This window comes from Ylistrum balloti, unplaced genomic scaffold (assembly GCF_031769215.1).
Source record: "Ylistrum balloti isolate Yb309-2 unplaced genomic scaffold, AGI_CSIRO_Ybal_v1 Utg369778, whole genome shotgun sequence".
Lineage (NCBI taxonomy): Eukaryota > Metazoa > Mollusca > Bivalvia > Pectinida > Pectinidae > Ylistrum > Ylistrum balloti.
Genome location: NW_026781968.1, coordinates 211011 through 355189, shown reverse-complemented (window position 1 = coordinate 355189; position 144179 = coordinate 211011). Strand labels below are relative to the sequence as shown.

Sequence of the window (144179 nt, the reverse complement as noted above, 5' to 3'; positions counted from 1 at the left end):
CCAGATAATGGCCACGTTTGTCTGATACAGATTTTCGCCACGTTTGTCTGATACAGATTTTCGCCACGTTTGTCTGATACAGATTTTCGCCATGTTTGTCTGATACAGATTTTCGCCGCCTTTGTCTGATACAGATTTTCGCCATGTTTGTCTGATACAGATTTTCGCCGCCTTTGTCCGATTACGATTTTCGCCGCCTTTGTCTGGAGCCAGATAATGGCCACGTTTGTCTGATACAGATTTTCGCCGCCTTTGTCTGGAGCCAGATGATGGCCACGTTTGTCTGATACAGATTTTCGCCGCCTTTGTCTGATACAGATTTTCGCCGCCTTTGTCTGATACAGATTTTCGCCACGTTTGTCTGATACAGATTTTCGCCATGTTTGATACAGATTTTCGCCGCCTTTGTCTGATACAGATTTTCGCCGCCTTTGTCTGATATAGATTTTCGCCGCCTTTGTCTGAAGCCAGATAATGGGCACGTTTTCTGATACAGATTTTCGCCACGTTTGTCTGAAGCAAGATCATGGCCACGTTTGTCTGATAAAGATTTTGGTGGCCTTTGTCTGATAACAATTTTCACCGCCTTTGTCTGGAGCCAGATAATGGCCACGTTTGTCTGATACAGATTTTCGCCACGTTTGTCTGATACAGATTTTCGCTGCGTTTGTTGATTGAGTGAAATTGGACAACATCTTTTTAACAAATGCCAGTCCTGTTCTTACTATATATACTAACTCATACATGTTTACATTATATTATTCATACATATGTTTACATTATAATATTCATACGTATGTTTATATTATAATATTCATACATATGTTTACATAATAATATCTATACATATGTTTACATTATAATATTCATTCGTATGTTTACATTATATTATTCATACATATGTTTACATTATAATATTCATACGTATGTTAACATTATAATATTCATACATATGTTTACATAATAATATTCATACATGTGTTTACGTTGTAAAAGTCATGCATGTGTTTGCATTGTAATAGTCATACAATGTATTCAATTATACAGGTAACATGTTAAAAACTGTTTAACGATTTGGTTACCATGATGTTCATCCATACCATTCTTGATTCAAATTGTTATTTAAAGACTAACTTTCCAAACATTCTTCTCAAAAGCTCTTTGTTCAGGGTTCCTGGTTGAAAAGACATGTTTCTCTTTTGCACGTCTTTCGATTTTTCGCCCGATTTCTTCATTGTTCGAAGACTTTCTAGCAATTTGGCACCGTGTTCTACAATAACTGTATCGTCTGCTTGATCTATCATTTGAGACGCCAAGAAATAAACATCTGCAAACGATTTGAACTTTTCATCGTTTTGTCGTTTATCGTCCTTCTTTTCTTCATTTTCACCTTCTTTTGAACTTTCAGTTTCCGTGTCATCATCATCATCTACAAATTGCTGCATGAGCTCGAGCCGTATCGTTTCCAAGTATTTCTGAAGATCTCTCTTTTGTTTATCAAGCAGTGCTATCGCTTTTTCTTTGTCTGCTTGTATTTCCTTGTTACCTTCTGACAGTTCTTTTAAGTGACTTTTATACTCATCTTTCATTAATTCATCTGCCAGTTCTTGTCGATAAGTCAGAGCAGCCTCACTTACTTCTTTGGATGTGTGAAGTTTGTGTGACGTCATATTACAGTCCAGACAAATCAGTTCCTTACATTCCTCACAATAATACTGCATGTCTGCCTTGTGAATGAAGCAGCGCACAATGCGTCGATCTCTAGGACGATCGGGTTTGGCTATATCGCCTACTTTATGGTCTTTGGTGGATTCGACCTTGGCGTGATAGGTCACACACGACTCACACATATCCTGGTCACATTGGTAACAATGGGTCATTGTCGGCGTCCTCTGCTGACAAATATCACAATTGATGCCTGAATTCAATTCTGAGTTCTTAGATTCGGTGTAATAATTTTTCTCCAGACCCATAGCTCCAAGCAGAGGAACTTTCATTTCTACCTTACACAAAGGACATTTGTATAAACCCCCGCGGTTGTTGATGTCGATGTAAGTCTTAATACACCTGAAACAGAAAGTATGGTAGCATTCGAGAAGGCGTGGGTCCCGGAAGTCGTCCTGACACAGAAAGCATACAGACACGTGTTCAGTACCGTTGCTAAGGTCATCAGCCATATTTCTACAACATTACCTTTAGGTTACATGAGCAAACGCAACTCACTGGATCTAAATGGTGTTAATCACAGTTTTTACACAACAACGTCCGCCGCTGGTATTCAAGTTTGCTATACACTATTATATAGACAATACCAGAACAACATGTCCATTGTAGCAGCAATATTAGAAAGTAACTTCGATATCTTTACCCTGTTTTTAACTGGAAATAATGTACCGTTTAAGAAGACATCACAATTACATGTCAGTTTTATCCTCATTTCATGCTGCTGGGTGCCTATAAACACAGCCAGCCCACACCACCAATTAAATACATAATTCCTGTCGTGTTCTCCCTGGCTGTATGGAAGTAATGGGCCGATATGGTATACTTTACTGTTGTATTGATAACAGGAATCTATCTGCACATGTCATGCTTACCACTTCAGTGTTATTCATAGTCCAAGATCCTGAAAGTAGCTGCCGTCTGGAGAGTACTGATTCCGAAATATTTCCCATAGAAAATTACAACCTACTGCACATGTAGGTTAACACTATTTCCCTTGAGTATGTCTGGCTCATTTGTACAAAATCGATAGACATGATTATTGTTTCCAGATCGATCAGATACTCACCACTGCTGTCAGGATCAGTGTTTACAATCATTTTACTGCAAGTGGCTCATTCATTGAACCCATGCCTGGCCCACCCGGTGTACCGAGCCCGACATTCCTGTCACCATGGGCACAAATCACCACCTACACGTCCCGACAAGGAATCGATGTCTAGCTTTAAGTCTCAAAGACGATCGGATACATAATGTCTAGCGTCACTGTAGTGTGACAACTTTAATAACGATAATATAGGTGCTCACTTTAAAAAGCATATTCATTAAGCAAATTCTTCGAAAACTTCCTGTCAATTTCGGATTCTAATTAATAACTGGTATGTATTTTAATAATATGCCATAAACTATCCAATCCAAACCCGTTCACTTTATATCATTGTCAATAGAGGTAGCCTAACAAGGCGTGATTACGTATACACAGTGCTCTATTCAACATCCGTGTTGCTAAGATACTACAGATCCCAATGGAGATAACAGTTGTTAATCTGGATATGGAGGACTTGTTATACTTTCATTACGTGAATAAAATATGATTATTTATACACGACAACTTGATATATTTCACACCTGCTGCATTTTTTGTTTTAATTCGCTGAGCAGTATCGATATTATAAGAACTCGCTGTGAATCTATATCGATCTATAGATGGCTCTTTGATGTTGGCTGCTCTAGTCATGCCATCACGGTCACGTTAATTGTTTGAAGTATTTCAATATTTGAAGCAATAGATCGTTTTATTGATCAATAGGATCAAGAAGTTTCCATAAGCACAACAAATGGACGACATCGACACAATATATTTGTTTTCAATTGAATAACACAAGAAATGTACAGTGTACTCATATTACAATGGTTCATGGTTGGTAAGTACAAAAGGAATATATAAGAATGCAAATACTAACAACAAGCACTTTACAGCACAACAACATACAGAGAACCTTGTCTTGGAATAACTACTGTAGAAATTTAACAAAAAAAACATGACCGTCATACGCTATATATGACATAAATGAGCAGCACAACGCGCCCAATTCATTGACATACGTAACCGCGGAAACACTCAATGAACCAGGCCCGTCATCGATTAACTTTGTATTGTGAGTGCTGGTTTTCCCTTGAGTTCTGTTTTCATATATTTTTGTGGGATTCTATTTCTCACTTTCAGTATAGGATTCTATTTTTGTGAGGTTCTATTTTTCACTATTTTCGTTGTATTCTGGTTTTCACTATTTTCGTAAGGTTCTATTTTTTGCTATTTTCGGGAAAAAAGAATATACTGAAAGGCTGAATTAAAAATACAACGAATTCCAATGTTATATCTGCGATTTTGAGATATAAATTAGTTGAGATCGTGATTCGGTTAATTGCGTCAACAATTTCAACGTTTTCCCGTTGCTAGGATATTTCTCTTGCGGGAATTACTCTAGAAGTCTTGAATAGATTTCAATAAAACATTAATTATCACAATAATCACAGAGATTTGAGATATGCGAGTCCGCACTGGATGGATCCGATGAACATATCATTTAGCTTGGTTCTTGATCTTTCGATCACAATTTGGAGTTTCCGCATTCGCCTCTTAGGCTTCAAAATTTAGGCTCGTAGCATCACTGAGGAGTCATAGACGGACGAAACAACTGTATGATATAGCATCACTGAGGAGTCATAGAAGGACGGAAGAGCTGTATGATGTAACATCACTGACAAGTCCTAAAAGGACGAAAGAGCTGTATGATGTAGGTAACTTCATTGTTTAGCACTAGTGTATCTAACTCTGAATTATTAAAAGATGCTATTGACTTGTGTGTCTTTTGTACAATATTTATTGTCAAAGATTGCACAAGATTAAGAATAGCTAATCCAGGTTTTGATTATGTCCTTATGTTTCTCTTTCAAAGCAGAAAATCATTTAAGCAGAAATGTTTTTGATCTTTCTATATCCTTACTAAAGCAAACCATCCTCTGTTTCATGATGTATGTAGAAAGTAAAATAATGTCGTATAAATCTCTTGCGTCGTCGAAAATTTGATATAATGTGGAAAAAAGAACAACTTTGGCGTCAGGAACTTATGACGTCATAATTAAAAAATGGAAACCTTCGGTCAATTACAGCTCCACTAGGAGTTAACACGTGTGGTCATAACCCGATTTCAGCAATGGATGTTATCATAGCATATATTTTGATGCCACTTTATAAAACAAATATACTTATGATATATGTATCGATCTTACTTCACTGCAAAAATGAGATATAGCTTTATTTCAATTCACCAAACCAACTTCCAGAGATGTTTATCTATATTCTTATTTACATTAAATAAATGTTCTTTTATAATTTTAGTTCACCAAAATTACACTACATATACAGTTGCCATTTTGAATCATATATTTCTCCACACATTTAACCTTCACAATCTGACATTATAATTGTCATTTTTCAGCCAAGATAATTAATCCTTCTTGGTACAGGGTAATACATACACACATCGACAGAAATTATCTTATAGTGATTTAAACATTTCATTAATTTTCGTGACACGTTAAACTGTGGCGAAACTTTCCCCGCAATTCATATGTCTCTTCATCATTGAATAGTATTTTAGAAACTGGTGATGCCATTGAGATTACCTTGATCAATAGACAATGACCTCTCATTTTTCAAATCTTTCTCTTGAGGAGCAGGCATGAATGGAAGGAACCTTAGTATTTTGAAATGTTTTAGCTTGTCGAACAGTAGAGGTTCATATACCTCATACCCCTCCGAATATTTTGAGGATGGACTTTCTTCAATGGCTTCCCACGCCGCAATACCTCGTTCTTCCCTTGTGCCTGTAGTAGTATAAATGCTAACAACAGTCATTAACGGTCAAATTATGCTTTGTACAATATACCTTATTGTGTATTGCTCTGTTCTCGCAAGTAAAAATGTATCTGGCTTCAAATGACAAGAAAAGTTATTCATGAAATCGACCTCGGTATTCGGCAAGGAAACGGTATGAATATGAGGTCAATTAATCATTAGTGCGACTTGTTACTTTTAATGATATTATGGTTAATAGGAGTCAAGGGTTGTGACACATGATACTACTGTTATCTATATAATCAGTACGAACTTGTTGTTATTCGAAATCAGAATCCTTTAATTATTGTTCATTTTTAAGATATGGGACTAAGTTTTTTTGTAAACATTATAAGTCCCCAACATAAGTTTTCTAAAAGTTTTGCAACACAATCCAAAACATAACGTAACAAAACCAAAGCACACTGAATACAATATAGAATAGAAGGTGGCCGTGTGGTCATCGAAACGTCACACTCTAATCTTCTACTGTTTCTATTTTAAGAACTTCTATTCTAATAACATTACCAACCTGAAGAAAATGTTTTTTAGATAAGACACTAAATACTGGTAAAGTTTAGGAATAAATTACAAAACTGTGTACATAAATCATAAATCACTATTTAAAATATCACAGATGAATATTTAACGACTAATGTCAATATTTATGCATAGAGTGAAGCATAACGGTATACTTTTAACTAATATATTAGTGTTAAAGACTTTTAACGGTAAGGAAGTTAGTGATGGAATAATGATATTTTACCTGGAATAGTATTGTCGAGAAAGCAGGCCAGTAAACCACCCGTTAAGTTAGGGTTACCAAGCAACATTGTTATCACATCGTCTGCCTCCTTATTTCCTGTTTAAGTAATATACGTGTATTTGTTAATAATTCATCACAGTATAAATCTGACGGAGTTGCTTCCCTTTTGAAATGTATAGGATAGAAACAGATGGCGAAGAATATAACAATAAATGCAATAAACATAAATCTATATATTCATACATGTCTCTGGAGATTAGAGTTGAACAGCATTATGTTTTAAAACTAGAGGAAAACTGCAGTAATATTAGTTCTAGTATGTGCAATGAATGATACAAATTGAAGCCTCTACCAAACCCTACTTACTGTCCAATAATATTAACTGTTTAAATGAACTTCCTTGTTTTATAACATATGTGTAATGACATATGTAAACTTTAGCAATGGTCAGAATGGTTTATATCTTATATGCTATCTTAACAATGATTTGGAAAAAAACAAGAATATAACAACATGTAAACATAATCATAACCAAAATTAAAATTCAATCAAAGTGGGGCAAAATTTGAACAAAAGAGAGAATCCTGAAAAAAGCACAGGGAGAACAAAACCAGGGGTTTCGAAAGAGTAGGCGTCTTCTGCGTCAACTAACAAGCATCAAACACGCCCAGCTTCACATCGAAAAGAAAAGAATCGAATAGAACATTTCTCATTAGGATCAGATAATAAACTATAACTGTGTTACGTGCTTGTCTGTCAGTTGACCACTTTCTACACGAGAAACGAGACAATGGGAGCAGGACCTTGAATATGGAATCAACTGCGATATGTTAACACCATAGGTTGTGGACACATTGGTGTTGATAGATACACTTAAGTATTCATTCCAATAAGTAAACAGAGTACGGAATGCTACACAACGCATAAATAAGATTGTATCAAAAACAGGTAAAGAATATACACAAGCTTGTCTTCAATACGTGTACATTTGTACTATAAGGATAATAATTTGTCTTTATATACTAGTACATGTATCGTATACCGGTTACGTCAATATTTGTAACTTTATTACATATAGATGTGGCCTTGCCATTAATATCAATAATTTTACTATATAAACCTGTGTCAATTGGGTTGTCGTATTCTCGTATCCACTGTGGCACCATCAAGCCTACGATTAGAGATGTTCCGATGATAGTGAGGTTCCGAGTGGATGACATATTGACGCACTTTAGGTTGGATAAGACGACTCCATTGAAGGCACCGAACATAACGATTAGAACGCCTCCTAACACTGGATACGGAATTGTGATGAAAATGGCGGATACTTTTCCAATTAGGCCAAACACTACGTAGATCAGGGCTACTACCATGAACACATGACGACTGGCAACCTTCAACGAACAGTCAGCTATACTTGCATGCTTTAATACGGGGTTTTAATGAAAATAATATTTGTACAAAATTCTATACAAATGAAGGGCAGACGTGATATCTACAACCAGAAAGAAATTGTAGAATACCTTTTATATGGACACACCGTTCATTATCTAATAGTCATCGTGGCGTGATATATTGAATTGAATTAATCATACATCCTTTCAACCACAAACCTCTACAAACTAATGCATATCAAAAAACAAAATGTAAAAAAAAGTAAAATACAAGATACCAACCGCCGGAAAACAAAAAAAATAATGTAGCATCATCTAAACAACACAGACGAATCATGCTGAAGTTATACAGCGAAATAAGCCTTATATTACAAACACTCATCCGAGTCAGTCCTATAGCTCCTATAAAACCATGCATTACAAACACTCACCCGAGTCAGTCCTATATCGCCTATAAAACCATGCGTTACAAACACTCACCCGAGTCAGTCCTATATCGCCTATAAAACCATGCGTTACAAACACTCACCCGAGTCAGTCCTATAGCTCCTATATTTCCACCGTAGGTGGTGGTGGCATGTCCACATCCGACTATACCAGATAGTACTGAACAGAACCCCTCGATTGCAATACCACGGTTTACACCGTGTGTAGGAGGGGGAGGGACTTTACAGATTGAGGCGCATGCGTAATAGTCCCCAATAGAATCCAGGATAGAAACAATAGTTGCTACTATGAAACCAACAAAGACGGATACATCAAATCGCATCGGTCCAAACTGTCCTGAAAAGAAAAAAGACACAAAATATCATGATCTCTTGCAAACGATGTGTAATTTACATGGTCGGAAATCGTTCAAAGGTAGAAAATCAATCACTCTTTACATTCTTCAAATTTTAATGAATATTTCACCTAGAACTCCACTGAACGAAACCACCATTTATCATCATCAATGTAGTGCAATGCACAACCATTCATTTTAGCAAAACGGAAGTAAACTTCTTATTTTCAAATAATACCGGAAAGTACCGTTTAGGATAATGTAGGGAGTAGAACCATGATCAGGTGCGTGGACTCAAACGATTTTGATGTTAATGCTGATGGAAATGACTTGGGGTTCAAGGACAGTAGCCTTTTGCTCAGGGTCCATGGTCGTCATGAAATTATATATAAAGACAGCTAGACATAAGTTGAATGTTACATACCAGGATAAGGAAAGTAGAACCAGTTAGATTTATGAACAATATCCGTCCTAGCATCTGTTCGGGAGTAGAAGTCTCTGTGATTTCGGTCCGTATTAAACACACCTGCTGTCGTCAGAACTGCACACATCACCCAGCCTATCACCAAGGCTATCAGGATCTATTCGGTAAACGTCAATACAGAATTAAAGAATAATAAGGACAACGCGTACAAACCCGAGACGTCACTGGTAATGTGTTCCAAACATTGGTACATTGTATATGCATTTTGGAAAATCGATTATATCCATCTCCTGCAGTCAGGATTGCCTTAAGATTGATATCCTTTTTAATATGATCAGTTGTTCTGGACGAAGTATTCGGTAGATTGATAAGATAAATATGAGAACGAATGAAACAGGCCTCTAATTAACTATTACTGATATAACTTCGAACAATGACAACGACTGTCTACCGATGAATGAGTGCCAGATAAATAGGTGAAAAATATTGCCTAATATCTACAACGGAGACCTTTTATTGAGACATCACACTCAGGAAATGCTTACTGCGAACACCTGATGAAGTGGGTACCGAATAATATGCCAGGATTTCTTTCTAGACCATATCGGTACGGGCGTTTTCATCTCCGCCATGTATAGTGACAGTATTATGGCTAAAGCACATGTCCTGAAAAAAGCTATAGTTAAATCAGATCCTTCTCGGTAGGCTAACCCACAATGATTTTAAATGCCATAATCTGTTTTAAAATATCATAATAAGCAGGATAACTAACGGGAAAGGATGGTTTATATCTAATGTCAAGAAATATTAATAGGTTTTCATAATAATCTGTATTCATTTATAGTACGCCTTGAACACGACCAATACTAATACATCCTTTCAAATGATAAGTGTAATTAGATAATGTCTTTAAATGATATGTAACGTACATCAATGACAGTGGCCAGTTGACTTGAGCAAACTTTATCACTGCGTGTGTCATGTATATACCAATAAGAAGAATGGTTGGAACAATAGTTATCGGTCCTATAAACCGCAGCAAAACTCCAACCAATCCAGTCGCTCCTAATAGGAAATGGACAGCACCGGCGGCTAATAAACTTCCCTGTAACTAAAAAATATATATATCTTTTTCATCTCCGACATTGCTAGATGCCTTGACACGTATTACTAACTTTAACCCTTTTCTTGTTGTGAGAACTTTTCTTCACAAGAACAGCGGAACAGATAGATATGGTTGTGAACTATGCTGATGACGAAATCATAAAAGTGGTCGAGTTTCTAGTTGAAAATATCATTTTATACCATAATACTCCATTCTAAACTGAAAAGAACGCCTTCGTCAACAAAATCATAACCCAAACTCCAATTCCTTAGTTTACCGATTAATTCCAATGTTGTATACCAAGTTTTACATGCCGGGAGAGGTCGTTGTAGTAGAGACGTTTACTCTTCCGGAACACCTTTTGGATTAAGATTATTTCATGAGTTGGTGTTTGTCTTAAGCATGAACTTGTAGTCTTGTTTGTGTAAAGCATGAACTTGTAGTCTCATTTGTGTAAAGCATGAACTTGTAGTCTCATTTGTGTAAAGCATTAACTTGTAGTCTCATTTGTGTAAAGCATGAACTTGTAGTCTCATTTGTGTAAAGCATGGACTTGTAGTCTTGTTTGTGTAAAGCATTAACTTGTAGTCTTGTTTGTGTAAAGCATGAACTTGTAGTTCTGTTTGTGTAAAGCATGAACTTGTAGTCTTGTTTGTGTAAAGCATGAACTTGTAGTTCTGTTTGTGTAAAGCATGAACTTGTAGTCTTGTTTGTGTAAAGCATGAACTTGTAGTCTTGTTTGTGTAAAGCATTAACTTGTAGTTCTGTTTGTGTAAAGCATGAACTTGTAGTCTCATTTGTGTAAAGCATGAACTTGTAGTTCTGTTTGTGTAAAGCATGAACTTGTAGTTCTGTTTGTGTAAAGCATGAACTTGTAGTTCTGTTTTTGTAAAGCATGAACTTGTAGTTCTGTTTTTGTAAAGCATGAACTTGTAGTCTCATTTGTGTAAAGCATGAACTTGTAGTTCTGTTTGTGTAAAGCATGAACTTGTAGTTCTGTTTGTGTAAAGCATGAACTTGTAGTTCTGTTTGTGTAAAGCATGAACTTGTAGTCTCATTTGTGTAAAGCATGAACTTGTAGTCTTGTTTGTGTAAAGCATTAACTTGTAGTCTTGTTTGTGTAAAGCATGAACTTGTAGTTCTGTTTGTGTAAAGCATGAACTTGTAGTTCTGTTTGTGTAAAGCATGAACTTGTAGTTCTGTTTGTGTAAAGCATGAACTTGTAGTTCTGTTTGTGTAAAGCATGAACTTGTAGTTCTGTTTGTGTAAAGCATGAACTTGTAGTTCTGTTTGTGTAAAGCATGAACTTGTAGTTCTGTTTGTGTAAAGCATGAACTTGTAGTTCTGTTTGTGTAAAGCATGAACTTGTAGTTCTTTTTGTGTAAAGCATGTGTAAAGCATGGACTTGTAGTCTTGTTTGTGTAAAGCATGAACTTGTAGTCTCATTTGTGTAAAGCATGAACTTGTAGTCTCATTTGTGTAAAGCATGGACTTGTAGTCTTGTTTGTGTAAAGCATTAACTTGTAGTCTCATTTGTGTAAAGCATGAACTTGTAGATATGTTTATGTAAAGCATGTCCTACCACACATTGGTTTAATATGATAAACTTCTGGCTTGAATAAAACATAATGAATTTGCAAATATTAAATGACTCTGCAGTCTTGCTAGTGTTTAAAATTCAATATATTTGCAATCTATGGTATGATAGATGTGACGAACTGGCAGTTCGGGTTTGAATCAAGACTAATAACATTGTAATTTGACTAGTATTACAAAGCATAAACTTACAGACTTCAATCAATTATGAATGAAACTTACAGACTGTATTGAATGAAGTATGATTTCTTCGGAACCCTCTGGGAAGCTTCTCTCCGTTGTATTGGTGACGTTGTTGAAAACTACGTGTGAAAAAATGATTTTGTAAAATTACCAAGGTATTGGGTTATGCATGATAAAGAATGAGCGAATCTTTTAATGTGATTGTCTGAGGAACTACAAACGTGAGAAACGTGGGGAAACTGTCATAACCCATGCCAGCCATAATTATCTTGCACTGCTTTATATTTTCTGAGTGGGTTTAAATGATAGCATATTTACTAGATAATATGGCGATAAAGAGTGATTTTAAATTAGCTGTCTAACCGTATCAATGATAATTAACTAGCTGTATAACCTTATCAATGATAATAAACGCTGTATAACCTTATAATTTATAATAAACCAGCTGTATAACCTTATCAATGATAATAAACTAGCTGTATAACCTTATCAATGATAATAAACCAGCTGTATAACCTTATCAATGATAATACACTAGTTGTATAACCTGATCAATGATGATAAACTAGCTGTATAACCTTATCAATGATAATAAACTAGCTGTATAACCTTATCGATGATAATAAACTAGCTGTGTAACCTTATCAATGATAATACACTAGTTGTATAACCTGATCAATGATGATAAACTAGCTGTATAACCTTATCAATGATAATAAACCAGCTGTATAACCTTATCAATGATAATACACTAGTTGTATAACCTGATCAATGATGATAAACTAGCTGTATAACCTTATCAATGATAATACACTAGCTGTATAACCTTATCGAGGATAATAAACTAGCTGTGTAACCTTACCGCTGATCGGTCGTGTACCGTTGCATTTTCCTTTGTCTATCTGTGACATAGCCAGAAGTGGTGCCACATAATCAGGTGTAGCTCCCTGGTACAACGGTAATCTGTCATGGTCGCAGAATTGTATTAAAAAGAAACATGATGTACTTTCACTCTGACTAAGGATTTGCAATATGATGTTTTTGTGATGTTGGTGTTGTATGTCATAAAAATCATTAAAGGCGTAGATAAAATTTTTCGTCATAAGAATACTTCTATCATAAAAAAACAAAGCCGTACATAAAATGGTGAATTATTCGTCATTGAAATACTTCTATTATGAAATAACCATCAGGCGACATTTTTCTATATGTATTTCATTTTCATTAGGGTAAATGAAGTACAAAGTCTTAGTAAATCAATGAAGGTATTGATCAAGGTCACAAAAATAGAAAGACTACTGCTGTTTTCTGGTATACACGGAAAGTACAATGAAGTGTAACGCTAATATACCAAAAGGACTAAATCAGCGGATACAATCAATATCAAATAGACATGATCAATAAGAATAAATGCCAAAGTCATTTTTGAAGAGACTGACCTTATTCCAAGAGTGACCATGAAAAATGTAGTGACGCCATTCATGAACAGGGTAGAACTCAGGAGTTTGGCTTTGAATTCGTCGTTGTCCTCAGCACACACCACTTCTGCTACTAACAGGGATACGGCCAGAGAACCAGACAGGGATAACAGAGCTTGCTGTAAATAACAATATGCAATATTCTTGATTTCAAATTTAAACTTAATACTGAAATCGCTATTTTAACTCCAGATGGTCACCTAAATCAAAGTTTCCACAATAAAGTGACTACTTTTGTAATCAGATTACAGTCTGATCAAATCTAGCTTTTAGTCATCACTATTTGATATTATCTCAGTAACGAGTTTTATTGGTAAGCTCCTCTTTATTGCAATCGTGTACCGATCATAACACTTGCTATAGCCTTCGGTTTTGTTTGATTAGTTTTTTTTCGCCTTACAAAATATGTTTAAGTAAATGTCGACGTAGCAAATATGTTATTAAACGTCTCGGAGAAAGATCTTACCTGGAAGGCAAACATGAGAGTTAGATGTGGAGGAACATAGGAGCTAATCTTGTAGATAAGATCAGTTGTCATCTGCTTGACTTTTTCTTCCTCTTCTGGAATGGTAACACAACTACGCTGGACCTCGTCAGTCTTTACATTTGTTTCATTGGAAGGTCTTCGCTTTTCTACATTTGACGAAGTGATTCTTGTCCCGGGTACATCGAGGTACTATAGCGAAAAGCATATTCAATATAACAGTTTATTAGTTTTTGACAAAAACAACAAGGACAACATCAACATATCAACAGAATTCAAACTCCAATCCGATAAAACTAGGGCAACATATCAACCATATTCTGTTTCATCGACTGTACCCGCCATGTAAATCTTGGTCAATCCTAAATTCCTGAAAAAGAGCAAGGTAGATAACTATATCATCTTGAACTTCAAAATGACAGACGGGAAAAAAGGTATTCTAAACATGGACATTGGATGTATTTGATAATAAGGACATCTCTTTCCCTGTCAGCTTATTCAATCAGCCAAAATGAATTTTTGACGATATCAAATAAATATTTTTGTTATAGAAACCCTTATCTATGTGCATAAGTCAGAAAAACCTACATAGAAACACAATTACATTTTTTACAATTGTCTGTCATTACTATTGTCATCACTATTTTATCCTCTTGCTGTTGATGATTCTGGCAATCAAACAAATTAAAAGATGCCATCTGTTTTCCTATTTAAGATAAGAATTAAGCCGTATAAAATCCACAATAAAATCCAAACACTGCATTTCTTTATTTATTATGACATCGACGTTTTGTTTACGTATAAAAGTGTGTCGTATTTGAGTTGTCGCAACGTTGTTCTCACTTTGATGACATAACATTACTTGGATTTAATCACGAATTTTAGTTTCTATGTCATCCGTGGAGATTAAATCTAGACATAGGCAAGAATTACTAAACTGGTATTGACTACGTATTTTGCATTCAATTATTGTCTATCTCAATATTTTTCGATGTTCTTTGACTATTATTTATATATGAATTTTTTGTTTATTGAAGACCACATGTTTATTTGATAAACATACGACTCCTTTTTAATGAAAAGCTGTAAGATTTTACACAAGTTCTTTCGTTATCAGTAAGCTTTACCACTTTCGCTTTCTTATTGAACCAGTACATCTTTGCTTTAATAGCATTATTGTTTTATCTAAGATTTTAGAAAGTACATTATGTACTACATGGCAAACATTTTCTGGGGAAACATCGTTTCTACGTTTAATACAACATATATACAAGGACGAATTCACGACAAAATTCCCCGTACACCTTGATTGAACATAAATCACGCAGATATTTAATTTTTTTATCTAAGTAAATACTTCTCTGAACGGATAAAACGGATATGTCTAAAAACAGACAGTTGTTTGTTTGTCATCAGTATGGTTTACATCAGACATTATTCGTGATAAATAATATGTGTCTAGGCATGAAAAACTTTATGGATGTAGAACACAGCAATGTTAACGGACGGCAAATTGCAATGTTTAACATCTATTTTATTCAGGACTGTGTGAGGTCAGCGTGTGTGACCCGTTCCTGTGGTAGAACTCGATTACCTAGAGCTTGTTTATTTTGTTTTTAGAAAAATGACGTACTGGTCACAGATTATTCCCAACGCAGAAGTGTACCTTTCGTCAAGATATGTTTAATTCATTCGAATAAAAGTACTGCTCAGAATATACACATGTACTTGACCTTCGTTTGACAATAACAATTGTAGTAAAAACATTTTTGCGGTGAATTTTAAGGGTTCTAAAGTCGCCTCGAAAGTTAATTCTCAGTATCATACAATTTATCTCACGATTTGATTCTACTCTATCTAATTCTAGATTTGTATTGAAAAGTGTTTTCACAATTATGTAAAAGGACATGGTACCAGACAATTACATTTGTCGTTTAACTTAATAAAAACCGAGCTGAAATATGATTATTACAAAATAATTAAAATGATTAATGGCTGCGTCGTAAGCATCGGGAAGTATAAACATGTACTTAATATCGTTCTAAATATGATCATTTTTTACTTTTCTTATAATATTTAATGCAATTAATAAATTAAATACGAATAAGGTGTGTGGTCCAGATGGTATTTTGAATGAGTTTTTAATTTAAGACTGTTAATGCCTTGCTTTATCACTTTATTCAACATTATGCTTTAATATGGATATTTTCCAGAAAGTTGGGAAAAGGTCTCTTTTTTCAAAAAGGGGGGGGGGGTGCTAATGAACTAAATAACTACAGCGGGATTACTACTGTCAGTTGTCTAGGAAAACTTTTCACATCTATACTCAATAATAGACTGGTGATCTTTGACTTAAAATTTAGAAAAATATCTGATGTTCAATTTGACTGAAAACAAAATCATTCTACAACTGGCGCTATATTTGCACTAAAAGCACACAAACAATAATTAACCGTACTGTGAGAAATAGGAGAAGACTGTACTGCTGCATTGTTGATTGTACTGAGGCATTTGGTTTTGTAGTTTAAATCAATAAGGGAAGGTATTGATGGATAATTATTAAAGATAATCAGGTCGCGGTATAGTAGTGTTAAATGTTGTGTTAAGCATATTGGTTCATTATCTTGTTATTTTGACTATGAATACGAATTGTTCCAATGGGAAATTCTATCATCTAAAATGTTTTTTCTGTACGTTATTGAAATGCAATTTTTAATTGACAACTGTCCTTCGGTTGAAATTCAGACTCTAAACTTGTTCCTGTTAATGTACACAGATGACCTGAAGGCTTACGGGGTATGCTAAGTTCTTTAGTCTCATATATAAAAAATGGAATTTAACTATCAATACAAGTAAAACAAAAATTCAGGTTTTTCGAAATGGTGGCCTTTTGAAAAATGACGAAACCCGGAACTGTGACGGTTGCCAATTAGAAATTGTAAATTAATTGAACTATTTGGACATGCTACTCAACAAAAGGACAAAAATCGCAGAGAAACGACGAAAAGCTTTATTTTCCGTTTTAAGCGTTTGCGATAAAAATCATTTTTAATATTGAATCCCAATTATCGGTCTTTGACACATATGATAATAGCATTTTAAGTTATGAATGCGAAATATGGGGCTTTCATAAAGTACCTGAGGTTGAAAAAAATCACACGATGTTCTGGAAAATATTTTTGGGTTTTGGAAATATACGTGTAATGATATGGTTTATTTAGAACTTGGTAGGTTTCCACTGACATTTCTAAGAAAATTAAGAATATTTAAGTATTGGATGAAATATAAAAAGAAAAAAAATTGCATATTAAAATGATGACATGAAGATATGTTGGAGAATAATGATAAATAGGTTTTAAACATTTAGGTTATATTTGGGAAACAGAAAAAAATGTAAATTTATGTAATCAGGAAAAGAATTTATGATATATTTAGACAAGACTGTACAGAGAAAATTAGAACTTCACCGAAAGGACATATTTATACCCATTTTCATATTAAACTGAACAAATTAGACTGTATCTCATAATTTAAAAGTAGAAAAGATTCGATATCAAATATACCATGAAATTTACGAGTATGTACCATTTGTAATTTAGATGATACAGAAAACATTTTATATTGAAATGTCCTTGCTACACGGGCCTGAGGAAAATCATTTTGAAAAAGAACTATTATGAAATCAGAAATATGTTTAAACGAGTACAAATTTTAATGTAAAAAACAAATACAAAAAGAAATTACAAAATTGTCTAAATATATCAAGGTTGCTAACGTTTTAAGAGATCACTTGAGCTTATAGTTTGCTCTCTCCGGGTCTGGATTGTATCTGTAATCAAGTGTTTGTATATTGTTATAAATGTTTTATGTTGTTACTTTCTTGTATCCGATGAGTAAGTTGACTTTAGGTAATAAAGAACTTAAACTTGAACTCATCATTGCAATTAAGTAAAAATCTGTGTTGTTAATATATTGACAATTATATGAACATATGTGTTAATAATTACAATCATATCATTGTATGCTAATAATACCAATTGTATAAATATATGTTCATACTGACAGTTATGTAAATATGTGTTGATATTGACAATTATGTAAATATGTGTTAATATTGACAATTATGTATGTGTTAATATTGATAGTTATGTAAATATGTGTTAATATTGACAGTTACGAAAATATGTGTTAATATTGACAAATATGTAAATATGTGTTAATACTGACAATTATGTAAATATGTGTTAATATTGACAATTATATGTGTTAATATTGACAATTATGTATGTGTTAATATTGACAATTATGTAAATATGTGTTAATATTGACAATTATGTAAATATGTGTTAATATTGACAATTATGTAAATATGTGTTAATATTGACAATTACGAAAATATGTGTTAATATTGACAATTATGTAAATATGTGTTAATATTGACAATTATGTAAATATGTGTTAATATTGACAATTACGAAAATATGTGTTAATATTGACAGTTATGTAAATATGTGTTAATACTGACAATTACGTAAAATATGTGTTAATACTGACAATTATGTAAATATGTGTTAATATTGACAGTTATGTAAATATGTGTTAATACTGACAATTACGTAAAGTATGTGTTAATACTGACAATTATGTAAATATGTGTTAATACTGACAATTATGTAAATATGTGTTAATACTGACAATTATGTAAATATGTGTTAATATTGACAATTATGAAAATATGTGTTAATATTGACAGTTATGTAAATATGTGTTAATATTGACAATTACGAAAATATGTGTTAATATTGACAGTTATGTAAATATATGTTAATACTCACAATTACGTAAATGTGTGTTAAATGTTAAAATGTATGTGTTCATATTTACAATTATGTAAATATTAGTGTTTAAACTGATATTTATATAAATATATTTCTTCAAACTGACAATCATGTAAATTTTTGTATTTATAGTTAGAACTATATCATTTTCATGTTTGTATTCATACTGACTCCATGATATAAACGCTCGCGTTGTAACTGTTACATGTATTATTCTCCATGCAATTTAAGTGACATGTTTTATACCTAGCTCTAGATTCAGACACATCTCACTACAACTCATGAACTGGATATCAGATAAACCAAATTTTGATGATCACAGATTTTAGAAAATATTCATATATTTATACAACTCGTCTGGGTTATCATTATGGGTTTTATAAAGTCGTGACGATGAAATTATTTCAAAGTTTATGAGGACGTGGTAATCTGCTGACCTTATTTCCATAGAAAAAAAATGTACATATCACCAAAGACGCTTTTTTTCCTTTTTTTTAACGGATAAACTATAATTCAAATATTATTCAAAGTCTTTAGACTGTTGTACATTATATGGAACATCATCGGAAGAAAACACCTGGGCGAGAACATTATTAGATGTAAGATAAATAAAATAACATGTAAAACCGTTAAAAACCATCCTGCAGTAAGTACAAAGGTGCCTTTGATATACATATCATTTTTACCTTATTGTTTTCCGTTCGTTCCGACATGGTATATCCCTCGTTTATAGCACTGATCTCCATGACTACACTTCTAAATCACGTAATAATTCATCGATTAAGACCATAAATTGTCATAGAGATAGGCCTTAGTTTAAAATCACTGTACCTGAACGAAAAGTATGTAATCAAGTCACGTAGCGCCAGGTAAGGTCATGTTATGTTCAATGTTTTTTTCTGAACACACATACTACACGTGTGCTGCGACGAGATGATATTGAAGTAATTATAATTAAGAGGAACACCTTGACCTGAATTCATAGGTTACTTTAAAGTACGGCTTCTGATATGTCACATCTCTTGGCATGAAACCTGCTGTCAGAATTACAAGTGTTAAAGGTGATACGTATATGTACTAAGTACATTCCGATACAGGTGATAGATATATGTACTAAGTACATTCTGATACAGGTGATAGATATATGTACTAAGTACATAAGTACATTCTAAGTGATACAGGTGATAGATATATGTGATAGATATATGTACTAAGTACATTCTAAGTGATAGAAGTGATAAATATGTGTACTAAGTACATTCTAAGTGATACAGGTGATAGATATATGTACTAAGTACATTCCGATACAGGTGATAGATATATGTACTAAGTACATTCTAAGTGATAGAAGTGATAGATATGTGTACTAAGTACATTCTAAGTGATACAGGTGATAGATATATGTACTAAGTACATTCCGATACAGGTGATAGATATATGTACTAAGTACATTCTGATACAGGTGATAGATATATGTACTAAGTACATTCTGATACAGGTGATAGATATATGTACTAAGTACATTCTGATACAGGTGATAGATATATGTACTAAGTACATTCTGATACAGGTGACAGATATATGTACTAAGTACATTCTGATACAGGTGACAGATATATGTACTAAGTACATTCTGATACAGGTGACAGATATATGTACTAAACACATACTGTATCATGACGATGCATTTGGGTTTTTTTTATTTTTATTTTGATAACATACATATTTACAGTTACGACTGTCACATTTCCTTCTGTGTTGAAAACTTTGTTAACGCCCTACATTCACATTCTCGTTTGCATTAAATATCCGTTGTCTATTCATATAAGTTCCCGGATGTATGTACTCCATCATATGTAAATTACAGCTTTTTTCCAATCTAGCTACATTTCACCATTGTTAACACACTATTATGGTGATGTGTCCTTGCCGCCGGTGTTTCACCTTCAAATTCCTTACTTGTCGCATCATTTAATTCACGTAGACCTATACCAATGAGCTAAAGGATGTAGAAAAGGGTATTTCAAGTAGACATTTCTCGATTATAATGTAAACTTCGTAGTTAACGAAAGACTGCAACGAAAAGTATTCCACATTGACATTACTCGATTAACTTAAGAATGAAATCAATGAAAGAATTAATACTGTTTTACGTGGATCTTTCTCGATGACCTAGAAATGAGGGGAAAATTGTAGGTCACGTGGGCCTTTCTCGATGACCCAAAGAATGTAGAAAATTAGTATTTCACATGGACCTTTCTCGATGAACTAAAGAATGCAGAAAAAGACACTATATTTGGCGTATTACTGTTTGGATGAACTGAAGAATGCAGACTTGTAGATTTCGATGTTTACATTCATGTAGTCTTGTAAATAGTTAGGATTTCAGATTTGATACCAAGTGATGTTTATGTACCAAAATTGCACAAGTTTAAGTTTATACATATTAATCCACGCGTTATACATACTAATTCACACCTTATACTGTTTAAGTCAAACGTTTTACATGCTAATTCACACCTTATACTGTCTAATTCACACGTTTTACATGCTAATTCACACGTTATACTGCCCAATTCACACCTTATCCTGTCTAATTCACACGTTATACATACTAATTCACACCTTATACTGTCTAATTCAAATGTTTTACATGCTAATTCACACGTTATACATACTGATTCACACGCTATACTGTCTAATTCACACGTTATACTGTCTAATTCACGCGTTATACTGTCTAATTCACGCGTTATACATACTAATTCACACCTTATACTGTCTAATTCACACGTTATACTGTCTAATTCACACGTTATACATACTGATTCACACGCTATACTGTCTAATTCACACGTTATACTGTCTAATTCACACGGTATACTGTCTAACTCACGCGTTATACTGTCTAATTCAAATGTTTTACATGCTAATTCACACGTTATACTGTCTAATTCACACGTTATACATACTGATTCACACGCTATACTGTCTAATTCACACGTTATACTGTCTAATTCACGCGTTATACTGTCTAATTCACACGGTATACTGTCTAACTCACGCGTTATACTGTCTAATTCAAATGTTTTACATACTAATTCACACGTTATACTGTCTAATTCACACGTTATACATACTAATTCACACGTTATACTGTCTAATTCACACGTTATACATACTAATTCACACGTTATACTGTCTAATTCACACGTTATACTGTCTAATTCACGCGTTTTACTGTCTAATTCACACCTTATACTGTCTAATTTACGCGTTATACTGTCTAATTCACACATTATACTGTCTAATTCACACGTTACACTGTCTAATTCACACCTTATACTGTCTAATTCACACCTTATACTGTCTAATTCACACCTTATACATACTAATTCACACGTTATACTGTCTAATTCACATGTTATCCTTTCTAATTCACACGTTATACATACTAATTTACACGTTATACTGTCTAATTCACACGTTATACTGTCTAATTCACACGTTACACTGTCTAATTCACACCTTATACTGTCTAATTCACACCTTATACTGTCTAATTCACACCTTATACATACTAATTCACACGTTATACTGTCTAATTCACACGTTATACTGTCTAATTCACACAATATCCTGTCTAATTCACGCCTTATACATACTAATTCACACGTTATACTGTCTAATTCACACGTTATACTGTCTAATTCACGCGTTATACTGTCTAATTCACACCTTATCCTGTCTAATTCACACTTATACATACTAATTCACACGTTATACTGTCTAATTCACACGTTATACTGTCTAATTCACGCGTTATACTGACTAATTCACTAGTTATACATACTAATTCACACGTTATACTGTCTAATTTACACGTTATCCTGTCTACTTCACACGTTATACTGGCATATTCACGCGTTACATATGTTTATCCGCGCTTTCCAACAACCAGTTTGGGGAAAATTTTGTGTTTCTTCTTATGTAAATGTTGTAAAAAAAATTGAATATTATACCTAGAAAATGATTTCAGAGAAACGTAAGCAACCTTTCAAAGTTGTGCTGAGACATTGCTGTAGCTGAATATGTTTATAGGTGGGACAGGAGGTTGGAGATGTGGAGAAGGGGTATACGTTTATAGTAGGGACAGGAGGGTTGAGATGTGGAGAAGAGGTATACGTTTATAGTAGGGACAGGAGGGTGGAGATGTGGAGAAGGGGTATATGTTTATAGGAGGGACAGGAGGGTGGAGATGTGGAGAAGGGGTATACGTTTATAGTAGGGACAGGAGGGTTGGAGATGTGGAGAAGGGGTATACGTTTATAGTAGGGACAGGAGGGGTGGAGATGTGGAGAAGGGGTATATGTTTATAGGAGGGACAGGAGGTTGCAGATATGATATTCTAAAAGATGCTGCTGCGTTTTCATTCTGTAACCTACGTAGGTCCTAACACGTACATCAGATTTGGAAACACATTTAGGAAGTCCCCCTGTCTTCAGTTTAGTCACTTAGTCACTGGTCTTTCGATGCGTATTCGATTGCCTCTCCGACAAATGTAAATGTTCTAACTAAATTTAGAATAGCTTCAATGAACAATAACCTGTTTGAAGTGCAATAGGGTTTTTGAACATATCTTTCAGTTTGATAAAGAATGACACTTTACTGTCTAGTAATGGAACATGACAATATCTAGACAACAAGACCAGTGCAAATATATTCAAAGAACCCTATCATGTGAAAATGAAATAAAATATTTTGGTTCCAGTTCCGATTCACATCACATGTATTGACAATAATTTCCTTCCACATTAAAACAGGTCTGGTAACATCCCTTCATTATATACGCCCCCTCTTTTAAACCAATATAGCTATTGACAAATTATATACGTTTATATCACACTCTACACTTAAACTTGATAGCAATGTTGCTTCAGCGTAATGCAAGAGATGATGATGATGATGATGATGATGATGATGATGATGATGATGATGATGATGATGATGATGATGATATTAATGAAATTAATGTTTGGTCATACTCATTTTTTTTTTTTTTTTTTTACATAATCCTTTTCATCATCATGTTGTTTGGACAGCATATGTGTGTATAGAATGACATAACGACGTTTATGGATGACGATCTGCTATTTGTTACATGGGAAGCAACTCTTACTTGAATTGTGGGAATAGACTGTTGAAAACGTCTTTCACCTGTACAATCATTTTCATTTTTCTTCTAACCCGGGCAAAATTTAATTTGACGTATCCATTGTTGTAACACTCTAATGAACTGATGGAATTCATAGCATTTCATTAATTTCATGAATTTTCATGGCGTCTTCAAGACACTGTAATGACATTATGTAAGCTGACCGTCGAACAGGAGATAAGGGGCCGTTAAGAATGCAATAATAATAATAATAGGTTATAAGTAACAGCACTGGCGAATACATGTAGGATGTTACATGATTTTCACTTCTTATGAAATTAATGAATAAAGTCTTTCTTCTATTTATTTTCAAAGCAACCCTCTTCTAAAGCATAAAAACGAGACGAGTTCCTTAAATCACATATAAAAACATTTGGAAAGGAATTTGTATGGATCATTTGATCAATTATTTTGGACAAAATGTTCCTTTCTTTATTATTATTTTTTTAAAGGGGAGGTTACTTTCCCATGTCATGCTTTTACGTCCTCTCCGTTCTTTACCTGGTATCAATTGTGATGTCACGATGTAATCGATAAATGTGTCACGTCATTTCAGTCTAATCGTGACATCACAATAGGGTATTATTAGATGTATATTCAACGACTAAAACGGCAATCTTGTTATAGCATTCAATATTGAACTGACATGATATGTAAATAATTTCATAAGTTCATGTCCAGTATGAATGACACAGTTTCCAGACATGCAGTAGCTAGAGACTTGATAATTACATATTTTGAACTTCTTCTCAAGCTACTTTGGTCCCATCGAGTTGAAAATTGGTGGGGATGATAAGGAAAAGAAGTGTTCTTATTTTTCTGCATTGTCGTAAGTTGTATATGGCAACACCTATTTTAATTTTTTCACGTTCTTTAGTGGAATCCAGCTGAAATTGGCCTGAAATGATTCCGAGGTTGTCCTGACATAGTGTTGCTAATTTTCGATTCGGTCCGATATGCAATATGGCCGCCGTGGCCACTGTGTCGAAAAAAAAACATTCTAAAGTTATTTTCTGTAGCTGAAAATTGTTTAGGATGTTGAAGAGAGGAAGTCGACAAAGTGTTGATATATTTCGTCTTCGTCCAACGTCCATTTGTAACATTATTTCGTAACTATGGTTTTCCGGAACAACATCTGATTTAAACTTCTCAATTTCAAAAAGTGTTATTCATCTGAATTTGGCATGAAATGATCCTGAGATGATCTTGTCAATGTCTTATTTTTTTAGACGGTCTAGAATCTAAGATGGCCGACATGGCTGCTCAATATTACTGCTGCTTTTGTATTTGATTATGATCAGATGACCCATTCGTGTTTTGTCATATAAAACATAAAAACAAGCAATGGAGTCAAAATAGTTAACCCCGAAGCTCACATTCAAACAATTTTTGTGTTGTCGAAAGAACTCTCCTTTGCAAGAGGCGCAACGCTGAACAGTGGGACTCTCTACCTTATTCGTGCATTATATACTGGACACACTGGAGTGAAGTCAAACAATAAGAAAATAATTTGGAACCATTTTGAATCAATATCATTCAAGCGTGTCGTGATTAATTGCATCAAAAGTCCATAACCCTCTAAAACAAAGTTAAGGTCTCAATGGCGCTGAAAATTCAAAATACTTTGGCATGGGTTCGGTAACACTATCAATAGTGTGTCCTCCATTGGCCCCAAGAACGGCAGGACATCGGTTTGGTTTGCTGCGAATCAGGCGCCGTACAGTCGTTCATGGAATATGTTACCTTTCTTGATGAAATGCATCAGCAAGTTCCTGTCGGTCGACAGGAAGCCGCGGACGATCGGTAATGCGTTGTTGTAACATGGCCCATGCATGTTCGGTCGGGTGATCGATACGCTCGGAGTTACTCATTCAAGTAAAGAGCTCTCTATGTGTTCGGGTAGTGTCGTTCATCAGTACCAACTCGGGGCCGACATCATCTGCAAAGGGTCTTACAGTTGGATGACCTGTAAGGCTACCCCATCAATTACGTTCAGCTTGAGTCAATCCGACATTCGAACGTGATCCCTGCCCAATCCATTATCCAGCCCCCACCGAAACTGCCATGCTCAGAGACGCAGCAGTCAGCTTACCTCTGACCCACCCCACGCCAAACACCTGTCATCATGAAAGTCCAAACAAAACCTGGACTCATCCGTACAAAGCTGTGGTCAGCTAAGGTGACGGCGTGTGAGTCGAGGGCGTATAGCGAGTCTGTTCACGAGCGTGTAATCCAGAGATGTGAAGTCTAGTCTTCACTATTTATGCAGAAATTCTTACTCTAGTTGCTTGACGGAAGTCGTTACTTAAACCGATTTCGCCTTGTAAGAGCAGAGACGTGTGTTATACGTCTCGGATAAGAGTACCGTTAAATAACGACCCTGTCGTACACTGTGGTCTGCCCGATCGAGGTCTCCCGGTGACGTTTCCGTTCATCTTGAATCGATTCCATAATCGAGGAATGACACTGTGTGACATATTGAAGTGTGCAGACACAGTTCTTAATGATTGTCCTGCCTGTAGCATCCCGTTGGGACTGCTCGGTCAGTCTGTGCAGCTGTCGGGTGATGTCGCATGTTAACAAATATTCAAAACCGGATGCAAAATGACAGGACATTCAGAATAAAAAAACAAAATTTGTCATTTGATTTTTACGATGATTCCACACAGACTTGCAATAAAACCGCCATTGGCAATTTGATCTAACTCTGTGTTACCCGATATCTTGTCGCACGTTCATGGTTGGGAAGGCAAATCGTTACCGAAAAGTTATTGTGTATACATTGGTGATCAAACGATGGTCAAGGAGTGTCAAGCTGGTGGCAGACAAAAAACGCTTATATTTGTGATCCTTAATTTTTTTGTATCCAATTTACATGTATAAAGAATGTTCTGGCTCAGATATCGGTCTTCGGCTTAAGCAGGTCTTTAGAAGTGATGTCATCAAGTTTAATCTTTTTGTAAAGTCTAACAAGGGACGTCCCTGGTCTAACCAAATCAATTTTATTTAAAAGTCGCAACTCGATCCTACCGAAATAGAGCATGAAGCTTTTACAACCAATTATAAAAATTGATAACTATTGTATACTGTTCTGGCTGGTAAGAACCATACAACAAGCATACATAAAGACATTTGTTGTCACCACAGTCCTAGGTCCGTGACGACAGGAGTCTGTCACGTCAGGACTTAAGTACAGTAAACGTTTATGTGGCTTTTTTGGCAATGTCGATCGCTTTGTTTGTATGACCTTCACATTACGTTTGTTGTAAACACTTGGATAAAATTAGATCGTGAACGGATTGTTTACCACGTGTTCATCTTAACCAATCAAAACGACTGACTCTGATCACGTGTCATAACTTCATACCAAGGGAAAGAGGATTTCGCGCTGCAAGCTGTGGTCAAGAAAAATATTTTCAGTAGCACATTTTGCCTTCAAGGTAACTTGTGCATTTTGTGCAGGGTTGGGAACTCTGTACTTTGTAATCTGAGATAGTCTGTATTTGTAAATTTTGTAGCTTAAACGCCTGTCATGACCACCGAAGTCGAAGTGTCTAATGTTGATGAAAAATTCCAAAATGGCGACGGTGAAATATCAGAATTGAACGGGAATGGGTTTACTGAGGACTTAAATGGTACTGACAGTCAGTCTCCAGGTGGAAGAATTATCAGGAAAGCAAAACGATTTCATCGGCAGAATTCAGGACCTGACGCACTGGTTTTAAATGGGGAAACGAAGACTGCAGCTCAAGCAAAACAAGCACTCGCAGTAAACAAAAATAGCCGTAAATCCAGGGATGGCCGCGGCCGAGGCCTACCAAAGAAAGGTGAGCTACTTATTTAAATTTTGCTTATTTTTCATGGCCATTAATTTTTGTAGCATTCACTGGATGCCAATTTAAATGCTGTCATAGTTGAATTCTGGCATTCGACATCGATGTTTTGGATGAAAATGTCCGCGGAAGGATTTGTTTGTTTATCTGTTCCACGTACACCACGTGTTCCGTCAGCCATGTTTACAAACAACATTAGGTGTTGTGGGCCATTTTTTAAAGCAGCGATTTATGCTGATTTAATTTAAGTCTGGGGTTAATTAAGACAAAAACAGAAGTTTTAAATTGAACTATTAGTATAAATGATATTAACACTTTGTATGGGATAATATGACCTAGTGCGCTCATTTTGTGCAAGGTCACTTATGAATCACCCTAGGCTAATTATAAGCTGGTGAATCGGATGATTGAACCGCCTGACTTAGGAAAGCGTCTTCAAACAGTTTTAAGATTGCATCATCACTATACATACAATGTTAGAGATTTGTATAAACAAGGTGATGCAATATTTACATATGAAACCATTAATGATCTGTTACATATATTTTATAAAAAATAAAATTAAAAATATGGGTATAGTCTGTCTTACAAGTGAAACATTTATGACACTAAACAAAGGAACTGTTGATTTTCTTTTATAGTACATTTCTAATCAGGAAGAAGAAAAAGCTAATTCAAAAATAGATTAATAAATGTTAAAATGGATGGAAAATATATATCCTTTCACTTTCTAGAGATGAAAATCTTTGTCAATTGACTGGTTTCAGTCTTTTTCCTCTCTGAAACAAGATGATTCCACTTATAAAGTTTTCATTAAAGAAAATGATATATTGAAATAAATAGAACATAACCTTTGTTGAGATTTTTTGTTTTTCATCTTTTGATGTTCTGTGATGGCAGATAGTTTGATGTTACACTTAACAGAGTCACAACATTTTGAATGTGATATTCCAAGATAATATGCTGTTTTCAGGTAAAAACCACAAAACATATTTTGAATCAAATCTACAGGTGTTTATACCTACAGCCAGACAGAGAGATAATGTCTTGTTTTGCAGTTGTGTTAATTTAGGTTGAAATAGTTGAAAGGTTATGTTTCAACAAGTCTCAGGTAGTTGAAAGTTCAAATCAAAGATCAAAGTGAAAACCAAGCCTTTTTTTAACAAAGGTATTTAAAATAATGAATTATAAAATGAACAAAATTATAAAAATTGAATTTGGGGATATTAATAATATATATTTTCTAGCATTTGTGAGTAAATAACTTTACAGTGAGCATGGACCCTGTACCTGTATACAAGATTTATTGAAAGTGGGATAATTATGATTCACTAAAAAATGGGAACTTGCCATCAGTGATATGTCTTCTTTTATTAAATCAGCAAAATAATGAAAATGGTATTTTCATGTATGAAATATTCATCATTTTAGAGATGAGTTATTTCCTTTCATTCAGATCATGACCATGGCTATTTGACAGTTTAAAATAATCCTGCTGTCTCCCCAAACTTTTTTGCAATCAGACTGTTATACATCAAATGTACATCACTTTCAAGTTTTAATACAAAGAATCTTTTTAACAAACTTCTACATTTTTATGCAAACAGCATGCAAATAGGGAAAATAAAAGCTGAGCTAGGGAAACACAGGACAATTTTCAATTGGTAATGGGTCTCTTCATTGGACACTACAAACCCCAGAAAACCTGTCTCTGGGGATGGATAAAAAGGACACCTTATACAAGAACTAATTTTGAAACCCTGAGCACTACATCATAAAGGAAAGGGCACTTTGATTAGATAAAGCAGAACATGTTTATCTTGTAACAAACAGAACAACACATAGCACAAGAGCAATTTCTCTATATAAGTTTATCTGGATCAAAGACAGGAAAAGTGGATATCTAAACTGTCATTTCATATCAACTGGCTGAAGTCTTAACTAGTTATTATTATTGTTTTCACTGAATTAAGGTTATTTTGTGGTATGAACAGGTGGCGCAGGAGGCAAAGGAACGTGGGGAGCACCGGGAGATGAAATCCTAATGGAAGAGAGGTGCAAAGATGCAAATGACCCTAACTATGATTCTGAGAGCGAGGTAATAATCTTCAGCTGATGTATTTCCTCATACAATATGATAGAAACTTCCACAGTAATGATTGATCCTGATCTTTAATGACTAGCATTTCAATACTTGGCATGATTTTGCTTTAAGACCTTTACGACATGTGTATTGTAACTATATAAATGAAAATGCAGCTAAGCACACAACTGAAGATGTAACATTTCATGATAAAAAGAAAAAAACAACCAAACTTCTTCATAGTTTAATACCCTGGAGAAAAGCACGTTTTTCCAATTGGTTTTTATTCATATGAAATATATTTTTGATTTCAGGATGAATATTTTGTAGAAAAAATAGATCTAGAAGTTTCTCAGGAAGAACTTAAAAAGGTTCTCGAACCTGTGATTTCTGAATACTACAACCATGGTGATACGTCAGAAGTGCAGGTGAGACCTTGATAATTCTACACAGGAGATACAGTCAAACTTTGTAAACTCAAAGTCATTAGGGTTGTGAAAAAAATTGAGTTATCTGAGTTTTAGTAACCAGGTTTCAGCGTCTGCTCTAAGACTTTGTACAATGCAATATATAGCCTTTGGAAACAAAGAAAAATGAGGTTATTTGGGTCATTGATTAACCAACACATATGCCAGTTTCTAGCTAGGGAAAGACAAGAATAACACTACACAAAGGGAAAGACAAGAATAACACTACACAAAGGGAAAGACAAGAATAACACTACACAATTTCAGAAGCTTATTCTAATTGTATGATGTTATATTACACAAAATTATTACAACAACACTTTCATGCAAGTGAAAGCTCCAGACACTTGGTAAACAGATGGAAGTTTCAAACCGGAAGTAAAAGAGCACAAATACATGCACAACACAACATAAGTGCCTAGGAGTGTCCATATTAGTGCAAAATATATTGAGGACTATAAGTAATACAAAAGCAGTAGACATAATGTGATGTTGACTGCTTCAAAATCACCTTCACGATGGTAACTGACTTTCTTCAGCTTTCTCTATTAATGTCCAAGCCATATATGCTTGTGTGAAAACACTAGCCAATACCAGACCAAGATTATTGTTACAGTGCGGTGTGGCCCATATTTCTGTGTCACATTGTTGTGAGCTTTCAGTGTATATAAATGGCTTGCTCCAAGTACCACTGAACTTTCACTGTTAATTAAAGTTAATAAAATCATGGACCTGGTTTTATTGAAACAGTAGCCAACTGATTTTATTCTCACAATTTAAAGCGATACCGGGCGTAGGGCGACAAATGATAACAATATGTACTCGAGACACGGTCTGCCTTAACACTTTGTCATAATTTCAGTGGACCAATTTTTACTTCACATCAGAGTTTGTCCTAGTTTTTCAAGTCTTTATTATTAAGATAAAGAAGAATTTTGCTAGGACTGACAAAGTTAAGTGGGGTAATAAAGTTTTACAAATTCAAATTAAGTTTGACTGTTGTTTAGATATTGTAATATTCTGATTGATTATGAAATGCTAAAGTTCAGACAAGTATGTGTGAAAGTCTTTGGTTATAAAGTTATAATGTCAGTGAAGTACTGACACAAGTTACTTAACTGTTTCGGAAAATTTCACACTATTTGTACTAATACACTGAAGGGTCTTGTTTCTCTTTGGCAGAATGAGTTTGGTATGTGATCCTTGGATTTGTCTTTTTTCAGGAAACATTGCTGGACCTGAAATTATGCACCTTAAAACCTAAAGTTATAGAAACTATATTGAATATGGCACTAGACCACAAGTGTACACATCGTGAATTGAGTTCCATCCTTATTTCTGACCTGTATGGGAAAGTACTTACTTCCGATGACATTGCCAATGGCTTTGATGATGTATTGAACAGCCTGAGTGACTTGACCATAGACACACCTGATGCTCCTACGGTAATAGTCTTACATTTGTGTTTCATTTTTATCCCTTGTGAAATAGATTTCCCGGGGATATTAAATTTAGTCCATCCGTTCATCTGTTTTGCATAGTTTCCTGGACCAGAGCTAATTAACAACTTTGTAGAGTTATCAAACTAGGACACTATTAGGGCTTATTGCTATGAAGAAATTCTCCAAGTCAATACTTTCTGTGTTTCCATGATGGGCCAAATTTCAATTGTATGGAGCAAGACTCCATTCAAGGTAATTACCTGAAACTTTTATATAATTATCTAGTTAGCATTCTGGTTGAGCAACATTTGTTATGAATTTTCAATTTTTAGAAGTTCTTTTGGTACCATGGAAATGGGCAATTTTACAAATACTGTTTATGGAGTAAAATGTTCAAGTTGTTCAAGATAACTACCTGAAATGATGTCCACCTATCATCCTATCATAATAGTGGTGCCATTTGATGTGTAGAGTTTCTTCTCTTTTTCTTTTTTTTTTCTCTTTCTTTTTGTTGCTACCATATGCATGGAAACAGATAAGAAACAAACAGATTTACACATGTTCAAGGTTTCTAGAGCATGGCAACAAAATTAGTGAAGAACTACCATTAAAACACTTTGTACAAGCTAGCACGCTATTAGTGCATTTTGCTCTTGGAGGAGTTCTTGTAATGGATATTTTTTATTTTCCGGTTGTCTGTTAATATACAGCTACAACAATTGGCAAAGTTTTCCAATTTCATAATAACCCACATATTTATATACATCCCATAATAGATTATGTAGTAAAGTTCATTGAATATGTAACTCTATATGCTTTGCGAATGATGTCAAACCATATTCAAAAACAACCAGTAACAGTGGTGGAATTGAGTTAATATATTTTAATATTTACTTTTAATAATTTGTTTCTTCCTCTAATTAGTAGGATGTGGGGAATAACATTATGCTTTGTGTTATCTTGTTTCACACATGCATAGTCATCACAGGAGAGGAAAATGAAACAAGTGGAAAAAATACATGCTTGAAAAGATGATGACAACGACAATAATAATGATTGCATATGTTCATGGTTTTTAATTGATTTAACAGGTGATTGGTCAGTTCATTGCCAGAGCTGTTGCCGATGATTGTCTTCCTCCGAAGTATATGCGAAGTTACAAGGGTAACGTGGAATGTGCTCACACAGTTTCAGCTTTAGAGAAAGCAGAGCTCTTGTTGAGTAAGAAACATGGCATTGTTCGTCTCGACAACATTTGGGGAACTGGAGGAGGCATCCGACCAGTCAAATATCTTATCAAACAGGTGCTTAATTATTGATCTTGACCCAGTAACGTAAAGAGAGAAATGATTTTAAAGACCCAAAAAAATTAGTATTTGGATGTAAATCCTGGCTGCCATGATAGTATCTAGATATGATCGACATCGATTTTCTAATATAGTCAAAATAAAAGAAGACCTGTTATTTCATTGCCATAAATGACAGATAAGAAAAGGATAAATTGAATTATATTGTATTGGTCTTTGGTAAATGATGGTAGAAAGTAAGTGTTAAGATATACTTTCTGTTTTGGTTGTGTTGGAAGTCAGTATTTATTTCAATATTAAAAGCTTAAGGTTTGTTGTTATTAGCTAATACTGACCCCCATTAAAACAGTTTGGTATTTTGTCATTGTCTCTACATGTGGTAATAGAAGTTGTTTCCCTTCTCCTGTGTAGATGGTCATGCTGCTGAAAGAGTACTTGTCTTCAGGCGATATCCATGAAGCCACTCAATGTCTCCAAGAACTTGAGGTTCCACACTTCCATCATGAGGTTGTCTATGAGGTGAGTTAGTGAATTCAAGTTTGATCTGAAAGATACAGTATTTTATTGTATATGGTATGTCTCCTCCTGCAAATAAACCAATCTTATCTCCACTTAAGTTTGTCCACCAGGAAAAAGAGGGGAGGGTTACTAGCAATTCAGCCGCCGCTGCCGCCACCACCAAAAGTGAAGGGGAAAAAACATCCACGTGAGAAAAAGGAAATTCACAAATCAAAAATCATGTTTTTGTTGTTTTAAAAAAATGTTTAGACAACTCATACTGCAAAAAAGTATTCCTAAAACAAACATTATGGTGTAGACTATTGTATCAACAAAATCGTTATTTCAGGCAACTGTTTCTTCAACCATCCATTGAATGTATTATTTACCGCGACTATCAGCAATGTTGAAATTCCTGGGCCATCATCAGACTAAAAAAACCACTGGCCCTATCAGCTCACCTCAAAATCTGTCTGATAATTCAGTTTATGGCCTACCTGTGTAAGCTTGAAATGTCACATGCGCAAGGTCTTACCTGACATCCAGACCTCGCTGACATATAAGCCATTCCTTTATGACTTGTTTATTATGTTGCATCTCAATACTTCTTTATCAATGGTTGTAGACAAATTAAATCCTTTATTGTCATCAGAATTGCTAGTGAAAATAAACAGCATATCAACTGCCATTATTGTGAAGATTTATTTTCAAAAAAGTTCTCTTTCAATTTTATGAGGTTAACTGCAGAGAATATGAAATACAATGAAATAAAGAAGTAGTCAGAAGTGATCTACTGTCATTTTGTGACTAAAATATGGAAACAAGCAGATCTTTTACTTCCTAGCTACCAAACAAGATTATAAGTCTGGGAAGTTTTCACGTGTCATAGGATGAGGCCAACTTTATCTGTCGTAATTTTTCACCATTAGCAGTCAAATAGTCCATAAACTGGAGTATTATTTCTGTTTCCTGGTTATTGTGTCATAACTTAGTCAAAATAAATTACTGGTTAAAAGATCATAGCGTAATAGGGTGTATCTTTGGTCAGAGTAAGATGCAACAATAATCAAGGATGGCAGACACTAATGTCCAAGTGGATGCTCACAAGTAAATCACTCCCTACTTTTGGTCGATAGTTTTTCCACTCAAGGAGGGGTAGTATTTACAGTAAAACATGGTATTGTCTTTCCTAGGTACAAGGTGGGTCCATGGTGCTTATTTTGTGCAGTTTCAGCTTTAGAGCTGAGACAGTCCATTAATACTAATGCTGTAATGTAGAATGGTTGAATTTACCAAATTTGATACAGATGTCAATATACAATGACACTTAATACATACATTGACATAGATGATAACATACTAAAATGACCCATATTCAGGCCAACGGAAAATGGCTAATGTTATTAATTTTTCCAAAGCACAGTTTCAGAAGTATTTCGTACTCAATTCATTTTGAATCTAAGTTAGCATGATACATGATTTTGGTTGTAGAATATAGATCTACCTTATTAAGGGAAAATTAATTTTCTTAAGTGTGATAATATTCATTACATGTTTAATGTATGGTGGTTTAATGATAGCCATGAATTCCTTAACAGGCCACCGTAATAGTGCTTGAAGATGGAAGTCAGCGAGCAGCTGATATGATGTGTAGCTTATTGAAGTCATGGAGTGATACACTTGTTCTTACTCCAGAACAAGTTACTCAGGTTTGTACCTTCAGTCTTCATGAAATGATATATGCTTTTATTTGTTAATAGTTGGAGTTGACTTGATAAAAACTACAAAGGGTGCTTTTGTTGTGATGCTAATTCTTCGTTGTATGGATTTATTGATAAAATCAGCTCACTTGCTTTAAGAGTCCTCCAAAGAATTGTAAATTGTTCTAAAAAGTCATTGATTCAGTGGTAAATATTACTGTCAAATAAGCAGGAGAACCACACATGTTCGGGACCTTGAGCACGTTTTTTTATACATGCTGACCTTTTCTTCTTTGTTATTCATTTTACAGGGATTTAAACGGGTGTATGATGCATTACCAGATATTACTCTGGATGTTCCGGCAGCGTATACTCTGCTGGAGCGATTTGCCACTTTGTGCCACAAAGGAAGAGTGATGGGATCTGATCTCTTTCAAGAACTACCTCAGAGGTATGGCATTGTGTGTTTTCTGATTATATGGAACCAGTTGACTGCTTAATGTCTGTCAGAGATAGATAGTATGATATTGGCTAATTTTTACATGAATTAATTAATGAAGATTTTAAATTGTTCAGATTCTACTGATGACAGTATACATAGACCTGATAGCCATGGTCTTGTTTAATTTCTGGTGAAAGTAAGTGATGATTTTAGATACGACAAGCCATAAAAAACTGTTTTCAAGATGATTTGATATTGAAGATTACATTTTTGTTGCAGTATTGACTAGAGATTTTGTTTTGTTACAGGGGAAGGAAGCGTTTTGTGTCAGAGGGGGATGGTGGCCGCCTCAAGGAACAGATCATGTAGAAAATGGATGGAAAGCTGACAATGGTGTGCCGTCCTAATGAAAATGGTTACCATGGAATCAATTAAGTGCTTATATATTTGTTCACATGGAAACGTTTGAGGACAACGTGCTATACAAGTTTGTGTTGGAACGGTTGGCTGGCAGCAACTCTACAGTATTGACTATGTAGATTTCTTTTTCAAATTAGCATTGAGGCATTTAATCTTTGATTGTACCTTGTGTGATGTTATGTGTTCTGTGATAATCCAGGTCCTGTGTAATGTTATTACACAATGGTTGTATGTTCTTCTATCTTGTTAAATGGAATCTTTTGTATCAATCTTGGAACCACTGCCACTGTGTTGATTGAAGGTAGAAATCACCAACCCTTTTTCTGTGTGTTTATTAACTGATTGATGTGGAGACAAACATCACAATTTCATTTTACTCATTTTGCTTTAATTTGCTATTATTTGAAGTCCGATCATCTTTGCTTTTTTTTTTTTTTTTTTTTTCTTTTTTTAAGTTTGGTGCATGTAATATGACTTACATTAATTTTTGCCATGACACCATTTTGCTTTACTTAAGAATATAATGTTCTATATATTAAATTTAAAAAATTGCTTATTTCTAAGATTTTTTTATGATTTTGTATATATTGGCTTAATATGAAGCACCATAGGACATTAATATAATTTCACACAAAAGATTATATATACAGTATTGATAAAAAGATTGTCACTATCCACAACACTATCACAGTAAAGTATGCAATTTTAGTGGATTTCATCTAAAACCTGATCATAGCATGTACACTTGAAATGTCAGAAGTAGGCATTCCATTTGAGGGCTAATCAAATTATCTTTACCATATGATTCAATATTTCATAAGTTAATGATAGCATGTACATTTTATGCTTGTCAATTCGGGATTTATACTGAGGTATTTTGTCAAATGTGCATTGTAAACTGTTGAAATAAAAAGAAACTTGTACTGTAGGAGTTGAGGAATAAGTTATCAATTCATTGCTCATTCCAAAGTTTTTGAAGTTTTTTTTTTAAACTTAACTGACCTTTATAAACCTTCTTATGATAATGCTTAAAGGGCTTGCTATTGGCAACATGTGATTACTTTTTTCCTGGGATATATAATTGGATATTTTACATAATTGTATATTAAGTATATGATTCTGTATAATATGTTAACCATTGAGATTCTGTTTACATAATATTTTGACTGGGCTTGTGGGTGCCAAAGCAACTCATTAAGTTGGTCGAAAACTTTGATAACTTCCTGTAAAATATATGGTCAAACCGTATTGATTAAATTTTGGATCACCAAGTGGTGTAGAAAGATAATGGCAAGCCCTGATGTTCATGTAATATTTCTTAAGTTTTTTGAAGTAAAAGTTAAGAACAATTTTAATTCTTTTGTAAGATTTGAGGACATTTCCAATTTATTTGTTTTTGCTCCTTTTTAGTTACTTTATATTCATTTTGCATAAATTCTGTTGATAATTTAGAAGTGTTTGATATGCTGATTGTAAAGTTATAACGCACTTTTGTTAAAGACATAGGTTCACATGTGTATATCTTGATATATTTTACAGTATAGAATCTGAAAATTCTTTAAAAAAAATTGAATTTCTGTGTAAATTTTTCGAACTCCTTAATCGGTCATGTTACAGATTTTCCTTATTCAGGAGGAAAAAAAAGATAATGTTAAATGATGCAGCAGTATGTCCCTGGATAAAAGCGCAGGACAGATGTGCATGAAGAGGAGGGATGACCTTGACATAGAGAATTAAACAAATGGAAGGGCTGTTGCTCTTACCTTTGCTGTGCAATTGTATTTTGTCATATAAAATCATGCTCAGATTAACCAATAAAATGCTGGTTATAGTTACCCTAGCTGTATGCTTTGTATTTGTCCAAACTTAAGAAAATGGTTTTGCAGTGGGGACTGCCAGTAAGGAGATTTCTAGCCAACCATCATTAGAGGTCCAAAGTCCATTACCCATCTGTATGTGATTCTTGTTACCACTATTTAAGAATCCATGGTCCAGCGTAAGAAAAATAAAATGACATGCAGGCTGCCGTCGTCTTTAAAAGTTCCCTAGGAACTGTCCTAGTTTGACCATTTGAATTTGGCAATGGATAAAGTAATGGTAGACAGGTTGCCATCTTGGATTTTGACGATGAAAGTTGGCTATTTCTGAGAAGTATGAAATGCATCATCATGTAAGTTTCTGTTGGTCAATAGTAGTGCTCATCTAGATTTTGACAGTTTGTTATTGCTGAAGAAATCTGACAAAGCTCTGGGTGTAATAATGAAAATGTGATATCTTCACTGGTCAAAGGCGATCGGCATTACGACAGGATTAATAGATAAACTACTCGGGTTTTTTTTAAACTTATCAGAAACCATTCCATTCTTGGTCCGTGTTACAAACAGGTCCTTGATGATCTATATATGGAAGTGAGATTGACGACATGGGACAGTTGACTGTTTATACATAAGTCTTCCGTATACATCCGCGGAAACCTTTAACAGCATCAGTAATATTCTTCATCAGAAGTCCCACTACATAATGTTAACCCTGTCATATCTCGCAGTTTCTCCGAACCCATTGCTTCCAAGCTTCCCAATTACAAGCAAGCGCTACATAAATTGAACTTAAAGATGACATATCATATCTCCTTAGTTATTGGCAATTTATCCAAAATATAAAGCTTTTCATGAAGGGTCCAAACTATAGGAAAACTCGTCCATAAGATGACCTGTCGAGACATTTATGGATTCAATAGAAAACTGTCCGCAAACACCACAGTCTATTTAATTTAATGCATACAAAACGAACTAGATTTGCTCGAAAACCGAAGAAAACCTACCTCCACTTTGTCCAATATATCGATTGGATTACAGATTAATAATAAGTATAGGGACCTTCCTCGTTTACATTGGATTCATAAACTTCATAAAAGATCATACCAAACCCCTTTCCAATTTTCTTGCTGCCATCCTTTGTACTATCAGGTTACAGTAGATAGGAAATGGGTTATACTTTGTCCATTTTCAGTCTATTGTGAATCGGGAATGAGTCCGGTTGATTCTAATCGAGTGTGGTTGAAATCGAAACTGAGTCGCCTGCGTGAAATTGGGTAATCGTCTCGATGTATTTTACAGATATGAAACCTTGGTTATGATCAGGGATGTATCCAACCAAGAAATTTTGATCAGACCAATTTCAATCTAAGTCACTGACACGGATATGTATGCTCAGGGGATAAAGAAACGCAGGGTGACATTATTTGCAATATCTTGCGAACGCGTTGTTAAAAACCAATGAAAATCGCTCAAGCAACTCTAGATTACAATGCACATGGTCCTGTATCGAATGTTGTTTTATTGTATTGCATGACGATGTCTTCCGGGAAAATCACGTGCACAACAGTGTTGTGAGATTGAGTTACACTGCTCGTCATACTATTAGGTAGTCTTAATAATGGCACATTATTTTCGGATGTTTTTTTTTTAATTTCTGATCGCATTAAACTATGGCACGGCTGACGGAAGTTAAGAGGGCCAGGCAATTGTAATGATTATGCAAGGTTAAAGGCAAATACAGGTAGCCAGACATTTCGGTGTCCATATTAACACTATAGAACGTCTTGTTAGAAGACCTCTAAGGGAAACTGGGCGGGTTGCTGACAGACTCAGGTCTGGGCGTCCGCGCGTGACGTCATAACGTCAAGACAGATTTATTCGTCTCGCGCACCTGCGCAATCGGCAGTTTACTGCCATCGAATCTGTCCTTCATATTAAAGGTACTCATAACCGCCCTATCCATGCAAAAACTGTCGGGAAACGGTTGCGGAAAGTTCGTCTGTGGACACGTCACCCGTTTGTAGACCGCCTCTTACCGCTGCTCGTCGCCAGCGTCGTATAACTTTGGTGGCAAGACATGCCCCCAGAATATTCCCATTGAGGCAGTGCAGGCGGGTCTTGTTTACTGATGAGTTCCGGCTCAGCCTAATTGGAGCATACGGTCAACGTCGTGTATACCGACGTCGTGGAGAACGTTTGCCGACTGTTGCGTAGCAGAGACGGATAGGTTTTGGGGGGGGGGGTACCGGTTATGGTGTGGGGAGGAATCTCACATGGAGTTAAATCATCACTGGTTGTGGTAGCGGATAATTTAACTGCCACTAGGTATAGAGGCGAGATCCTCCGACCCCATGTTGTCCTATTATTGCAGCAAAACAACCTCATATTCCAGCAGGATAATGCTCGGCCCCATGTATCGTGGATCTGTCGCGACTTTCTCATTAACAACAATATCCACCCACTGGGTTGACAGTCATGCAGTCTCGACCTATCCATATTGAACACTTGTGGGACCGGCAGAATAGACAGGTTTGACAGCCTCTCCCTGTTACTCTGGCCCAACAGAGCAGCTCTCTTGGAAAGATGGGCCAACTTTCCAATGAGGTGTCAAACTCATTCATGAACCACTCCATGCATAGGAGAATCAGGGCTGTGGAGAGAGCGAATGAGGGACACACCCGGTATTGACTATCCAGCTCCCATTATCTGTCCATTTCGATATCAGATTACAAAGTTCTCTTTCAATTCCCTTCAATTACTCCTTAATCACTTGCCAGAAACAAATTGTTTATTTTGCGGTTTGTTCTGTATGGATTAATCTTCATTCTTACTTAAAAATATTGAACATTATACTCGACGTCTTGCCTAGAATCATCTTCAAAGTTTACCCTGCGTTTCATTTGTCCCTTGGGTATATATATATACATGACCTATAATGTCTAACTACACTGATTTATGTAAACATCTGGATCAGATTTTGTCACTAAATATTAAATCATTAATGCATTAGTTGATTAAACATATGGATTTAACACCACGCAGTTTAAACGGACGTCAATAATTTCTTTATGAATTGTTGAACTTATTTTAATGTTACGGTTTTAAATGGATTCATGACAAAATGTTGTAACCCACGACAAAGATAAAATCATCAATATTAATATTTCATTGTGTTGTCTCCTGTGTGTGCAGGTTTTGATACGTGGTGTTAAAGGTTCAATGAGTATATAGCATATGTAATGTAAACATTGATATTGAGGTAATTGCTTACCTCTGTTTGACAACTTTAAATGTATGTGAAGTACGTAGAATGAACGAGAACATCACAGTTTATGTCTATAGACGCCTTGTCTGCGAATTATTTATAGAGTTCCGTTTGTTTGATATATCCTGGAAATCGTTTAAATTACATCCTCGATACTTCAGGGGTTACAATCACTTTCGCTCTCTGCACCCCTGGAGTATCGAGGTTGTTTAAACTCAAAAACTCCGATAACATGACCAAGTCAATATTAGTACCCGTTTTAATTCTAATGCTTTGTCTAATGTCACGTCCTCAACGTGAGAACTATGTTAAATAAGAGTATCAGTGTTCTGAGGAATGTTTCCCGAAAACGACTTTGTTGGACAGAAAATTTGATCAAAGGGCAATAATTATGTGATTAAGAAGTTACAGGCCCTGAATTTGGTACACTGCATATTCTCTTAGTCTAACCGATGTACACACCAAAGTTCAATAACTTTTAAATTATGCAAAAGATAGTTATGGTTCTTGTTCACTTCTTATCGACACACGGACGGACAAATCGGTGGTTATATGCTCTCCCTTCAGGGATCATAAAAACGGAAAATCACAAAGCGTACCAAAGAACAAGACAATAGATCTAACTGTGGAAAAGAAATATTTCTACACATATATGTTCATTACAAATCAGTTATCATCGAGTGTCAATTTGTCGTGTAAGTAACATTTAAGAATAGCTTCACTTCATTTAAGCTCAAACACTTGCACAGAGTATCTTCTACAGAGATGGTAGACAGTTCGGATTCTGGACAAATTATGTCACTTGTTGTTATTTATTTCAATAAAATGCTTGTGTATTATCTGTGTATATAATGATGTATGCAATTTTAGTCTCGGCTGAGCTCACACGTTCAAGAAGACTAGAAGTCGTAGCTTAATATGTCTTCCGTAAGGAAATCACTTTCGAACAGACATGGACCATTTTATATTCTGATAAGCTTACTCTTTAAATGTAAAACGAGAATAAGACCAGGTGTTCCGTGAGGGTCAGCGGCAGTATATAGCAGTATTTGTACGCCATCACAAACTATACATGACCTTCACTAACACTAGTTAACGTTTCGAGTTTTATAACAAACTGACCAACATCATGAGCGGAAAAATCGTGGATTTATTAGCTCAGCCACTTAAACAAATCGATATAGGACGTGACACACGGTGTATCGACGTATTCTGTGGTTGACACTGTTGAAGAATACTGTTTAACACGAACGATGTCTCATTCTAACAAGGATTAGTAGCAGTATCTAACACAGGTATGTTAGTTACATATATATATATCATTTCCTTGTATCTTATGCCATGGACCTAGCTTACTCGTTATTCAAAGGCATGATAACATCAATATCTAAAACGATAGGACTAGGTCTTTGTTATCCGATTTGATATGTCCTTCAATATTCAGCCTCATACGGAAACAAAACCTCAAAAAAACTATAAAAAAGTTATAACAATGAATTTACCATACATAAATTCAAACATTCTGAATATTTCTTACAACAAAATATATACCGAATCCTTATAATGTCTTATGTAGCAGGCGATGAGGTGTGTGTTTACATACATCATATTTTTTTATTGATTTATGATTATATAGTATTTATTCAGTAATTATTACATATTTACTTATTCATTATAACATATTTATTACTATTAAATATAACTGTTATTCCTTATCTCATGTTCATTTCTTCATCATTTCTTCATCATAACATGTTTACTTATTCATTATTTCATGTTTATTTATTCAATATTCAAATTTATTTATTAATTTAGTATTTCACATTGATTAATACGTGTTTATTTATTCTTGGGTCAATATTCATTTATTCATTTTTTCATATCTATTCGTTATATCATGTTAACTATTTCCTATTTGTTAAATTTCTCATGTTCATTTATTCATTTCAAATTTATTCATCAATTCATTATTATTTATTTATTCGTTATAACATTGATAATTCCATGCTAGTTAATGCCTATTTATTATTTTGTTCATGTTAATTATTTCATGTATGTCTATTTATTACTTATTGTTTATTTTGTTTAATTTCCATTTATTGATTATTTCGTATTTGTTTCATGTTATCTATTCATGTCTCATGTTTATTATTTGGTTTTTATTTCTGCATTTTTTGTTTGTTATTTGGTATATTTTGATTGATTTTCGGATGTAACACTATATGTTTTCCAGTACAGTTGGTGCACTGGTACTAAAATGCCGCTGTATTATGTAGCTCTACAGTTGCTAGTATGGAAGATGTCTTACGCTACAGATGCAGGTAGGTTTCTGTTTACATCAAATAGATATTTTACTTTTTTTCAAGTATGTAATGAATGATTAAGAAGTCAAATAAACAAAAAATCAGGAGACTGTAAAGAATGTAAGGAAATGAAATGCAAAAAAAATCATATTATCCTACAAAAAGACGTTAAAATTGTGCAAAACCAGAGGTTAAACAAGTGTAAAAATCTATCACTTCTACACACTCTTCAGCCACTTAATTGGGTGAGTTCCATATGCAAAGACATCAAGTTGTTTGTCGCTGTCTCTATTGTTCCTTCATATTCAATATGGCTGGTTTGAGATATCATTAATATCCGTGTCAATGTCGTGTCGTTCCAGTCTCGTGCCCCTCAGACTGGTTCGGACCCAGCAGTCATGGTCTATGTTTTCATCGGAGTAGAAGCAGGAACTATGACGATTCTGTCGAGTTCTGTGATGGGTTAGGAGGTACTCTGTGGATGCCCAAAGTTATCGAGGATTTCATAGAGGTCAGGAATTTTCTAGACGGGTAAGTCAAAGACACAGGCCAGGAATCTTCTAAACGGGTAAGTCTAAGACACAGGCCAGGAATCTTCTAGACGGGTAAGTCAAAGACACAGAGACAGGGAATCCTTTAGACGGGTAAGTCAAAGACTCGGAGATCAGCAAGCCTCTGGACGGGTATGTCACTGTTGCGGCTGCCTGGAATCTTTTCCAACAGTGATGGTATTGCAGCATGTATATCTACATTACCATTAATATAAACTGTTGTATTCAGGTGCTGCCTTGGTGTTTGTTGTAATGTATTATATATCAATAATTCCGATGTACATAATAATTAGCATGGTGACTTCGTTGTTGTTATACTTTTGTCTCATTTGGGAACGCGACATCACTTAAATGGCATCGACCAAGATCTATACTGAAGCGCATGATGCTTTCCCTTCCACAACACCTGGTCTTATTCTCCTGTTACTTTGTGTTTATAATCTTTTATTAATATTTTGGCCTCCTTTCATCAATTTTTAGGTTAAATTGAGATTTACATGTCAGTACGTTGTCTACATGTAACCTGTACAAATATATAGCTACAGCGTAGTTCCACATATCCTGTGGCTTAGTGTGAATTAAACTTTATAAACATAGGTATCATTAATGAAAGTTGTCGTGATAAGAAGCTGATACTGTATCACTGTCGTTTACAGTCTGATACAAACGAAGAACGTGTGGATTGGTTTACATAGAGGTGAGGATGGAGTCTGGACTTGGCAGGATGGCACCACACTTACAGACACTGGCTATGCGCCATGGCGTTCAGGTTACATTTCTTTACATTACCCAGGTGTCATTGTTTCGATTACTAAATTGACCAGTTTTTCATATCATATATAGCGTTATTCCCAGCTGCCTTGCTTAAATTCCGTCACCCACCTGTTCACTTCAGCATATGAAGGAGCATCATTCCCTAGTGTTGTTACCATATCAGTATGGATATCCTTGGGTGCTCATTTTGCAAAAGTCACTTGCCTTGTTTACTTCAGAGTGCTACCTCTTCAACATAAACTAACCAAATGACACCAGTCTTCGGGTAGACAGCCTTCAATAATCAAGGAATAGTACAGCTCACAACCCTACTTAATCTCCTCAATACAAGGCTCACAACATGTCAATCAGTCCTCGTCTATCTATATATACATAATCTTAACAAATTTCAGGGTAAAACAAAAAAGTATACAAGATATTAAGTTGTATACACAATAACTTTTTTTAAAAAAGGTGAATTAATTTTATAATGGCCCTCAAAATGCCACCGTAAAAATGTTTTTATAGAAAATGAGGAATATCTATTGACAAAAGTTTCAAATATTTGCAAGAAGTTAACAGGTCGTATTTCTGTAAAATTATGTTTTTCCCACTATCAAGTTTCTTTTGCTCTACTGTAAGTCGTTACAAACTTCCCATTCGACATAATCCGAATAGCGAGTATCAAGTTTACACCCCTTCAGAAACCATAACATTCAATATGTATGCAATACAAATATTGTATGAAAGAAAACTTTGCCAATAGGTGACCCTGACGATAAAGATAATTGTGCAGCTACAAATGAGAATCTAGAATGGAAATCAAGGAAATGCAAAAACCAGGATGTTCTGTGTCAGCTGAAACTAGTCTTGTGGAGTAAGTATTTTTCTTATCAATAGAACATACAGCAGTAATGTAGTGTCAGTGACCACTGGTGTTGTGTAGTATCCAGTGACATCTGGTGTTGTGTAGCGTCAAGTCACATCTGGTGTTGTTTGGTGTCAGTGACCACTGGTGTTGTGTGGTGTCAGTGACCACTGGTATTGTGTGTTGTCAGTGACCACTGGTGTTGTGTGGTGTCCAGTGATTACTGGTGTTGTGCGTTGTCAGTGACGACAGGTTTTGTGTGGTGTCCAGTGATTACTGGTGTTGTGTGATGTCAGTGACTAGTGGTGTTGTGTGTTGTCAGTGACCACTGGTGTTGTGTGGTGTCCAGTGATTACTGGTGTTATGTGGTGTCAGTAAATACTGGGGTTGTGTAGTGTCCAATGACTACTGGTGTTGTGTGTTGTCCAGTGAATACTGATGTTTTGTAGTGTCCAGTGACCACTGGTGTTGTGTGGTGTCAGTGACTACTGGTGTTGTGTGTTGTCAATGACTACTGGTGTTGTGTGTTGTCAGTGATTACTGGTGTTGTGTAATCACTACTTTTTGATTGTTGAATTTCAGAATGTCCTAGAGGTTGGGTTCGAAACAAAAGTAGACGAGAATGCTATTTTTACGATGACAATGGAGCTCCAAAGACACAGGCTGATGCTGTAGCTCACTGTTACGACGTTAATGGAGAAATATTGATGCCCAAAACAAAAGTGGAAAATGCCTTCCTAGTATCCAGCATGTCAGTACTCAAAATGGAGCAGACAGGAACTTTGTTTTATAGGTGTCCCATATAGAGGGGAAACAATAATTGGGACAGGTTTCATTTTTAGAGTAGATAATGGACAACATGACAGGTGTCACAAATAGAGTAGATAACAGAGATTGTGAGTGGTATTACAGGTGTAACACAGTAAAAACAGTGACATTGTTGACACGTGTCACATATAGAGTAGATAACAGAGATTGTGAGTGGTATTACAGGTGTAACACAGTAAAAACAGTGACATTGTTGACACGTGTCACATATAGAGTAGATAACAGAGATTGTGAGTGGTATTACAGGTGTAACACAGTGAAAACAGTGACATTGTTGACACGTGTCACATATAGAGTAGATAACAGAGATTGTGAGTGGTATTACAGGTGTAACACAGTAAAAACAGTGACATTGTTGACACGTGTCACATAAAGAGTAGATAACAGAGATTGTGAGTGGTATTACAGGTTTAACACAGTGAAAACAGTGACATTGTTGACACGTGTCACATATAGAGTAGATAACAGAGATTGTGAGTGGTATTACAGGTGTAACACAGTGAAAACAGTGACATTGTTGACACGTGTCACATATAGAGTAGATAACAGAGATTGTGAGTGGTATTACAGGTGTAACACAGTAAAACAGTGACATTGTTGACACGTGTCACATATATAACAATGTGTCTTATAAAAAGTAAAACAATCATTGTAACAGTTGCCACACATCATTTATTGATTCATTTTAACCACATCTTGAGTGTTCGCTCCAGTGAACAGCGTTGTTAGTGAAGGCATGCGTTGCTATATAACGATAAACATATGATAGGTAGGCAGTCTATATATACTGGTCACAAAAAGTTAAAGATCATTAGTATATGTAATTTTGTCTGCAAGTAGAGTAAATTAAGCTTGACACTCTTTGACCACAATTTTATCACCAATGTATGCACAGTAACTTTTCGGTAACGATTTGTCCGTCCAACCTACAGTTAACGTGTGGTATGGCATCATATAACACAGGGTTAAAAACAAACTGTCACTTGTGATTTTATTGAAAGTCTGTGTGGACAAATTATTCATCAAATTTTGTGTTTCTTCTTAATGTTCTGTCATTTTGAATCCGGTTTTAGCATTTGTTACCACCAAACGCCACATGGCAGCTGCAGTGGCTGGCCCCGCAGTTGGGATGCTGCAAGCAGGACTATCACAATGAACAGTTGCAGAACACTTCGATGTGTCACAGAGTGTCATTCCTTGACTATGGAATGTATTCCAGATGACCGGAAACGTCACCGGAAGACCTCAATCGGGTAGACCACGGTGAACCTGTCAGGATAGTTATTTAAACACACCACGGAGACGATAGGCGAAATCAGGTTGATAACGACTTCCGTCAAGCAAGTGGAAGAAGAATGTCTGCACAAACAGTGAGGAATAGACTTCACATGCTGACAGACCTTTGTGCGCCCTTCGGCTCACACGCCATCACCGTATAGCTCAATAGCATTGGACAGCTGGTAAATTGACCACTGCGTTTGGCGTCGGGTGGTATGAGAGGTATGCTGACTACTGCAGCACTGAACATGGCCGTTTCGGATTGGGTTTGGGTATGGTTTGGGCAGGAAACAATTTTGACGGTCGGACTGACTTGTACGTGATTGAAGGTGATAGCCTTACAGGTTTATGGCATCGAGATGAAATCCTTCATCCAAATGTTAGACCCTTTGCGGGTGCTGTCAGCCCTGAATTCATACTAATGGATGACATTGGTCAACCACATAGAGCTAGACTTGCAAATGAGTACCTCCCAGCAGAAACTATCGAGTTGTGGACTGGTATGGACTTTCACCCGACCTTAACCTAATCGAACATGCATGGGCCATGTTACAACAACGCATTACCGATCGTCCGCGGCTTCCTGTCGACCGACAGGAACTTGCTGATGCATTTCGTCAAGAAAGGTAACATATTCCAGGAATGACTGTACGACGCCTGATTCGCAGCAAGCCAAACCGATGTCCTGCCGTTCTTGTGGCCAATGGAGGACACACTATTGATAGTGTTACCGAACCCATTGTCAAAGCATTTTGAATTTTCAGCGCCATCGAGACTTTGACTTTGTTTTAGAGGGTTATGAACTTTTGATGTACTTTATCACGACACGCTTGAATGAAATTGTGGGTCAAAATTGAATTCTTATTGTTAAAGCTGTCTTTCATATTCCAAAAGTTTCTGCCTTTTGATACAGATAAATGTATCTATAAAAAATGATCCCTAACTTTTTGTGCATGTGGTAGCAGTAAAGTACAGGGTACCATATTGGATATGTAGACTATTACTAACATGATTTACTTTAGAGAAAGATCTAATTATACAAATTTTCATTATATTGGGAAATTTTATACATGTTGAAACGTGTTCTACACCTGATAAAAAGTTTCCAGTATAGTTGTATAATACAGGATGTCTTCATGTTATCTATACTATTTTTTATACTCGTATGATCAATCTATTCCAGACATGTCAGTTTTGATGACTTTCATGAAATCATTTGTTTTGCAGTGTATTAAATTTTGAGGCATGGATTGGCCTTACAGACTCTGTCTATGAGACCTTCTGGCAGTGGAATGATGGGCACATTATGGCAGAAAACTTCTGGTCAACAGGTTGTACAAAAAATCATTTAACACAGATTGTGAGTGAAAGATTACGGATCTTTATCTTGGGATCCTTAAGCTTTCCTCCATTCTGGGAAAGATTAATATTTTACTTCTTTATTCCTCCTTTTTTACGAATAGTATGTTATTTTGTTTTTATTGAGAAACAGCCTATACTTGTCATCAGCATTAGTAAATAGATTTGGGATATACAGTCATGTGAGAAACAATGATATATCATGTATCGTGAACACACAAGTGAAATTCCATGCACTTTGTTAACTTGGTTATCTTTTCAGGACAACCTGACAACATTAGAGATTCCTCATTCACTGGTCAGGACTGTGCGGTCATCACAGCCAATAACTTAAGTGGTTACTGGAAAGACGAGGAATGTCAGGACAGGAAACGCGTCATATGTCAATGTACTCTCCCGACACCTAGTAAGTGATTTCTTTTTCTCCACTTCGATCATATCTGGTAAGTAAATCCCACCTCAAATGCATCCAATTAATAAAACCTATCTCAAACACACTGATTAGTGAGCCCTATCTCAAACACATAGATTAGTGAGCCCTATCTCCAACACATTTGGCTAGTGAGCCCTATCTCAAACACATTGGTTACTTTATGGGGCTAACTATGACATAAAATTGTGTTTTCTTAGATAACCTGTTCAAATCTTTCCATTCAATAATTTTTGAAGAGTTGTTGCCCTTTGTTTTTATCAGTATTGTAATATGGCACGGTGGTCTCATTACTCAGTTTTTCACCAATAGCTCTGAAACATGACACTTTATAACCATGACATGAAATTGTGTTTTCCTTAATGGCATCATCGTGATTTTATAATTTTGGGAAGATTCAATCCCCCTTTTTTGAGAATATTTACCTTGTCCAGAAGTCCTTGCGTTTGTTCTTTTCAAACTTGTCTAAAACTTTCCTTCAGTTTTCCATCCATTAATATGCGTTATGATTTGAAGATGTAGCACTGTTTTCACTCTTAACATTTTGGCTCATTATTACCATTTTCAGATTTGTATTATTCCTGATAAATTAAATTTTCAATGGAATGAGACAGGTGTATATTGTTCTGCCCCACGGTACTCTGTTTGCTAGACAACCCTGCACCAGTAGATTGGTTGTTTGTGTTCCCCATATTCTATGTAGTTACCTCAAATTCTGTACCTGCAGGGTGACCTTTATTGCCCAATAATCCATAACCTTTTGGACAAGATGATCCACCATCAGAAGATAGGGAATTCCCTCGTATTCCATTATCTTTAGGATAAGGTGATCCACCATCAGAAGATAGGGAATTCTCTCGTATTCCATTATCTTTAGGATAAGGTGATCCACCATCAGAAGATAGGGTATTCCCTCGTATTCCATTATCTTTAGGACAAGGTGATCCACCATCAGAAGATAGGGTATTCCCTCGTATTCCATTATCTTTAGGACAAGGTGATCCACCATCAGAAGATAGGGTATTCCCTCGTATTCCATTATCTTTAGAACAAGGTGATCCACCATCAGAAGAAAGGGTATTCCCTCGTATTCCATTATCTTTAGGACAAGGTGATCCACCATCAGAAGATAGGGTATTCCCTCGTATTCCATTATCTTTAGGACAAGGTGATCCACCATCAGAACTTACACCATTATAGACAAGGTGATCCACCATCAGTATTTTCCCTCGTATTCCATTATCTTTCCTAAAGGTGATCCACCATCAGAAGGGGTATTCCCTCGCCATTAGACCTGATGATCCATCAGAAGATATTCCCTACATTACATGAACAAGGTGATCCACCAGGTGATTCTCCACTAAAAGGCCCAGAAATGTTAATTTCTTTGTGTTCCATAATCTTTTCGTTAAGACGATCCTGTACCAACAGATTGGATAATTTGTGTTCAATAAACATTTTGTTACCATTATCTTTAGGACAAGGTGATCCACCATGGATAATTTGTGTTCCATTATCTTTAGGACAAGGTAAACATTTCGTTACAGGTGATCCTGATCCACCATCAGTAGAAAGGGTATTTGTATTCCATTATCTTTCAACAAGGTGATCCACCATCAGTAGATGGGTATCACCGATATTCCATTATCTTTAACCACTGATCCACCATCCCGGTAACATCAACCACCTCACTCCATTATCTTTAGGACAAGGTGATCCACCATTACCACAACCCCGTCCATCACTACCTACACACAGAGTAACATATGCCCATGTGCATCTTTAGGACAAGGTGATCCACCATCAGAAGATAGGGTATTCCCTCATATTCCATTATCTTTTCATTAAGCCAACTTACACCAATAGATCAGGTGATACGTATTTCCCGGTATTCCATTAACATTTCCTAAATGCGGGGAATCTGCCCGATCAGTCGGTTTTGTTGGAGTGATTTTGATGTCAACAGTTTTAGGAATCATGTTAATTTCTTTGTGTTCCATAATCTTTTGCCAAGGCAATGACTTCAATAAACATTTTGTTCAGGTTATCCTAGCAAACTCCTGATAATTTGTGTTCCATAATTTTCCAGGTGACAGTCTACTGGTTTTGTATTCCTTCATCTTTCACAGTGCAGACTACCGGTACCATGCTTGTCACCGATATTTCCACTTCAACCACTACAATCCCGGTAACATCAACCACCTCACTCATTACTTCTGCTTCTCCCTTTACCACAACCCCGTCCATCACTACCTACACACAGAGTAACATATGCCCATGTGCATGTAGGACCTTCACCAAGCAAGAATTAGACAACAAATTGATCAGGCTGAGTGTAGCCACAAAAGTAGATAAGAAAATACTCACATCATCAACACGTAAACTCACATGTGCAGATGATTCCCGACCGTCTGCCCGATCAGTCGGTTTTGTTGGAGTGATTTTGATGTCAACAGTTTTAGGAATCATGTTGATTCTGGATCTTTTGCCAAGGCAATGACTTCAACATGTTTTCATATCTAGCAAACTCCTGATTTAGTGTCAAATTTTCCATGACAGTCTACTGGTTTTGTGTTATGTACTAACAGGAATCGAACCCACGTCTCAAGCGTGATAATCCAAGGCTCTACCAACTGAGCCAAAGAAGCATAACGATAGATTTGAAATCTCTATTTGAAGAAACAACATATGTATATTGACTCAAAATATAGATATCTACATATGGCTGCAACAACTACAGCAATCTCGTACTTTTATGTCAATAGATTTAGGACAGCGTTCTATCCACACCAACATTGATGTCAGTCGAAACACCAACATTGATGTCAGTAGAATCACCAACATTGATGTCAGTAGAATCACCAACATTGATGTCAGTGGGATCATCAACATTGATGTCAGTAGAATCACCAACATTGATGTCAGTAGAATCACCAACATTGATGTCAGTAGGATCACCTACATTGATGTCAATAGGATCACCAACATTGATGTCATTAGAATCACCAACATTGATGTCAGTAGAATCACCAACATTGATGTCAGTAGAATCACCAACACTGATGTCAGTAGAATCACCAACATTGATGTCAGTAGAATCAACAACATTGATGTCAGTAGGATCACCAACATTGATGTCAGTAGGATCACCAACATTGATGTCATTAGAATCATCAACATTGATGTCAGTAGGATCACCAACATTGATGTCAGTAGAATCATGAACATTGATGTCAGTAGAATCAACAACATTGATGTCAGTAGAATCATCAACATTGATGTCAGTAGGATCACCATCATTGATGTCAGTAGAATCACCAACATGTCAGTAGGTTCAGGACAGTGTTCTCTTTAGATCACCTTGTGATATAAGTCTATAGATTCACTGCTGATACATACTAACGTACTAACTCAATACAATACATTAATACGTAATCAATAAAAATTCTTTTTTGAAATTTTCATTTTAATTTTACATGTTAATTTTGTCTGTGTATTTGCCCCCACCTCCCCTCATAAGAATTTCAGACATATCAACCTCAGGATCATTTAATACAAGTTTGAGCTCAATTGCACTGGTAGAACTTGAGAAGAAGTTTGAAATGTCAAAAGTATATGCACGACTCAGTCGACAAACAAAGCACAATGGCTATCGGTCATCAGTCAGATGACTTAAAAAGTCTGCAAACTATAACCACATATGTCAAGATATTGATGTTTTATTGACCACAATCAGTTGTATTACATAAACATTACATACGAGTTGTACTATTAAGTTTAAGTACATGTTGTTAACCACATTTTGTCGTACATCTTTCCAAGTTGTACTGTATATCTGTACATGTATTTGTTCAGTGAGCGAATGTGTACATGTATCTACAATTACTTGTATGTTCAAATTGGTTAGAGAAGGTACAAAATAAACATACATATTTCAAATATTGTACAAGTATCCATCAGATTAATTAAACATGATACACAAGTTGTCCATGTAAACTACAAAGTATTACTTATTGTATACATGTTAAACAATATATACAAACAAGTACTATGTAGGGATGCATGTTGTATTATATACTTTCTATACATATATATACAAAGTATTACTCTGTAGGTATGCTTGTTGCACTTTATACAAGGTAGTACTATGCAGGTATATGTATTACATAATTTATAGACGAATTTGGACTCTGTACAGATACAAGTTTCTGAATATGCAGTCACATTTAGATTATACAAATTCGAAATGTCATCATTGTGACTGGAATGTCAACATTGTCACACCCGATTAAACATAGTGAAAATATCAGTCACAGTTAGCAAATAAACATCATTAAGGATAGGATTAACACTTAGAATACCAATAAATATCAAAGACAAATCAGATATCAATATAGAACTCACCTCTCCATTAAAATTGCCTTTGACAAACTAAGCCAAAATTGGATAATCATTACAATTCTGTTTTGCTTTTTAAACAAAACCTGTTAATGGTTGTAATGTTTTAGGGAGAATTAAGTTCCCTTGAATGGTCTGACCAATCACAAAGAAATATAACAAATGGTGAGAGAATTGAAATGAATATGTAATGATATGTCTCCCTCCTTATTATAAAACAATATATAGGCATCTGACATCAACCAAAATTATCGGCACTTTAGTGCAGTCAAGCTTCAACAAGTCCTTAAAAAGCATAAGGGGCGTGTTCACTTTGTAAATGTATATACATATATGTAATTGCGTGAGCTTGTATATATTTGGGACTTTAAACATTTAAATATTTCTGTACTACATCATTACAAAGCAAAAAATAAACAGGGGTAATTATAAATCCTGTCAAGCTTCTCTGTGACTAGAACACTGACTGAAAATAGGGAACTAGAAAACTTACATATCCATTCAATGCAAGCTTTGTACATAAAGCATTCATCCATCTGTTATCAGTTCAATTCAAAAGAAACCATAAAGCAACCTTCAACAAATAAATTCAGATTAATTTCAAATTGGCCAATATTTTGACGAGAAAGGCATTGGTTTCAACAGATATGAATAACCGCATAATTCTACACACATAATTTTAGTAGAGTAAAACAAAAGTTACCATACAAGACGAATATAAAATTATCTAAAAACATGATTGCAAAAATATGAATTACCTATAAATTAATCCTGATCTTAAGTACACCGCCATCCCATGTTTTTCAAGCCTGCAACATTTATGTTAGCTCTGAAAACTTCTATACTCCTTCAATACGTCTATGATAAAGAAACATCAGTTTTATCATTATTATTCCACTCCTAGAGATTTCTAACTTTTTACCCATTTCAAAGCATATTTTTTCCCCACAAAATAATGACATAAGATGCACAAAGCACTTGCTCGATTTTTAATGCATATTCATAATCAACTGCACATGTCCCCTTAAATAAGAACTGACTGATCAACCTATATCACTGTGAGATTAATGCCAGGTTCACTAAAAAACATAATTATTACTCTGGATTACCTTACTATTCTGACTAAAAACTTTCCTAAATACACATCCAGTTATCTTATACATATGGTGTAAATATTTGTATATTTTAAAATCATATTGTTATTTGTGTAGTTAAAGAGAACCTATGAAGCTTTCAGACTAATGAAATATATCACCAGAAGAAAAAAACATGTTGCAGACAAAAAAAAAACAAAAAAAATCTGATACATTTCCTTCAGTTAAGTCGGGTGACACACTGTACATTATAAAAAAAACCCTACCAAATAAAAACAAAATTGACCCTGTGTAGACTTGATCATGTTTCATATATCCAACACAACCTATCTGCTGTAATCACATGATTTACTAAAAATGTCTAAGAGATACATATATGTACTTGGTAGAGCCTTGTAGAGAGATTAGTATAAATCCAGTGAAAGATAAATACTAGCTTTCCCTTTTTACTTTTGAAATTGTGTTTCCTTATTTCACAGTAAAATTTTACAATTATCAGCATCTACATTCTGGAGTTAGTGCTTTTCACATTATTTATCAAACAATGCACAAGGTCCAGTTTTTAAATTCCTTCATGACATTTAGATATTTTTTTGTTATGGAGCTCTTTGAAAATAATGCAATATAATGCATCCTTAACTTTGAAAGAAATACACAATACATTCTGATCTTGATCGGAATACATCATCAAGATATCCTTTAAACTCATGTAATGAAATGCTGATAAACTTCCCGAAAATCTATTTCTTATCACATAATGACACAAACAAGTTCCCCATGACTTTAACAATATGTTTCACATTTTGTTCTGATATACTGGGTGCACTAAAAAAGGAAATTACACTTGGAAAACAATTTGTTTTAAAATTATCTGCTCACACCTAAAGCTCCGTTTCAAATTCCTTTTAATATCTAAATTACTAATACAGTATCTACCTGTTTAAACTGATAATAAAGGAAAAGTTTAAAAAATAAAGCTCCAATTCTCATCACAGGAAACTGATATTGTATACTAATGATTGTATGAAAATATGTAACACCAACTGTGTCAAAGTGAAAAACAAGATTTGATCAACAAATAATAATTGTTTACTGTGTATTGCCAACAAAATATTGACATAGGATTGTTAATAATGTCAGTGAACACCGAAGGATTTTAACATTATATTTTAAAGATGTATATTGGACTGAAATATTACTTTGAATAAATAAAAAAACAATACTAAGGATGAAAGTGTAAGGAAATATACAAATTCAGCATTAAGGTAGTCAACTTTTTTGGCATTTTTATTATTTTTGTCCCACTTAAGTGTAAATTTCTGACTCTGAAGACTAAATTTCCTGCCCTACAACATGTTGTTGGTTAGGTCCTCAACTCTAAGTATCTTTATACACTGATTATTTTTATTATTGCAATTATTTCCAAATGTGTTCTTAGAATCAGAAAAATAACTTTTTTATACATTGTTAAAACAAATGATTCATAAAGCCAGTAGGACTATCATATCTCAACATGAAAGTTTGCTGTAAGGTAAATATGATACACAGCAATATAAATGCAAAATGTTGAATTTCAAGGACATATAAATGAAAAACAAACAACAAACAATATCATTTGTGATGAAAATTAAACACAGAAGTACTTAAAATTTGTCACTACAAACACATCACAAATAACAGCTCACTCTATTGGGGAACTGCTTCATCTAACTCTATCTTAGATCAACACTAAACCAAATGTTGTGGAAAATTGTAAATACACACACATTATAAAGATGAAAAAAGAAAACATTACACACACACACAAAACAGTTCACACACACACACCATACTTAACTCCTACAAACCTTACACATATCCACATTCTGTTAATAAATATGGGATCAGGTGTATCCTGCTCGGATCTCATCACAGTCTGTATACACGTATCTATTTACTACACAGTGACTTTTGTTAATGATTTTAAGATCACATTTACAGAGACAATTTCTCTCATTAGGTAAGTAGAGAATTTCCATGGGCAGTGATATTACATCTTGCTATTGTTTCACGAAATCATGAAGATAACATTATGCAACAGAAAACTGTGAACATGTTTATCCAATGTACGTAATATGTTGTCCCAGTTGCTATGTGTACTATATGATAGTACCAATGTAGAACAGCTAAAAACAACATATCAGACACACATGTATTAAATACTAAAGTTGGACGAGAATCTGTAACAAATCTGATTATATTGATGTATCTACAGTCATTATGGCTTACACTATGAGTATCCTTTCTTCACCTAGTTCCCTCATATATTATTGGTTATTGATGTGATTAACTCTATAGTAAAATCCTTTCTTCACCTAGATTCCTAATACAGTATTGATGTGATTTACTCTCTAGTAAATTTCTATTTGAATCAGCCTGTAAGTTTCGGTACACACATTAAGAGTTCGACAGTGGGTGACTGAAAGAAGTCAATGTTATACATCAAATATCAATAAGTTAAAGGTCATGATAATAGATTAAAGGTGCAATGATATCACTAATCAAGTTTCTACAGATGTTTGATACAGATAGTATGCCTACTAGCTTAGATTGTCCGTATCTTTAAGATGCTTTGATTTCAGGTGAAAGTCCTGACGAACTATAGATATGGTTTAAGGAGACATGCTACTTACGAGCATCAGAAAGCTTCCCTGGTCAGTATTTTGACCTTCTACCTAAACAAGTTCTAACATTTAGATGTTTATATCATCCTTATAATGACAGCTGGTATTGGCTTATATACATATTATTTACTTAGGAAAGTATAAGTGTTATTTGGAATTGTGAGGTTTATTTTACATGAAGTGCACATTGAGAAATAAGGTTCATAATTATATACAAAGGAGAGAAGGTTATATGACCCTGCTTATATGTGCTGTCTCTTCAGTCTACAGAGATAAAGGCAGCCCCCCCCCCCTCCACCGCCCCCACCACCCCCAGCAAACCCCTTCAAACCCCAGCCCCCTGACCATAAATGCGAGTGAGAGTGTAGTGTGACTTTTAACACGAAGAAATACTGACTAATAGATATTGACAGACTCAGAGTTATATACAGGTATCTTTGTGTTTCCTAAAGCTTGCTCAAAAAATTTTGAATGAAATACAACACAAAAGTATCAATCCTGGTTTCACTGTGTATCATGACATCAACCAATTTCTCTCTTCAAATCAGAGTTCAAATTTACAAGTTTGCAAAATAATTACCAAAGGTCCAAAAGTTATCCATTTGAAAGAATGTCAATGTACTGGAGAAGGATTATTTTCATCTGAAACTGCTGAGGGGTTGATGTTAAATATTCTGACTCTGTATCAGGATTAAGTCGCACTTTCATTATAATCATGATTAATCCAGTGGTATACTTGTTAGTATAATAAACCTTATGTGTATAATCTATTTCAACACAGGAAGATAATTCATTGAATACACCTGTGTCTAAGAAAGCCTCAGATGACTTGTGACATCAAATTCACTTAGATGTAGAAATATGTTTACATACAGCCCAAACTGAAACAAACAGACATTGTACCATGGTTTCAGTTACTATGTTGAACAAAGCTGTATGTGAATGAGCTATTCAAGAAAAAGTAAAAAAATTGTCGAAGATTCTCATTGATAACACTCTCCTGGGGCAGTACATCCTTGTTGATTTAGGGTGAATCTTTGTATATTTAGGATGTCCATTTAAAATTAACTTCCTTCTGATATAACTGTTTCTGGAGACACTATGACTTGAATCACGTAACTTTTGGGAATTTTTATATCTTCAATGCGTAATTTATCACTTAACATCCGTCCTGCGAAAAACCATCTTTGTCTTGCTGGTTCAACCTCAGTCTCATCAAAGATTCGATTTTTAAGTTTAAGCACAGTATCTGTGGTGCGGACGTACAGCTTTAGGTCTTTATTGATGGTGGACAATCGGAACTTTATGGGGAGTTCCAGGCCAGGTGAGGCATTCTCAGCATCATGTTCCACATCTCCCTCACTTGCCTCCTCAATCAGATTGGTTGGGGCACTCAGCACATACACAGGTAACTGATACCGGTTCCCCAGCTCATCATAGCAATCCATTAGTGTACCTGGACAGCCATTTTTTTCAAATTTAGCGAGAAACAATCACTTTCAATTAAACTTAGCCTTCTATTTCAAAACAAAATGGTCCTTTATTTATTTGATGCTGGATGTCAGGCTTTAAAGATTAAAATTCATGTATTTCAGAGAAATAAAATCACATGATAAAGAAAAGGCATTTATCGTTGACTTACTAATACAGAAAACTGTGAATGCTATCATTAATATACATACAAATATCATACTTTGACGAATCTCCAGAAGTCATCAAATATGACATTTGAACTTTTAACCTTGACAGATAACCATCTTAGGTGTAAAACTTGATGTTATGACATTATGGAGTATTTCGGTCCCAAATCTATAGAGAAGTTTTGCAAGATATGGCATCATTTTGGAATGAGATGTGACTGAAGCAATGACCATAACATTGAAAGAACTACATGTCCCCCTCCCATAATAAAATGGCTGGTAACGAAAAAATAAAAAAAATTCAAGTATCGTTAAAACATCAACAATTCAATGAGTACTTTGGGAACAAATGATTTGTCATTATACAAACCATGTGGGAGAGAAATGTTGGCCCCGTCAACAATAGCTTGAGCTAAGGTGTGGTCCCCTGTCTCTAGTGCATAGGCAGCCCCTTTCAGGGCATCCCAAATCTCCTTTCTTCCTTCAAACGCAGGAGCAGTATCCCAGAATTCATCTCTCTTACTTCGTAGCTGACCTTCAGTCAAAGGGACATCACTCTTCCATTTCGGTTTTTCTGGTTTAAGCGGTTGATTTCGTCCAAGAGCAACTGAAACAATAACACTACTTAGTATGTAACACAAAATAAATCTATTCATTAAGTTCATGTTGACTTTTCACTGTTGGTAATTTTATTACCATACAAACTGATGCTTCATTGAGCTCATAATTCCACATCAATCAATATTATAATATATTCATGTCTAATTTTTTTCGAAACTCTTTTGAATAATACCTGAAAATATTGATCTTCATTTTCATTTTGTTATATTTATAATCATTATTGACACAAAGCAAAAATATTACAAGTGGGCACTTAACCTTGATAGATACTGTACTACAGGTAGGCACAAACTACACACTGGTACTACAGGTAGGCACTAAACCTTGATACTACAGGTAGGCACAAACTACACATTGGTACTACAGGTAGGCACTAAACCTTGATACTACAGGTAGGCACAAACTACACATTGGTACAACAGGTAGGCACTAAACCTTGATACTACAGGTAGGCACAAACTACACATTGGTACTACAGGTAGGCACTAAACCTTGATACTACAGGTAGGCACAAACTACACATTGGTATTACAGGTAGGCACTAAACCTTGATACTACAGGTAGGCACAAACTACACATTGGTATTACAGGTAGGCACTAAACCTTGATACTACAGGTAGGCACAAACTACACATTGGTATTACAGGTAGGCACTAAACCTTGATACTACAGGTAGGCACAAACTACACATTGGTACTACAGGTAGGCACTAAACCTTGACACTACAGGTAGACACCTAATCCTGATACTACAGGTAGACACCTAATCTTGATACTACAGGTAGACACCTAATCCTGATACTACAGGTAGACACCTAATCCTGATACTACAGGTAGACACCTAATCCTGATACTACAGGTAGACACCTAATCTTGATACTACAGGTAGACACCTAATCCTGATACTACAGGTAGACACCTAATCTTGATACTACAGGTAGGCGCCTAATTCTGATACTACAGGTAGACACCTAATCCTGATACTACAGGTAGACACATTATCCTGATTCTACAGGTAGACACCTAATCCTCATAATGCAGGTGGACATCTAATCCTGATATTACAGGTAGACACCTAATCCTTATACTACAGGTAGACACTTAATCCTGATACTACAGGTAGACAACTAATCCTGATACTACAGGTAGACACCTAATCCTGATACTACAGGTAGACACCTAATCCTGATACTACAGGTAGGCACTTAACCTTGATACTACATGTAGATACCTAATCCTGATACTACAGGTAGACACCTAATCCTGATACTACAGGTAGACACCTAATCCTGATACTACAGGTAGGCACTTAACCTTGATACTACATGTAGACACCTAATCCTGATACTACAGGTAGGCACTTAACCTTGATACTACATGTAGATACCTTATCCTGATACTACAGGTAGACACCTAATCCTGATACTACATCTCTAGACTAGACATCAATGGGTCTTTTAAGAATATAAAAGCCAGCTGAAAAGACGACAAGGACTTTTCATCAAAGAGGAAGGGATGGGACAAGGCAGGCTATACATCTCTGGCTAATATATATGCATATATAAACCTGGGTTAAAGTTAACAGTAATTGAAACATAATATCAAATTTGAAAAAGATCAATCCAGTTACTAATTCCAGTACATTTCAAATAAAAGCTAGCAATAACAAATTTCAGCAAACGAAAATCTAATATAGCCTCTTGTGGTCCATTTTATTATCCCTATTAACCTTGAAATAGAACATACTCAAAGTGGCACCGATGGAAACTACAAGTAAATGTACTTAGGAAGCAATAGTGACAACAAACTTCTACAGTTAAAATCTCAGATAGCCTAGGCTTCTGTTCATTTCCCCCTCGATCAGCGTCAAATTAAAAGTATTTAAGTCATTACATATATGAATCATCATATCTAAGTGGACATTTTAGTGACTGTGTTTGGTTGCGAAGAATGGAAATTTTTTTTTTGCCTGGAACTCACCAATTTTTCTGGGACTAAGTGATTTCGTCTAAGACTCACTGATTTTGCCAGGGTTTCACTCACTCTGGTTAGGACACTCCCATTCCCAAAACAAGGATTTATTACTTAGTCTTAGTGCTGATTACATTATTTTGAAATAAGATCTGTAGAACTCAGATCAAAATGCAGGTGACAAATGAAATGTAGATTTTCATAGAGCTAATATTCTCAAAATCTGTGAAAAATTATTTTTTTAATTTTGCCATAAATTGGACAAATAGTCTAAATCTCTATTGTTGTGATGATGTGAGTTGTACACCTTAAGATTTAACTTTGCTTTAGTTGTTGTAGAACTTTTCTAAAGTCTGAGAGACAGATCTCAAGGTAACTTCTTTAACTTTGGGTTGATGTTGAAAGAATGTAACATATGCAACAAAAAATTAAATCTTTGCTCCCATTCAAAATCTGTCTAAGCATGACCAAATATTGGTCACCTGAACCTGAGTGATATATGTTTACCAGAGATCAAAACAGTAACCAGCTTACACAGATCCTGGGAAAATTCTACAAGCACAAAGCTAAAAAGCACCCATATCGTCATACAACATGAACACTTGCCAAAAAACAGTACAAAAAGCAACATGATTTTGAATATAACCCTGTGGAACTTAATGATTCTGTGAATGAACAGGGAAAAGACACAGTACAATCCTGTCCAGTGTCCCACCAGGATTCAAACCCAGATCTACCAGCTATGCCAAAGAAGAATGTTCTAACAACTCAGAAATTGAGACCAGAAAATGCATATTCCCACCAAGTGCCCCGATCAAGAATCAAACCAGTCTCTGGTGTGATAATCCTTGGCTTTGTCTTTACCATTAAATGAGCCACAGAAGCATCCTCTGTCAGCTGAGTGACAAGAGACTGCATATTTAACATTATGTACAAAAAAAAACAACTTGCTGCGTTTACATTCATCTTCACATGCACATTGTTACTATTTTAAATTTCCTCCTTTGCTAAATCTCTTTCACATACCTATTGTCTGACATGTAGTATAATATTTACATTATATATTAGTATATCTATTACATGTGGGCCTAATCCTAATACATATGATAATGTTGCAAAATGACTAAACAATGCAAAACAATGTATTTTTATATTATGATATAACCTGGAAAATGTAAATATATGGTAGATATAGATATCTGTTAGTATTATTGTATGCAGTTTTAAGAATCATATGATCAGCTGTAACACAAGGAAATAAACCTAACAAGGAATTCCAGTCGTGATCCGTGATTAGTTGATGGATCATAAAACCTCTAAATAAAACAGTAAGTAATGAAATGTTCCGTTAATAGGCCTTTAACGGTTGAGCACGCTACTCGGCGTCCTAGTCTTATTCTACTATTGTCATTATTTTGTGAATGGTGATGAAACTGGAATCGGTAAGCTGCATCCGGCTTTCCCGAAACGTGTCGGGGAGGTAGAAATTACGTTACCTGCAGCGTCCGATGATTCGCCTGAAGATGGTCCATTATCTCTCTGAGATCCGATACACCCTCCCATCTCTTTGGGGACGGGGGAGGGATCCCGATAAATAAATACTGGCGAATGGCACTGTCACTGTCAGTGTCACAATAACGTCTATTTTCGGAATATATCTCCGCACTGAAGATTTATTGATATTTTATCTGAAAACGATTTAGTAAAATTATTTGTATTATTAACTTATAACATATTTATAATTCATTTTTTGTATTAAGAAAAGCATGTTAAATTTCCATTAAATTTATTATTTTTGCAATCCTCCTTTCTAAGGCGATTCTAATAGAATTGGAAGGAAGGATATGCAATTCCGGAATATGAAAATAATAAAATAAAAAAATATGTCGACATATTTATTTTTCATATTTGCTCATGAAGAATAAGTAAAGTTTGATATCTTTATATATTGACGTCTCTATTGTGGTGTATATTGCTATTTATTAATAATTAAAAGTGATTGGCATCCTCTTTATTACGTTAAAACGTGTCCTTCCGGATTCATTTTACGCGTCACCTTGTGGAAATAAAAATTAGCAACAGGCAGTGACCGCAGCAAATGAATTATGAAAGATGGCTGCGCCCATGTGGAAAAGTGCCCTGGACGATTATGTGAAAACTGGAATCGATTCATCGACTCCCAACATTGTTAAATGTATAAATACATTTTCCATTAAGATAGTTATCGACTTAAAGAAATATTGGCAATGTGTATCCCCGTGTCAGGAAGCTTGATACCGGATGAATGTTAAAACACTGACTCTGTAAACGTTAAAATTATATGCATATCTAACTACATTCACGTCACTTGTTATACCTGGTTTAGTAAACAAAATGTACACAGTTTACCAGAAAATGTGATAACAAGCATTCATTCACTTACTTGCTTATTCCATATCACTCCTTAAATTAATAACCATGAAACAGGTCGGGAACAATTTCTCATACATACGGGTAATAGTCCTGCTTTGAGTAATTCAATTAGTTACCCTTGTTTCTCTATTAAAAAACTTACTTTTTTACCTGCAATATCACCAAAACACTATATACATACTGTGAATATTGGCTAGAAATCAAATTTTTTTATCATGATTTATGAAATACCCTGCTGTTGGCTTTTAGGCATTTTTATTTATTTTCCAGTGCTCACAGATGATACCATTTCTCTCTTGGAGCTGATAGAAGGACTAGGGTAAGTCTATATAGGTACATGTAAAATGACAGGGGTGTGTAAATATGTAAAGATAGAAAGACTGGGGCAAGTCTATATAGGTAGAATGACAAGGGTATGTCTGTTTGGTAGAAGGACTGTGTAAGTGTATATAGATAGAATGACTGGAAAATGTCTATGTAGGTAGAAGTCTAGTAATTTTATATGTGTCTGTAACAGAGGTCATTTTTCATCTCAATGCCTCCGCTAGGAATCGAACCCGGGACCCCTGGCCTACTAGTCTGACGCTCAACCAATCGAGCTAAAGAGAAGTTCTCCCTAGCCGAGTGGTATATTGCGGCTAGTATTTTACCAGGGTTACATACTCCCCCCTCCAGGAAATAACTCGGCCTTGAGTTTCCAGGGGTAACAGCGATGCTGGTGGGGCATGGCTAAGTACTATTCCCGAGTCCCTACATGGGCGCCAATGTAACAGAGGTCATTATTTATTTTAATGCCTCCACTAGGAATCAAACCCGGGACCCCTGGTGTACTAGTCTGATGCTCAACCAATCGAGCTAAAGAGAAGTTCTCCCTAGCCGAGTGGTATATTGCGGCTAGTATTTTACCAGGGTTACATGTCTACATTAGGATGAAGTCTTTAAAGATTTTATGCATCTTTCTCACAGAAAGTACTTAACCAGTGAGGAAACATTTGAGCGATGTAGAGTGGTGAAGCTTTTGGCTGATGTCCTTCATCTCATTCCTACAGATAAACTGACCTCAACAGAAAGTGAGTACTTCTTTTTGTCAATCAACTCAATGATTTTCACAATTTGTAATTATTTGATTGTGCCAGTATGTCAAGTATATCATAATGGTTGAATACATGCAGAATGAAATAAAGGCTGCTTGAAAACACCAGAAAAGCTTTGGTTCATTTGATAAATGAAAAGAAGTTTTGTGACATGTTAAAAACTGACCCCAGTCTTGGTAAACAAACACAATATGCTTAATTTTTGATATATGTATATTTGAAATTCAAAAGATATTATGACATGATGTCTTGAAATCATGAAAACAATGAAAACCTTTAAGTGTATAGTTTAAGAAGAACACTTAGATTTCTACTTGTTTCAGTTGAGCTGCTGGTAGCCTACCTTTGTGATAGGCTGAAGGACCACCATTCCATCCAGCCTCCTACACTACATGGAATTCTGGCCCTGGTAACTCCTAATCCCAGCATCCTGTATCACTCACCCTTTTACAGGTGTATTCCTGTGTTCGAGAGTAGGATAGATATGTCTTTCCCCAGGGAAAACAGCTTACATTGCAGTATTCATGTGATCACTTAATGAGTTGGCAAGCCTCATATTCAGCAACTTAATAATCTTCCCCCTCGGGTTGAGATCCCCCTATCTGACCCTAACGGGAGTGAAAGATTTTATTAATACACAGCAAAGACAGGTGAATGATTCTACAAAATATAAATGTATTACATTGTGGACATGTACTTAAGGGTTGAGATAACTGTCCATAGTACACAAAAGTCAATGATTCTTTAAGTCACTTCTGATGAATGTATTGTTACTGCATTAGTGGGAATTTTCACTGATTGATCTTCCTGGTGTTTAATTTACTGTGAACATTTAATTACTTGAAACGTTGTTCATTTATCAATTAGTATGCTAGTAGAAGTTCTCCATTTCAATACTTTCAGTATGTAACCATTGTATTTGTGAATGATGCCAAACCATACTTAAAAATCTAAAAAGGCTAAAAGATGATCTACATCAAAATATAGGTAACAGTAGTGGAATGGAGTAATCTATTATTGTCTTTCTATGAAAACAGCAGGGCACAGGGGGTAATGCCATGCTTTTTTTTTACATAAACTTTCTATATTTTATAACAATTATGAAACAACTTATCAGATTATATTAATATTGATGTATTGTTGGCACGGATAGAAGTACCCAATGGGTCTTACTGTGGGAGGAAACTAGGATACCTGGGAAAACCTACGTGGTCAGACAGGCGACCCCATACCGTTCCATACCCATTCTGGCAGTGGAATCACAGCCATCTAGGTGAAAAGCTTGTGCTTTTACCACTGCGCCACCCGACCACCCAGTTGTTATAATAATTACTGTACAGATTGTTGTACCAGAAGGGTTAAAATGAAATAACAAATTGATGAATAAATGAATTAAAGATTTTAAGAGGATGAAAGGGAGGTATGCTGTTTTGTTTACTCTATAAAGATGAGAAAGATTACAAAGATGTATTACTTCTTTGTTACATAGTTTTGAGGGTTTAAATATGAATGCAGAATATAGGCTACATTTGTAAAGGTGATCCAACACCCCTCAGATGTTTTTGTCTGAAATAATACTTATGAAAAAAATCTGAAGTTTTCACTGTTCAGAACCTTGCAATGTATTCTTGGCAGATGATAAATGCATAGTTTATGATCCTAGGCTACAGAACTTAAATCAGCTCCATCAGTTTTCCAGTACAGAACAGTAAAGTGCAATAACAGATATGATGCCCTGAAGGCTCTTGAACTACCAGCATCAGATGATCATTTCTGAGCATCAGACCTTGTTCTTACCAGTATTTCTCCAAAAATGTTTTATACATGTTTAAGTATAAAATATAGGTCTAGAATACGAAATTATTAAACAGTATATGAAAGGATGTGTTTTTTGTTTCACCCCACATGTATTGATGCTTATGACATTCTCTAGGTCATGTTTACATTTGTTTATCTTATCTTATTAAAAATATGATCCTCAAGAAATCTTATTTATTGTTTTCTTTCTCTTTGATAGTGATGATATATTTTACAGTGCCATTCGAAAAATGTACCAGGCGGATGTCCTGAAAAGATATGTCGATCCATCTTTAGTGAGGTTCAGACGCAGACATTGTCTCAGGGTGACAGACGAAATGTGTATAATATTTTCTCAATCCTCCTCACCATCAGTCTCCCAGGTAAAGTAAGATTCTCTTATTATGTTTATATATCATTTAATGAAACCGTTATATGAGAAAACTGGTATTTTTCAAAATTTTATATTCATTTCATTTGCTGGAAATAATGACTAATTTTTTACTTAAACCAGTAATCCAACAAAGCTCTAAATGTTACACAATTAGAACTCATTCCAAATAAGTCCATGAAGATCCAGGTAGATCATATCTGCTGTTCATTATAAATAAAGGTAACAACCTTTAAATGTCAAAATTTTAAATGGCGGCTGGCAGCCATCTTAAGTATCCATTAAAGCTATAATTATGGCAGACACAACTAAGACCAGTTTTGGACATATTCATAAAGGAGATCCCTTCAGTTCTTAATAAATAGCAGTAACCGGAAATTCTTTCACAGGACAGATGGAGAAATCACTTTTAGAAAATTATTTAAGAAAACCCACCATTTAATGATGGTAGGTTAAAAATAAGTACAATGTACTTTTATTATTAAGTAGCCAATATGCATGCAATTGAATGATTCTATTTGATAATGGAAAAAAGGTTTCAAAAATCGTGAAGAAGCAAAAAGTAACATTAAGAGTAAAAAGTAATGAAATGTCTTTTTGTTGTCTTTACAGAGCTCCAAAAGCTTGGTGGCGACTTTGTGCTGGGGTTTATACAGGCCATGGATGCCGAAAAGGATCCACGAAACCTGGTGTTAGCTTTCCGTTGTGCTACAACTATCATTCACAACTTCTCTTTGGGTTTGTATCATCATTGCTCACATAATGCAATATGATTGACTTGCTTTTTACAATGGAATCTGTAAAGATGTACAAATACATCAGTGTAAATTTATTGATAACAAGTCACATCAAAAGTGTTTCATGATATTGGCAGTGCACGATTTTGTGGACGTATTAAGCGGACATTCTCTAAATTTGAGGGTCTTGTGGTCTTATAACATTTTTCTGTCCAAGATTATCTACAAAAATAGAATACCAGTGCAACTTGTATGGAAAAGTTGTATACCATAAAAATCTTCAGAAAGATAACGGTACAATTTGTATTGAAAAGTTGTATATCATAAAATCATCAGACAGATACTGGTACAACTAGTATGGAAAGTTGTTCTTCAACAGCATCGTTATATTGTAAAGTGTATTATATGCATATAATTTCCCAATGTGAAATTTCATAGAAAGTGCACTCCAGTTCTGAGATTGAAAATAAAACAGGAAATTCTGTATTTTTCTTCTCTGTTTACAGGAGTATTTGTGGAGGAGATGTTTGAAGTGGTGTCCTGTTATTTCCCAGTGGACTTTACTCCTGTAGGTTATCTGATCACCAGATAATTCAAATATAATGAACCAGTGGATTACCTCCCTTTAGAATTGTACCTACTTGCTTAGCATGAATGTTGTCAGTAGTTGTATTAGTTGAAGAAGCATTTAGTCTAGATGATGTCTTATTTTCTATCAACTGTAAAGTGATGTTACATAAAGGCTACACATACACCTTTCGTGGGGGTAAATGAAATATTTTCCGTATTTAGAAACTCTCAGTATAACATTAAATGTTGAAGCAATGATGTTGCTAAAGTGATATTTCATTTACCTGAAATGCTGTTAATCTGAACAATAATTGGATGGATAATGCAAATTAAACAACAAAAAAAGATAGTTGGAGAAGATTTTAGATGTCCTAAGCAGATCATCATTTTCCAATGTATATGAATCAAGTCTCTTTGATTCCCCAATCACATAAGGTGAGAAAATATTTACATACTTAGAGAGGAATTAACAATCATTACATGTTTTTAATACTTTACAGTTAAAGTTTTAAAGATTTATTTTTATTACTGTTAGTTAGTTGTTGTTGTGTATTCTCTTCAGCCCCCTGGTGACCCCCATGGTATTACTAAGGATGACCTCATATTAGGTCTACGAAGTTGTCTGGCTGCTAGCAGACAATTTGGTCAGTACTGCTGTCCACTACTGCTGGAGAAGCTATCATCTGATGTGATCAGTGCTAAAGTGGACTCACTTCAGACTCTGGTAAGTGCTCACTAAAAACTGAACACCAGCTTTTCAGTTATTGCCAATTTATCATGTTGTTAGTGTTCATTAAAAATTAGATTTGTTCAGTTGAGAATCAGTACCAATAATGCCCTACTTACACAGTACAAACAGTATACATAGTACAGAGCTGTACCAATAATACCCTACTTACACGGTACAAACAGTATACATAGCACAGAGCTGTACCAATAATACCCTACTGACACAGTACAAACAGCATACATTGTACAGAGCTGTACCAATAATACCCTACTGACACAGTACAAACAGTAAACATAGTACAGAGCTGTACCAATAATACCCTACTGACACGGTACAAACAGTAAACATAGTACAGAGCTGTACCAATAATACCCTACTGACACGGTACAAACAGTATACATAGTACAGAGCTGTACCAATAATACCCTACTGACACAGTACAAACAGCATAGATAGTGCAGAGCTGTACCAATAATACCCTACTGACACGGTACAAACAGTATACATAGTACAGAGCTGTACCAATAATACCCTACTTACACGGTACAAACAGTATACATAGTACAGAGCTGTACCAATAATACCCTACTGACACGGTACAAACAGTATACATAGTACAGAGCTGTACCAATAATACCCTACTGACACGGTACAAACAGTATACATAGTACAGAGCTGTACCAATAATACCCTACTGACACGGTACAAACAGTATACATAGTACAGAGCTGTACCAATAATACCCTACTGACACGGTACAAACAGTATACATAGTACAGAGCTGTACCAATAATACCCTACTGACACGGTACAAACAGCATAGATAGTGCAGAGCTGTACCAATAATACCCTACTTACACAGTACAAACAGTATACATAGTACAGAGCTGTACCAATAATACCCTACTTACACGGTACAAACAGTATACATAGTACAGAGCTGTACCAATAATACCCTACTGACACAGTACAAACAGCATAGATAGTGCAGAGCTGTACCAATAATACCCTACTGACACTGCACAAACAGTATACATAGTACAGAGCTGTACCAATAATACCCTACTGACATGGTACAAACAGCATAGATAGTGCAGAGCCATGATTTTGCTCCAATGCCTTTTTCCTACTACATAAAAACCTTGTCATGACACCATCCCCAGTATATTGCCATACATCAACTTTTTTCAAATACAAGAATAAGTTGTATCCCCCATGTATATCGCCATTGTGTGTGTTTCATGTAGCCGAAGGTGTCCAGCATACATTTGAAGAATTTTAGTATTGTAACGGATGTAACTATAGAAGAGTGTTTCATAGCTACAGCTGTTACACTACCACTATTGTCACTGGACAGAAGATATAGGTATAAGAGGTACTACTGTATTTTTGTTGTTCTACTTTTAGGAAGCAGCAGCTCATGTGTATGGGTCTAAATGTTTACTGGAGTACAGGACAACGTTGTTTAATTGTATCAAGAGAGAGGTATAGTACACTTTTCATGCCCACAGATCAAAAGATAGAGGGCTTGTTGTTTTTGTGCTGTCTGTTTGTCTGTCTGTTTGTTTGTCTGTTGTCAACTCTGACCTTGCCAGTAAGAGGTAGGCCTTTCATATTTCATGTGTGTTCCTAGTGACAAGACGTTTCCAACTGTACCAAAATTTTTGACTTACATTTGAAAAATTGTGCATGAAAATAGCACATTCCTTACACATTATACTTTTAATGTCCCACTTCAGAATTTTGTTGCATTTTGGGACACAGTGGTTCATAAACAGATTTTGTTGTGGAATTCATAGTTTCTGATTTTTCATACAGAGTATAATACTTTTATTCCAGGTAAATTGTAGCTATACTATTGTTTTTATTGTCTTTAACACCAAAAGTAATATTAATTGGATGGTGTAGACTTACATTGATAGTCAATGTGACTGTTTCAGGTATCAAAAGTAATATTAATTAGATGGTGTTGACTTACATTGATAGTCAATGTGACTGTATCACAATAAGGTGTATGTGTCGTTCATTTCATGGTTACATTCAAGTTTCTGTTTGCTGAACACTGATTGATAAATACCTGCCTTTTTCTAAGGATGTTTGTACATCTAGCTTGTGAGGGATTTTTCTACATCTGCATCTGGTCTGTAAAGGATTTTTTTATATCTAGCTTATGAGGGATATTTGTTCATCTAGCTTGTGAGGGATGTTTGTTCATCTAGCTTGTGAGAGATGTTGAATATGTGTATCTCAATACTGTTTATTTCGTGATGCTTAGGTATTTGGATCAGGAAATGAGGAGCTGGAGGCTGCAGCTCTTTCTGCTTTGACAGCCATGACAACCACATTCTCACAGGATGTAAGTAGATTTTCTCTAATATCTGTACCTCATCTCCATTTATTCTAAATCTTTTAAGTCCTGATAAATTATAAAACTTTCTTGTTGACGTCAGTTTACATTTATTGTTATGATTCTTGTTATCATTGTCAATTGTTTTCTACATTTTCTCATGTTTCTTTCACAGACTATCCTCACAGAAAGTCAAACCTGTGCTGAGGAATTTGTAACTGAGGTTTGGAATGGTAAAGTATACAAATCAGTAAATATTCATTGTTTGCATGCAAAATGCTGCTTTCTGATATGTGAAGTTTTCTTTTCATTTTTCAATTAATAAAAAGAAATCTAGCTATACCCACTTGATTATGATTGGAGGAGTCAATGGCAACTTGCCATCTTGTGAAGGGTTGGGCCGGACTATATTGAATGGAATTTCTATATACTATACATACACCTAGTGCATGTTGATCGTTGTCATTCATTAACTAAAATGGACTACAACAGCACAAAATATTTAGATATCTTACAAACTCAAAATTAGCATAATCTAGGAAATCAGTTGCTATGATTTTAAGTTGGGATTTCTTTTTAAGTTTCAAGTGAAAAGGTGTGGGGAAATTATAAAGTAGGAAAGACAACTTTATATTAAGCACCTCATTTGATATGTTGCCATGGTGCTTTAAACCAAATCAGGGATGTGTAAACACCACCAAAACTTATGAAACTTATTATAATATACACAGAAAAAGTGGTTTCTGCATGAAGATATTCACTCCTATGTTTTTGGATTTCAGAATGCAGTCGTTACTTTGGAGATGATAATTTACGTCTAATGGTTCCCACTTGTCGCCTGCTTTGTTCTGTGGCAGCAGGGTCAGAGGTTACTTGCTGTAAAGTCCTGTCTTTGGTGGTGACACGTCTGGTTCAGATATTCTACAGCCATCCACTGGTAAAAATCTATCAGGTGTCACAAACGTGATCTGAGGTATTAGCAGTCTACTATTGGCTCTTCATACCAACTACTCTAATGATCTAGATCTTCTACTAAAAGTATGTACATATTGTACTGTATTAAATTGACGATTATCAGATGGTTATACTAAAAGCACAGTATAACGGGAACCGTGAATTTGGAACATTCTCCAGGTAATATTACAAGGGAGAGAGAGGAACATTCTCCAGGTAATATTACAGGGGAGAGAGGGGAATATTCTCCAGGTAATATTACAGGGGAGAGAGGGGAACATTCTCCAGGTAATATTACAGGGGAGAGAGGGGAACATTCTCCAGGTAATATTACAGGGGAGAGAGGGGAACATTCTCCAGGTAATATTACAAGGGAGAGAGAAATTTGGGTTCGTTTTACATTAACATCTTAGCTGTATATAAATATTACGGGGAAGATTTCTGAACTTGAATTTATAAGTATTGTTACCCTATTATGCTCTACTTGTACTGATTTTTAGGCATCCGAGAGAAAATCTGTGATGGAGTCAATGCACAGTTTCCTACGAGTCACTACTCAGTATCACTCTGATAAAGGTAACAAGCCATTGTTTATAAGGGATTTTCAATCTAATATCATTTCCTTTTTAATCAAATGTACACCAAAGTCAAATTTTATAAAACAAAATCTGAAGCCTGTGCTTACCTATTGCAGTTAAGAAATCTCTGGGTGAATTCCAGACCTCAGTTTATGCAGTAGTAATATCAGCCATATCTGAGAGTAGTGTCCAGTTGAGAGTAGCTGCTGCCCAATGCCTGGACACCTTTCTACAGTTGCCCTTGACCTTGGCAGCAAGTGACCGCCCTGTAATGGCCAAAGTTCTGGTGGACAAGATATCAGGCCCAGATGTTAGGACATAGAGGGAGCTGTGTTTGTACTAAAGTTGTTGGTGTATCAGGCCCAGATGTTAGGACATAGAGGGAACTGTGTTTGTACGAGAGTTGATGGAGTATCAGCCCCAGAGGGTAGGACATAGAGGGAGCTGTGTTTGTACTAAAGTTGTTGGTGTATCAGGCCCAGATGTTAGGACATAGAGGGAACTGTGTTTGTACTAATGTTGTTGGTGTATCAGGCCCAGATGTTAGGACATAGAGGGAGCTGTGTTTGTACTAAAGTTGTTGGTGGTATCAGGCCCAGATGTTAGGACATAGAGGGAGCTGTGTTTGTACTAAAGTTGTTGGTGTATCAGGCCCAGATGTTAGGACATAGAGGGAGCTGTATTTGTACTAAAGTTGTTGGTGGTATCAGGCCCAGATGTTAGGACATAGAGGGAGCTGTGTTTGTACTAAAGTTGTTGTTTATCAGGCCCAGATGTTAGGACATGTGTGTTTGTACTAAAGTTGTTGGTGTATCAGTACTAAAGTTGTTGTTGGTGGTATCAGGCCCAGATGTTAGGACATAGAGGGAACTGTGTTTGTACTAAAGTTGTTGGTGTATCAGGCCCAGATGTTAGGACATAGAGGGAGCTGTGTTTGTACTAAAGTTGTTGGTGTTATCAGGCCCAGATGTTAGGACATAGAGGGAGCTGTGTTTGTACTAAAGTTGTTGGTGGTATCAGGCCCAGATGTTAGGACATAGAGGGAGCTGTGTTTGTACTAAAGTTGTTGGTGGTATCAGGCCCAGATGTTAGGACATAGAGGGAACTGTGTTTGTACTAAAGTTGTTGGTGTATCAGGCCCAGAAGTTAGGACATAGAGGGAGTTATGTTTGTACTAAAGTTGTTGTTATCAGGCCCAGATGTTAGGACATAGAGGGAGCTGTGTTTGTACTAAAGTTGTTGGTGTATCAGGCCCAGATGTTAGGACATAGAGGGAGCTGTGTTTGTACTAAAGTTGTTGGTGGTATCAGGCCCAGATGTTAGGACATAGAGGGAGTTATGTTTGTACTAAAGTTGTTGGTGTATCAGGCCCAGATGTTAGGACATAGAGGGAGCTGTGTTTGTACTAAAGTTGTTGGTGGTATCAGGCCCAGATGTTAGGACATAGAGGGAGCTGTGTTTGTACTAAAGTTGTTGGTGTTATCAGGCCCAGATGTTAGGACATAGAGGGAGCTGTGTTTGTACTAAAGTTGTTGGTGGTATCAGGCCATAGAGGGAGCAGATCAGTTAGGACATAGAGGGAGTGTTTGTACTGTGTTTGTACTAAAGTTGTTGGTGTTGTATCAGGCCCAGATGTTAGGACATAGAGGGAGCTGTGTTTGTACTAAAGTTGTTGGTGTATCAGGCCCAGATGTTAGGACATAGAGGGAGCTGTATTTGTACTAAAGTTGTTGGTGTATCAGGCCCAGATGTTAGGACATAGTGTGTTGGTGTACTAAAGTTGTTGGTGTATCAGGCCCAGATGTTAGGACATAGAGGGAGCTGTGTTTGTACTAAAGTTGTTGGTGTATCAGGCCCAGATGTTAGGACATAGAGGGAGCTGTGTTTGTACTAAAGTTGTTGGTGGTATCAGGCCCAGATGTTAGGACATAGAGGGAACTGTGTTTGTACTAAAGTTGTTGGTGTATCAGGCCCAGATGTTAGGACATAGAGGGAGCTGTGTTTGTACTAAAGTTGTTGGTGTATCAGGCCCAGATGTTAGGACATAGAGGGAGCTGTGTTTGTACTAAAGTTGTTGGTGGTATCAGGCCCAGATGTTAGGACATAGAGGGAACTGTGTTTGTACTAAAGTTGTTGGTGGTATCAGGCCCAGATGTTAGGACATAGAGGGAGCTGTGTTTGTACTAAAGTTGTTGGTGGTATCAGGCCCAGATGTTAGGACATAGAGGGAGCTGTGTTTGTACTAAAGTTGTTGGTGTATCAGGCCCAGATGTTAGGACATAGAGGGAGCTGTGTTTGTACTAAAGTTGTTGGTGTATCAGGCCCAGATGTTAGGACATAGAGGGAGCTTTGTTTGTACTAAAGTTGTTGGTGTATCAGGCCCAGATGTTAGGACATAGAGGGAGCTGTGTTTGTACTAAAGTTGTTGGTGGTATCAGGCCCAGATGTTAGGACATAGAGGGAGCTGTGTTTGTACTAAAGTTGTTGGTGTTATCAGGCCCAGATGTTAGGACATAGAGGGAACTGTGTTTGTACTAAAGTTGTTGGTGTATCAGGCCCAGATGTTAGGACATAGAGGGAGCTGTGTTTGTACTAAAGTTGTTGGTGTTGTATCAGGCCCAGATGTTAGGACATAGAGGGAGCTGTGTTTGTACTAAAGTTGTTGGTGTATCAGGCCCAGATGTTAGGACATAGAGGGAACTGTGTTTGTACTAAAGTTGTTGGTGTATCAGGCCCAGATGTTAGGACATAGAGGGAACTGTGTTTGTACTAAAGTTGTTGGTGTATCAGGCCCAGATGTTAGGACATAGAGGGAACTGTGTTTGTACTAAAGTTGTTGGTGGTATCAGGCCCAGATGTTAGGACATAGAGGGAGCTGTGTTTGTACTAAAGTTGTTGGTGGTATCAGGCCCAGATGTTAGGACATAGAGGGAGCTGTGTTTGTACTAAAGTTGTTGGTGTATCAGGCCCAGATGTTAGGACATAGAGGGAGCTGTGTTTGTACTAAAGTTGTTGGTGGTATCAGGCCCAGATGTTAGGACATAGAGGGAACTGTGTTTGTACTAAAGTTGTTGGTGTATCAGGCCCAGATGTTAGGACATAGAGGGAGCTGTGTTTGTACTAAAGTTGTTGGTGGTATCAGGCCCAGATGTTAGGACATAGAGGGAGCTGTGTTTGTACTAAAGTTGTTGTTATCAGGCCCAGATGTTAGGACATAGAGGGAGCTGTGTTTGTACTAAAGTTGTTGGTGGTATCAGGCCCAGATGTTAGGACATAGAGGGAACTGTGTTTGTACTAAAGTTGTTGGTGTATCAGGCCCAGATGTTAGGACATAGAGGGAGCTGTGTTTGTACTAAAGTTGTTGGTGGTATCAGGCCCAGAAGTTAGGACATAGAGGGAGCTGTGTTTGTACTAAAGTTGTTGGTGGTATCAGGCCCAGATGTTAGGACATAGAGGGAACTGTGTTTGTACTAAAGTTGTTGGTGTTATCAGGCCCAGATGTTAGGACATAGAGGGAGTTATGTTTGTACTAAAGTTGTTGGTGGTATCAGGCCCAGATGTTAGGACATAGAGGGAGCTGTGTTTGTACTAAAGTTGTTGGTGGTATCAGGCCCAGATGTTAGGACATAGATAAAGGAGCAGATGTTAGGACATAGTGTGTTTGTACTAAAGTTGTTGGTGGTATCAGGCCCAGATGTTAAGATATAGTAGAGAGAGAGGTGTTATGTAACAGAGGTGTTTGTACAAAGTACAGATAATAGAGTCATTGTACAAAGAGAGAGGGGAACATGTCTCAATAAAGTAATAGTACAGGTGGAGAGAGGCATTCTCAGATGTTACAGGAAGAGGCTTTGTTAACATTCTCCAGGTAATATTACAGGGGAGAGAGGGGAACATTCTCCAGGTAATATTACAGGGGAGAGAGGGGAACATGTCCAGGTAATATTACAAGAGAGAGAGGGGAACATGTCCAGGTAATATTACAGAGAGAGGGGAACATACTCCTTGTAATATTACAGGAGAAGAAAACAAGTAACATTCCAGGTAATATTACAGTCAGAGAGAGGGGAACATGTCCAGGTAATATTACAGGGGAGAGAGGGGAACATGTCCAGGTAATATTACAAGAGAGAGAGGGGAACATGTCCAGGTAATATTACAGGGGAGAGAGGGGAACATTCTCCAGGTAATATTACAGGGGAGAGAGGGGAACATGTCCAGGTAATATTACAAGAGAGAGAGGGGAACATGTCCAGGTAATATTACAGGGGAGAGAGGGGAACATTCTCCAGGTAATATTACAGGGGAGAGAGGGGAACATTCTCCAGGTAATATTACAGGGGAGAGAGGGGAACATGTCCAGGTAATATTACAAGAGAGAGAGGGGAACATTCTCCAGGTAATATTACAGGGGAGAGAGGGGAACATTCTCCGGGTAATATTACAAGGGAGAGAGGGGAACATTCTCCAGGTAATATTACAGGGGAGAGAGGGGAATATTCTCCAGGTAATATTACAAGGGAGAGAGGGGAACATTCTCCAGGTAATATTACAAGAGAGTGAGGATATTGATGATAAAGTAGACTTTCATTAGTAGAATATATTGGTTGGCATTCTTTTAACTTGTTCTCTCTACTGAATACTACATTACATTAGACTAGGCCCTTAACACTTACTTTTATCATTGTTCACACAGAACCTATGGAGGTTGATGGTGTTAATCCAGAACAGCATCACATGGTCTTCACAGCACTGGCTGCCATCTCTGTGACAACAAAGATCCTGTCACTGATTGTTAAGGAGCTTGTTATCTACCTGTCCTCCTTAGCTAAGAGTAAGGTCACCATAACCATGAACATTGTTCTTGAGACCTATATCATACTGAAATTTACAAGTTGATGATGATTTCAATAAAGTAGGCAATATGTTTAACAATATCTTTTCATTGATAATGCCAATATCTGCTTTATTGCAATGATAAGATAATGCTAAATGCTTTAACATTATTTTGTCTTCTAAAGATGTTTATGTTTGAGTGGTCAGTTAAAATTTGTTGGTGACTGGTAAGAAGGATTATATAATACTTTGTATTGACTTGTAGTGTCAGCTGTTGAGTCAGATGTCCAATCAGTGGCCAGTTGTTTATCGGTCATTTCCACATCATCTGTGTCACAACCAGACATGTTGACCGTCCTGTATAGCCACACCCTGCCAGAGCTCTTCAATCTCTTTGTATCTATGGCAACAGATACTAGTCATCACAATAGCTGTATACACAGTGAATGTGTCCTGCAGCATCTTACCACCTTTATATGTCAGATCATTGTTCATCTGGATGAAAGGTAAGAACACTTTACAATGGTGACCTTTGTCTTCTTTTTTTGTCCATCCATCAAGAGATTTTCCAGGTCTTCATTCCTTTGTTGTTTCAGATACCTGAAAGAAAAATTGCATACATGTCACCACAAGACAGTATATCAAGCATTACTTTTTAGATTATTTTTAGATTTTAGATTTATTAACTGATTAATTTATGATGTTATCATGTTAATATTATGGCTAATGATGTTTGGTTTCCTACCTTCTCACAGGAAACCTCTAATGTTAAGTTAATAATATATCTAATGATGTTTGGTGTCCTACCTTCTCATAGGAGAGCCACTGATATTATCATGTTAATATTATTGTTAATGATGTTTGGTTTCCTACCTCCTCGTAGGAAGAGTCTAATGTTATCATGTTAATATTATGGCTAATGATGTTTGGTTACCTACCTTCTCACAGGAAGCTTCTGATATTATCATGTTAATATTATGGCTAATGATGTTTGGTTACCTACCTTCTCACAGGAAGCTTCTGATATTATCATGTTAATATTATGGCTAATAATGTTTGGTTTCCTACCTTCTCACAGGAAGCTTCTGATATTATCATGTTAATATTATGGCTAATGATGTTTGGTTACCTACCTTCTCACAGGAAGCTTCTGATATTATCATGTTAATATTATGGCTAATAATGTTTGGTTTCCTACCTTCTCACAGGAAGCCTCTGATATTATCATGTTAATATTATGACTAATGATGTTTGGTTTCCTACCTTCTCATAGGAAGAATCTGATATTATCAAATTAATATTATGGATAAGGTCAGAGGACCATGAAAGAATATGGCATCCAATTTTTTTTAAAAAGCTACATTTATCACTCATATAGGTGGAGAAAGCTCTATGATAAACAAGGCACTTAGAAGATATGTAAAAGTTAGGAGACTATATATAAAACCAAGACATAGTTATTTTTTTACTTGAAACTTATCCATTGCTTACAAAATTGTTCTCTCCATTAGTCTGATGTAGTAAGGAATTTTTCATATATTGTTTCCAATGTAAGGAAAGTTCAGTGATTGCTTACTGGATCAGGTGATTATTTAAGTAACCAGTTTGTAAAAATTTGACCAATTTTACCACCCTAGTATATATATTGTATTTAACACTGTATTGAAGTGGCATGTACATGTCGTAAGCAGACACCCTGGCTTATTGAATAAATATGAGTATTTTTGATTGTTATACAGGAGATTGACAGAGTTGTATGGACACCTCACACAATGCTACCTACATAACAATACAACTTACCTTTCCTGTACGCCATCCACACCTTTCCAGCCACTACAGGTAAGTGTGACTAATGACAATGTGTACCTATATCCCTCCACTACAGGTAAGTGTGACTAATGACAGTGTAGCTATATCCCTCCACTACAGGTAGGTGTGACTAATGACAATGTATACCTATATCCCTCCACTACAGGTAAGTGTGACTAATGACAGTATACCTATATCCCTCCACTACAGTTAAGTGTGACTAATGACAATGTGTACCTATATCCCTCCACTACAGTTAAGTGTGACTAATGACAATGTGTACCTATATCCCTCCACTACAGGTAAATGTGACTAATGAAAGTGTTCCTATATCCCACCACTATAGGTAGGTGTGACTTATGAAAGTGTACCTATATCCCTCCACAACAGGTAAGTGTGATTAATGACAGTGTACCTATATCCCTCGGCTATAGGCAGGTGTGACTAATGAAAGTGTTCCTATATCCCTATTTCTCCACTACAGGTAGGTCTGACTTACAGATATGATTAAAGTATATTAGATGAAAACTATCATGTTAACCCAAGAGCAGATGTAGCTGAAATTTATGCAATAATATTGTATAATCATTTTCTAGAATTAGAGGTGACTGGTCTTTAAAGGTTAAAGTTCACACATGACTATGATTGATATTAACATCGGTAGGCTGTGATAGATGTCCTGTTACTTTTGTCTTTACACTGTAGTTTGATAATATCAAGATCTTCACCTGTTAAGATAGTCATAGTTCAAGGCCATATCTTATTTTCTCAGTTTTCTTCATCTTACAGGTTTCATCACCATGGCAACAGACTGAACTGATAACCCTAGCAACCCCTGTGATATGTTCCTGTCCCATTCAGGTAAGGGTTTCATTCCTTCAGAAATATATTCTGGTGGTGAAATGGCATTTGATATATGTTTATATCAAGTCAATCTAGTAGAATCTTGCACTCTTGAAGTTGGTAGTTGCCAATAGCCTTTAAACTGATGGATACCTATAACCTATTTACTACTGGTTACCTACATACCAGTAATGGTTACCTACATAAGTGATTTGGTTATCTACATACATGTGTTGGCTACCTACATGATTTGGTTACTTAAATGCATATTTTAGTTACTTAAAAAAAGTTTTTGTTACATTATTTCATCACCTATATACATGATTTGATCACCTACCTACGTGTTTTGGTTACCTACATACATGTTTTGGTTACCTACATTCATGTTTTGGTTACCTTCCTACATGTTTTGGTCACCTACCTACATGTTTTGGTCACCTACCTACATGTTTTGGTTACCTACATACATGTTTTGGTTACCTTCCTACATGTTTTGGTTACCTACCTACATGTTTTGGTTACCTACCTACATGTTTTAGTTACCTACATTCATGTTTTGGTTACCTACATTCTTGTTTTGGTTACCTTCCTACAAACATGTTTTGGTTACCTACCTACATGTTTTAGTTACCTACCTACATGTTTTGGTCACCTACCTACATGTTTTGGTTACCTACATACATGTTTTGGTTACCTACATTCATGTTTTGGTTACCTTCCTACAAACATGTTTTGGTCACCTACCTACATGTTTTGGTTACCTACATACATGTTTTGGTTACCTTCCTACATGTTTTGGTTACCTACATTCTTGTTTTGGTTACCTTCCTACAAACATGTTTTGGTTACCTACCTACATGTTTTGGTTACCTACATACATGTTTTGGTTACCTACATACATGTTTTGGTTACCTACCTACATGTTTTGGTTACCTACATTCTCGTTTTGGTTACCTTCCTACAAACATGTTTTGGTTATAATGTATAATATAACATTTGTGTGAGTTTTACTTTGCATTGAGCATTAATTTCAGTAAGGCATTTAGACGAGCAACTTTTATTTAGTACCTTTAGCCCATTCAAACACCAACAAATTTGTTTAATATTCTTATCCTGAAACTTTACCTCCTTGAATTAGGCAATTCTCTCGTACACTAAAGTTAAATTCAGTTTCTGATCCATGCAGGCTGAAATTTCAGATATTAATTTAACCAAGTCATTAACAAGATCTACTGTACAAACTTTGTCTGTTTCCCACCAGGTGTTACAGTCTAGTCTGAGAGACTATAGCCAGAGCTTGTTGTCTCTCTCCCTCCAATCTAACCATGAACTAACCAAAAGAGCTTCTGCCAAATGTTTGGCTGGACTCATCAACAGATGGCCTTCGGGTAAGTACAACTTATAGACAGAAATACCAGGACAACACAGTACTCAAAGTCAGGGGATGAATTTACTGCAGGACCCCAGGAGACCCACATATTAGTTCTTTCTCAAAATCGGGGTTGTGCTTATTACAGGAAATTGAAATAACCTTCGTGTCATTTTACTGAATGGCGATATATTGGGGGGTGGGGGGAGGCTTATCACGGGACAGTGAGAAAGTATTTGTTTATAATTATATTTAACAGCAATATACTTATTACAGGACAATGAAATGGCATTGAGTTGTATCTTTATTGAACAGAAGTGCATGTGAATAGATTGAAAACATTCTCGGTCCTAGATCAATAAATCTGCACTTCATTCCACACAGCAAAATGATATCATTGACCCGGAAAATTTCAAAATAATTTGACAGGGAAAACAGCCTTTTCAAACGGTTGGTTAAGGAAGCCATCTGGATATGCTGCAGTGAGGCCAGTACTTAATAGGGATGAGGGGGGGGCCACAGACTCTCACATATCTATGACCAAGTGTTAACAAAGCATAGCAAAAGTTGGTAGAGTCCGTACCATCTCGTACACTATGTACGTCATTTCTAGTACACTCCACTCTGGTCATTTATCTGATGAAGGTGACTGTATAGTTATCGAAACGTCACATTCTAATCTTTTACTGGTTGTGTAATAAGAACTTCTATTCTATTGACATTACTGACCTGAAGAAAATGTTCCAAAATAGATAACTACAGTAATTATATCAGAAACCTACTTGAGACCCAGGGTTCTTTACTACATTGTATTTATGGTATCTATGATTTAGCATACTTGTAATCATGTAGTGTTGTGGTGTCTACTCTGACGTGCATGCTTCATCAGACATAAATACATATGTATATGACAATGATAGTTCCTGGGGAAGGAGTATGTATGCCAAGTAAAATGTTAGCTGCTTCCAACCAACTCAAAGAATTTTTTTTGGCTCAAATGTTGGAATATTTAAAATGGATGAACCAGAGATTTTGTGATCTCTTAGAGAGGCAACTGAAATACACTTTACCTCTGTTAATGTTTATGCAGGGACAAATAAAGTTTTCATTCAGTTGTTTCACTGTATTCCTCCTAGAAGTGTCTGCAATGGTGTAGCAATATCAGCTATAAATTTAAATCTAGTCAGTGTAAATAATAAATATTTTTGAAGACATTGACAAATTAGCAAACCTACATGGAACATGTTCTCAATGACTTGAACCTCTGGTCCAATCACATCTAAGCTGTTAAGTGTATAACACATAGTGACATTTCACATTATGAGGCTTACATCAGGATTATCAATATTTACTGAGATGTAAGGGTCAATGAGGCTGACACCTAGATTTTATTGTGTTTATTAGCAATACATTGTTTTTGAAATTTTTCCAGAGATTTTCTCATGTTTATTGTTTTTCAGATGAAAGTCTACAAACATTTTTACAGTCAACATGTGACACATTAAAAGCTATTCTGAGTAATGATGCTGTGGAAGTTAACAAAAGAGCTGCATTGAGTCAGATGATCTGGATCACAAAGGCTCTTGTCATGAGAGGCCATAGTAAGGCCAAGGAACTTATCACCATGGTAAATATACAGATCTTAATGGATGTTGGCTTATTTATTTCAAAGATTTTTGGTTTGAATAATATTTATCAGTCCTTCACTGATACAACCAGATGAAAACAGGTTTTACTTTGTGTCCATTAAGCTCTGTGTGTCTTTTACACCTTACAATATGACTTTTTGTCTGAAATTATTTGATTTTGTACATTATTTTCTGGCAGGATTAGCAACATAACTATATTTACTTTATACTTATATATATATACTGGCTGAAATGTGATTGCACTGATTGAATTTTTTTACTTAATAAAGTACTTAATAAAGCAATTATTATGGATGCATTGATTTGGTGCTAAAGTTTGATTCCGTTAAATGCATTTATAATACTTACTATTTCATCACCTTATCCATGCATTGTAACTCTGTATTCAGATTGTCACCGTAAATAGAAGCTTGAAATCTATTTTTAGAAGGATTTAATTTGTGAATGGGACATATATATAACATGTACTGATACTTATCACATTGTAACTCTGTATTCAGATAGTCACCGTAAATAGAAGCTTGAAATCTATTGTTGGAAGGATTTGTGAATGGGACGTATATAATATGTACTGATACTTATCACATTGTAACTCTGTATTCAGATAGTCACCGTAAATAGAAGCTTGAAATCTATTGTTGGAAGGCTTTGTGAATGGGACGTATATAATATGTACTGATACTTGTGACTTTTTCTGTCCAATACATTTAACAAAGAGTTGACATAGACTTACACATTTGTTACTACAGCTCACAAGTCTATTTGACGACCATCTTCTTGGAGAGCAGGCTGCAAATGGATTTGAGATCATTTTAGGGGACTTTTCAGATGTCCTCTCTAAGCCACTTGGTGCTAACATACGAATGATGTACAAACAGAGGGTATTTGTGGAAAACCTCAGCAAGCTAAAGGACGGGTTCAACAGCTCTTCTTCAGGTGAGTTAGATAAGATAATATCTAAAGGATTGGTTAAACAGTTCTTCTTCTGGTGAGTTAGATAAGATAATATCTAAAGGACTGGTTCAACATCTCTGCTTCTGGTGAATTTGATCAGAATATTTAAGTTGTTTCTCAGGTGACATTTAAATTCAATAGGAGGTTTCCATACAATGTACACACCAAAGGTGACGTGTGAAAATAAAAAGAAAGAGAACACATCACTTATTGATTTTACTATACGTAAGTTTAATTCATGACTCCTACATATTTATAAAGGCTGTAAAAACTACAGATAATTAAGCTAGTTTGTTTATTTTACATAATTTTAATTCATTACTCTAAATTGGTTCGTTGATAATGTATTGTTTTCTCTAACTGCATGAAATGCAGAATAAAACGGAAATTTTTTATGATGATGTTTATATTTCTTTTTCAGCCACAAAAAAGAACTACTTGATCTGTTTATCAAACATGCTGAAGATACTCCCCAAACAAGTGCTGCTTAGTGAACTGCCGCCGGTAAGTCAAATATCCTAATGAAGGGAACTTAGTGAATGGCTGTTTAAAACTAACTTACTATAGATAATGTTTTCTCTTTGATATTAATAACAATAGTTTTAGATATTATACAAAATTTGAGGTTGAAAGTATAGCTGTTTGATTAGCACCAGACATAAAACGGACCTGTATTTAGGCTGATTCATACAATTTCATTTGTCTTGTATTACATGATACAGAATAGCACAACAGTTTCATGAGAAGTCATAGTGAACCATCAAGAATCAAAACATAGGACTAATTTAACACCATGACATGTTCTTAGAATATACAGAAAATATGTGTGTTGATAGTAGAACCATTTTTGTTAAAAGTATCCCTAAAGATAAATCAATTTATCTTCCAATTATTCCATTTTGTAGTTATTCCCCCTGATGGTACACTCCTTGTTGTGTGATGACCTTGACCTTCAATTGTCCACCATGACAATATTATGTGACCTTACCCAGGATGCACCTGATGTGATATCTAAACATGTGGATAGCCTCGTACCACAGTTACTCCAGTTATGTACACACCCGTCCTCAATGGTAAGACAGAGTTGTCTATAGTGGGTATTATAAATACTTGGGTAAATTATTTACAAATATTAATGTTATCTTTCATTGCCAAGCAATAGAGAGACCATCTTGCTGAGTTGATGACACAAAAACTAGTGTAAATATTATACAACTTTTTATTAATTATAACTAGAAGCTTGTAAAGCTGTATTCCAACCTTATGTTTTAGTTTCTGATAATAAAGTGATAACATTTACTATTTTCAAATTTAAAATGATACAGATACAAATGTACTTTAGGTTAATGAGTACAAGTTTCCATGTTCTGAAAATTCCTTGAAAAAATGGCAGTATTTTAGTATTTATGATCTTTGTTACAACATTACATATTCGGTGATTTGTTCTCGACAGAAAATCCGTATGAAGGCATTGAGATGTATAAGTGTGATGTCGGTCTTGCCTGCCCATCTGTTATTGCCCTATAAACAAAGAGTTGTTCGGAGCCTGGAGCAGGTCCTTGATGACAAGAAACGACTTGTCAGGAAGGAGGCAGTTACAGCTCGCACAGAATGGTGAGTTATTTCATCCAAGTGAAATAGCATGTGATATGTACTGAGAAAATAAGTGTTTACAGACAAAACTGAAGTCTCAGGAGATGCTGATTGTTAACAAAAATATTTTCTAAGTTCTGTGTTTTGTGTTTCATTTCAGGTTCCTAATAGGAACTCCTAGCTAGTGGTCAAGATGTAGCTGTCACAGCAAGGATCACTAACTATCCTACGCAAACAGAATCTCACACAGCCATATCTAAGTGATGCACACTTCACTATAGAAGGCATTGCAGATTTAATCACTAGGAGAATTGTAAAATACATCACATTAATGAGACATGTGATTGGTTACTAGTCAGCGGTATCTGTATGTGTTGTGTGTCTGTAATCACCCAGTCCTGAATGACGACCAAACACCACTGACCATCACCATAATTAAATCTGTTGATGCTTTTTGACTACCAGACCAGTATATGATAATGAAGATTTGTGTATCTGAAACCTTCCATATGACTTTCCAACAAAATACTAGTTACCATTACTGTGTCTTAATGATCCTGTACGATCGCTTTGCCAGTGTAAGATAATGATGGTTTGTGCGTCTGACAATATTCATTCCTGACTTTGATCAAATACTAGTTATCACCACTGTGTCCAGTTAATCCTGTAGGACCACCATACCAGTGTGAGGTAATTGGGATATAAACAAGATATGGTGGTAATGTCAGCATGGTGTCTCCACACTGGTAATGTCAACATGATGTCTCAATACTTCTCCATACTGGTAATGTCAGCATGGTGTCTCCATATTGGTCATGTCACTATGGTGTCTCCACACTGGTAATGTCAGCATGGTGTCTTCATACTGGTAATGTCAGCATGGTGTCTACATTCTGGTAATGTCAACATGGTGTCTCCACACTGATAATGTCAGCATGGTGTCTCCATATTGGTCGTGTCAGTATTGTGTCTCCACACTAGTAATGTCAGCATGGTGTCTTCATACTGGTAATGTCAACATGGTGTCTTCATACTGGTAATGTCAACATGGTGTCTACATACTGGTAATGTCATCATGGTGTCGACATACTGTTAATGTCAACATGGTGTCTCCACACTGATAATGTCAACATGGTGTCTCCATACAGCTAATGTCAACATGGTGTCTACATACTGGTAATGTCAGTATGGTGTCTACATACTGGTAATGTCAGCATGGTGTCTCCATACTGGTAATGTCAGCATGGTGTCTCCATGCTGGTAATGTCAGTATGGTGTCTACATACTGTTAATGTCAACATGGTGTCTACATACTGGTAATGTCAGCATGGTGTCTCCATACTGGTAATGTCAGTATGGTGTCTACATACTGTTAATGTCAACATGGTGTCTACATACTGGTAATGTCAGCATGGTGTCTCCATACTGGTAATGTCAGTATGGTGTCTACATACTGTTAATGTCAACATGGTGTCTCCACACTGACTGGTAATGTCAGCATGGTGTTTCTGCTTTTATATCAATGTCTGTCTGTCACTTTGTGATTTCAACGCACCAAAATTGATTTATTCCATTGGTTGATTATGGCAATTTATTGACTTTGTTATATTCAGATAAATAGCTGTCTTTGTTTATAGAATCAGATAATACATGAATATCTTAAGAGAATGTAATTAAACTTGATCATGTTCATGTTAACAATGTGTATTGTTACTCTGTTGTTTTACTGTATCAGGTATTGAGAATTGAAGTTTTGCATGGTCTTTATGTAAGATTTGTACCATGTCATACTTGTAATTAATACATCAAAAGATCTCAGCTCGGGTTTAGTTTCATAAACTTCTATGAGGCAAACCTCATCCAACAACTTCTATAGGGTAAACCTAATCCCACAACTTCCATAGGGTAAAACTTATCACACAACATCTATAGGGTAAAACTAATCACAGACTTCTATAGGGTAAAACTAATCCCACGAGTGCCATCGATGAAGTACATGCTTACTCTTCTGGAGCACCTGGTCTTATTCTCCTTGCACTTTTTTAGAAGTCTCAGTGAACTGATTCTGTTAAAATGTTGGCATTTTCATTTTTGTTTTCGCTGTTTTCAACTCACAATTATTTGTTGAAAACATTGTCATTAAATACAAAAAAGAAAATATTCCAATACGAAAAAGTTTTAATTAGCGGAAACGATAGAACACTGAAGCCATATATGTCTGCATGGGAGCATGCATCCTTATAACTAGATTGTGATTGACTGACGTCAGACAATATTCCTTCTCCCAATCATCTACAAGAGATCAGAATCATAAAAATCAATAGACACAGCAATTACAACAATACACTAGTAATGTAATTGACAAATTCACAACCACAAAAAATGACAGGTTGTGTTGCATATCTGAAAAACTTAATTCTTTCTTTTATGATAAATATTTTTCCAAAAAAGAAATGACATTTATTTTGTAGCAGTAATTCCATTAATATACAATTGATCTATCGTACCAGGTTGTGTTCAAAAGGTCATTGCATTTAAAATCAATCAACATCTGAAAAGGAAGCTGCGCTCATCAACTTTTCTTAGATGAACTGACCTACAAACCTAATTTGTTATACCATGTATGGTAGATCATAGTTTATAAAACTCAAGTCGGGTATTAAGTGTTTTGATTGAATGATAATAATAACAATCTTTATATCATGAGGATTTAAGAACCTGTTTAGTCGAGGCTTATCTTCCATATAGTCCTCTTTTTAGTAAAACATGGTATATGTGAAAATACCTGATTGTTCACAACATAATTATAAGATTATCATACATTGATCACAGATACATAATTAAGAAGAACAAAAAATTCACAATAGTTTATGCAAATAAGTTTATCATTAAAGAACGATTTGTCTATTATATACATATACTAATATAGTTAAGCTATATAACATAGATTAAATCATTACTGATATTAGAAAGAATATTTAAAAATTAGTTTGTTAAAGAGTTCGGGTAATAGCAAACTAGTTTTTGTTTGAACATAGAAAAAGATGTTTCAGTTTTAATTTCATTTGGAAGTTTGTTCCATTCCTGACAACCAGATACATAAAATGTTTCGAATAATAAGTTGTCATGTGTTTTGGAACCAATACATTTTTACTAGATACCTGCCTTTTAGACCGCTGATGAACATTTCCAGCCAAAATAACATCATTGGAAAGATATTGTGGTACCATATCATTAATACATTTATTTGTCATAACTGACTTTTTGAATCAAAATATTTTTGAATTGGCATCCATTTCAAAACTTTAAACATGTCTGCTGAAGAAGTAACATATGATTTCTCTAAAATCTATCTGGCAACACACTTTTGAGATTTTGACAGTTTGTCTAGAGAAGCTTCAGTTCTTCCAGACCAGACTGTATTACAGTACATGAAAGGAGGAAAAACACAAGCATTGTAGAATTTCAAGCGGCCTTCCATAGCAGACAAAAAATTGGTGAATACACCAGAGTAATCCTAAACGTTGATTTATTTTGGAAACAATGGAGGAAATATGTGCCAACAAGGATAAGCTGTCATCAATTTTATTACCAAGTAATTTTCCACATTTTACCTAGGACACAGTTTCCTCCCTTAGTGTAAGATTGAGACTGTCATGGAGTCTCCCAAGTTTATGTTTGGAAGCAATAAGCATACATTTAGTTTTATTTACATTAACTGTCACTTTGTTATCATTACACCACACATCTACATTTTCGATGTCTCTCTGTAGTTTAGTCTGTATATCCAGTACAGATGATCCCGAGTTGGTGGTGTCATCATCATACATGTCTGTTTCAGATTTAAGGTGTGATGGTAAATCATTGATGTAAAGTGAAAACATCAAGGGGCCCAAAATTGATCCTTGAGGTACCCCATCGATAAATTTCATGTCAGTGGAGGATATATTTCCTGCTATAATTCCTTTTTGTGACCTGTCATTGAGATATGTAATGATATTTATATCACATTTGTATAATTTCAGCTTCTCAAGCTGCACAGCATGGTTGACTAAACCAAAACCTGTCTTAAAATCTAAGAAAATAACACCGTTTACAAGACCTTTATCAATATCTTTTACCCATGGATTAACAATTTTCAACGGGGCAAAAAATTGTGAAGATACAAGGTCATGAGTATCTCAATATTGGTAGGGCCATGGACATGTCGCTCTAAATTTTGGATAAAATGGGTAATAGATCTGGAATTGCAAACCTCAGAGGTACTTCCGGGTTTGTACAAAACCTTTGCAGTTTTCCATTGTATAACAGCCATTATGAATAGGAGGATTCATTATATATGATAATGAAGGTGCTATATAAGCGCATGGAAGTTATAGTATCTTTGCACTGATACCAGCCAAACCTACAGTTTTCTTTGTATCTGGAGATCGCAAAGATTTGTCAATGAAATCAACAGAGATAGTTGGAATGGAAAAAGTACAATCCCCAACTAGCATTCATAGGACACTCTACGATTGGCTGTTGATACATCCATAGAGTTGCTGATATTAATTCTGTATAAATAGAATTGTTGGTAGGACACCGGATTGCAGTACGTAAGGATCGGTGTTAGAAGTTGTTCCCTGAAGACATTTCTACAATATGAAGTTAATATCTCTTTCTCTAAGACCTTAATTACGGCGTCGATCCCGTTTGAATCAGAATACTTTGGTTTTAGTTTGAAGCGTGGCCAGAAAATCATGCTTTTAATCTTGTGATTTCTAGTTATGGTTCAATATACCTCTGTCAAAGGCGGGAAACTTCTGTGGTGTTCCTGGTCTAGTTATATCCGAAAACTCGAGGTAGTCTCCCCCTAGATCGTCCCGTAAACAGACCGTGAAATCGTGGTTGTCCTTGAAGTGGAGATCGATAGTTCCTGTCGGATAGTTCCAGTAAAATGTCCCGTTTTTACAAGTCATGTCTACGTTATAATTAGTAGGACCATTGTCGGGATGGTTGATATGGGCACTAAACGAAAAGATAATGTTCATAATTTGTCTTTTTCAGAATTTCAAAATGATCGAGATTGAGGTTGCAATATTGCTTATGTCGATAGGAACCTTTTCTCCCTTGACCGAGACATTATCCTAGCATATTTAGCTCATAACTCATAGGTTTGACAATAATAAACGTAAAATACAGGATTTCTTATTGTACAACGTTTCACACGTCACATTCAGGTTAAATGATGTTTTGTAGTGACACAAAATATATAAAATATGTTAATCTGAATTAGTCCACTAATCAATACTGTTACCTTATAAAACTGAATATATATACTATGACTGGTGCACAGGTCAGGAGAAGTTTTCCTTGGGACGTTTTATCAATCTGACCCGACCCTGGCATTCTTTAATTTTGGTCCATGTCAACAACATACTTACTGGCCACCCTCTGGATCCTGTGTACAGCGATCCTGAAACAAGAATCTTCTGGGAAGACATGTTACTCCACCCAAAATAACAAAGGCGAAAGTTACTCTTGCTAGAGCCATCTCGATTTGGGATGAAATATTCACAGCTGCTACAATAACACCTTTGTCTTATCTACGTGTTTCCACAGGTAATCATAGGTGTGAAGGGGTCAGCACCACGTAGATTTGACTGACCAACTCCAAAGTGAGACATACTCATTTGCTGGAAACGTGGCATCTCCTAGCTGAAATATTTGCTTTATGCTGTTAAACTACACAATGACCATAATTAACATTACGAGAGACAATGACATGCATCCAGTTATTATCTTGACAATGACGCTCATTTTTCTCTAGTTTATTGCTGTAGGTGACAGGAGAATGCAGCCACGTATGTTTATTGCTGTTGGTGACAGGAGAATGCAGCCACGTAAGTTTATTGCTGTAGGTGACAGGAGAATGCAGCCACGTGAGTGTATTGCTGTAAGTGACAGGAGAATGCAGCCACGTATGTTTATTGCTGTAGGTGATAGGAGAATGCAGCCACGTAAGTTTATTGCTGTAGGTGACAGGAGAATGCAGCCACGTGAGTGTATTGCTGTAGGTGACAGGAGAATGCAGCCACGTGAGTGTATTGCTGTAGGTGACAGGAGAATGCAGCCACGTGAGTGTATTGCTGTAGGTGACAGGAGAATGCAGCCACATGAGTGCATTGCTGTAAGTGACAGGAGAATGCAGCCACGTATGTTTATTGCTGTAGGTGACAGGAGAATGCAGCCACGTATGTTTATTGCTGTAGGTGATAGGAGAATGCAGCCACGTGAGTGTATTGCTGTAGGTGACAGGAGAATGCAGCCACGTATGTTTATTGCTGTAGGTGACAGGAGAATGCAGCCACGTATGTTTATTGCTGTAGGTGATAGGAGAATGCAGCCACGTGAGTGTATTGCTGTAGGTGATAGGAGAATGCAGCCACGTGAGTGTATTGCTGTAGGTGACAGGAGAATGCAGCCACGTATGTTTATTGCTGTAGGTGATAGGAGAATGCAGCCACGTGAGTGTATTGCTGTAGGTGACAGGAGAATGCAGCCACGTAAGTTTATTGCTGTAGGTGATAGGAGAATGCAGCCACGTAAGTTTATTGCTGTAGGTGACAGGGGAATGCAGCCACGTAAGTTTATTGCTGTAGGTGACAGGAGAATGCAGCCACGTATGTTTATTGCTGTAGGTGATAGGAGAATGCAGCCACGTAAGTTTATTGCTGTAGGTGACAAGCCATATACAGATCAGTTACTGAACAGTGACTGTTCATTTTTTAGATTAAAATCAAAACTTAATTCAATGCCAGTTTTCGATCTACGATAATGCCGATGATGCAAAATTTTGGATTCGATTAAAATGACGCTAATGAAATCCATAAAGATGTAATGTACAACATAATCATTTCATCATTATGATTTGTATGTATAATTTGTTGTTTATTTTAAAAAAATATTTAAATTTCATAGTGCAGATATAGCCTGCACAATTTGTGGATTTTTTAAAAATCAAATAATGATATTTGCTGTGTGTCTCCTGCATTTGAGTAATACTTGTCAATGAACGCATTTGAAGATATTTGATTGCAAAGATTCTTCTCACAGAGCATGAAAAAAACAAAATAAAAACACCAACAGCATAGCAATGCATTAACCCTCAAAAGGTCAATGTCTTTTTAATTTGCAAGTCATATCTAAATATGTTATCAATCAATTATTTGCACATAAGACGACAATCTGGTGCCCTTCCTCATTGCGCCTCCACATGTATCAAATAAAGGTTAAATGGACACCCTTGCCAATATCTACCCCTCAGAGGGTGGACGGATTTGGGAACCCCATCTTTTATGATTTCAGTTTCCTTATTGGAAATATTTCATTTATGGATGGCAACAACACTGCATCCGCAACATTGTTTTACGTGTCGCATCTAAAAATACCAACATGTCAAGTTAATTTATAATCAATTTTAACAAAACAACGCGACATCACTTAGATTGACTTAGATTTACAGGGCGGCTGTCGTGGTTGAAGACACCTACTCGTAGATCTGATCTTATTCTCCTTGTACTTCGACAATTCAGCTCCAAATTTAATGTGGTTTAAACAGTGAAATTGGTGTTATTTCTTTATAACATATCGAGCATTCCTTACATAGACAATGCCACAGAAAACATCAAAATTAAACGCTGTTTTGACACAAAAGCAACAAATGTAAACATTCAAAGCGTTCGAGCCTACAGCATTTTTATCTTGCCCGTACTATATGGTACGGACATCATATGCATTAAACAAACTTTCGTGTCAAATTCAGGTAAATATATTCATTAGTTTTTAGTCGATGGTGTTAAGCTCATATCACACGGTGGTATATGTATATAAGTCTACGTGACAGTACGTGTACTTATCCACAGCCTACAGCTAGCTACCGGAACATACCTAATAAGCTCTTAACCTCGGTATCTCGGATTGCTGTAGCAGTTTCATTACAAAAACCGTGACTTAAACCATTTAACGAAATCATGGATATTGGGAGAGAGACCGATTCTGTTTGCGAGTCAGCACTACACTACAACAGGAGGGCCTGTGACTATGACAAGGTAATGTACAAATACTAGCCGCAATGTACCAGCTCGGACAGAGCTACTTCTGTGTAGCCCGATCGGTGTATTTCTCACATTCATTAGGAGACCTATTTCTATAGGACTTATGATCAGGAATGTGAACAATGAAACCAAGAATCATAGCTATGAGGTTTTGTATACACCGGGTAACGTAATATTTATTTGAAAATGTAAAAAAAGAAAATTTATCAGTATTAAACATACCATAAATTATCTAATTAGATTTTGCTATGCTCTACACATTACTTATAATCCAACTGATGTTTAACTATCAATATATACTATCTAATACCAGTCCCTTCTGATGTAGATACTTATAAACATAAAACTGCTGGACTACATTCTGACCTTTTATTCATTATCATACTGTGAAATATGGATAAAAAAAATATGGATATGGTCAGATCACGTCAATTTTAGTTATGAAAATATTTTCAAATGAATTGATATCACTTGGGTATTAAAAATCAGAAAATACCGATGTTACCTCCCAACTCTCTCTGATACAGGTACAAACAATTGAATCCAGTTGTCTGGTACTATCTTGTATTAAACTAGAAGGTAAGAGACAGACATGTGCCTAGCTCAAAGGCTTACAATGGAACTTACTTGGTTTAAAATTCAAGCTTTCTGGTCTTCATTTTAGACTGTGCAGCTGATAACTTTTGAGCTGCGTCACCACTTTCTCCATCTGTCGTTCCTGTAGGCATTTTGATATGTTATCAAGTTGTTATATGATATAACGGAATCCCTAACTTGACAAAATCCTTTACCGCTGCCACCAGTTTTGTTACCTTCCAAGTCTCTCTGAGACAAAATAGACCGAGTAAGGTCCCCTGACAGCTCTAAAATTAATATCACCCTGTACTGGCTAAGAAGACATTTATTGAAAAATAGCTGAAACATTAATTAAATTGCCACTTCACTTTTGGGGCATTATTTCACATTTAACAACCAACACAGCAACATAATCATAATCCACACTCAGATTCCATAAACCTAGGGCAAAATAAGAAAAAAACAAAGGTTTAAAGTGACTCCTGAAAAAGTACAAGAGAATAAGACCAGGTGTTCCGGTAGAGTTGACATCTTCTGCTTCGTCGATGACGGTCGGTCAAATAAGTAATGTCACGTTCAACAGGCAAATTTACGAAAGGAATACAATATTTCACAATGAGATCATTATTGCGACCATAATTTTCATCTTATGAACCCCTGTCTTCCGCGTTTGTCCGTCAGTTGACGACTTCTTGAATGAAAATCGTGATAATGGGAACAGGCCCTTGAATATCGAAACAACATCGACATGTAAACACCATATATTGGTAACGCAAGGGTATGCCTTTCCAGAAATGAAAAATTCAGAATATAGAAATTGAAATCATCAGTCTTATACCGATTGGTGGAAAGCTGCCCAAGTTGTTTTCATTGTAGGAAAGATCGAGATCAGGATCTGCTGAAGAAGAATCTATCGCGAGAGTTTGTAACTATTAACGAGGAAAATATGCAAAGAAACTCATTTGAAATACCATTTGTTAAAAACAACAACAACTAAAAACAAACAAAACATTGATTAAGAGGATGAAAGAAGCTACAAATTGAGGTTTATTATATATCTGTTTGTAATATTTTATCCATTTCTGTGACATTCAAGCAAATCATTTTAATAGTCTCTAACTATTCTTTGTTATTAAAATGTTCACGTGAAAGAAATTTTCCGGACAATAACATGAGAATATGAAAACCATTGAAGATCCAGGAGAAGATCGAATCACATATACTATTTATCAAATATTCTGTCGTCAAACTTTGATAAGGCAAATCGACTTATGCCAGTTTTATGTTAATTGAATATATCTATATAGATAAGCGGGGGTAGGATAGAATTGTCAGCTTGTCGTCATTGTGTAAACCACGAAAGTCATGGAGATGGAGAACCTGCTTTAAACCAACCAAAAGCATTGGAACGTAAGCATCGGTCCGAGGAAGGCTGCCCCTACGGCACCTAAGTACCTCTTGTTTTATTCTGTGATCCCGTCAGGTCCAGAAGTCTGACTCATTCAACGTACCGAATCGACAGGGACAGAGTTAGAAACAGCAGAGCCAAACCATGAATGAAACTGCACCATACAGCTTTCGTCCCTTAAGGACTAGCAGTGATGCTAAGTGCCTATATCTATATAAGCCTTGGAGACAACAGAGGAAAATCCAAGGTGATTGAAAGTAGAGTAAAAAGGATAGCTGGGGAAGTGCACTAGATTAATAATTCGTTAAATTTTGGCGGATGAACATCGGTGAATGCGGATATAAAGACCGCGATACACAACTCGGAGTACCAATGAGCTAACCGATTAACAAAGAAGTCTGCCAAAGTCCTTTTATTAGAGTTTAGCAGTGTTACAGGTCACTAAAAACGACAGGTAGTCATCGTGCATGCAGGGAAAGTTGGTAAATAGCAGCAGTTCACATTCATAGGTGTTTGGAGCCGTGCTCCGTTAGGCATTCATGCAGTTAGCATGTAGTGCCATTATAACCACCTGGGAGCGAGTGGTTGTGTGATAGACACATAACAGGTATGCTATTGTGTCTGCAGATAAGGCGTCCAATAACTTGATCCATATCTGCAAACATCATTGCATTTCCTGTATACAAAAAAGGCCTGGAACCATATTCACGAAACCGTGCACGGATACACGTGGTAGACTTATATGAGTATTTCACCTCTTTGTCATCCTCCAGATATCCGATATTGACTGTGATTTGTCATCACGTGAAGAATGCTGAGGCTAACTGAAGCTGAACGCAGCAGGGCAGTGCAGTTACTGTTGGGCGGAAACACTCGAAATGCTGTAGCAAGAGAACGGAATGTCCACAATAAGTCGACTTTATAGTCGCCTTAGATTGACCGGTACAACTGCCAACCGTCCTCGGACCGGCAGACCGAAGGTAACGACGCCGCGCCAGGACCAATTCATCTGCAAGTCGTTTCAGAACCTTCACAAAAAATTGCAAACGAGACACAAGGAACTCAGAATCCAAGAATAAATCGTGACACAGTTTTAAGGAAGCTTACGATCATTTGGCATACAACCTCGTCGTGTTGCTGTTGAAATGTCACTATATTGACATTGGTGTGACGTCAGACTGGAGTGGTTGTGACGACACCGGCCAAATGTGTTTTCTAAGAAATGATGGCGCTGTGTACTGTTCTCTGATAGGTCAAGATTTACACTGTACCGCTCAGATGGACGTCGGCATCTTTTTCGACGTCATGAAGAACGATATAGTGAAAATTGAATGGACAATGCCAACGTAGACACATTACCTTGACCCCTTACAATTCCGATATTTCGCCTACAGAGCATGTGTGGGACATGTTAGATCGTAGCATCAGAACGCGCCCAAATCCATCGGAGACAATACCCGCTTTGCGCCAAGCAATTCTGGAAGAATAGCAGAACATCCCTATGACACTAATAAATCGTTTGATAAACTCTATGCATCGCAGAATTCGAGTCGCAACGAATGCAAACGGGAGCCATACTCGTTATTGAGACAGAGGAATTTTTTAATGACTACCCCCTCTTGAACCTTGACATGTTTCGCCGCATTTTAATTGAATGTGTTATTCAGTAAAATGAATCTTAATCTTCGATAAGTTGAAAAACTGAATGAAATAGAAAAATTGTTACAAACCTTTAGCGGTTGCGTTTCTTTTGCGTGTCAGTATATTATGTTGCCATGTTGGTATTTTCTTGATGTTTTGCTCTATGCACTAGCTATATAGCTCAGGGGGCTGTATATCGCTAGACATTGATTCCGGTGCGGAGAGGCTAGCCATTGTCGAAATACAAGTTCTTTCGAACGTATATTCATCGTTGCCATACATTCGACGTAAAGTTTCTTATAGCTTGCTGTTCATTTGTTACCGTTATTTCATGTATTTGTTAGGCCACGTCAGATAGCCCGACGCTGTTTCTTTATCTGTTATAAATTGTTCTCATCCGTTCCTGGATTCCTCTGCATTAGTTTATTGACTGAGAGTAGGTTTCGCAGTGGTGTATTTTTGAGGTGACCACTGATCCATTGTGTCATAATTTCGTTTGCTAGCTACCATTTTTATACACAGCATATCCTAAGAGACACTGAACGGACCAGATAGGCATGGGTTATGGTGAACGTTGCAGTAACATGTCGATGTTGACTTTTCAGGATGTAATTGCAAAAGGCTACCAGGGACCATCTGTTGCAGTCAGGACTTTGGCGGGGATCTTCCCCGATGACAGGAAAGAAAAAATAATTCTTGATATCGGCGGAGGAACTGGTTTAGTCGGAGAAGAGGTTTGATAATATCCCAATAGATAATCATTCTTCTTTTTAAGTTAACGGAGCGATGGATTGTGATGGCACAAAAGGCATTCCAGTATAAAATTTCAATACAAATTAAGAAACAGATACTGTCAAAAAGTATCTAAACCGCATCATACAGCTGTTTGTCCTCAATAGAAATGATTCGAGCCAGGAAAATCAAAAGTGACAGAAAAAACATAACACAAAAGATAACGTTTCTATCTGTAGGAAAAGTTCCTTATCTAAGTAGATATTTGATGATCAAAAGGATGAACGCAGATTCTTCAGTCTCCAATATCAGCGAAGCTATATATACTATATATTTAGGTGTTATAGATGGATTATGATATTTACATAGGAAATCCTTTATAACTATAAAACTGTCAAACTTTTCCCATTTTGGAGCAAGAGTTGAAGCGCATCTCCACTCCCATATTCTAACATAACACTTATGGCCGATTCTGTTTTCCATACTTTTAACTCCTAACATAACTGAAAAGGCCGAATAGCGAAATATCCATAATGCAATTAACTTCCTATTGAGCAAATACTGTATTTTTCAAAAGTGTGGAACATTTTCTTAACTTGTGTTTCTTTTGTACAATCCTTATTCGTCAGAATATCTAAGTAATCATTAATTGATTGTTGATAAATTAATAGTCGGTTACCTGATGTGATTGTCCTTCGGCAGTAAGAAGTTAATTCCAACTAGTAAGGCACTAAAGGCACGTGTCTCTCCATACTTTAACAACTTCTCTTTTCAACCCACCATCATCAGATATTATCGTTATTTCGGTAGAAGTCCTAAGTGTATCTTTCTCAGATTTTATGTGTAGGTGCCCCTTGGTCCCTAGTTTTACCCGTTTGATTTTGTAACTGGTCCGAAAAAAATGGCTAACAGTCTACCATCTTTATTTTGATTATGAGAGTTTGTTACCGCTATTTCTTGAGAAGTAAAGGATGGGTCTTTCGCAAATCTATTATGCAGACTCCCTATAGGACTAATTAGAAATACAGCGTGGCCTACGGGCGATCATCCATGTTGGATTTTGCAGTTAACGATATTATCGCTTTTTCTGGATAGGAATTTTTCAATTTCATATAGTTTAGAGTAAAAAAAGGCGGAAAGCAGAAAAAGAAAAATAATGATCACATGATAGTGGACTAGATTCAGATGAAATAAATTTCTAAACAAAGTATATATATCATTTAATTGACAGTCGTTTTATTGTGTACTAAAGGATCTTTTGAGCCCTCTCTGGGCTGTGGTCTTTACAAAGATTGATAACCACAATAAGGCCCTTACTAGAGCTCTGTATTTGACTTCTTGTGCTTAGCGCAACCTGTTTGGGTTATACCTCCTACGTCACTGATGAATGACCATTAGGTGACCATTATTTCGTCTTCTTAATGTCGTCTTTATACTCACAGTTAAAGAAAGAAGGATTTGAGATAATCGACATTCTGGATTCATCTCAAAAGATGTTAGATGTTGCACGACAGAAATGTATTTATCGGAATATAACTGTCTCGGAAGTAAGAGGATTGAACTCAACACCACTGGAGAACGGTAACGTATCATCATTATCGTCATCTCTAAATGCACTGATATTTTGAAAATAAACACATTGAAGAGTTAATTGATTTTTGTATACATGTAGCACAGAGTCACCAGCGACCAATAGTTTGGTATAGAAAGTAAGATATCAAATTTTTGTGCCAATTACTATTATATTTCCAAGCATGTGATCATTTGTTAAATGGTGCTTCGTTTCATTAGAAGTATGGTATTTTAACAAATTTGTTCAGGACATACGAGCTGCCACAGTCGCACTGAAAAGGCGTATTTTGTGATGTTCCCTCGTCGCAGTAAGATACGGTCGTATCTTAAAGATATATTTTTCTTGTGGAAGCTGGTGTATTGTTTCCTTTTGTGTCTGTTCAATACAGATAGTTACGACGCGATTCTCGGCGTAGGTGTGATCTGTACCGCAGGACCAGGTTTCATGTGTGCCGATATCCAAGAGATGATACGAGTAACCAAACCAGGTAATTATCCATCACCCTAAGATTTCATTCAAGCTATCACAGACAATGAGATTATGTGGATATGTGTTTATTTAAGGATAAATGTCTCATTTTATCGTTTGATTATGACACAATTCTTACTTTTACTAAAACAATTTAAAGGAGTGTCGAATCATGACGTTTACAAATATTTCTGAATGAAGCATACAGTTGTTGAATTTCCTACCGTTAGGTGGAGTTATCATTATGACACTGCGGACGGACACACTAAATTCCAGTCAATACCATCACCTACCAGGATTCTTTGACCAGCTCCAGTCGGACGGAGTGTGGACGCAGAGAGAGTGCTCACAGTTCAATTACATGCACGATAACGTTGAGGGACAGCTGTTCGTGTACCAAAAGCTTTAAAGCTTTTACAGTACCAGTTGTAGTATCTTCACCAATAACAGATAGCGACAAATTTGCCAACAGAGGGTGGTACATTTTACAGTCAAATACGGCAACAGAGGGTGGTATATTCTACAGCCAATGACAACAGAGGGTGTAATATTTAACAGTCAAATACGACATCAGCGGATGGTACATTTAACAGCCAAATACGACAACAGAGGGTGGTACATTCTACAGCCAAATACGACAACAGAGGGTGTAACATTTAACAGTCAAATATGACAACAGCGGATGGTACATTTAACAGCCAAATACGACAACAGAGGGTGGTACATTCTACAGCCAAATACGACAACAGAGGGTGGTATGTTCTACAGCCAATGACAACAGCGGGTGGTACATTCTACAACCAAATACGCCAACAGAGTGTGGTACATTCTACAGCCAAATACGACAACAGAGCGTGGTATATTCTACAGCCAATGAAAACAGAGGGTGATACATTATACAGTCAAATACGACAACAGAGGGTGGTATATTCTACAGCAAATGACAACAGAAAGTAGTACATTCTACAGCCAATGACAACAGAGGGTGGTATATTCTACAGTCAAATACGACAACAGAGATTGGTGCATTCTACAGCCAAATACAACAGAGGTTGGTACATTCTACAGCCAAATACGACAGCAGAGGGTGGTACATTCTACAACCAAATACGCCAACAGAGGGTGGTACATTCTACAGTCAAATACGACAACAGAGCGTGGTAAATTCTACAGCCAATGAAAACAGAGGGTGATACATTATACAGTCAAATACGACAACAGAGGGTGGTATATTCTACAGCAAATGACAACAGAAAGTAGTACATTCTAAAGCCAATGACAACAGAGGGTGGTATATTCTACAGTCAAATACGACAACAGAAATTGGTGCATTCTACAGCCAAATACAACAGAGGTTGGTATATTTTACAGTCAAATCTGACAACAGAGGGTTGCAAATAATACAGCCAAATACGACAACAGAGGGAGGTACTTTCTACAGACTAATACGACAACATAGCGTGGTACATTCTACAGCAAAATACGACAACAAAGGATTGCACAATATACAGCCAAACACGACAACAGAGGGTGTACATTTAAGAGCCAAATACGACAACAGCGGTTGGTACATTCTACAGACTAATACTACAACAGAGGGTGGTACATTCTACAGCCAATGACACAAGAAGGTGGTACATTCTACAGACAATGACAACAGAGGGTGGAAATACTACATCCAATGACAACAGAGGATGGTGCATTCTACAGCCAAATACGACATCAGAGCGTGGTACATTCTACAGCCAATGACAACAGAGGGTGGTAATTCTACAGCCAATGACAACAGAGGATGGTGCATTCTACAGCCAAATACGACATCAGAGCGTGGTACATTCTACAGCCAATGACAACAGAGGGTGGTAATTCTACAGCCAATGACAACAGAGGATGGTGCATTCTACAGCCAAATACGATACGACAACAGAGGGTGATTCATGCTACAGGCATTACGACAATAGAGGGTGGTGCATTCTACAGCCAAATACAACAGAGGGTGGTGCATTCTACAGTCAAATACGACATCAGAGCGTGGTACATTCTACAGCCAATGACAACAGAGGGTGGTAATTCTACAGCCAATGACAACAGAGGATGGTGCATTCTACAGCCAAATACGACAACAGAGGGTGATTCATGCTACAGGCATTACGACAATAGAGGGTGGTGCATTCTACAGCCAAATACGACATCAGAGGGTGATACATTCTACAGCCAATGACAACAGAGGATGGTACATTCTAGAGCCAAATACGACAACAGAGGGTGGTAATTCTACAACTAATGACAACAGAGGGTGGTGCATTCTATAGCCAAATACGACAACAGAGGGTGTTAATTCTACAGCCAATGACAACAGAGGGTGTTGCATTCTACACCCAAATACGACAACAGAGGGCGGTGCAATCTACAGTCAATGCAAACAGAGGGTGGTAATCTACAGCCAATGACAATAGGGGTTGGTACATTCTAGAGCCAATGACAACAGAGGGTGGTACATTCTTCAGCCAAATCTGACAACAGAGGGTTGCACGTAATACAGCCAAATACGACAACAGAGGGTGGTAATTCTACAACCAATGACAACAGAGGGTGGTACATTATACAGCCAAGAGCAAGAGCTGTCGTCGGAAAGATTCAAGCATTGCCTTTTACTTTGGTGGGTAATGTTATGAACGATCAATGAAGTACATGGTAAACGTGAAATAGTTTAAATGTAGGAAATAGTTTAGCCAAATGATACTGTATCAGAGTGGTTGTAGGTTTGTCTCAGATCTATAGACTGTTTAATCAATAAACAGTTCTGAAGTATGATTTTTATACTAAATGACGATAATATTTGTAAAGCTTGTGTGGTCACTTATAGAAGGTTTTCAGATTTCTGCAACTTTGAGATATAACTTTAGATAATGTAATAATGAAGACAACATAGCCATGATATATTATAAAGGGCGATAATCACTAGGTAATGCAAGATTTGATCGATTTTCACAGTCATGCTATTATCGCTTATAAATGATTTCCATGGAGGTTGGAAGAATTGACTAATAGGTAGAAAATTGCCTATAGATACAAGCATGAAAAGATATCCACATTAAGACTGGAAATGAGTAAACCTTCACTGTAAAACTATTTCAGATCAGTCTCTAACGTTGTTAAATAAACGGTATTTGTTTACTGAAGATAATATTATACATAACCTCTTCTCCACCTAATCCCATCCCTCCTCCTCTAAAATGATATTTTCCTTCCTGCTATGTGGAAAAAACCCTTTGCCAAAGTCTGAGCTGCAACAGATGTTCCACGACAGCCCAGAGCCTCCGACTCCTAAAGAACGACACCGACATTGGCTAATAATATACGTGCAACTATTTACCTTGCGTTGTCATGCCATGTTGTGATGCACAAAATTCACATAGTTCTTTTTTTCTGGAGCTGGCTCATGGCTTTTTTTTTCTAAACCTGGCTAAGGGATTTTTTTCTAAGGCTGGCTCAAGGACATATATGTGTTATTATATCATAAATCTCCTTGAATTTTGCGGAGTATTATTTGAAGAGGCTGTCTGTATATGATTCGTTATCACCTATTTGTATTGTGTCTAGTCTGTACAGAAGACATACAGGCGAATAACATCTGTACAAGGGCTCCTGGACATAACCATCTTATTTTATTTGTTACATGGACGAAGACACTCTCATCGATGAATAACGAGGGTTTCGGACCATGTATATAAAACTGACTTCCACCGATTTCATATGATGTAACATAGGTGCTAATCGTATCTACAACGTGTCGTTACAGGTTACTGTAATCTAGATTGTTAGAGACTTTTTTATGTCTAGTACAAGGTGAAGTGATATCATGCTTCATCATATTTAATAAACATGTTTACAGAGCTAATCTGTACATGTCTGACTGTAGAATGTACCACCCTCTATTGTATGTCTGTTTACATATTCCTAGACCACCCACATCAAAAACCGCTTAATAAACAGGTTTCTGTATCTAATAATGAATTTCACATCTATCATTTTTTGATGATTCAGTGAAAATGTTTACTGCTAGATATGAGCATTCGTATTCATCCATAATTCTTCGGTCAGTATCATATACTTACAGAGAGGTGTTGGAATACCTTACAACACATACATACACACACAGAGAGGTTTTGGAATACCTTACAACACATACATACACGCACAGAGAGGTGTTGGAATACCTTACAACACATACATACACGCACAGAGAGGTGTTGGAATACCTTACAACACATACATACACGGAGAAAGATCTGTTGGAATACAGAACACATACATACACAGTGAGAGAGAGAGGTGTTGGAATACCTTACAACACATACATACACGCACAGAGAGGTGTTGGAATACCTTACAACACATACATACACGGACAGAGAGGTGTTGGAATACCTTACAACACATACATACACGGAGAAAGATCTGTTGGAATACCTTACAACACATACATACACAGTGAGAGTGAGAGGTGTTGGAATACCTTACAACACATACATACACTCACAGAGAGGTGTTGGAATACCTTACAACACATACATACACGCACAGAGAGGTGTTGGAATACCTTACAACACATACATACACGCACAGAGAGGTGTTGGAATACCTTACAACACATACATACACGCACAGAGAGGTGTTGGAATACCTTACAACACATACATACACGGACAGAGAGGTGTTGGAATACCTTACAACACATACATACACGGAGAAAGATCTCTTGGAATACCTTACAACACATACATACACAGTGAGAGAGAGAGGTGTTGGAATACCTTACAACACATACATACACGCACAGAGAGGTGTTGGAATACCTTACAACACATACATACACGCACAGAGAGGTGTTGGAATACCTTACAACATATACATACACGGACAGAGAGGTGTTGGAATACCTTACAACACATACATACACGGACAGAGATCTGTTGGAATACCTTACAACATATACATACACGCACAGAGAGGTGCTGGAATACCATACAACATATACATGCACGGACAGAGGTGTTGGAATACCTTACAACACATACATACACACACTTATGTACCAAGTTCCTGTACAGGTGTATATAAACTTACTGTACAGGAAGAAGGCACCCAGTATTATGATATTTATTCTACGGCTGGATCACGAGGCCACGTATAAAATTCTAGTTAACGAGCTCCACGCTGATTAACGTATCGAATTTATTATAACGAATGTCTAGGCATTATTGTTAGGTCACGAATCCCAGAATGCATCATCAACTGAAAAGCCAAAAATAATAATTGAAGAACAATTTCGTCAGAAATCGAGAGAAGCACGTTTTGAGGATGAACTACGGGCTGAGACTTGCTTTACACTGTAACCAAACATTGTTTACAGGGTGACTGATATGTGTGTCAACGGAATGATGATAATGTTGCTCTTAACACTATCTTTTTCAGCGATATAACAAAACAACAAAAAACTCTTATAACAAATACACAGTGTAGAAAACGGGGATAATGTATTGTTAGTTCACAAAACACGGATCTTACCAAGATATGTCGAGATGCTTCAGTGGCTTTTTTTTTTATTCATTTCATATTTTATCGTTTGTAAAAGTGATGTTCAGCGGAGCAAAGATAGAACGTAGGTAACGTGAGGACATAAATTAGCCAGAATGACGAGGCCCGGAGTCGGAGTGATGATGATGATCACGACAGTCTGTGCGCGAAGTAAAGCGACACCTACCATTGACGGGGTAAAATATTGAGTGTGTGCATTTTTCACTCAGCTGGCTTTAATAGGAGAGAATTTAAAAATGAAGATTTTTTTTTGAAATATGTGTATCCATTTACAACTTACGAGAAAACTTGCTGGACAAAGTCTTTCCTGTACTTCAGAAGTACTGGACTTGTGAGCGTGGATTTTTTAAATTCCGAAGAGCTTGTAATCAACCTTCAGTATCCACTATAATAAAGTCTCTTTTTCTATCAGACAAGTTTTGTGGGGTTTGAATTTCGTGGATTTTTTCGTTCGTTTATATTTTATTTCGTGGACAATATTTTTTTTTTAGATTTAATTAATTTGTCGATTAAACAAATCCACGCCTACAATGTATTAACAAAATAGAAATGACATATAAAAGTTACCGATTTTACAGAGGAATATATATTTGTCACTGGATGTATAAAACAATGCTGTAAACTAACGCCGTCATTCTCATGATTTTAGATGCCCATTGTCTATGTTGTACAGACGAGTCCTGGAAGGACAAAACAGCGGTATGATGCTGTTTAATTCATTGTCTGGCTCTACTGTATCTAATTCTAAATTTGTATTAAAAGATCATGTTGTGTGTCTTTTGTTCGTTCTTTCCAATACAAATTAAATACAGCCGAGCCAAAAATCATGCGGTTGTCTAGTCCTTCTTTAACTCGGCAGTGATACTAAGGATGTAATTTTTCAATCCTAGTAGGCAACGGAAGACAAATGGTTCGGAACACGTGTCAAAAATCAGATTGGGCAGGTGCCCTACCTCAAAATTTGAACACTTTTCATAATTTCAAAACTTTATTTTTCCTTCTGAACCATGCCGCTGTTTGAATGAATTGAAATGTTGGATGCAGATTATGGCAAACCTCAAGGATTTTGTCCACCAACAAAACAGTGATCCAGGGAAGGCGAATTGCACTAGACTAGCAGTGTATTTCGTCCAGAAAACAAAAAGATTGGTTTAAGTGTTTACAGACGAGACATGCCGTTTATACGAAGTTGATTTTGCTTCTCCCAAGGATGATTCAGACCACGTTCGGTAAAAACATCCAAATAAAATATTTCTAAAGGAGGAGCAGGCTTTTAAAGAACTTGCAAAATGTCCCTTTTGTCCCGGCAGGCCCCTTCGAGCTGAGACCCCCCCCCCCCCTCCATTCATACAAATTGTGTTCCCCTTCTCCCCATATCCATGATATCTAGGTCTGAAGTTTTACATGATATCTAGGTGTGTGGTTTTACATGATATGTAGGTGTGTGGTTGATATCTAGGTCTGAGGTTTTACATGATATCTAGGTGTGTGGTTTTACACGATATCTAGGTCTGAGGTTTTACATGATATCTAGGTGTGTGGTTTTACACGATATCTAGGTCTGAGGTTTTACACGATATCTAGGTCTGAGGTTTTACACGATATCTAGGTCTGAGGTTTTACATGATATCTAGGTGTGTGGTTTTACATGTTATTTAGGTGTGTGGTTTTACACGATATCTAGGTCTGAGGTTTTACACGATATCTAGGTCTGAGGTTTTGCATGATATCTAGGTGTGTGGTTTTACTTGATATCTTGGTGTGTGGTTTTACATGACATCTAGGTGTTTGGTTTTACATGATATCAAGGTGTGTGGTTTTACATGACATCTAGGTGTGTGGTTTTACATGACATCTAGGTGTTTGGTTTTACATGATATCAAGGTGTGTGGTTTTACATGACATCTAGGTGTGTGGTTTTACATGACATCTAGGTGTTTGGTTTTACATGATATCAAGGTGTGTGGTTTTACATGACATCTAGGTGTTTGGTTTTACATGATATCAAGGTGTGTGGTTTTACATGACATCTAGGTGTGTGGTTTTACACGATATCTAGGTCTGAGGTTTTACATGATATCTATGTGTATGGTTTTACTTGATATCTAGGTCTGAGGTTTTGCATGATATCTAGGTGTGTGGTTTTACTTGATATCTTGGTGTGTGGTTTTACATGACATCTAGGTGTTTGGTTTTACATGACATCAAGGTGTGTGGTTTTACATGACAGCTATGTGTGTAGTTTTACTTGATATCTAGGTGTTTGGTTTTACATGATATCTAGGTGTGTGGTTTTACATGACATCTATGTGTGTGGTTTTACTTGATATCTAGGTGTGTGGTTTTACATGATATCTAGGTGTGTGGTTTTACATGATATGTAGGTGTGTGGTTGATATCTAGGTGTTTGGTTTTACTTGATATCTAGGTGTGTGGTTTTACACAATATCTAGGTGTGTGGTTTTACATGATATCTGGGTGTGTGGTTTTACATGATATCTCGATCTATGGTTTTACATGATATCTAGGTGTGTAGTTTTACTTGATATCTAGGTCTCTGAGTAATGCAATGTCATACTGCAGCTTACTGATTGATTGTAAAATGATAATAAATCAGATATTAAAACTCTTGCCCATTTTCTTTCATGTAGATATGGGTATAATTGAAATATCTGATATATTTGAACAGAGTTCAACAGCAAAAAGAAGAAAAAATACATGAAAGATGTTTTGCAATACCTGTTTATTACATGTACATAACTACATGTTCCACAGCTGATGTGAGTAATCACATTACACATCACTGTCAGTTGTAAATAAAATAATTGCACTGATCAGCTGTCTCAACTATAACAGCTGTTTACATAATGAAAACAACATGGAAATCCCAGATTACAATATCCCATTAAACTAAGGGAGTTATCTCCCATTATTTACCACTTAAAGGAGGTCTAGATGAACAACAAAGGGCCACAACTCTTAATTTAATCTACACTTCTCACAACAACTGTTTCTATAGAATATCAAAAACAAAAGTCGGGTTTCTCAGAGCATAAAAATCATGTGAGTCATTGCATAGACAAACATACCTCAACATAACTAAGTTATAACCACAAATACATTTCAAACTGTTTATGATGTCATCAATAAACCCTATAAACCAAGATCAGAGATGTGTATTACCCAGATCTCTGTCAAAAAACAACAAGACATCATCAATGACTGCCAACAGGCAGTTTCCCTTTTGTGACTGGAATTCAACAGATTATACTATATAAACATGTAGCATATTTTTAATGAAAACATTACTGGTCGGTTGCCTCACACTGCCTTCTCACAAGCAATAAATAACAAATATTACTACAAGTATGTAAGACTGTTAACACAGACCCTCTATATCTATGTCTTTATAGACATAATCATGTTCTGAATATATAAAATTGTTTGAAGAAATCACAATCAAAGTACTGATAGATAATCGATGTCTGTACATGCAAACTGTTTTCTTTTCATTTCAGAATCTTTTCAAATGATATCAAAATTGCTTTTAACAACTGTGGAAAAGTTGAATTTTCATTAACAATAAATTTCAATCTTTGATATCCTTATACGATTGTCTGAATGGTCAATTTCAAAGAAAAAGAATTCAGGATAAACATGTTTACACATCATCCGTCTTGTTATTTAGGAAACATTAATGTTTAACAGAGCACTGGTGTAGGCCTCAATCATACCGGCTCACTTAGACTGTCACAGAATTTTAATGTATATTTTTCTTATACAAGCTATTTCAGAGGTTTTACTAGACAAATGTTATGTATTTAATGAAAACATTGTCATAGCATCCAAAATAACAAACTCACTTTCTAAAACTTAATTCTCCAGTGTCAATCTCAATATGAATTGTGTACCCACTAGAAACATGAATCTCTCCTATACTATGACCTGCAGACACAACACTCAAGTGTCACTTATCAAAATTCTTTTAATCGTAACCGTTTCCTTTACCATATATACCAGATATTGCCATTCGCACCCTACAATTGTACTGACAATGATATGACAATGACTAGATATCTGTGGCTAAATAAAGATCATGTCCGAGGTAATTGTGAACACTGCAGGGAGCCGACTATCATCAATTATTAAAGCATTATACCTGCCTGAATTCTGACAAAATACCACATCCATGCATGACAATGCTACTTATACTGTATATAAGAATGCTTATAAATGTATAAAGTATTATACACAGGGAAGTATATAACAATGAATGATTTTATGTATAACAGTCAGCACTAGTATATTATATACTCTACAGCAAGGTAATAAACAAGAGGAAGTGGATGGAAAAGAAAGAAACCTATTGATTTCAATAAGACTACAAGATTATATCCCCCAAAAGTTTGACTTCAGAAAGGGTGTAGGTAATGTTTCTAATGGTACTCATCCACATAAGAGTGAATACATCCCTAACATATATAGGCATGATCAAGGATTAATAACATCAATTACAGATGTTGTAAGACAAGTATTAACATGTTATATAACTAGTGTACATCAGTTACCTCAGGCGTTATATTATTCTAGATATATGTTACAAAGATCATGTATATTTCAGTACTAAAACAATTATAACAATATTCTAAACCACATTGAAATGAAATCACAAGAACTGGAACTTCAACTGTTACCAACACATATCTCAAATCTGATAAATAAGTGTATTTTATACAATTTGATCACAATATGATATCACTATTTGACAAAGGAATGCAAAGTCTGCATCATTATTACTGGGTTTACTTCCCTGACCCAGTCCAATTTCTCAACTTAAGTAGGAAGGACCATGACAAAAATGTGACTAATACTAGCTGGAAAGTACATGTACAACATAAGCTGTTGCAAACATTCCCTTGTTTAAAATTACTAGTGAACCCTATTTCAAATTAAAGATTTTTGAAGTATGTTTTTGATCAGTAAAAACTTTGTACAATCTAAAGATTCACTGTCACAAAGTGTAAAAAGCAACAAAGTCTGAAGGATAACATTGTCAAAGCAATTGATACCTATAATTGAAGATTGATACATTAGAAAGAATATCATTGTCAATCTCATATCAATTGATACATTAAAGGATAACATTGTCAATCTCGTATCAATTGATACATTAGAAAGAAATCTGCCGATATTAAAGGATAACATTGTCAATCTCGTATCAATTGATACATTAGAAAGAAATCTGCCGATATTAAAGGATAACATTGTCAATCTCATATCAATTGATACATTAGAAAGAAATCTGCCGATATTAAAGGATAACATTGTCAATCTCATATCAATTGATACATTAGAAAGAAATCTGCCGATATTAAAGGATAACATTGTCAATCTCGTATCAATTGATACATTAGAAAGAAATCTGCCGATATTAAAGGATAACATTGTAAATCTCGTATCAATTGATACATTAGAAAGAAAAGTACAAAGAAATTAACACTGTACTTTACATTCTCAGGTCCCACCTCACTTTATTGTCACACCTATGTTATACCTTTATCAAAGTTCTGTATTAATGAGATTCTAACATAAAAAAAATCCTTAGTTTCTCTCGATGATTTACAGTGAATGCGATACGTAAAAAAAAAATTCCCTCTTTGATTTACAGAAAATGCAGTACGTAAAAAACAAACATTCTCTCGTTGATTTACAGAGAATGCGATACGTAAAAAAAAAAATCTATAACTTGTCATTTGTATCGCTCAGTCACGTTCAATTCAATACAATAAAGGCCATCTATAATAAAGAATTGCAAATGTTAAACAAGACACAATTCAAGAGTACTGATGTGTGATGGTGAAGCAAAGCCTAGTGCAAGGAAAAGTCACGGAGATGAAAAACTTTTAACCAACCAACTTAACCCCTAATTGGCCTGAAATCCTCACTGACATTTGTTTATAAGTGTAAAAGACTGAATACACACGGGATGTTATACTGCAAGAACCTAATACAAAAGATCACAAACATAAAAATGTTTATATTAATTGTCAATTGTTACATAACACTGTTTTCTGTATTCTAACACCGATAAAAATAAATTCTATAGAGACATCTCAGATATGTTCATACCATTAAAAGGATTATTTTTTTTAAATGAAAAAGACAGGACTTTGACAAGCTTTACCATTTTAAAATCAGTAGTCTTTGTCTGTCATAAACATTCTTCATGCTGTTATAAAGACTACCCTGGTATAACATACTGGCCTTGAGATTTTATAATAAGACAGAAGAGATAACATAAATGCCAAAGATTTACCAGCAGTAACCTTGTCATACTGCAAAACAAGACCTTGATAGGACACAAGCCATCAGGTATTTTGACAAGGGTATACCACCTGGCCTGCAGCTGATCATAATGTGATTATACATATCCTATACATCAGCTAATGAATAGCCTATAAGGTTTAACTCACAAACTGCCTTTCACAGATAAAAGTTACCAACATTGATTTTTCAGATTGCTACATTTTTCTGTTATAACAAAGTAAAGATAATTAGTGTAAAGCATACATAATTGTGTATATTTTTTGTAAATGTAAGAATACAGGCATGTCGTTCTTTTTTCAATTCTCATAACTTGGTAACATATATTTTCTCAATCATTTTTCTGTTTATTCTTACAGTCTACTACACACACCATACATGTACCACTACTTCACCATCTGATACAGGACTAGACGTGCATGTGCCAGGACAAGACAAGGATCTTACCAAAATATCAGCATGTTTTTAATTTCTTAGTTTAAACTTTTAAAATCTTCTCTTGGTTATTCTCAACTGCAATTTTTCAGAATTCTTCTGAACTGCAATTAATTCAAGTTACACAGAATTATTCTTAAATGAAATTATACAGAATTTTGCTCGACTAAAATTATACAGAATTCTTCTCAACTGAACATATACTGAGTATATATAGTATCAGACATATTAATATATAAAACAAAATATAAACATATACATTTTTGCCATCCTTGTCCTGATAATGTTAACAATAAGATTGTCAATTATATTTAACATTCATCTAAACTGGACACCCAGGGGATGATGTAGTTTTGTGTAAACTGGTTACCCCAACAGACCATGTGATTTGGTCAGTGTGTTAACGAAATACCCCAACCGACCATGTGATTTGGTCAGTTTGTTAATGAAATACCTCAACAGACCATGTGATTTGGTCAGTTTGTTAAGTGAACATCCCAACAGACCATGTGATTTGGTCAGTGTGTTAACGAAATACCTCAACAGACCATGTGATTTGGTCAGTTTGTTAACAGAATACCCTAGGGAACCACATTATTTGTTCAAAAGATCCAAGATTCTGCTTGTTTCATACTTGTCACTCGGTTTAAACACAAACCTTAACAGATAGTAAATCTTACAATGGCTATCTTCAACTTCACCAAAACTAGAAACCATCCAGACAATCTATCACAAATTTATATTGATGATCTAGATTCTGACCGTATGTCTCACTGATCATTAACACAGTACATCAATAATTACACTAAATAAGGAAAACTGGCCATACTATACTGAAGAGGTCTCTGAGGGTAAATTACGCTTTCAAATAGGGATTATATCACACAGAAAACATTCCCACACATTCCAGGCATGTACAGTAGAGTACCAGAGGATGCACAAAAGTACTTCATGTTGATATGCTTAAATTAATTCTGATGCTAATCGGCTTTGAACCAAAAGAACCACCAGATGAACATCTCTTGATGAATAACGGTCAGCATTTAAATGATATTCAACTCCATGCAAGTCTTTAATAATTTGTACAATACTGACATACCACTCATCATATATGTGGATACTCCATGTGATACAGATATCAGTTTGTTACAGTCAAAGCAGTGAAACCCTGATGTCTTTGTTGTTGACCACACAGTGTTATGTTCTTGTACCAGATGAAGTCATATGATAGCACAACCACTTCTGTGATAAAAACCACAGTACAGGCGACCCATGTCAGTCATTGATATACTAGATAACAACAGCCTGCTCCCAAAGTGAACATATCACCACAAGCTCTGCTGTCATCGGGCAGGTTTCTTCCTTGTCTGTGTTGAGAGTTGCAACTGTCTATTTTCTTGTGAGAGTCTGGAAATTTCTTCTCCTAGTGTATCTAGACTTTCCTGCAAAATCAACAAGTATCAATTGCATATACAAGGTATAATTAAAGATTAAAAGTTAGTGATGTTAACTGTGCGGAAATGAAAGCTACATCATAAAACTTCTACAGAGATATAATATACCACACCCATCTCCAAGTCAAAATATATACCACACCCATCTTCAAGTAAAAAAATATAACACACCCATCTCCAAGTCAAAATATATACCACATCCATCTCAAAGTCAAAATATATACCACACCCATCTTCAAGTAAAAAAATATAACACACCCATCTCCAAGCCAAAATATATACCACACCCATCTCCAAGTAAAAAAATATACCACACCCATCTCCAAGTCAAAATATATACCACACCCATCTCCAAGTCAAAATATATACCACACCCATCTTCAAGTAAAAAATATAACACACCCATCTCCAAGTCAAAATATATACTACATCCATCTCCAAGTCAAAAAATATACCACACCCATCTCCAAGTCAAAATATATACCACATCCATCTCCAAGTCAAAATATATACCACACCCATCTTCAAGTCAAAATATATACCACACCCATCTCCAAGTCAAAATATATACCACACCCATCTCCAAGTCAAAATATATACCACACACATCTCCAAGTCAAAATATATACCACACACATCTCCAAGTCAAAATATATACCACACACATCTCAAAGTCAAAATATATACCACGCCCCATTCCAAGTCAAAAAATATACCACACCCATCTCCAAGTCAAAATATATACCACACCCATCTTCAAGTCAAAAAATATACCACACCCATCTTCAAGTCAAAATATATACCACACCCATCTTCAAGTCAAAATATATACCACACCCATCTTCAAGTAAAAAAATATAACACACCCATCTCCACGTCAAAAAATATACCACACCCATCTCCAAGTCAAAATATATACCACATCCATCTCCAAGTCAAAATATATACCACACCCATCTTCAAGTCAAAATATATACCACACCCATCTCCAAGTCAAAATATATACCACACCCATCTCCAAGTCAAAATATATACCACACACATCTCCAAGTCAAAATATATACCACACACATCTCCAAGTCAAAATATATACCACACACATCTCAAAGTCAAAATATATACCACGCCCCTTTCCGAGTCAAAAAATATACCACACCCATCTCCAAGTCAAAATATATACCACACCCATCTTCAAGTCAAAAAATATACCACACCCATCTTCAAGTCAAAATATATACCACACCCATCTCCAAATCAAAATATATACCACACCCATCTTCAAGTCAAAATATATACCACACCCATCTCCAAGTCAAAATATATACCATACCCATCTCCAAGTCAAAATATATACCACACCCATCTCCAAGTCAAAATATATACCATACCCATCTCCAAGTCAAAATATACACCACACCCATCTCCAAGTCAAAATATATACCACACCCATCTCCAAGTCAAAATATATACCACACCCATCTCCACGTCAAAATATATACCACACCCATCTCCAAGTCAAAATATATACCACATCCATCTCCAAGTCAAAATATATACCACACCCATCTCCACGTCAAAATATATACCACACCCATCTCCAAGTCAAAATATATACCACACCCATCTTCAAGTCAAAATATATACCACACCCATCTTCAAGTCAAAATATATACCACATCCATCTCCACGTCAAAATATATCCCATACAGTCACCGATCTACAAGCCAATTGTACCTTCAGTGTTATATTCTTCAGTAATGTATCCTCCAGCACGGCCTGTAACTTTTTGTTGATCTCCAATGAAAGGTCAAGGGTCATGGTCCCATCAGTTTGATGAGAGCTATACAGAGATCCCATGATGCTGTGTTTCTTTGATATCTTTGCCTACAAGTATAGAAAATGGATGATAAGCTATATACCTGAATGCATCTATTTGCTAAATTTATTGACCGATGAACAGATCATACTCAGCCTTGTTAATTAAGTCTATCTGTTTTTGAAAGGTTCTGTATCATACTAAACTTTTATTTATATCCCCTTAATATCCAATTGAATGACAAAGGCTTTTATAACACTTGAGTAGTAAGCAGCGAAGTCAATGTATGACCATACAAATATATGTCTGTTTCCAATATTTTCAATGCACTGTAAACACAATGAAAATTACCAGTAAATTCAAGCACTATTTACAGAGGTAGAGGAAACAGAAGTGCTTTTCATTGTAAATGATCATATTTTACTACCATATCATTTTAATGCCTGATACTTCACTTTCATCTTTAACCATTATCATGATTCTTTGTTAATTTAATACAAATTTATACCATTAACATAATTGATCATTATTAGAAATTAATATAAAGATGCTTTATTTGACTTCCATTTCCAAAACCATTCTTTCTGTTTCATCTTAACCTTGACACTATTATAGACTTTCCACCTAAGAGAAATATTGACTGTGTATGCTTAAATGTCCTGGTAGTTCTACTCTCATTGTGTTTGTTACATTATGTATTGCTGATATGTTTTCTGATGATATCTAACAAGGACTGCCATCTACAAAGTCAAACCAAATAAAATGGTAATTGACATCACCATATGTCAACCTGTGACAGCCATATCAACAATGACAGGGAAACAATTAAGCCTGCTTTTTAGTTTTGATATCTGAGAATTGTAGCAAACTACTGCTGTACCTTCTTATTGGCATGTAAACATCATATTGTAATATTTACAGAAGGATCGAATCAATAGACCTTGAAATAAACACTTCTTACATACATTACCTTGACATTCATCAGTGATACAACACCTAAACGACAAGTCTAGGAGACAGAAAATCTGTAACCAGGTTACTAAGCATTACAGTGTTAATTCATAAACCAGTACACGCTTCAGATAATTTCTAAAGAAAAAGCCTAAATCATCTTTCATATAATTTGCAATCCCTTGGCCCAGTACACACTACCTACGAGTCTGATATTTTACACACTTTTTACACCTTATCCCATTTGTATTCTCTAAGATCAACAAGAGGCCCCCTCACCTGGATATTTAAGTCAATAATGTAAAACTTAACATTATTTTAGAAGGAAAATATTTCCCCTGATGAGCCTCACCCCACAGATACAGTTTCGAATTCCCTAGGGGTGGGGATAGAGATCAGTAGTTAATCTCTTGGTGTCCAGCTATGCTATTAAGTTATGGAATGATTATCTCAATGGCTTCAAAGATATAATCAGTTCTTGGGTGGGACCAGACCCTAAGACAAATTATCAGTTATGATTGTGTTTATCTTCTGATGCTCAGCAATGCTATAATTATTCAGTGGGAATCACAACCGTTTCAAAAAACTGAAGATCCAGACGAATTGTTGATGGTGCAAAGCCATGATTTGAAAATTAACTAAATCTACTTTGGGGTTAAATTTTCCCTGTTGGGCCCTGCCCATCTGGCGCCAGGACACCAAAACCCACTCTTTAATCCAAACTGATTTTTCCTTCACTCAAGCATGTTTCAGACCAAATTTGAATAAAATCCTAAAGAACAGGGTAGATCTTAAAAAAATTGACAGATTTTCCCTATTGGGCCCTGCTGAGACCAACCTTTTATTCAAAACTGATTTCCCTTCACCCAAGCATGCTTCAAACAAATTTTGGACAATATCCTGCAATTCCTGAAGAACAAGAAAAATTTCAAAGAAATGATAGATTTTACCTACTTGGGCCAAACCAACCATTTTTGCAAAATTGGTATAACTTTCCCCAAGAATGCTTCAGATCAAATTTGATTTAAATCTGCTCAGTTGTTAATGAATAATTGCAATATATAGTAGACATTGACAGACGCCACGGTATCCACACATAATCATAATCTCCAAGCCTATATATTTCTAACCACTTATCAACCATAAGCCGATATCTCACACTGAAAACCATTTGTAAAGCACAAAGCTATATTTCATACCAATTGTATACCATATGTCGATAAGATAAAATCAAGTCCAATACATATTTCTATATTTGAAAATCCCATAGGTAACTTCAGTAGGAAAGTGTTTATCATTGATAAACATTGCACAAATACTGATACTGCTTCACAACATGTTCATGGGCCAAAGAAATAAAATATTGTTTTAACAAGTGAATTCATCGGTAATATCACAAAAAGTTGGACATTTTTCAAAGATGGGTTACCCAACTGATATGAATGAAAACTGATTATTCAATATTTTCAAAGGATACTTATTTGGGCATGGTACACACGTAAAACTGCTATATCTTTAAGCAAGATGAAGACATAAAGATAGAGTGATACCAAACAGCGAGATTTATAGACACATAACATCAAACCACAAGACGGTTTCCCTTTACAACATATTTTATCTTGTCATTTCAAGAATGGGTGTAAATTTCATAAACACTAAGATATTATCAACGTGTGAATACTCCTCAGAAATACTTCTTATATGACTGACTTCTATCTAGCAGATATAAAGGAGAACTACACTATGAACACTTTGGTTAATAAATGGGTTTTTTCAGACATTCCCTCTGCAGCAGAGACATGATAATGAATACAATTCTAACATAAAACCTAGAAGGTTGAAAATGGAGGCAATGAATAATGAATAGATCTCGGATTTTCAACAAAGAGAAATCAACATTACAGTTTCAAACATGCTATGTAATTTGGGATCTAAATAAAGAAGAAAAAATTATACATTTAGATTTTTGTAAAAAAAAGGTTTAAAATAAAAACAACAGATCAATTAGATTCCTGACAAATCTCCATCACAAAAACAGACATACAAGTACTAATGCTGAAGGTTTATTTCTTGTATATTTACTTAATGCTCAGTAAAACAACTAGCATTTCACAAACACAGTTTTACAATTTGATTGCAGTGCTTTAAACCCCACAAAAGCCTTATATATTTATCAATATACTTAGTATATAAACTGATATAATGATATAGATAAGCATACTGAGTACTGATTGAGTACTGGTCAGGAAATAAATGCCAAACCAACACCCCCCCCCCCCCCCAAAAAAAAAAAAAAAAGCTTTAGCACTGAATATGATTTATAAAGATGGTGCTGTTTGGTGGTAATTGAAAAAAAGAAAAATATGGTTAGTTTTTAACTGATGTAACAATGTAATACATACGAATGACAGACTGACAATATAGTTTTATCACCAATATAATGACGTGTTACAGTAATTTGCAAGTGTTTCAGGTTTGTATAAAAATCCTGTAATGATTATAAAGAGACATTGATCTTGACAAAACAACCCTGAAACTTGGGTTTTGTTATTAATATCTCAGCGCTTGAAATGTGTTTGAAGTCTGATGAAAATCCCTTAAGAACCATGGTGATAAGAGCACTGACAATGATTTTCTAAAAACAGTTATACTGACCTTGACCCACAACCTTGAAACTCAAACTTGTTCAAGATATTTTGATTTGGAAGTGTGTGAGGTTTTAGGAAAAATCCCATAAAGAATGAAGCTGCTAGAACCCTAATTATTTTCTAAAAATAGATATTGTGACCTTGATCTATATCCAAAACCCCTGAAACTCAAAATTGTCAAGCATATATGATACTTTATAAGTGTGAGAAGCTTGGTAAGAATCTCTCAAGGAATTAAGCGGCTAGAGCACTGACACTGCTTTTCTAAAAATAGTAACAGTGACCATGACCTTGACCCATCAACTCAAGACTCAACAATGGCCCAACAGCCCTGAAACTTAGTAATGTCTGAGATATTTTGATGCTTCAGGGTGTTTATAGTTTGATGAGAATCCCTCAAGGAATTAAGTATTGGTGTTTTGCACACAGCTGGACAGAGAGCAAAATTATAGTCAGTCTCCAGTACATCCTGAACAGTAGGAAAACAAAAACACAATGAAATACAATGAGACAACAAACTAGAGTGCTCTTTATACGTTTTCAGAACTGTAACACAAAGCCCTGTAAGAGGAAGTTGGTTGCATTTTCATTTCTTTGAACTATTTTTTATCCAGCTTTAACACCTCATCATTAACTGCAAGGGTCATTTGAGGAAGATTCTTCTTGAAGTGACAAGTGGATACTTCAATGAACAACCTATGCACAACACTACTGCATGCCATCCAGCTGGAGTAAAGTGTCCTGTCCACTGACACAATCAATACAGCACAGGTCAGTCTGTTTTCCAGAAACACAAACTGCCCTGAATAAGGATCATCAAACCACAAACTTCAGATCTTCACCTGAAGTTTTAAATCCTACAATCTACCTACAGAGCTAACAGAGCTGTGAGCTACCCAGTTGGTTATAAGACTTCCCTTCACCCTTGTAAATACTCCTCCACCACACTACTAGTAAATAGTTACAGAAATGTTACAGCTTGTGTAATTCTACAAGGTTCTATTGTACATAAACAAGTCAACCAAACTATAGTACCATTGTCTACAGGGGACATTTAGACATTACAACACTTTTTCGGGTGGACATCATTGAGAAATAGAAATATTAGTGTTTTCGAGAATTCCTCTACCAGATTTTAACCAAAGATTACTGATTCTAACATCTGTAATCTAATAACACCATCATGTTTGAGGAAGAAAAGTAAAGTGTTATTATAACAGAAGATACAAACAGAGGTCTTCTACAACAATAAATCACAAGGTCAGTTCAAGGTTACATAACTAAGAATGATGACACTTGTGCCAGACACTATTAACACTGGAGCTACACTCTACAGACAAAACAATCAACTGTGCTATTTATGGATGACCTAATTAGGAAATATGTTAATCATATAATTAGCATATTCCTAGACTCTATGCATCCTCTTCAAAACACTTCTTGACATATAACTGAAACATTGAAATCTGCTATTACATTTCATTAAATCTGATAGTTGAAGTCAGTGTTTTCTAATTATTGATTTTCAAAATGAAATAAAGCTTGAAACCAATGTATAATATCAAGATTGCAGCTCAAATAGAATAGATAAATTTTCATGATAGTATGCCATTTAATCAGTGGTATGGTGAAAAGCATGTGTCATGTCTGCAGAAATGTATCTCAAGCTCTACATAAATATACACAAAATAAACACAACTAGGCAGACATAATTGTGCAAAAGTCAAGGACACTTGAATCCATGCTGTAACACTGAACTGGAGAGTTCTGGTAAAGGGAAGCTACTGTACCTGGATGGACTGGCGCCTGCTGTCAATCTATAGAATACACAGTACATGTGAGAATGCAATGGACAAGAGGTGTATGATGATATAAGCAGGGAACTTATAATTATCTGGCTGGGACTAAAAACAGGAGACTGAGGAGTTTATAATCACATTAACAAAGAAGAACTAAAAGGAATGGAAAATAAATTCTATTTTTATGTTATGTATTGACTCTTTAAATGATCAAAACAACTTCAGTGTTGCATGCTGGGTTCACATCACAAAATAATCCTCTCAACTTTTGTTTATACTATCTTTCCATGACTCTAAATTGGTATAGCATGACACCTTTGTACCCTTCTCTGCCACTGTATGACACCATGTACCCTCCTCTGCCACTGTATGACACCCATGTATCCTTCTCTGCCACTGTATGACATCCATGTACCCTCCTCTGCCACTGTATGACACCCATGTATCCTTCTCTGCCACTGTATGACATCCATGTACCCTCCTCTGCCACTGTATGACACCCATGTACCCTCCTCTGCCACTGTATGATACTCATGAACCATCCTCTGCCACCGTATGACATTCATGTACCCTTCTCTGCCACTGTATGACACCCATGTACCCTTCTCTGCCACTATATGACACCCATGTACCCTTCTCTGCCACTGTATGACACCATGTACCCTTCTCTGCCACTGTATGACACCCATGTACCCTTCTCTGCCACTGTATGACACCCATGTACCCTCCTCTGCCATTGTATGACACCCATGTTCCCTTCTTCTACTACTGTATGACCCCATGAACTCTCCTTCATTATGATATGATATAATGGACTCTGTGTCCATCATAAGTGACCTTTCAACCATGACCTGTAAAGTCTTCAGGACTTTTATTACTGCAATCTAGTGGTTCTGTTACTGACTAAGTTATCAAGTCAATAAATGTTTAAAGACATTAACATTTAGGATGGAGATTCATTATTGGACTAATACTGATATTGGGATAAAGAGTTCAGAAAAAGTATCTGACATTATTTTTTTCTTTTTTTTTCTGTCTATTATCATCAGGCTTATCTTTGGAGTTGGCATTGTGTAAAGAACTATTTTCTGTTGTGCTATAATTCTCTAGTTTTTCAAATTCTGTCGGTTATACCTTAAAACTTCTGGTCGCATAAATGTAATTAAAAAATTGTTGGTCATTCCATCTTGTTTCAATTGAAAACATCTGAATGGTTTGTAATTCCTTATGAAAAATCAACTTCAATTACCTGGTAACTCTTGAGACAATATTTTCTATCTCAACCAATCAAACATTTGTGTTTGTTCTATTGACCAAGAGTTCATCATCTCCACATAATAAATGCCCATTAAATCACATGTTTAATAAGTTATAAAATGTATAATATAGTTCACATATTTCAACCTATTCATTTTGCTAGTATAGTGTACATTTAGTTGTTAACAATAAATGAAATGACAAGAGAAATTGAAATTACAGAGTAGGTTAAACTATATTTGTTTAGCATGAGGTCATAAATATGAGTGACTCTCCAGCTCTAGCAACCAATTTTGAATCAAGATGAGGGGGTCCACAGACTCTCAATCTGGGTTCAGAAAGAAGTTGAAGCAAACTTTTTATTGAATGCAACATCAAGATTCATAAAAGCATCTAACAAATATCACAATTAATAAGAGCTCAGAAAATGTAATTGCTACAACATCAAGCATAGTGTGAACAAAACTAGAACAATGGTAGTCTTTACACGGTACTACAAACTAGCATAATATATCCACCAAAAATAGCCTTCAAACTTATACTGATACAATAAAGTACTCATTTCAATGAGTATAACTATCCCTGTCCTACAATCAAAGTAAACTGAGGTGGTATTACTGTGTACTATCCCTGTCCTACAATCAAAGTAAACTGAGGTGGTATTACTGTGTACTATCCCTGTCCTACAATCAAAGTAAACTGAGGTGGTATTACTGTGTACTATCCCTGTCCTACAATCAAAGTAAACTGAGGTGGTATTACTGTGTACTATCCCTGTCCTACAATCAAAGTAAACTGAGGTGGTATTACTGTGTACTATCCCTGTCCTACAATCAAAGTAAACTGAGGTGGTATTACTGTGTACTATCCCTGTCCTACAATCAAAGTAAACTGAGGTGGTATTACTGTGTACTATCCCTGTCCTACAATCAAAGTAAACTGAGGTGGTATTACTGTGTACTATCCCTGTCCTACAAACAAAGTAAACGGAGGTGGTATTACCCATGTACTATCCCTGTCCTACAACCAAAGGAAACTGAGGTGGTATTACCTGTGTACTATCCCTGTCCTACTAAACTGAGGTGGTATTACTGTGTACTATCCCTGTCCTACAATCAAAGTAAACTGAGGTGGTATTACTGTGTACTATCCCTGTCCTACAATCAAAGTAAACTGAGGTGGTATTACTGTGTACTATCCCTGTCCTACAACCAAAGGAAACTGAGGTGGTATTACCTATGTACTATCCCTGTCCTACAACCAAAGGAAACTGAGGTGGTATTACCTATGTACTATCCCTGTCCTACAACCAAAGGAAACTGAGGTGGTATTACCCTATCCCTGTCCTACAACCAAAGGAAACTGAGGTGGTATTACCTATGTACTATCCCTGTCCTACAACCAAAGGAAACTGAGGTGGTATTACCTATGTACTATCCCTGTCCTACAACCAAAGGAAACTGAGGTGGTATTACCCATGTACTATCCCTGTCCTACAACCAAAGGAAACTGAGGTGGTATTACCTATGTACTATCCCTGTCCTACAATCAAAGTAAACTGAGGTGGTATTACTGTGTACTATCCCTGTCCTACAATCAAAGTAAACTGAGGTGGTATTACCCATGTACTATCCCTGTCCTACAACCAAAGGAAACGGAGGTGGTATTACCTATGTACTATCCCTGTCCTACGACCAAAGTAAACTGAGGTGGTATTACTGTGTACTATCCCTGTCCTACAATCAAAGTAAACTGAGGTGGTATTACTGTGTACTATCCCTGTCCTACGACCAAAGTAAACTGAGGTGGTATTACTGTGTACTATCCCTGTCCTACGACCAAAGTAAACTGAGGTGGTATTACCTATGTACTATCCCTGTCCTACAACCAAAGGAAACTGAGGTGGTATTACCTATGTACTATCCCTGTCCTACAACCAAAGGAAACTGAGGTGGTATTACCTATGTACTATCCCTGTCCTACAACCAAAGGAAACTGAGGTGGTATTACCCATGTACTATCCCTGTCCTACAACCAAAGGAAACTGAGGTGGTATTACCCCTATGTACTATCCCTGTCCTACAACCAAAGGAAACTGAGGTGGTATTACCCATGTACTATCCCTGTCCTACAACCAAAGGAAACTGAGGTGGTATTACCTATGTACTATCCCTGTCCTACAACCAAAGGAAACTGAGGTGGTATTACCTATGTACTATCCCTGTCCTACAACCAAAGGAAACTGAGGTGGTATTACCTATGTACTATCCCTGTCCTACAACCAAAGGAAACTGAGGTGGTATTACCTATGTACTATCCCTGTCCTACAACCAAAGGAAACTGAGGTGGTATTACCTATGTACTATCCCTGTCCTACAACCAAAGGAAACTGAGGTGGTATTACCTATGTACTATCCCTGTCCTACAACCAAAGGAAACTGAGGTGGTATTACCTATGTACTATCCCTGTCCTACAACCAAAGGAAACTGAGGTGGTATTACCTATGTATTATCCCTGTCCTACAACCAAAGGAAACTGAGGTGGTATTACCTATGTACTATCCCTGTCCTACAACCAAAGGAAACTGAGGTGGTATTACATATGTACTATCCCTGTCCTACAACCAAAGGAAACTGAGGTGGTATTACCTATGTACTATCCCTGTCCTACAACCAAAGGAAACTGAGGTGGTATTATGTACTATCCCTGTCCTACGACCATAAGGAAACTGAGGTGGTATTAGCTATGTACTACCACAACCAAAGGAAACTGAGGTGGTATTACCCATGTACTATCCCTGTCCTACAACCAAAGGAAACTGAGGTGGTATTACCCATGTACTATCCCTGTCCTACAACCAAAGGAAACTGAGGTGGTATTACCTATGTACTATCCCTGTCCTACAACCAAAGGAAACTGAGGTGGTATTACCCATGTACTATCCCTGTCCTACGACCAAAGGAAACTGAGGTGGTATTACCTATGTACTATCCCAGTCTTACGACCAAAGGAAACTGAGGTGGTGTGATCTATGTATTATCCCTGTCCTACAACCAAAGGAAACTGAGGTGGTATTACCTATGTACTATCCCTGTCCTACGACCAAAGGAAGCTGAGTGTTACTATGTACTATCCCTGTCCTACGACCATAAGGAAACTGAGGTGGTATTATCTATGTACTACCCCTGTCCTACAACCAAAGGAAACTGAGGTGGTATTACCCATGTACTATCCCTGTCCTACAACCAAAGGAAACTGAGGTGGTATTACCCATGTACTATCCCTGTCCTACAACCAAAGGAAACTGAGGTGGTATTACCTATGTACTATCCCTGTCCTACAACCAAAGGAAACTGAGGTGGTATTACCCATGTACTATCCCTGTCCTACAACCAAAGGAAACTGAGGTGGTATTACCTATGTACTATCCCTGTCCTACAACCAAAGGAAACTGAGGTGGTATTACCTATGTATTATCCCTGTCCTACAACCAAAGGAAACGGAGGTGGTATTACCTATGTACTATCCCTGTCCTACAACCAAAGGAAACTGAGGTGGTATTACCTATGTACTATCCCAGTCTTACGACCAAAGGAAACTGAGGTGGTGTGATCTATGTATTATCCCTGTCCTACAACCAAAGGAAACTGAGGTGGTATTACCTATGTACTATCCCAGTCTTACGACCAAAGGAAACTGAGTGTTACTATGTACTATCCCTGTCCTACGACCATAAGGAAACTGAGGTGGTATTATCTATGTACTACCCCTGTCCTGTGACCTATATTCTGTCCTATAACAGAAGTACATAAGGCTAATCCTGAGAGATTTCTTCAGATAAATTGCTTGTTATAGTGTTTTAGTCATTAGAAGGTATAGTCCCATTAAATGAGCTTTATATTTCCCCACTGGTAGATGGCACTATTCCAAGAATGGAGACAAATATGATGACTATCACCAATTAGCCATCAACATGGAAAAATGTGTGATTTCTTAAGATATGGATTTGATAGTCATGTTGGGGTACTTGTTAAATATAATGGCTATATGGGAAACCCTATGGTTATGGTTTAGTATACCACTTGCTATTGCTTCTGTACCTTGTGATGATCCATAACTTCTGGTGTTAATGTCCCAGCTTCCTCTCGAAGGGCATAGCTCTGAATTATCCTAAAATGACAAAATACCTTCCTTTGATTACTACTGTTTTATGTATACTTAGAAGCACTGTCATATCAAAGAAGTTTAATTACTATCCAATATTATCAGGTATAACTTGTTCTAAACTTCTCAGATATCAGATAACTCATTTACTACTGCTGAGGATTTTACTAAACTTCAAACTGAATATAAACAAACTCATGTATCCCAGTACTTTTACAATTGACTTATAATAACAAATAAAGTATCCATTAAAACTACTAATGCTTTAGTATCATGACTAAGAGATTTTGTAACTTAGGTAAAATATATCTTACTTATTCTTTCTATGTATTTCATCAATTAACTGTGAGATGTGGTCATCCATGAACTCAATCTTTTCATTTTTGCGAGCATGAGATCGCTGCAGCTTGACAATTCTCTCAATAAGAAGTTGTCTGTCTGGCTCAACTTGTTCCGTGATAACTGGATATTCCTTAAACAAAACACATACATATAAGGCAAACTTAAACATCTAAAATTACTCATTCTAATTGCAGTTTATCCCTTCACCATAATTCTGACTTTTTGAGATAGCAAAGTATCTCAAAAACTGTAGTGATCAGCACTGTCAGCTTATACAGCAATATCTGAATTTTAGTGCCCAGCTTTGATCTTGTTTAGGGTTGTCCCAGTAAAACATCTCACCCCAGGAAATTCAGCTTTTGATTTGGGTTACCAACCATGTACTTTACATGATAATTTACTTAGAATAGGCAGGAAGCCAGGTTAATGATTTATTGTGAATCCTGGTGTCCATTCAATATCTTACTGGCATAGTCCTTGACAACATTTTTTTCATTAATTTCAAAGAAGCTGTTTATGAGGCATAAATTGGCGACAAGAATGTTCGTAAATTCTCACATAAGTTTTGCTTTATATTCACAAACCTAGCCCATGATCTGCACAACAGTAATGTAAATTTTTTTACAGGATTTTTAACACAGCCATCTTAATCAACAGTTTAAGGTTTATATGTATAGGTACCTGTTCCTGTGGGCTATAGTGTCGGACAGCTGGAACTCCTTGTGATGGCCCATTCTGTGTGTCTGCCATAGTATTGAGTGAACCATTAGAACTAGTGCGAGACCCCATACTGGTTGTATCTCGTTCCCCGTTCATCTCTACAGCCTCTAAACGCTTTTTAGCCTGTTGGAGCTGGCGTGTCAAATCCTGTACAATAAAATTCATACAGCCATATATAATCATTGTCATGGTTACCATTCACTTTCAGCTATTCAACAGGTCTGTTACATATAAAATATCTTCATCATTTATTAAATATGTTATACTTACGTTGATGCACAAGACCAAAAAATCTATAGATCTTTGAGTCTTTAAATTGTATGTATTATGTAATTAAATTTAATTCCAATGTTGGTTACTGTGACACAAACTTTCCCCAATATAAACAACAATTTACCTTCACATTATTAGTATGTTTCCTTTTTAAAGTTTTGATTTCATCTTTCTCATCTTCAATCCGCCGTGCCATTTCCTCAGCTGTAAATAAATTCAGCAGTATGAGTTACTAAGAAAGTTCCTATTTAGTATCCAGTATTCACTATTCCTAAACTGTCTTAACACTAAATATGCACTTTTTACATTGTAAATTTGTCACTCAGTAAAGGTTATAAGCTTCCTAACACTATAGAACCTGTCATGTACCAGGTTTTACTTGATTAAATCATAAAACCTTTACCCATTTATAACATGATTATTGCCTGCCGGAGCTATCAACCATGAGAACATTTTCAGAACAAAAACTACCTACCAGCCTTTGTCTTCTCAGCCAGACTTGTTGTTAGATGAGTTACCTCCCCTTGTCTTAGACGTTGCTCTTCTTCTAGGTCAATGGTCTTTGTAAGAGAGAAATATTAAGCTATTAATGTCTCACCTAGAATACTTATGATAGAATAAAGTATCTTTATGTAATAACTCTGCACCATTCTAAATATTGTCATCAATTAAAAATACAATGTGTACAATCACTGTCAGTAATTTTTTTTCTTTACAATAAAAGAAAAACAAAAAAGTAAACATAAATAAACTTGCAGTCTTATATTACTATAGCAGGCTCTTAGAAAAGAAATTTGGAAGTTAAAACTAAATACGAAATTAAATTTTAATTAAAATTAAACATTTAAACGTTAAAGATTTAATATCTGACATATTTCCATTAGACTTACCAGTTGCTTAACTTTGGCCTCCTGTGACTGAACTTCTATCCTCAGACTCTGTACCTCACTGGACAGACTTAGGCTCTGTAACACAAGCAATAAATATCACCTGTTATACTGGTTATTGTACAGACTTAGACTCTGTAACACAACCAATAAATATCACCTGTTACACTGGTTATTGTACAGACTTAGACTCTGTAACACAACCAATAAATATCACCTGTTACACTGGTTATTGTACAGACTTAGGCTCTGTAACACAACCAATAAATATCACCTGTTATACTGGTTATTGTACAGACTTAGGCTCTGTAACACAACCAATAAATATCACCTGTTATACTGGTTATTGTACAGACTTAGACTCTGTAACACAACCAATAAATATCACCTGTTACACTGGTTATTGTACAGACTTAGGCTCTGTAACACAACCAATAAATATCACCTGTTATACTGGTTATTGTACAGACTTAGACTCTGTAACACAACCAATAAATATCACCTGTTATACTGGTTATTGTACAGACTTAGGCTCTGTAACACAACCAATAAATATCACCTGTTATACTGGTTATTGTGCAGACTTAGGCTCTGTAACACAACCAATAAATATCACCTGTTATACTGGTTATTGTACAGACTTGTTATACTGGTTATTGTACAGACTTAGACTAACACAACCAATAAATATCACCTGTTATACTGGTTATTGTACAGACTTAGGCTCTGTAACACAACCAATAAATATCACCTGTTACACTGGTTATTGTACAGACTTAGGCTCTGTAACACAACCAATAAATATCACCTGTTATACTGGTTATTGTACAGACTTAGGCTCTGTAACACAACCAATAAATATCACCTGTTACACTGGTTATTGGACAGTTTGTCTATATAAAAGACCTCCTGATATAAAAAATAACCCATCATATTTCTTAAGTATAGCGAATTTTATCATACAAGGTTATAACAGATGACAAGACGTTTAAATATCTAATTCAATTAAGACTTTACCGATGGTAAATGTATGATATAATTGTATACAATTATGAACAGAAGACAACAAACTAAGGAGAATTCTAAGTAGAACTAATGATTTTCATTGTTTTCCTTAACAATAGCTAAAACTTGCATTTTTATCTAAGAAGTAAATACTACCTTATTCTGCAGCAGGGTGTTCTCAGATTGTAGTTCAGCATTTTTAGCACTAAGTTTTTCTGTGAGTTCCAGTTTCTCTGTCTCTCGTCTATAGCATGCCTCACTCTCAATCTTTAGGTCCTTGTTACTGATCTTCAATTCAGCAATCTCAGCATCTAAGGACTTTATAGTAGTCTGGGCCCTTGAGGAAACACAGGAAGTCATTTCTTCATAAATATCAATATGGATCAATTATCTGACAACAAGCCCACACCTGGTGGTAAATCATCAATATGGATCAATTATCTGACAACAAGCCCACACCTGGTGGTAAATCATCAATATGGATCAATTATCTGACAACAAGCCCACACCTGGTGGTAAATCATCAATATGGATCAATTATCTGACAACAAGCCCACACCTGGTGGTAAATCATCAATATGGATCAATTATCTGACAACAAGCCCACACCTGGTGGTAAATCATCAATATGGATCAATTATCTGACAACAAGCCCACACCTGGTGGCAAATCATCAATATGGATCAATTATCTGACAACAAGCCCACACCTGGTGGCAAATCATCAATATGGATCAATTATCTGACAACAAGCCCACACCTGGTGGTAAATCATCAATATGGATCAATTATCTGACAACAAGCCCACACCTGGTGGTAAATCATCAATATGGATCAATTATCTGACAACAAGCCCACACCTGGTGGCAAATCATCAATATGGATCAATTATTTGACAACAAGCCCACACCTGGTGGTAAATCATCAATATGGATCAATTATCTGACAACAAGCCCACACCTGGTGGTAAATCATCAATATGGATCAATTATCTGACAACAAGCCCACACCTGGTAGTAAATTACCAATATGAATGGATTATCTGACAACAAGCCCACACCTGGCAGTAAATCATCAATATAGATCAATTATCTGACAACCTGGTATCAGCTGCCCCAGTCAAACTGTATCCTGACACATACCTCTTTAGGTCACTCTGTAGTGGTACCAGCTGCCCCATTCAAACTGTACCCAGACACAACATACCTCTTTAAGTCACTCTGTAGTGGTACCAGGTGCTCTATCCGTGTTTGAAGATCCTTGTTATCCTTCTTCTGTTTCTGTAACATGGCTGTATACTTGTTCATGGTCTCCTCATTCTGCTGTAGTTCAGCTTCCATATGAGTACATTTATCACGGAATGTTCCAAGATCTGTCACCAGTTCCATCTGTTTCCCTTTCAACTGTTCAATCTCTTGGCAGGCTGCCTGGTATGCCTTGATAAAACAGATCATATATCTAGAGCATATACAAATCAAATTAATAACTTCTAAACAACCTTACTTTCTTGGAAACCTTCAGAAATTCTGCATCAAAATAACCTTTATTTTTAATATACCTCAAAGCCCTAGCCTTGTACCTCCTCCTGACGGGATTTATAGTAAACCTCACACCCCTAGCCTTGTTCCTCCTCCTGACTGGATTTATAGTATACCCAACACCCCTAGCCTTGTACCTCCTCCTGACTGGATTTATAGTATAACCCACACCCCTAGCCTTGTTCCTCCTCCTGACTGGATTTATAGTATACCCCACACCCCTAGCCTTGTACCTGACTGTATTTATATTATACCCCACACCCCTAGCCTTGTACCTCCTCCTGACTAGATCTATAGTATACCTCACACCCCTAGCCTTGTACCTCATCCTGACTGGATTTATAGTATACCTCACACCCCTAGCCTTGTACCTCCTCCTGACTGGATTTATAGTATACCTCACACCCCTAGCCTTGTACCTCCTCCTGACTGGATTTATAGTATTCCTCACACCCCTAGCCTTGTACCTGACTGTATTTATAGTATACCCCACACCCCTGGCCTTGTACCTCCTCCTGACTGGATTTATAGTATACCCCACACCCCTAGCCTTTTACCTGACTGTATTTATAGTATACCCCACACCCCTAGCCTTGTACCTCCTCCTGACTGGATTTCTGCTGCTGTTGATGCAGCAGCTCACTCTCCTTCATCTTCAGTTTGTTGTCTAAATTGTTTGACTTTATCTCCTCAGATTCCTACAAATAAAGGAATATAGATAAGTATGCTTGTAGTGCCGATGATCTTTGATATATTTATTATTATCTAGTTTATATCATACCTTCCTGATAAACACACCAGATATTTTTATATACATGTTGATAACTATCACACCTTCCTGATAAACACACCAGATATTTTTATATACATGTTGATAACTATCACACCTTCCTGATAAACACACCAGATATTTTTATATACATATGTTGATAACTATCACACCTTCCTGATAAACACACCAGATATTTTTATATACATGTTGATAACTATCACACCTTCTGATAAACACACCTGATATTTTTATATACATGTTGATAACTATCACACCTTCTGATAAACACAACTGATATTTTTATATACATGTTGATAACTATCACACCTTCTGATAAACACAACTGATATTTTTATATACATGTTGATAACTATCACACCTTCTGATAAACACACCTGATATTTTTATATACATGTTGATAACTATCATACCTTCCTGATAAACACACCTGATATTTTTATATACATGTTTTTAACTATCACACCTTCTGATAAACACACCTGATATTTTTATATACATGTTGATAACTATCATACCTTTCTGATAAACACACCTGATATTTTTATATACATGTTTTTAACTATCATACCTTTCTGATAAACACACCTGATATTTTTATATACATGTTTTTAACTATCATACCTTCCTGATAAACACACCTAATATTTTTATATACATATTTATAACTATCATACCTTCCTGATAAACACATTTTCACTACTATAATCATACATACTTGATATGTTTTAACAATTTCCTGACAGTTTTGTCTAATCTGTTCTGTTTCCTCCTTGGCTTCCTTCAGTTTCTGGTGAGTTTTATCCAGCACAACCTTTGTTTCCTGACAAAACAAAATCAAGTTAGTTCTCTAGTTCAACCAAAACTGTAAATAGCAGGTTAACTATTACACACACACACAACCACCGTAAACAAAAGGTCTTCACAAACAGGTAACTAGACAGACAATCGTGACCCATAAATTTTCTATATCTTAATATGAAGGTATACAAACCTTAATTATAAAAGTGACTTGCAGTCTCCTAGTGTAATGTTGCTATGTAGAGTTAGATTTATTTGCTGGATAAAAATGGTTATAATTAGGTTTTACCAATAACTAATAAATGCTAATATACAGAATATATTATCTAAAGTTACAGTCGAGGGAATGTTGTCATGATCAACAAAGTCATCAAATTTGATGTACATATTTGAAGCATAATGTCAGAAGAAACACCTGGGCCCATATTCATGAAACCAATCTCATGCTCAAGCATAGATATTGTGCTCAAGCAAACTTTTTTATAATTCTCTTAAATCATATAAAATAATACAAATGTCAAATATAAACATTGGTTATAACTTTGACTTGAAGTCCTTTTAAATTTTTTTAAAATCTTTGGCAAAATCAGCCTTATTTATTAATTTTTAACTTAAACAAGACATAAGACTTGAGCATAAAATTCATACTTGAGCATGAGAATGGTTTCATGAATACAGGTCCAAGTGATTATTTTGAAACTTGTATCTTGACAAGCTAAATCAGTACACCCCTGAAATTTGTGAATGTACCTTGTGGGATTCTAGTTCTGCCTTGAGTTTATTCTGGGCCCACCTGATACGGACATCAGCAGACACTAACAGGTCCTTCTCTTTCTCCAGCTCTTTGGCTATACTGTTGACCTCCGATGTCTGCAATGGATTGAACATATAAATGAAAGACACTATGTTTCTGACTATTTCTTAAAGTTTTTTTTTCTTTAATCCACTTCATACTTAAATTTATCATCATTTAATACCCACAAGTACTTATATAAGACAAAATCTATGGACATAATATTAAATAAGCTCTGAATCTTCTTAACATGTTCAAAATTAATCTCATGATCTGACTGACTTTATTAAGCAATCATAAATCAGCTGAAATTATTGAACAATAATAATTTGAATGAGATAATTAAGCAGTAACAATTTAGTCCTACTTTTGTGTCAATCTCTGTCTGTAAACGTTTCCGCTCGCCTTTAGCTTCCTTGACTTTGTTGTTGAGACTGTCTCTCTCTCGTGTCATTTCTCTGACCTTGACCTCTAACCTCTCTACAGCCTTGTGTGCACCCATGAAGTTTTTCTCAGCCTGTGCATACTTGACCACCATGTCAGCCTTGTCTTTGTTTGCCTCTTCATACATCTTTGTCACCTGTTTTCAAGGGCAAGATTAGAATAGCAAAATAACTACAGATTTATTTCAACTTATAACCACTTTTGTTTTACTATAAGAAAACACCATCAAAAGATCTATAGAAAATTTGTCTCCCTTTAAATGCATCCCCCATCCCCCACATCCGTTGCCCCTCAACATTTATTTTGGAAAAACCCATCCCTGAAATTGATTCACAAGAAAGCTCCAGCTCTTTGTAAAATAAGACTGAATTTATTTCAAATGGTAATCAAGATATTTCAATGGCTAGCATAACATAAGACATATTTGTAAAATAGAAGTTCTTGTCACACTATTTTTTACCTTAGTGTACATCGGATTCAGTGCAGCCAAAAAAGTTGGTTGATTCTGTACCACTATGTACATCAGTGCTAGTATGCTTCACACTGGAAATTTGACTGACGAATGTCACAGTGTAGTAATCGAAATGTCACACTCTTATCTTCTAGTGGTTATGTTATAAGAACTTCTATTCTATTAACACTACCAGCCTGAAGAAAATGCCCCCCCCCCCCACCCTCCAAAAAAAATGAGGTACCAGTATTCATCTTTAGTCTACTGTATATTTAATTTTTGTAGATCTAACAAGAGATCTCAGAAAGGTTATTTGATATTTAAAAGTTGGGTTGGATCTTTTTTCTTCATTTCTTTGTTTTGTTCTTTATCACATGAAATTAGAAAGTTTGACATAATAAAAATACTTTTAACTGTAAAATCCAAGATTACTAATGAACTGTCTGCCATTTTGTTTTTGTGATCAGTCCCAAAATCAAAATGGCACAACTAAGAACTAAGGAAACCTACATATGAAATCTGAGGAAAATCCATCAGGAACTTCCCAAAAACAGAAATAAAAAACTAAAGGGCACAATTAGGGACCCAGGGGGACTCAAACCTATGTATCAAATCTAAGAAAGATTCATCCAGTTCTTCTCAAGTAAAGCAATAACAATATTCCCGTATTAATATAAAAAACGGATGCCCCAGGTTGCCTGGTTGTTCCAATGATGTATACTTTACTCTCCTTTGAGATACTTAGACTGATCATGATTTAAATGAGGGGGTATCATCAATAATGTAGAAGGTGTTTACTTGTTTGTAACGCCTGGTCTTATTTTCCTTGTATTTTTTTCAGAAGTCTGTGAGAATCTTTCATTTATTCCCTTTCTTTAAAATGTTAGTTTGGATTTTGATTATGTTCACATGTTGGTATATCCTTGTTGTTTTTTAGACAAATTATTTTTCTGATATGTCTAAAAATCAGAGGGCACAACAAGGGGACCAAAGGTAACTTGTCTATAGAATATGGGAAAGATTTATACATTACTTCTCCAGAAGATGTCTGCCTGTTGACCGTATAATTTTTCAGAACAGTCCTTAAATCATACAATGCACAACTAACAATCAAGGGAAACCTAGTATAGGTGAAATTTGAGAATGATCCATTCAGTACTTCTCAAGAAATAGTGATAAACTATCATTGTCAAATCGAAGATGGCTGTCTGTAGGCTATTTTGTTTTTCGGATCAGTCCCAAAATGGGACAATGTACACAAAGGGGTCAAAGGGACCTACATATAAAATTTTGAGATGATTCATCAAGTACTTCTCAGATAATAGTAATAACAAAAATGTTTAAGGACAGTTAGACAGACTATGGATGAAGTGCTGTTTGAACAGCCCATCATTTGATGATGGTAGACTAATAAAACATCTGATGTACTCATACCTGGTCTACTCGATGCTTCATCTCAGTTTGAAGACCAGCAATGCATTTCTTGGCAGCTGCATCATGACTAGCCAGTTTATCTCTCAATCCGCGCACTTCATTTTGCTGTTGTGCTATTGTAAACTCCAACTGAAGAAAATAAGATGAAGCATAACATGATTTAAATTCTAATCCTATTACCTTTGGTCCAAGACTTACATTACATGACTTTCTCACTTCCTTGTGACCTTTGATCTATGACATGGCATGACTTTCTCACTTCCTTGTAACCTTTGATCTATGACATGACATGACTTTCTCACTTCCTTGTGACCTTTGATCTATGACATAACATGAATTTCTCGCTTCCTTGTGACCTTTGATCTATGACATAACATAACTTTCTCACTTCCTTGTGACCTTTGATCTATGACATAACATGAGCTTTTCACTTCCTTGTGACCTCTGGTATATATAACCCAACTTTCTCACCTCCTTGATCTGAGGGATATAGAGTTCATCAGCATTGTGCTCCTTTGCAGCTTTAAGTTCATGGAGGTAGGAGTCTCTTTCTTTTATAGCTGTGCTCATCTGGTCTTCACAGTCCTCTGCATGGCTCTTCCACCTATAAAACAATAGTCCTTGTCAACTGATAGTGTATATGACAACCAGTACTTTTCTATATAAGACTTCCAGCAGTCTAATAGTGTATAAAACGGCCAAAAGTTTCTTATCATCTCATAATGTATAAACAGTCAGTAGTTTCCTATCATCTGATAGTGTATAAAACAGCCAGTAGTTTCCTATCATCTGATAGTGAATAAAACAGCCAGTACTTTCCTATCATCTGACTGTGTATAAAACAGCCAGTAGTTCTCTATCATCTGATAGTGTATAAAACAGCCAGTAGTTTCCTATCATCTGATAGTGTATAAAACAGTCAGTAGTTTCATATTATCTGATAGTGTATAGGACAGCCAGTAGTTCCCTATCATCTGATAGTGTATAAAACAGACAGTAGTTTCCTATCATCTGATAGTGTATAAAACAGCCAGTAGTTTCCTATTATCTGATAGTGTATAGGACAGTCAGTAGTTTCCTATCATCTGATAGTGTATAGGACAGCCAGTAGTTTCCTACCATCTGATAGTGTATAAAACAGTCAATAGTTTCCTATTATCTGATAGTGTTCTTTAATCTCTTCACAAAACAGAAAAAGTCATGCTTTTCCTGTGGGACTCATTCAAACTCTGAGAACACATTATATCCTAATATAAATTGTACATTTAAGATAGGATTTCAAACAACCAACTGCAGAAAAAATGACAAAATATCAATACATCATCTTTTTTTTTTCTTTTACCAATAGTTTTCATTAACACACAACTTCAAGTATGTAATGTTTATCATTCCAACTAAATCAGCCTTTAATCAGTAACCACCAGCCCAAACAACTGCCATGCTACAAAGTTTCTGTTGGGTGGATCATGTGTTGAAGGTCACATTGGGAATTAACAACATTTAAGAGAACACAGCAGTGTTACTACAAACAACACTTTTCCGGGTTTTTATTCAATTCAAAAGCGACCTTTAGTTCTCTAGTTTTATATATAAGTCTACTGTCTCAAACTGTGAAGTTCAAATGTAAAATTCATCTGAAAGTTCCTGTAATGTTATTTTTTATTACGTGAATGGTTCATTGTCTTCTTACGCAAAATTCAAATGTTATTAACTTGACACTGAATATAATGTGCTATGTCAGTGCTAGCTTCAACATGTTTTCAGTCAATATGTAAATCTATACTTAAGTTGTTTTTGTCTATTTACACACTATATCTACTGCTCTGTGTAGAGCTTGTTGAACCATCAATTATTCACACAGGTTTTGACTGGTGTAAGGAAGGTATATAGAAATCAATGTCCATTTGAAGGAACAATAGGATATAGAGATAAAGAAACAGCTGGGGACCACATGGTTTGAGGTGATCAGTAAATACACTTGGTTATAGTGATAGGCCTGCATGTTCTTCATAGAAGTACATCTATAAATTAGCAACCAGTATAAAACTACATATTATATACATGTACATCCCATGGTATAAAGGTTCTATCATATATATGTTCAGAACTATGTTTATAATCGTGCAATTAAGTATAGGGGGCAAAACCACTGCCCCTGACTCAAACATAAGGAGAGAGGGGGCCCAAATCATTACCCCTGACTCAAACATAAGGAGGGAGGGGGCCAAACCATTGTCCCTGACTCAAACAGAAGGAGGGAAGAGGCCAAACCACTTACTCTGACTCAAACATGAGAGGCTGAAGACTCATACCATTTACTCTGACTCAAACATGAAAGGGGAGGGACCCAAATCATTTCTCCTGACTCAAATCTAACGAGGGAGGGGGGTCCTGAATCAAACTCAGACTTATTCGCTGCTGATGTGAAACCAAATTTGATGCCATGCTGCCAGTAGGAACATGTGCACATTCAAATATATCTGTAAAACACAGGTCTCTTCAAGTCTAAACCATATCTTGTACTATATAATAAATTGTATTATAATATACCTAGTAAATACACTATGTAATTGTTACATTTGAGATGTCCCAGGCACATCAAGATAAGCTATAACTGGATTAAAATGAGAATCACATAACCCTCCATTTCGATACTCTTGTATAACATATACAGCTATATGGACATTCATCATTTACTCTTGATCAATATCCAGCAGTGATCAATATACAATTTATTTTTTACGAGTCATTTTCAACTTTATTGTCAACAACAATGGGTTCCACAATGTAAAATTTAAATGCTTAAGCTTCCACATATTCTATATAAGAACAATAAAAATTTTATGAGAACAGGACAGATTTATCATTGCATCTACATCCAATCCAAGTCTGAAAATATGTCTACACACTGATAATATGACTTTACAATATTTACACTGAATCCTAAAGGGAATAAAGAATATCAATTTTCCATGTACATTATACACAGGTAAATACTCCTCAGTTGCTGGTGTATAATCTATACACTGAGTAAGATAATTTTACTTTCTGGTAAACACAATTTTATTTGATGCTTCAGGTTTCAATTTGACAACCAGATAAGGCTAACTGGGCTGTCTTGCTTACCTCTTCTGTGGCTGCAGCTTTACACCAAAAACTTTTGACAGAAGAGCTATTTTTTGTAAACATGTAAGCCCATCACCCTCACATACTGCTGACAAAATATCTTATTTATTAATTTATTCTAACAGGTTTTTTACATCCACTTTTTCGACCTTTCAGTCTTTCAGCGGACGAGTCTGGCAAAATATCATGTTCGCTGGGCTTTTCATCACTGAGAAGAAATCATTTAAAGATTATAACATGTCTTACCTGGGCCAAAGTCATTCTTCTGAATTAACTGGATAGCCCTAAGGCCTTAAATGCTCCTTCACGTGGGCAGAACATTAAATCCCATAGGCCTGATATCCTAATCCTGGCCTTAAATACCATTTTTTCCCAAAAAGAAGTTGTTAGAAGACAGTTGTACATTCTGTCAATTTTACTGCTTATTGAACCTTGACATTTTGATGCTGTATCATTTAATACTTTACATAGCTGTAACATATTAAAAAACTATGAGGCGAGCTAAACATCACAGAATTTAAATTAGAAATTGATCTGGTGATAATCAAACCATTTCTTACAAAATAGAATTCTGTTATAATTGTATTCATTATTCATTCTGTAAATAAAATTTTGCCCCTCTTACTTAAATTAGACATAAATTGTTGATCCCATGGGTACACTGCAGGCCAGTATTATTGAATTTTGTGTGTATATAAATACACAGCTGTGCCTATGTACCTACCAGGTAGACGATAACATTAATGTGATAATATGCTAAATTGCACTGGTTTATGATGCCTTTGAACACAGCAATGTATTTTCCTAATCAGACTTAGCGTGAAGTTGATAAGACTCTTTTATATTTAGTAAGTCTACCTCGTCCTGGGATTCTGTCATCATGATCAGATAGCAAGCAAGAGAAATCATATTACACTGCAATTTTCATTTTTCATAACGTGACTTGTTTCTGACATCACAGAGCACCACAGAAGTTTGTAGATTAGGGGATAAGAACTCCAATGATTATGATCAGGAATTAAAATACTGTATACATGAAAAAAAATTTTTTTCAGGCTTCCTCAGTTAGTGATAGCTGATATTTTATAGTGTCAGCATAAGCATATTGCACACTGAAGAACCATATGGTTGATATATACATCAAGTTTATTAATTAAAATAACTCAAAGAGGGAATATTAAAATATGTGACCAACTTCTGAGATTTCATTGGAACTTCTAGCAGATTGCAATATCAAAAATGATGAATAAGACTTCTTCATGATAACTACCTCACATGTTGTTGATGATTTCTTTTCATTGTTGGGTTTATTGCCCTTTTCTCACTTTGCAGTGAACCTAAAACTGCCATAGGCAGAAAGCATCAAACCTTGCACCCCAGATCTTCACCCGAAGTTACAAATGCCAAGGTTCTTACCAACTGTGCCAATGCAGCCCCATTGATTTTTTATTTAAACTTAATATTTTGAGACCTAGCGGATTATGATAACCCCACATATGACCGCTTTCACAAACAAACCACATTCCCATCAGACATTGTAGTTATGTATTTTAGCCAGTTTACCTGCGGCTTTCCTGCTGTTCTTTCTGTAGGTTAGCTTTGGTCCTCTTTATCTCTTGCTGTAAGGCTTGTAATTTTTGTACTAGCTTCGAGTGGATACCCACATCAACAAAGCCATTAGGAGGCACTGGACTTCTATGACCGGTGGGAGTGGCATCTCCACTCTCGTCATCTAGTGGCAATGTCAAATCTGGGTCAATGGCACTAATTGGCAACCTTTCTGGATTCTGATTGGTCAATTCTGATTCCAGCTCATCTAAAAGGTCATCATCCACCATATCTCCTGGACTTGACAAGCATTGCTTAACCATATCACAGTTTTGTTGTTTTGCTTCATCTGACAGTTTACTCTCACTCAGACTTATGTCTGAATTTTTGTACTCACTATTAGTCATAGAATCATCTCCCTTGATGTTTTCTTGTTTTAAGTTACCCCCCTCATGTGTTTGTTCGTCAACACCATTTGTGCTAATTCCACTGCAATTTTTATCACTGTGTGTTTGACAGGCTGAAGAATCCTCAGAGGAATGTTTTTCATCAATATTACGTTCTGAATTGTTAGTCACTGTATTTGCAGAATCTGTATTTACAATACTTGCAGACACAGAGTTAATTCCTTTACTTGTATCACAGTGTGAAATATCTCCCTCTTTCTTACTAGCAATACAGTCTCCACTCACAGGAATCTCTGAAACATTTGACACTGAGTTGGGTGAAGTGTTTGAGTGATCTCCACTTTGACTAGAATGTTGATTTTGTAAACAAACAGATGAATACTGATGATTTGAAGTTTCTACAGCACCTTGCTGTACTTCACCATCCAAAGTCACAACCGGTTTTGGTATCTCACAAGTACTGGATTGTCCCTGCTTCATATGACTTTGACTAATATTTGGCTGACTGTCAGAATCAAATAATTCTGCAGACCCTCGAATTTCGTCGGAGTCTTGATCACACTCTGGTTCCCAAGACTCCCCACTTTCACCACGCTGGAGTTTCTTTTTAACATTAAGTAGTTGTTTATCATGAACACTACCCAACTCATCCTCCAGAATAATATTACTGGCATCCTCAGTCAAATTTTTCCTTTCACTGACTGATTCATCACTTTCATCATCCACTCCCCCACATGCATCTGTTAGCTTGGACTGCTCAGTATTCAATACACTACTCTCTGGCAAACCATGGTTACTGATACACTCATTTCCACTAGGCATACCAGAATCTGCTTCAACAGACTCACTGACCTCATCAGGTGCATGTATCAGCCTCAACAGAATCTCCTGCTGATCCAACAACAGGTGAATTTTCTGCACCAAAATTATTACCTTGATGTCTGTCAGATTCTGTTTCTGTGTCTCTGTCTTCAAGATTAGAATTTGCATTGATCACACCTACATCTGCTTCTGCCAAATCACAAGACAATGAACACTGTTGATGGTTTGTAGCTATGCCAGCAATACCATTAGCTCCAGAAGGATTGTCTAAAACTACCTCTTCATTAAGATTATCTCCCTTTCCTTCATAATTCCTATTTTGCTGACCCTCCACAAGGGATGCTCCCTCAGCTGTTGGCATAATGAAGTCCTCTGTTTCAGAATCAGAATCTGCCTCTTCTCCTGCTTCAGGGTGGATCTTTTCATCCTGATTCCCTGCGAATCCCAGTAATCTGGGCACAACTTGATGGGCCCCTGCTTCATCTTCTGCCTCCAGCTCCGCCTCCGTGCCCTCTTCTATGCTGTCCTCACTCTCTTCTTCACTCTTTTCCTGACCTTCTGCTCTATCCTCAGTTTGGTCCTGACCTTCAGCTCCCTCTGGAAGGTCACTGTCTGCTTCATCTTCAGGGTGTGGGTTTTCTGTTACATCATCATTCTCCTTGTCAACACCTGACATGGTCAGAGTACCTTCAATAAAAAGATTTTTAATATTTTATCATTATATCTGTGAACATCTATAACAAAGATTAGCTTGTGTCACTGATCACTTATCAAGCATAGAATTTTTAATAATATTCCATTTTAATACACTTCATAATATGACTCTAAAACGATCATGTAAATATAGGCGGAGTACATTTATAGCAGGTACAGTATTTAGTCTGCCAGGAGATCTGGGAATGTACATGATGTATAAAACATATATACAGACAATATCCTGAAAGTATTCTAATGTGGGAATATACCACCAAAAACACTACATGATCATCACGAGAATCTCACATGCTTTCAGATTGTCACCAAAGGACTAACTCACTGACAATAGCAAATTACATAAATCAACAACTCCTGATTAAATATACTTTATGTTCAAGAACACTTTACGGTGGTAGCTATTGTGACTTATTTCAGTTAAAGATTATGTTTCTTTGACATATATACGATAACTGCGGCGAACACATGTCTGTGTTGTGTGCCGTCTGAAATGCAGCTATCATGGGGTTAATATGGAGGCCTCGTATGTTCTGATGTTTAAATGACAACAAGATTTTC

General features: G+C 35.9%; 8 protein-coding genes across 8 annotated transcripts; 3 read left to right on the top strand and 5 right to left on the bottom strand.

The window, feature by feature from the left end:
* Window positions 1–1118: 1118 nt before the first annotated feature.
* LOC132544057 (transcription intermediary factor 1-beta-like) lies at window positions 1119–2177 on the bottom strand. Its single transcript, XM_060207624.1, has one exon. The coding sequence runs from the start codon at window positions 2175–2177 to the stop codon at window positions 1119–1121; it is 1059 nt and encodes a 352-aa protein (XP_060063607.1).
* Window positions 2178–5383: 3206 nt separating this feature from the next.
* LOC132544056 (solute carrier family 23 member 2-like) lies at window positions 5384–19418 on the bottom strand. The gene is made up of 12 exons (XM_060207623.1): window positions 19359–19418; window positions 13817–14026; window positions 13312–13469; window positions 12735–12835; window positions 11912–11991; window positions 9918–10099; window positions 9534–9654; window positions 8989–9145; window positions 8313–8566; window positions 7510–7783; window positions 6390–6485; window positions 5384–5613 (listed from the first exon to the last, which is right to left on the bottom strand). The coding sequence occupies exons 1-12, from the start codon at window positions 19416–19418 to the stop codon at window positions 5384–5386; spliced, it is 1923 nt and encodes a 640-aa protein (XP_060063606.1).
* A 7845-nt stretch (window positions 19419–27263) lies between these two features.
* On the top strand, window positions 27264–37914 carry LOC132544028 (programmed cell death protein 4-like). Its single transcript, XM_060207588.1, has 9 exons — window positions 27264–27714; window positions 29715–29818; window positions 30118–30231; window positions 31494–31715; window positions 32804–33016; window positions 33431–33538; window positions 35116–35226; window positions 35529–35668; window positions 35968–37914. Exons 1-9 carry the CDS (start codon window positions 27420–27422, stop codon window positions 36026–36028), a joined length of 1368 nt encoding a protein of 455 aa, XP_060063571.1. The 5' UTR covers window positions 27264–27419; the 3' UTR covers window positions 36029–37914.
* A 5504-nt stretch (window positions 37915–43418) lies between these two features.
* On the top strand, window positions 43419–49515 carry LOC132544055 (lithostathine-1-beta-like). The gene is made up of 5 exons (XM_060207622.1): window positions 43419–43482; window positions 45535–45645; window positions 46219–46387; window positions 48970–49073; window positions 49364–49515. Exons 1-5 carry the CDS (start codon window positions 43419–43421, stop codon window positions 49513–49515), a joined length of 600 nt encoding a protein of 199 aa, XP_060063605.1.
* An 8507-nt stretch (window positions 49516–58022) lies between these two features.
* LOC132544044 (ubiquitin domain-containing protein 2-like) lies at window positions 58023–63526 on the bottom strand. The gene is made up of 3 exons (XM_060207609.1): window positions 63414–63526; window positions 59697–59933; window positions 58023–59142 (listed from the first exon to the last, which is right to left on the bottom strand). Exons 1-3 carry the CDS (start codon window positions 63478–63480, stop codon window positions 58751–58753), a joined length of 696 nt encoding a protein of 231 aa, XP_060063592.1. The 5' UTR covers window positions 63481–63526; the 3' UTR covers window positions 58023–58750.
* A 503-nt stretch (window positions 63527–64029) lies between these two features.
* Window positions 64030–88249, top strand: LOC132544054 (MMS19 nucleotide excision repair protein homolog). Its single transcript, XM_060207621.1, has 25 exons — window positions 64030–64111; window positions 64600–64648; window positions 65296–65399; window positions 65747–65832; window positions 67459–67603; window positions 68224–68349; window positions 68855–68916; window positions 69481–69642; window positions 71056–71133; window positions 71924–72004; window positions 72171–72228; window positions 72778–72932; window positions 73450–73525; window positions 73644–73829; window positions 78224–78361; window positions 78629–78869; window positions 80103–80202; window positions 80962–81033; window positions 82277–82403; window positions 83845–84011; window positions 84783–84969; window positions 85409–85491; window positions 85893–86060; window positions 86441–86601; window positions 86741–88249. The coding sequence occupies exons 1-25, from the start codon at window positions 64030–64032 to the stop codon at window positions 86763–86765; spliced, it is 2919 nt and encodes a 972-aa protein (XP_060063604.1). The 3' UTR covers window positions 86766–88249.
* A 513-nt stretch (window positions 88250–88762) lies between these two features.
* On the bottom strand, window positions 88763–92116 carry LOC132544053 (uncharacterized). The gene is made up of 3 exons (XM_060207620.1): window positions 92007–92116; window positions 91364–91590; window positions 88763–88872 (listed from the first exon to the last, which is right to left on the bottom strand). Exons 1-3 carry the CDS (start codon window positions 92114–92116, stop codon window positions 88763–88765), a joined length of 447 nt encoding a protein of 148 aa, XP_060063603.1.
* A 19710-nt stretch (window positions 92117–111826) lies between these two features.
* Window positions 111827–143583, bottom strand: LOC132544034 (coiled-coil domain-containing protein 186-like). The gene is given in 19 exon segments (XM_060207596.1): window positions 111827–114879; window positions 116626–116775; window positions 122097–122123; window positions 127464–127533; window positions 127842–127999; window positions 128551–128736; window positions 128987–129066; window positions 129338–129422; window positions 129753–129827; window positions 130911–131091; window positions 131960–132189; window positions 132891–132989; window positions 133800–133904; window positions 134633–134752; window positions 135043–135255; window positions 137005–137133; window positions 137476–137608; window positions 141694–142949; window positions 142951–143583. Coding segments are annotated over 19 exon segments (4029 nt in total). The 3' UTR covers window positions 111827–114780.
* Window positions 143584–144179: the final 596 nt, after the last annotated feature.

What these genes read in the sequence shown, in the direction of transcription:
- LOC132544057 (XM_060207624.1), bottom strand. Translation starts at nt 2,177, where the DNA reads ATGGCTGATGACCTTAGCAACGGTACTGAACACGTGTCTGTATGCTTT.
- LOC132544056 (XM_060207623.1), bottom strand. Translation starts at nt 19,418, where the DNA reads ATGGAGATCAGTGCTATAAACGAGGGATATACCATGTCGGAACGAACG. An exon ending in CTCTCATGTTTGCCTTCCAG is followed by an intron (nt 13,470 to 13,816) that starts GTAAGATCTTTC and finishes TGTTATTTACAG; the next exon opens with CAAGCTCTGTTATCCCTGTC. An exon ending in ATGGTCACTCTTGGAATAAG is followed by an intron (nt 12,836 to 13,311) that starts GTCAGTCTCTTC and finishes CGACCATGACAG; the next exon opens with ATTACCGTTGTACCAGGGAG.
- LOC132544028 (XM_060207588.1), top strand. Translation starts at nt 27,420, where the DNA reads ATGACCACCGAAGTCGAAGTGTCTAATGTTGATGAAAAATTCCAAAAT. An exon ending in CCGAGGCCTACCAAAGAAAG is followed by an intron (nt 27,715 to 29,714) that starts GTGAGCTACTTA and finishes TGGTATGAACAG; the next exon opens with GTGGCGCAGGAGGCAAAGGA. An exon ending in CTCCAGAACAAGTTACTCAG is followed by an intron (nt 35,227 to 35,528) that starts GTTTGTACCTTC and finishes TTCATTTTACAG; the next exon opens with GGATTTAAACGGGTGTATGA.
- LOC132544055 (XM_060207622.1), top strand. Translation starts at nt 43,419, where the DNA reads ATGCCGCTGTATTATGTAGCTCTACAGTTGCTAGTATGGAAGATGTCT. An exon ending in GTCTTACGCTACAGATGCAG is followed by an intron (nt 43,483 to 45,534) that starts GTAGGTTTCTGT and finishes CTTTGCCAATAG; the next exon opens with GTGACCCTGACGATAAAGAT. An exon ending in GCTGAAACTAGTCTTGTGGA is followed by an intron (nt 45,646 to 46,218) that starts GTAAGTATTTTT and finishes GTTGAATTTCAG; the next exon opens with AATGTCCTAGAGGTTGGGTT.
- LOC132544044 (XM_060207609.1), bottom strand. Translation starts at nt 63,480, where the DNA reads ATGGGAGGGTGTATCGGATCTCAGAGAGATAATGGACCATCTTCAGGC. An exon ending in CGAATCATCGGACGCTGCAG is followed by an intron (nt 59,934 to 63,413) that starts GTAACGTAATTT and finishes TTATTGTTTCAG; the next exon opens with TTGCTCTTGGACGAAATCAA. An exon ending in CAACATTTCTCTCCCACATG is followed by an intron (nt 59,143 to 59,696) that starts GTTTGTATAATG and finishes ATGGCTGTCCAG; the next exon opens with GTACACTAATGGATTGCTAT.
- LOC132544054 (XM_060207621.1), top strand. Translation starts at nt 64,030, where the DNA reads ATGGCTGCGCCCATGTGGAAAAGTGCCCTGGACGATTATGTGAAAACT. An exon ending in GACTCCCAACATTGTTAAAT is followed by an intron (nt 64,112 to 64,599) that starts GTATAAATACAT and finishes TTTATTTTCCAG; the next exon opens with TGCTCACAGATGATACCATT. An exon ending in CAACCACATTCTCACAGGAT is followed by an intron (nt 72,005 to 72,170) that starts GTAAGTAGATTT and finishes TTTCTTTCACAG; the next exon opens with ACTATCCTCACAGAAAGTCA.
- LOC132544053 (XM_060207620.1), bottom strand. Translation starts at nt 92,116, where the DNA reads ATGGCTCTAGCAAGAGTAACTTTCGCCTTTGTTATTTTGGGTGGAGTA. An exon ending in CAGGATCCAGAGGGTGGCCA is followed by an intron (nt 91,591 to 92,006) that starts GTAAGTATGTTG and finishes CTTTTCGTTTAG; the next exon opens with TGCCCATATCAACCATCCCG. An exon ending in GTTTCCCGCCTTTGACAGAG is followed by an intron (nt 88,873 to 91,363) that starts GTATATTGAACC and finishes GATCTCTTGTAG; the next exon opens with ATGATTGGGAGAAGGAATAT.